Source organism: Piliocolobus tephrosceles, chromosome 5 (assembly GCF_002776525.5).
Source record: "Piliocolobus tephrosceles isolate RC106 chromosome 5, ASM277652v3, whole genome shotgun sequence".
NCBI lineage: Eukaryota > Metazoa > Chordata > Mammalia > Primates > Cercopithecidae > Piliocolobus > Piliocolobus tephrosceles.
Genome location: NC_045438.1, coordinates 131789971 through 131918458, shown reverse-complemented (window position 1 = coordinate 131918458; position 128488 = coordinate 131789971). Strand labels below are relative to the sequence as shown.

General features: G+C 46.4%; 4 protein-coding genes across 17 annotated transcripts in view; 2 read left to right on the top strand and 2 right to left on the bottom strand.

Moving 5' to 3' along the window:
• Window positions 1-8284: 8284 nt before the first annotated feature.
• On the bottom strand, window positions 8285-28764 carry PPIL1 (peptidylprolyl isomerase like 1). The gene is made up of 4 exons (XM_023212683.1): window positions 28458-28764; window positions 25774-25928; window positions 10041-10109; window positions 8285-9489 (listed from the first exon to the last, which is right to left on the bottom strand). The coding sequence occupies exons 1-4, from the start codon at window positions 28511-28513 to the stop codon at window positions 9269-9271; spliced, it is 501 nt and encodes a 166-aa protein (XP_023068451.1). The 5' UTR covers window positions 28514-28764; the 3' UTR covers window positions 8285-9268.
• On the top strand, window positions 28548-74312 carry C5H6orf89 (chromosome 5 C6orf89 homolog). 9 transcript variants are annotated; one of them, XM_023212676.2, is made up of 11 exons: window positions 28549-28689; window positions 33019-33143; window positions 37471-37639; window positions 53644-53774; window positions 54001-54208; window positions 56654-56867; window positions 65005-65150; window positions 65274-65413; window positions 67163-67292; window positions 70305-70428; window positions 72562-73769. In XM_023212676.2, the coding sequence occupies exons 5-11, from the start codon at window positions 54020-54022 to the stop codon at window positions 72654-72656; spliced, it is 1038 nt and encodes a 345-aa protein (XP_023068444.1). In that variant the 5' UTR covers window positions 28549-28689; window positions 33019-33143; window positions 37471-37639; window positions 53644-53774; window positions 54001-54019; the 3' UTR covers window positions 72657-73769. The 9 variants fall into 9 exon arrangements, with proteins under 9 accessions (XP_023068448.1, XP_023068444.1, XP_026303881.1 ...); XM_023212680.2 differs by lacking the exon at window positions 53644-53774 and having other exon boundaries at window positions 28548-28689; XM_026448096.1 differs by lacking the exons at window positions 28549-28689; window positions 53644-53774 and adding an exon at window positions 32086-32122.
• Window positions 74313-100267: 25955 nt separating this feature from the next.
• On the top strand, window positions 100268-110706 carry PI16 (peptidase inhibitor 16). Of its 4 annotated transcripts, none has more exons than XM_023212687.1 (7): window positions 100268-100826; window positions 105046-105267; window positions 107312-107421; window positions 107747-107835; window positions 108797-108895; window positions 109695-109834; window positions 110262-110706. In XM_023212687.1, exons 1-6 carry the CDS (start codon window positions 100656-100658, stop codon window positions 109814-109816), a joined length of 813 nt encoding a protein of 270 aa, XP_023068455.1. In that variant the 5' UTR covers window positions 100268-100655; the 3' UTR covers window positions 109817-109834; window positions 110262-110706. The 4 variants fall into 4 exon arrangements, with proteins under 4 accessions (XP_023068455.1, XP_023068453.1, XP_023068452.1 ...); XM_023212685.1 differs by having other exon boundaries at window positions 108797-109354; XM_023212684.1 differs by having other exon boundaries at window positions 108797-109483.
• Window positions 110707-114266: 3560 nt separating this feature from the next.
• The window catches only part of MTCH1 (mitochondrial carrier 1), a 19119-nt gene continuing 4897 nt past the window's right edge, over window positions 114267-128488 (bottom strand). The window contains exons 2-12 of one of the 3 annotated variants that reach the window (XM_023212689.1): window positions 128130-128214; window positions 124630-124736; window positions 124202-124279; window positions 123757-123814; window positions 123333-123384; window positions 121732-121791; window positions 118732-118876; window positions 116768-116815; window positions 116526-116593; window positions 116166-116241; window positions 114267-115100 (exon numbers count right to left, since the gene is read on the bottom strand). In XM_023212689.1, coding sequence (XP_023068457.1) covers window positions 115029-115100; window positions 116166-116241; window positions 116526-116593; window positions 116768-116815; window positions 118732-118876; window positions 121732-121791; window positions 123333-123384; window positions 123757-123814; window positions 124202-124279; window positions 124630-124736; window positions 128130-128214 — 849 coding nt within the window. In that variant the 3' untranslated portion in view covers window positions 114267-115028. Of the gene's footprint in view, window positions 115101-116165; window positions 116242-116525; window positions 116816-118731; window positions 118877-121731; window positions 121792-123332; window positions 123385-123756; window positions 123815-124201; window positions 124280-124629; window positions 124737-128129; window positions 128215-128488 lie in introns of all 3 variants that reach the window. The other 2 variants (XM_023212690.1, XM_023212688.1) reach the window with 2 other exon arrangements.

Below are 128488 nucleotides of genomic sequence, written 5' to 3'. Positions count from 1 at the left end.
TCCGGCCACTGCACTCCAGCCTGGGCGACAGAGCGAGACTCCGTCTCCAAAAAAAAAAAATGTATTTATTTATTGAGATGGAGTCTTGCTCCGTCGCCCAGGCTAGAGTGCAGTGGCATGATCTCGGCTCACTGCAACCTACGCCTCCCAGGTTCAAGCAATTCTCTTGCCTCAGCCTCCCGAGTAGCTGGGACTACAGGCGCCCACCACCACGCCCAGCTAATTTTTTGTATTTTTAGTAGAGACGGGGTTTCACCATGTTAGCCAGGCTGGTCTCGATCTCCTGACCTCGTGATCCACCTGCACTGGCCTCCCAAGGTGCTGGGATTACAGGCATGAGCCACCGCACTCAACCTTATTTTTTAAATTAAATTTAATGTTTTAAAGACAAGATCTCACTGTGTTGCCCAGGTTGGTCTTAAACTCCTGGCCTCAAGCAATCCTCCTACCTCGGCCTCCCAAAGCACTGGGATTACAGGTGTGAGTCACTGTGCCTGGCCTCCATCACATATTTAATCCTCACAATAAGCTCATTGTCCCACTTAACAAAACTGTGCTCCTCTGTGCCACGTGCTGTGCATAGTTCACCATGAGGGAGGGAGAGATGAGGGAGACACAGTCTCCTCAGAAGCTCGGTCCAGTGGGGTTACAGTGTGAATTTTGCGTTTATGTTCTAGGAACTCTGTAGGAGAATAATAGGCATTACTTGCTCCATCTTTTCAGATAAGGACGCTAAGGCCCAAAGTAGTTCAGTAATTTAATTTGCCCGAGCTCACACAGGTCAGCGGCAGAGACAGGGTGCAAACCTAGAACCATGTGTGTCCAAAGCTGCTGTCTTTGCTCCTTAGGGCAGTGCCTCTGCTCCCCGGCCTGGCTCAGGGGCCTGTCCAGAAGCCTCAGCCTCTGCCATGGCCCAGGCCCAGATCTGAGCCCCTCACACGTCTGCAGTGCCTAGCCCAGTGCCACAGTATCTGTGCCCAGGCCATGACCCTTCCACTCTTCACTATGTCCAAGTGTAGACATCTCAGTCTGCAACCTCCCCCACCCCCAACCTCATACACATTTAACCCAATGTTTAGCTTAATATTGTCAGTCATGGGATTAGAGGCCTCCGTCCTGCAAAGGACTTTAAAGATAATCCAACTTGCCTAGATTTTACAGATCTGGGAACTGAGGTCTAGAGAAGGAAAGAAATTCAATCAACATTGTTTGTTTGGTTAATAAGCAGCAATTAGAGCCAAGAGCTCATAGACACCCTGATTGGAATCAGTCTCCTGGATCCTTTCTTCCTTCACCTCAGCTCCTTCAAAGGGGGATGGGTTGCCTTGACTTTCTGTTGACTGATAAGCAGAGATGTGCCATCTGTGCCATTTGGCACAAGGAAGACCAAAGTGACCTTTCATTGCCCCACCCTCACTACCAGGTATATCCAACTGGAACCAGTCCCATATGGTTGCCCCTGGGCCTTTCTTCCTGCCATTTCCTCTCTGCCCGGCCCAAATCCTACCCATATTTCAAGTACCATCTCTTCCAAGAAGCTAGCCTGGATTCTCCCGGTCTAACCACGCTCCCTTTTCCACTGAACACCCAAACTCTTCACTGTGGTGGACCTGTTTTCCCTTTCTCCCTTGGCAGGGGATGTGCCCTGAAGGCAGGGACTGGGCCTTCTTACCCTGGTACTCCACAGCCTGGCCTTTCCCAGCCTCAGCCTCAGCCTCCTTCTCTTTCTTTGTGCTGGGTTTAATTTCATGTAAGTACATTACCCCCACAGCCAGCCAGTCTACTCTTAGGCCTCCTGAACTCTCTCCATTCAATGTAAACTCATTTCCTCTTGTTTGAGCATCTTGGGAAATGGAAAATGAGTCCTCACATTTCTTCAGATGCTTAAAAGCAAACTAGGTCCCACCCTGAAGTCTCAGCCTCCCAACACTTGATGCCTTCCCAATTGGCATCAAGGGCGGAGACGGAGCAGCTGATTTTCTCTCTTGCTCCAGTGGCTGTGAGGGTCTTCAGCTCAAGCTGCAGGACACCGCCCCTCCCTCCCTCAGGCCATGTGTGTGGGAGGGGAAGGGAACTGACATTTCACTCCAGCCTTTAGATTCTTTGTCACCACTGCTCCTTGGGAACTGCCTCCCCTCGCTGTACCTGTCCCAGGCAGCCTGAGAAGCCACTGAGGGTGGAACACTTTTTTTCTTTTAAGCTTTAAATTCATTTTCATGCCAAGCTGCTTGTATTTTCCTGCCTGGCTGCCGAAGGTAACTGAAACGTGCACAAAATGCCACAAGCCTGGCTTTGTGCAGAAGCTTAAGGCCCTTGTGGCCCTGCCCCCAGGGCTCGCCTGCTCGCATCTCCAGCAGTCCTCCGAGATTCCCTTGGGTTTTATTAGCTCTGACCCTACACTGGGAGAGGAACTCATCAGACACACTTCACATCTTGCTTCCTCCACCTCTGGCTAAGAACCGTTGCCCCGATGATAGGAAGTATTTTTTCTCTAGTTCTCTGATAATTCTGTCAGGAGCCTGGGTGAGGCTCAGGTGTCAGGCTCGGGAGCTGCTGCTGACAGCTCCTCAGAGATAACTGGCCTGCTGAGGCGGGGGCCAGCGGGGGAGTTTGCAACGGAGTGCCAGGTTCTCTGGTCTCTTCCTCCAGCTTAAAAATGGGATTAATAATATAACCATACTACCATTCCTTCCAGAGTTGGCATGAGATTCCAATGAGATGAGGATGTGCTGGGAGCTCTCTGGGAGAAAACTACCATTATAAAATCATAGAGGTTTAAACTAGATGCAGTTAGAATGAGAGTCTGGGCCTCTCATTCTACAGATGGAAAAACTAAGGCTTGGGAAAGGAAGTTACCAAAGTCAGACAGTGACTAGTCCTGGCTTGAAAACTAGTTTCCATATTTTTTCAGCTGGAGTGAGAAGGGGAAAAAGAATGGTAGGGAAACCATCCCTGTGTGAAGTGAGAGTGCAATAGAGGGAGAGAATAGACTCCTAGCTCAGCCCTGCCAAGGCCCAGCCAACTAAGGCGGTGCCTTCATCTATGAAATGGACTCATCTATGAGAGGGGCATTGTGATGCCGTGTCCACAGCTCTTCAGAGAGGATTAATGGAATAATATGTATAAAGTACCTGGCACCTCGTGAGTTTCCCAAACACAAATTCCTTCCCTTCTCTTATTTGATCTTAAACAGCAACACAAATGCTTTCAAAAAGGGAAGCACAGGCCGGGCACAGGGACTCACGCCTGTAATCCCAGCACTTTGGGAGGCCGAGGTGGGTGGATAACGAGGTCAGGAGATTGAGACCATCCTGGCTAACACAGTGAAACCCCTTCTCTACTAAAAATACAAAAAATTAGCCGGGCGTGGTGGTGGGCGCCTGTAGTCCCAGCTACTTGGGAAGCTAAGGCAGGAGAATGGCATGAACCCGGGAGGCAGAGCTGGCAGTGAGCCAAGATCGCGCCACTGCACTCCAGCCTGGGCGACAGAGCGAGGCTCTGTCTCAAAAAAAAAAAAAAAAAAAAAAAAAGGGAAGCACAAGGGAAACATTTCCTTCAGAGCCGAATGTTGCCCCCAAAATCATGAACTTCGAACTCCCTTTCCTTTGAGGGCCTTTCTTATACAGTGAATGTGAAATTGCCACTTGCTCCCATCAGTGTAATGAGGAAGTAGAAATATGACTTCTCCCTCCGCTCCACTTCCATTTCTGCTGTACAAGAGCTTCCTCACAGGTATGCAGGGCAGCAGCTCTTAATGGAGTTGTGGCCAGATCCTCACGGAGAGGAAAGTGATTTCTATGAGATTAGCTGAGTGGTGAGGATAATACAGTTATGGTCCAATAAACATCCTGATGAGGGTCATTTGTGTGCCCTCCCTCCTGCTGCGTCTCCACAGGCCTGGTTCAGGCTCTGCTTGGAAGCAGCGTGGAGACAGCTAAGGCTAGGGCCAGCCAGCCAGCTTGGACTGGGGACACTGTAGGATGGAGAAGTCAGTTGAACACCCCCAGCCTGTAAGGCAGGAGATTCAGGTTTTAACCTCTGCCCTGCCACCAAATTACTCTTTTCCTGCACCTCATCTTCCTCCTCTGTATGTCAAAGGTGGAGATCATAGGAAAAGAGCAGAACTTGGGATCCAAATTCCCCATATTCAAGCCCCAATCCTGCCTTTTATTAGCTTTGCAAGGTCCAGCCCTTTATTCCATCCATTCAGTCTGTACAAGGCTTTGTGCTACTTGCCTTTGGTCTTCAGTTTGCTCATCCAGGAATCGGGCATAATGATATCAACTTCGGGAGGCTGGTTTGGGGGATTGAGAGAAAAATACGTACAAGGAGCATCCACAGACCATGAAACACAGAAGGAACAATAACTTTTTGCTTTCCTCTAAGGTTCCTTTTCATTGACTTTCTCTGATTCTATGAAAATATTTACTGGTGGTGGATGTACAAGAGGAGCTCCAAAATTACTTCTTGACTGAATGAATTCAACCGTAAAGCAGAATAATAAGCAGCCAAGAGGGAACTAGCCCTTTAGAAGGTACGCTACAGAACCAGCACCCAGTCACAGGACTCAGCCAACCTTTCCATGCACAGAGGGCTCCTCCATCCAGTCCCGTAGACAATAAAGAAGGTTGGCCGGCCTGTGCCAACGGAGCACGTTTACAGGCTCATTCTGTGCCAGGCGGACATCTCAACTCTACCCTCTGGCAATCTGATCAGTTGCTGGCTTTCCACAACCAAGAAATAGCAGGCATATCTTGGTAACTCACGAAAGGCTTCCGCAGGCTTCTGCCTTTTGAAAAAGCTGCAAGGCTAAACTATATTCACAGTGGCCTCTAGTGGCAAATTTCCAAAATAGCATGTTAAATGTAAACTTGGCAGCTGGAGGAATCTTCTCAGAATGACCTAGATTCCCAAACTGGGGGCTAGTTCAAATCTTCCCTTAATGAATGAGCACTCCAAGTTCCAGAGGTAAAGTGATTCATCCAAGGTCACAAAAAGGCCTCACAGCCCTCTGTCCATAAACCTTGCCCACAACTGGCAAGGTTGTGGTTTCAGATGCAATTAAGTATCTTGAGCTATCCGTTTGGAAGGACAATCGGGAACCCAATTCCCAAATCAGGCCAAGCCAACCTTAGGGTGAGACCCTAACATGTTTTCTTCCCACTTTGCTTCTCTCATCTGTAAGAGTGTTGCTGGAAGATTCCCCTATCTTGGCATTTACCTAAAAAGTAGTAACTCACTCTTTAGGCGACAGGACTCTGAGACCACAAAGTGCTTCTTTGTAGGCAGTAAACTCCACCGCTTTAACGTGCTTTTCAATGCTCCCTCCTCCACATGTTGCAAGAATGTGGTGCCAAAAGGGGCCCCAGTGACAGCTCTGACTGGCTCGAGGATCTGGGGGTAGCAATCGTGTTTGTGTGGGGAACGCTATTTTGACATATTCTGGAGACACAATCCAAAAATACATCAGGCTGAGGACTTCCAGAGAGCTCAGTGGAAAGGCTTGGCTGCCATACCAGCTGAAGCCTGGGTTTGGAGAGTTGGGGTACAGTGATTTCTAAAAGAGGATCTCAATCTTTTTCTGATGGAGAACATTTTATTTGATGCATTCAGCAATAACCTCAAAGCACTACAAAGGTGTTGAGAAGACTCACAGAGGGGACTAAGAGAAGGTCCTTGTTCTCAGAGGTGGGAGAGACTGAGGTGAGAGGCTGAGACAGGTCAGGCTGTGGACACGTCGAGAGGAAGAGGCAGGAGAGGTGTGTGGTGGCTTCAAGGGCCACTGGTAATAACAACTAGCATTTTGGGGGTGTTTTCTAAATGCCAGTTCCTGTTCCAAATACCTGTTCTAGCTCATTTAATCTTCACAATAGCCCTTGAGGTGTGGCCCATTATTCTCATTTTATAGTGGAAGAAACTAAAACACAGAGAAATTAAGAAACTTAAGTCCATGCTGCTGGTAAGTGGTGGAGCTGGGATCTGAACCCCAACAGTCAAGTTCCAGAGCTCTTTCCCTCAATGTCATCATTGTTGATGCTCTTTTCCCTGCATTTTCTGTGATGTCTACTGACCACACAATCTTACCCACCCTGGTGTCCACACAGGGTATATCTCAGTGCCACATACCAGGGTCTGAAGTCCATGTTGTACTGTCATGGGAAAAGAACACTTTCATAAAGCTCAATCTTGGTAGCCAAAGCCAGCAGCTGTTGAAGCTCATCCTGTGCCTGGAACCTCTTCGCTCTTCCAAGATCACCAGGATGAGGTGGAGAGCTCTGCTCCAAGAGGCAGAAGATTGGCTCATGGTCCTGACTGCCCTTGCTCTTAGGAAAATCATGTTGGACATGTGTGACCTCTAGGACCTCACTACTCAAAGGGTGGTGTCTGGACCGGCAGTCACCATCTCCTGGGAGCTGGCGAGAACTGCAGACTCTGGCTGAGTGCTGAGTCAGAAGCTGCTTCCTAACAGACTCCCTCAGTGATTCCTGCATGTAGTCAAGTGTGAGGAGCCCTGGGCTAGGGCCCTTGGACCATATTCTTTATAGTTTGAGTGCCAAGCTTCTCTTATCCATCATCCCAGGGGCACCTGTTTGAAAGCCTTTTCCACTGGTTTATCTACTTCCAACTTTACGTCTTCTCCAAATGTCTAGAATCTCTTTCTCTTCCCACATGAGAAGCAGCAGAGAGCTGTATCTCTCCTGTGCCCTGATGAGCCCTCGGTGGTCCTCCATACCTATCTTTGATCATCTCTATACAAGTTTTAAACTTATCCTTGCTTTCTCCTGATAAGCTATCCTCACTCTGACGAGATGTAACAAAAATGAGCTATCCCTAGTACACCCCACTTTTATGAGACCTGTCTCAATGGTACTAATCCTGACAGGATGTAAACACTCATATGACCAAAGAATTAAGCAGGATTCCTTTTAGACAAGCTTCTCTTATAAGGAAACAGGAACTTCTACAACTCTGGCTAACTGGCAGAACCACAAATTGTGAGGCAATTCAAGCTTCACTCTTTGAGGTCATATCCTCTATGAAAACTGGTACAGGCCCACATGACTGCCTTGACATGTATTTGGTGTCCCTTTCCAAAAACAAGGAACTGTGCCTGTATGGCTCTCCTCCCAAGGCATGCAGAACCTTCTTTGCTTCAGAGTAGCCATGGTATGTTTCCCCCACCCCCGTGCCCTGGATGAAAGTGGAGATTTTCAGGATTACGAATCTGGGAGGTTAGTGAACAGGTGCTATTCCTTGCTCTCAGAGGCAGATCCAATTATGTCCACCCAGTTCAGGCTGAAAGAAATATATTTCTATTTTTTCCAGAGTGTAGAACATTACTTTCCATACAAAAACCATCTCTGGGAAGTTACCAAGTCATTTATATAGTTTGTTGTTGGGTTTTGCTTTTTTGCTACTGACAGAAAAGAGAAAGGTAGAGAAAGAGGTTGAAGGTAGGGAAGGCTTGGGGAACAGAACCTTGTTTGGCCATTCCATAAAGTAAATCACCGTTTCCAAAATTGATCTAGTAGTAAGAAACACTAAAGTTATAATCCCCTCTTCAAGGAGCTACCAGCTTAAGGAAGCAAACACCACAACAAATACTGCCTCTGGTCCCGTAACAATGTGCAGGTGGGCCCTCTGCAAATTCCAGGGATGGTGCAGGTCTCTTAGCATATCCACCTGGTTCACTTACAGGCAATCCCCCCGACATGGTTTGGCTCTGTATCCCTACCCAAATCTCATCTCGAATTGTAATCCTCTGTGTTGAGGGAGGGATCTGGTGGGAGGTGACTGGATCGTGGGGCATTTTCCCCCTGCATGCTGTTCTCATGATAGTGAGGGAGATCTCACGAGATCTGATGGTTTAAATATGGTGGTTTCCCCTGTGCTCACTCTCTCTCCTGCCACCTTGTAAAGAAGGCGCTTGCTTCTCCTTTGCCTTCCACCATTATTGTAAGTTTCCTGAGGTCTCCCTAGCCATGTGGAACTGTGAGTCAATTAAACCTCTCGTTTATAAATGACCCAGTCTCAGGTAGTGTCTTTATAGCAATGTGAAAACGGACTAATACACCCCTTACTCAGAAATGTCAATTTCTGTCACTTAACTTCTTTCTCTGGTTCTGCCCTTTTTAAGTTAGAATTGCTCTTAAGTCTACTGGAGATCCACAAGCCTAAAATGATGTGAAATCTTGAACATACGATCTCTGCAATACTACTTAAAATGACTGGGATTAAAATGACCACTGGAACCTCATACAATATTTAGAATCAGACCACAGCAGCAATTTCAACCATCAATGGCATTTTATTTTGCAAGTTTCTATGTATTACATAGGTATTAACTTCCTTCCTCTCCTACTCCTCCCCACAAAATCCAGAAAGTTATTTTTATACATAAACAACTGAACATATAAAAATCTCGGACCTAATTTCTCTAAAGTCTTGGGTTAAAAGAACTTGAGTGGCGCTTCTCCTTTCTGAGAGGACTACTTCTTAAGGAGGATTCATGGTCTGTCCTTTGCTCACTACAGATTTCTCCTCTTCTCTGGGAAAAAGATGGTCAATGCCTCTGCTTCCTTTTAATAAATTAATTTCTTGATTATTATACATTATTATTCCCCACTTGACACCTTCTTAGAAACTTGATTGTTGGATGCATTTTTCATTTGGCAAAAATTCAATGTGGCTTGCGTGGGATATCTGAAGTGTCAGAAACAGCAGTGTTGATGTTCTGGTTTTGAGAGGGAACATATATATAGAGATGCATACATTCCCTAGAAGAACAAATATAAGACTGAAATAGGGTGTGCACAGAGTTAAAAGGGCTGATAGACACTACTTGGTTTGGAATTCTGTGGCTGTCAACAATGAAGGACTGCAGTGTAGGTCAGAATACAAATCTCCTTAGGAAGAAGTTTGGTTAGGCAAAACCACTGAGAAATGACAGTGTCTGCTACATTGTTCGAAGTATATCAGAGCAGACATGCACAAGAAGCAGCATTATGAGTCACGTGTATTAAGTAGTCACCTATCGATAAACAGGGGCATTTGTGCAAATGCTCTGGCAACCTAGGCACTGGGGGAAGAGAAAAGAAGCATCCTATTAAAATGTACTTCCATCTCTAACTCACCCAAGACCCCAGGCCTCCTAAGCTTCATGATTTGCAAAGCCAAAATGAAATTTAGCATTACATGTCATTCTATGTAATCTGGAAGCTGGTCCACTGGGGCCATCTCAGAAGAGCTGCTCAAGAGGGTAGCAAGTCTACCCAGAAGGGTATGCCTTAATGATCTTCACATCATCCACAGGGCGGTCCTGGGAGTTTGTTTCTACCATTCCCACGCGATTCACCATTCCTATGCCCTGGCACACTCGGCCAAAAATGGTGTGTTTGCCGTCGAGCCACTGGGTGGGGGCGAGGGTCACAAAGAACTGGCTGCCATTGGTGTCTGGCCCCGCATTGGCCATCGCGAGAATTCCAGCCCCTAGTGGGAAAAGGGAAGAAAGGAAAGAGTATAAATAACCCCACAGGTCCAGTGTAGAGCTGCTGTCCCATCCTAGGGATGAAAAAGAAGCCAGGACTTTGTTCTGGCTTCTGTCCAGACCCGGACAACCACTCAGGGCAGGCTTTCTGCCCTGTACAAAGGCCATCACTACACTACTCTGACAACTTCGTCTTCCTTATCCTCACCTATTCCCCAGCCTTGACTCCTGATGCTCCTCACTAACTGTGGACCATGTTCCTGACTGCCCTCAAAAACCCAGCAAGGTTTCCTGTTTCTTTGAGGACACTTGTGATATCCTATGACCTTTAACAAATAGTTGAGTCTAGAACACCCTGACCAGCACTCAGAATTGCTCAGAACTTTGTGAGAGGCGCCGCTTTCTCTAATCCACGAGGGCACTTCGTGGCGCCATGGCTGGGCAGTTATCTGGCACCATGCCACGGTGTCAGGCATTCACCTTGAATCATGGCCAAAAGAGTGAGCTTTTAAAACCACCATTCCTAACCAGTCCAGCCAAATTATACACTTACCCGTGAATTTCAAGTCAGGATGAAGTTCATCTTCAAACTGTTTGCCATAGATAGATGCACCACCTCGACCTGCCCGATTAGAAGATGATACATGAATCAGTCAGTCACACATTCTATCTCACAGCAAGAATGATGGCCCAGGGTCAAAGGATTTCTCAGAGTGGAGGAAAGGAAAAGGCAGTGACACCTACCCCACTGCTAGGCATATTGCAACTATAGAATCTAGCACTAATAGCATATTCAAGTCATTGGTTTCATTCCGGTAAGACTTTCCTTTTCAAAATAATGCTATGTTCCTGCACATTAAAATAATACATGTGCACTATCAAAAAGGTAGAAAACATAGAACATTATCAAAAGAACACTAAAATCCCCTGTAACCTAACCATCTAGAGATAACCACCATTCATAATCTGATGTGTTAAGAGGTTTCTTGATTTTTAACATTTTTATGAGTATTTTAGACATGAGTGCCCCAAGTCCCAACCCTGTGCCCATCACAGACATTGCTAATCAATCAGTATTCTTCCCTGCTGAGCTAGATTTGCCTCTGAATGTTACCAACCCAGAACTCAGGCAGCCATTATTAATTAATCAGTAATAGCCCAAGAGTTGAAACCTATTTGCCACCCTTAACCTAGATGATGGAAAATAAAATTCATTTAAGTTAAAGCTATCCAGCTGAAGGAGAAATAGGGACAGTGGTAAGTGGCAATGTGGCAGAAAGGGACATTACAGTAGGCAGAGTCACTGAGAGGTGAGGCAGTACATCATAAAGAGAAAACAGGGCCAGGTGTGGTGGCTCACATCTAAAATCTCAGCACTTTGGGAGGCCGAGATGGGAGGACTGCTTGAGGCCAGGAGCTTGAGATGGGCAACAGAGCGAGACACTGACTCCACAATTTTTTTTTTTTTTAAGAGATGGGGTCTCACTATGTTGCCCAGGCTGGTCTCAAACTCCTGACATCAAGCAATCCTCCTTCCTCAGCTTCCCAAGTGCTGGGATTATAGGCATGAACCACTGCACCTGACTGACAAAAAAATTTTTTAAATCAGCCAGATGTGGTGGGTGGCACGTGCCTGTAGTCCCAGCTCCTTGGGAGGCTGAGGCAGGAGGATTGCTTTGAGCCCAGGAGTTTGAGGTTACAATAAGCTATGACCACGTCACTGTACTCCAGTTTAGGCAAGAGGCAAAACCTTGACTCTAAATAAAGGAATACAGAGAAAATGGAGAAACATGGGATTGGGAATTATTTGCTAGCAGCATCATCACCAAATGTTATTTATATTATGTCCACAAGAGCAGGGTGCTGGACTGGATATCCTAAGCTCAGGCAGGTTTTGTTCTAAGAGCAAAAGGATGTAAGTTAGGCCAGGCGCGGTGGCTCACGCCTGTAATCCCAGCACTTTGGGAGGCCGAGGCAGGCAGATCACGAGATCAGGAGTTCAAGACCAGCCTGGCCAACGTAGTGAAATCCCGTCTCTACTAAAAATACAAAAAAAAATTAGCCAGGCAAGGTGGCGCACACCTGTTGTCCCAGCTACTTGGGAGGCTGAGGCAGGAGAACTGCTTGAACCCAGCAGGTGGAGGTTGCAGTGAGCTGAGATCACACCATCGCACTCCAGCCTGGGTGACAGAGCAAGACTGTCTCAAAAAAAAAAGAAAAAAAAAGGATGTAAGTTAAACATGGTTTTCTCACAGGAAAACATGTCATAACAGGAGGTAACTTTCTTAACGAATACTAATCAATTATGTAGTCAATCATATGCCTTACTGAACTACATTGGTTTCTCCAAGTTGAACGGTCATGACAAAACAGCCTAGAACAAAGTAAACACTGGATTGATCAATGGGTACTCTGCTTCCCCCACAGCCCAGTGCTGGCAGCTCACTTCCTCTACTGCCTGCTATAAAAGTAGCACCAAGTCCACCCCCAAGGCCCCTGGGCATGGCTAAGGTGTTTCCATGGTAAAAATCTTTTGCTTTACCTTTTAGTCGGCTTCACCACAGGGAGCCTGTCACAGCCCCCGTTTCCTTTCCGGAAGAAAATGATGTTCTCATGCAAACAAGAATGGGGGTGAATCCTAACAGACTAGGGGAAACCTCCCACTTGGCCCAGGCTACCTATGCTTCTGGAAAAACACTGAACCATACTAAACTGTGTAAAACTCATTCCAAAAATTCCAACCTGTCAGTATACAAACAGCAATTATATAACCAATACATTCCTTCTGACTTGATCCTCCCCTTTGCTTGGTCCTTTGGCAACCACTAGAGTCAAGGTTCCTGGCTGGGGTTACCAGAGACTAGAGAGAGGGAGAGGGCTGTGGGGCCAGATGCCACAGAGGCCAGGCTCTGCGTGCAGGGCTTGAGTGAGCAAGCTAAGGATTCAGTTCAGTAGTACACTGTCAATCTGTGGCCTGAGCCTTCAAAGTGTGATCCCTGCAACCTGAGGGCTGTCAGAACAAAACCCCCAGGGCTCTGCCCTCTAGGAATGGAAAACCATCACATAAACATCACCACAAACAAGAAGTATATTAAGGAATAGGTAGGTCAAGAGTCACAGATGGGCCGGGCGTGGTGGCTCACACCTGTAATTCCAGCACTTTGGGAGGCCGAGGCAGGTGGATCATGAGGTCAGGAGTTTGAGACCAGCCTGACCAACATGGCGAAACCCCGTCTCTACTAAAAATACAAAAATTAGCCAGGTGTGGTGGCACGTGCCTGTAATCCCAGCTACTTGGGAGGCTGAGGCAGGAGAATCACTTGAACCCGGGAGGTGGAGGTTGCACTGAGCTGAGATCGCGCCATTGCACTCCAGCCTAGGTGACAGAGTGAGACTCCGTCTCAAAAAAATTAAAAAAAGAGTCACAGATGAAGTGGGAATCAGAGGAGACAGGAGGAAAGAGCATGGAGACCCCCTTTACTCAACAGGCAGAGTTTTCATAATATCTTACTCATAATATGTTATCTTTTCATAACCCAATTCAGCTCAGTAGGGTTTGCAGCAAAATGTCAGAAAGACAAATCATTCCAATTCAAACATTCCTCTGGGCACGTGGAATAGGTGAGAGGTGGCAGAGGTATAGAGAATGATTAAAGAGCTCTCCAGTGCAGAGCATGCTACGCAGATGTCAATTATCAGTTAGAAAGTCAACAATTTGGAAGCTTTGCAGGTTCTGTGCCTGGTCTAGCACAGACACAATGAAGATAGGCACAGACCTGTTTTCTACTCTGTGTGTATGTGTGTTTGAGATGGAATCTCGCTCTGTCACCAGGCTGGAGTGCAGTGGTGTGATATCGGCTCACTGCAACTTCTGCCTCCTGGGTTCAAGTGATTCTCCTGCCTCAGCCTCCTGAGTAGCTGGGACTACAGGCGTGCACCACCACACCCAGCTAATTTTTGTATTTTTAGTAGAGACGGGGTTTCACCATGTTAGCCAGGATGGTCTCCATCTCTTGACCTCATGATCTGCCAGCCTCGGCCTCTCAAAGTACTGAGATTACAGGCGTGAGCCACCGCGCCTGGCCAAGACCTGTTTTCTAACCTTTGATTACAGGTTAGAAAAGAACGTTCAAGATTCTTTTCTGGCCAGGTGCAAGTGGCTCACACCTGTAATCCCAACACTTTGGGAGGCTGAAGGGGGCAGATCTCTTGAGCCCAGGAGTTGAGACCAGCCTAGGCAACATGGTGAAACCTGTCTCTACAAAAATTAGCCGGGCATGGTGGTGCGTGCCTGTAGTCCCAGCTACAGCTACTCAGGAGGCTGAGGTAGGAGGATCACTCAAGCCCAGGAGGTTGAGGCTACAGTGAGCTGTGATTGCGCCATTGCACTCCCGTCTGTCTCCAAAAAAAAAGAGAGAGATTCTTTTCCTCTTCTGACCTCTGTCGTCTCTTGGGATCATTTATTCAATGTATTTATTTCAGACACACAAACATACAAAGAATAATATGACCAACATCTATGACCACCTCTGCCCCCAAGAAATAAAGTATTGCAAATCCAGCTAAGACCCCATGCACACACCCCACTGCAGCTCTCCCCAGCACTCATTTTCCTAAGAGCTAACAGCTGATTCAAAGAATCACATTTTCCTCTCAGGTAACCACTAGTCTGACAAGAATTTGGCATTTCCATGCATTTTCTTCCTTACTACACATATATGTATCCCTAAAAAAAAAAAAGTATTGCTGTTTTGCATGTTTTTAGGTTTACATAAGTGGTATTACACTTTATATATTCTTCTGCAAATAGCTTTTTGCTCACCACTGTTTGAGAGACTCACCTACTTTGTTCCAGGCGGATGTCTGTAGTGTTAGCCTCACTGCATGACCATAATGCTCTGTCTTATCTTTTCTGGTGTTGATACCGAGGATCTTTCCAATGTTTTGGCTATTATCGACCATGCTATAAAAACTAGTCTTATACTGTCTCTGAAACACAAGTGCAAGAGCTCTCGGGGGCCAATACCACACAGGGGATACATAGGGTCATAGTTTGAGTATTTCATCATTGCTAGGTTTTTCTAAATGCCTTATTGAAAAGGATGAACCAATGTGCACCCCTCCCCGCAGCACTCTCACTCTTACTGCTCTAGGTCCTTCTGTCAGTCTGAGAAGTGCGAGACCTCTTGTGGTGTTTTACGCTGCATTTCTCTGAAGTTTGGCATAATTTCATGTTCACTGGCTTACTTCGCTTGTCCCCTCTGTGAACTGCTACTCAGTGGTATGACATTTTGGAGCTGATACATATAGTCATCCCTTGGTATACTCAGGGCATTGGTTCCAGGATCCCTGTGACACCAAAATCCTTGCATGCTCAAGTCCCGCTGCGGGCCCTGCGAAACCTGTATGGACCCCCATGGCTCAAACCCATGTTGGTCAAGGCTCAACTGTATATTATGGACAGTAATCCTCTGTCAGTGAATGTTTTGCATATACCTTCTCCCAGTTAACTTTTTTCATTCTTTTAATGGGACCTTCCAGTGCACAGAACCTTTGCAGTTAAAATTCCTTAACTTCTTTATGATCTGTGTGTGTGTGTGTTTTTTTTTCTTTTCCTTTTTTTTTCTTAGACAGACTTTTGCTCTTGCGGCCCAGGCTGGAGTCCAATGGCGCCATCTTGGCTCACCACAACCTCTGCCTCCCAGGTTCAAGCGATTCTCCTGCCTCGGCCTCCCGAATAGCTGGTATTACAGGCACTCGCCACCATGCCTGGCTCATTTTGTATTTTTAGTAGAGATGGGGTTTCACCATGTTGAGGTCAGGCTGGTCTCAAACTCCTGACCTCAGGTCCGCCAGCCTCGGCCTCCCAAAGTGCTGGGATTACAGGCGTGAGCCACCGTGCCCGGCCTGTGTTGTTTCTTAAACACAAAATGCAAAAAAACCCTTTTCTTGTCCCCATGACTCCTGTGATGTCCCTTCCTCCTCCTCTTAGTCACTGTGGAAACCTGTCAAAATGATGTCTAAGGCATGGGACATGATGCAGTGTCTTACACCAAGATGACCATACTTGGTGCTGCTTGTCCCGGCCCCTCCCACGCCACAGTTGATGGGACAATAGATTAATATCCAGTCCCACAGATGGGCAGTGGCCTATAAGGAGATCCAGTGGGTCACTTGACACCAGAGGGTAACTGACCAATCAAAGCCTCTCTTCTGGCAAGAGAGCCTCTAACAGACACTGTCCGTCAGCAGTCTCCTGAGCATCCCCAACCTCCTCCTCCACAGCCTGCCTCAACCTCAGAGAAAAAAAGGCAGGTGCTGACAAGTCCATTTTGCAGACAGGCGTGGCCAGATGACCCAGTTCAGACTTACCAATATAAACAGAAGTCGCTGAGTCAAGCTTCTGAGAAAGCTATAGCTTTCCTGATAAAAACAGACAAACACACTCTTTCGTCTTTCATCTACAGCTCTTTCCCCATCTTCCTTCTTTGAAAGTAGGGTGATGCCAGAACAGCAGCAGTCATCTTGCAACCATAAAACTAACAAGTTCAAGACCAAAGGCCAACACATTACGAATGAAGTGGAAAGATATGGCAAGCCCAGATCCCTGACAACTCTTCTGGGCAGGTGAAGAGATGACAATAACTGCTCACTTCCAGACGTTCTGTTGTGTAAGAAAAAACAGCCCCTGGGATTAGGTTTTCTGTTACTTGTAGCCAAAAGCACTGCTACTTGACACAATCACTTTGTTAATATACCAGACGGGAACAATGCCCCAGTCCTCCAAGGGGCTTTGTGGTTCTAAAGATGCGGTCTTCCCTTTCTCACTTGCCTTTGGGGTCAGAGAGATCTGGATTCCAGTTCTGCCTCCAGCAATTACTGTTTAACCTTAACCAAGACACTTTTCTCCAAGCCTCAGTTCCCCCGTCTGCAAAATGGGAGTAGCAGTAACACTTATGTCTCACAGGCTTGTTATGAGAAGTAAATGAGACAGCATCTGGAAGCCATTTAATGTATAACATGAGGCAAACACACAGCAGTGTCAGTGATAAAGAGCCCCTTTAACTGAGGTAACCCAAGCATGGTCTCTGAGAAGCAGCTGCTGGTCATGATTCAAAGTGCCACCTCAGGAGGCAGCCTGCCTGGGTTTATTCAGTTCCTCTGTTCTCGAATTTCCACCACTCCCTCGCTGCTTCTCACTCTTTGAGAACCTTACTTTTTTTTTTTTTTTTTTTTTTTTTGAGACGGAGTCTCACTCTGTCGCCCGGGCTGGAGTGCAGTGGCGCGATCTCAGCTCACTGCAAGCTCCGCCTCCCGGGTTCATGCCATTCTCCTGCCTCAGCCTCCTGAGTAGCTGGGACTACAGGCGCCCGCCACCTCGCCCGGCTAGTTTTTTGTATTTTTTAGTAGAGACGGGGTTTCACCTTGTTAGCCAGGATGGTCTCGATCTCCTGACCTCGTGATCCGCCCATCTCGGCCTCCCAAAGTGCTGGGATTACAGGCCTGAGCCACCGCGCCCGGCCTGAGAACCTTACTTCTTATTTCACTGAGAAGAAGGAATTTTCAGAAGAGAACTTTCACGTGCTCTCACCACCAAAGCCCCTTCCCTTCCTACACCTCTACCCACCTCCCTTCCCTAAAACACTGTGCGAATAAACTGTCCATGACTATCCCACCACCAAGTACCCAATCCTGCTCACCTTTAAAGAACTCAGCAACTACAACCTCCCCCTCTAGTAGACCAATTTTTCTCTTTCTAATGGATCATTCCCGTCAGCATTTAAACATGTTATTGATATTTCCTATTTTAAAAAACAAAACTCTATTTCCAAGTATCCTATTTCTCTATATCCCTTCACAGAAAAACTCCTTGAAAAAGCTGTCAACGGCCGGGCGTGGTGGCTCAAGCCTGTAATCCCAGCACTTTGGGAGGCCGAGACGGGCGGATCACGAAGTCAGGAGATCGAGACCATCCTGGCTAACACGGTGAAACCCCGTCTCTACTAAAAAATACAAAAATCTAGCCGGGCGAGGTGGCGGGCACCTGTAGTCCCAGCTACTCGGGAGGCTGAGGCAGGAGAATGGCATAAACCCGGGAGGAGGAGCTTGCAGTGAGCTGAGATCCGGCCACTGCACTCCAGCCTGGGTGACAGAGCAAGACTCAGTCTCAAAAAAAAAAAAAAGAAAAACCTGTCAACACCCACTGTCTCCACTTCTCCCCATTCCTGCTGGAACATGCTCCATTCAGACTTTTGCCCCTCACTGCTCCACTGACACTGCTCTTGTCAAGGTCGCCAGTGACCTCCACGTGGCTATACCCAGTCGTCAATCCTCAGTGCTCACTTTACTTGATCCACACTCGATGTCACCCTTCTGCTTGAGCTGCTGTCTTCCCTTGGCTTCCACGGCTCCACATTCTCCTGGTGTTCCTAGCTGCTCACTGGCAGCTGCTCCTCCTGCACGCCTCTGCTTTCACAGGTGTTACTCAGGCCTGCGCTGCTATGTGAAGACCTTCCCTTCCAACCCTGGCTCCCCGCCCCTTTATCTTTCACAGGTGTTAGCCCAATAAACTTCTATCTTGGTGTCTGCTTCCCAGAGGACCAGAACTAACACAGCTGCTATCACCCTAGTTCAAACGACAACCATCTCCAGCTTGAATAAGAAGAAAATCTTCCCACTGGTCTCCTTGCTTCCAGCCTTGCCTCCCTCTTTCCCCACCCTCTATTCTTCACAAGGTAGCCAGAGGGATCCTTTTCAAACAAGCCTAATCGCAGCACTCCCCTGCTTGAAACCCTCCATCAACACTGCATCACTCTTAGAACAAAATCCACAATCCTCACCACAGCTTACAAGACCCCCCACAATCGGGCACTCTGCTACTCTCTGAGCTCTCTCCCGCCACTCTGTCAGGTGTTCCAGCTACACTAGCCCCTCTGCCGTTTCCTGCCAGGCACACTCTGGTCTAAGGCCTCCGGTTGCTGTTCTCTTCGGAGTGCCCTTGGCCTGGACAGTCTCATGGATCACCACTTCATTTCATTCAAAACTATATTCAAATGCTCTATTTGTCAGAGAGGTTTCCCTAACCACACTCTCCAAACCAGCCCCTCCCTCACCCTCTAGCCTAGTGGTTCTCAACGGTGAGTGATTTTGACCCCTGGCGACAGTGGGCAATGTCTGGAGACAATTTTGGTTGTCACACTGAGTGGTTCTATCAGTATCGAGTAGGTAGAAGCCAGCATGAAGCTAACCATCCTTCAATGCACAGGACTGCACCCCCTCCAACAAAGAATCATCCAGCTCTAAATGTCAATAGTGCCTAGGTTGAGAAATCCTGTTCCATCCCAGCAGTACATTATTTTTTCCATATCATCTGCCATCCCTGATAGTTTACTATGTACTTTTTCATTCTCCATCTCTCACCAGAATGAGAGTTCCGCAAGGGCTTTCTTATTCCCTGTTATATCCCCAGCTTTTAGAAGAGTGTCTGGCCTACAGAAGGAGTCTAATAGGTATTTGCTAAATGAATTAACAATCAAAATAAATAAAAGTCACATTTGTTTGAGCTCCCACTTTGTGTCAAGCCCATGCTAACCACTGTACCAACATCAGCTCATTTACTACTCACAACCAGCCTAGGAGGTGCGTGTAACCACACTCCAGACAGGTGAGCTGGCTCAGCAGGGTAACGCAACTCCTCTACATTTAGTAAGTGTTCATGTGAAGCACAAGGTAAGCCCAAGCTCCACAGTCCTGCTCTCCACCCTGCACCACACTGGCTTGCCATAGTCCACAGCTGGACGAAATTTCCTCAGATATGTCTTATCCCAGCTGGGCTCAAGAGTCCCAAATGGTCCCTGAGTCATGCTCAATCAAATCTGAGCTCCTCTGTCTAGGAGTCTCCATTAACTGGCCCCCTAACTGCTCTTTACTGTCCCCTAAATAGGCAGTTCGGAGATCTATAAATTTGGTAGGGGCCTTAGAATCACATTTGATGCATTTGTTCTGGGTGTGGAGAGGTGGCTGGGTGATGTCACAAGAGCCAGTCTGGAGTGGAAGATGTGACACCTGGGGTGGTGGGCTCCCTCCCTACCCCTGCCTCTGTCACTCCTGCCCTGTACCCACTCTTCTTCCTAAATCCAAAATGCCCTTCCCTCTACTTCCCAAGACCCATCTCGCATATGCCTCCTTCCCATCCTAATCTCACTCCATTGTACTTTTCCCCTTATTATGAATTACTCCAACCTATATTATACATATAATCCACATCATACTATCATACATTTGCATATTTATATTACCCCATTCTAGTTGTTTCTTATAATGAATAGTTTGTTTCCTGGCAGGGCAGGGAACTGCAAGGAAAAAGAAAATGCCTTGGCTTTTAATGCTTAAGTGCTTCTCATAGGCCTTAGAATAGCACAGGATACCCAGCAGACTCTTGGCAAATACTCATCAAATGAATAAAATTAACAGAGCTTGCTGTTCAACACGTTAAATTTCAGGTGTTCCTGGGGCTACTAAGAGGAGAGATGAAATCAAAGTGAGAGTGACGCATGGGATAATCAGCATATAATTAATCACAGCAGCTGGTGAGCACTGTGAGGCCAAGTGCAGAGCAGGAAGAGCTAAAGGAAGAGCTTGCCAGGATGTTCTGTCTTACAGAGAGGAGAGAAAGGTTAGTAGAAACAGATAAAAGACACTCAGAGGGCTAAGGAAAGAGCCCCTATAGTTATTATAATATGGGAAAGTTGAAGGTAGAAAAATGGTTTAAAATGAAATGAAGCAGGAAGTCAAAGGGTATTTGAACTGACAAAAGTATCTGGCAAAGATGTATTATAAGAAAGCATGTGGAAAGAATGGTTCCACAGTAGTCAGACTGAGGAATGGAAGTGGTACATCAACTTGCTGAAGAGCCCAGGATGTCATTTGCTGCCCATCTAAGATGTTTAGCAAAAAACGCGTCACGTAATCAGCTAGAAAATATGAACTAGTGACCCAGGAGAGCCTAACTCCTGTTTGCCTTCCACCACAGACTTGCCAGTGGGCTGCTCAATCATTCATTATACTTGAGGCCGGGTACAGTTATTTGAAGATCTTTTGAGTGATTCAATTTCATTAAAATTACACCATGGAAATGTGACATTATGAAGGATCATGAACCAACTACACAAATATAGAAAAGCTCTGGCATGAGCAACTCACACCTGAGTCACTTCCAATACTTGTACCCTCATCATGGACTCTCGGTTCACTGGTATTAAGAATTAAAATTTATTTCATAACAACATGACGGGGAGAGAGGAAGAAGACAGGAAAGTACATCGACGTATCGATGGAACCCTTTCAGACAAAGAAAGTAGAATGAAGCAGGACTAGACTCTGCCTCCCTGTTGTGCTGAACCCCTATCGACTCCAATGGGGATGGCACCAGGTTCAATAGGCCGAAGAGACCTAATGCCAGCAAATGAGACATGGGGTTTTATTGGGGACTTACATAGAGGGGAGAGAGTCCAGTGGTGGCGGGCTGGACAGGAGAACCACAATGGCTTGCAAAAAGCATGCAGTTTACATAGCATTTCCACTTAGCATCTTCTCCCTAACAATCTCCACCTGGCAAACTTCACTCAACCCAAAACTCGGGGCCTCAACCTGTGTGCGGCCCATATTTCAAAGGACGAGCCAGGGGCTCAGATGTCCCTTTATAGACAAGGAAGGAACCTCCAGGTTGGCTACTCCTGGATTCCCTAGCTCAGAACACACATTCAGATGCGCCTGCCATACAGGGTCATTCTAAGGGTATGCTTCAGTTATTGCTATCAGGCACGTTTACCACATGCTCCCAACACCTAATAAAGTGAAGACACAAAAATTAAAAATTAAAAAGCCAAAAGTTCACCAGCATTAACCAAATAAGGGAAACAAACATGCTAAAACTGTAAAAAGAGTCAGCCAAGAGGAAAAAATAGAAAATTCTTCCACCTGTATTCCCTGAAACTAGTAACCAGAAAAGAAATGTCATGATGAGATTCTCATAAATACCCTCCAATTGTGAGAAGCCAACAGGGGAGTGAGTGGGTGAGCAGCTCTGAAAAAGTTAAGGAAAGCCCTTGAGGGCAGAAGCCCATGCATATCACAGATGCTCGGGAATGGCAGGGCAGGCAAGCAGGGCTGGCCACCTTCCAGGGTGCTGGGTCATCCTTGAGGACTACCCAGATCCTGGAGTGGTGACAGAGGGACACCACTGGCTGGTGGAGGGGGCTCTGGGACAAGATTTTAATGGAGTCTGGAAAGACAGAACAGAGGCTAGCCCTCCCACAAGGGGCTCATTCAGCATGAGCTGAGCTCTGGTTCTCTCCCACACCTCTTCAGGGTAGAACAGAATAGAGAGAAAGCAACCTAACATTTGAAGTGGGGAAGACAACCAGTTCCACATAAGTAGGGAGAATGACAAGGAGACTCCACTTACACTGTATCTGAGCAAGTAAAAGGTGGGGATAATGTAGGTGCTGACATCAAGCATGGATAAGATGAAAACAAATGGCATGGAAACTAGGCAAACATACCACAACCAACAGAAGGACAGAAAGAAGGAGGGGAGGAAGGAAAAGAAAACCCAGGAACTCAGCCTGGGAGAAAGTGGCTTCTCCATGGCTATCTCAATCAAGCTATGGATGATTCAAGAGAAGTAAAAATCTAATATAACAAAAGCTCAAAGACAAGATAATATACCACAGAATAAGATGAAAAGATTGCAGAGCAAAGGAAACAAATTTAGATCCAAATGGCACCAGTAATGAGCTAATAGATAAACTAGAACAGTAAAGAACAAAATAGACATGACTGAAAATTGAGTAAGGCACAGAGTAAAGGTCTGAGATTATTTTAGTGAATACAGGAAAAAACGAAAAAAAATCCTATCACACAATCAAAAGAAATGTAATAAATATGGAAGGCAAAGGTGATGAAACAAATAACTAATTTCCTGAAATAGAAAATCCAGTAAGTATAACAGAGTAAATATTCAGAAATAGAAATCAAAAAATTACCCCTGATTTGAAGGAAGGAGTAAATCTGGCCTCAGTATTCTCCAAAACCATATTCAAAAACCAGAAGGCAGTTAGGCATGATGGCTCATGCCTATATTCCCAACACTTTGGGCGGCCGAAGCAGGAGGGACACTTAGGCCCAGGAGTTTGAGACCAGCCTCAGCAACACAGTGAGACCTCAACTCTATAAAAAGTTTAAAAATTAGCAAGGCATGGTGGTGAATGCCTGTAGTCCTAGCTACCTGGGAGGCTGATGTGGGAGAAATGCTTGATCCCAGGGGATGGAGATTACAGTGAGCCATGATTATACCACCGTACTCGAGCCCGGGCCTGGGTGACAGAGCAAAACCCTGTCTCCAAAAACACCAAACAACAACAAAAACAAACAACAATAAAAAACCAAACCAGAAGGCAATTGATCAGAAATGTCTAAAAAGATCTCAGTATACCCAGTTACGGTCTTTTTTTCTTCCTTTTAAACACTTTTATTTTAATTAATTTATGTATTTAGAGATAGGGTCTCACTTTGTCACTCAGGCTGGAGTGCAGTGGCCACAGTCATGGCTCACTGCAATCTCAACCTCCCAGGTTCAAGTGATCCTCCCACCTCAGTCTTCCAAGTAGCTAGGATTACAGGCATATGCCACTATGCCTGGCTAATTTTTTGTTTTTTGTAGAAATGGGGTCTCACTATGTTGCCCAAGCTGGTCTTGAACTCCTGAACTCAAGTGATCCTCCCACCTCAGCCTCCAAAGTGCTGGGATTACAGGTGTGAGCCACCATACCTGGCCTAAAAAATTTATTTTAAAAAAGGAATTTATCTCTTACAGTTGTGGAGGCTGAGAAGTCCAAGGTCAAGGGGCCACATGTGGTGAGAGCCTTCTTGCTGGTGGGGACTCTGTGAGGTCCCAAGGCAGCACAGTGTATCGCACAGTGCATCGCACAGTGAGGGGGCTGAGCATGCCAGCATGATATCTCTTTTCAAGTATAAAGGTAACAGGCAGAAATTCTCAAACATAAATGAGCTTAAAAATACAACACATTCCAGCTCTAATAATAAAAAACCACTGGACAATTGTGATCCTTGAGCATTCTGAAACAAAACACAAAAAACCACTAGACAAGAAATCCTGCCCTCCAGCACTTGCGAAGGTGAAAGCGAAGTAAGTTGTGAACACGAAATACACTGAAATGTAGGACCCACACTGTAGCTGAAGGAATGATGAGTGCAGAACAGATAATAATAAGACTAACAACAAAAATTAAGGTCGAGGAAAGATAAGAATGGGTAGAAATTTAAGTACTAATTGCCTCATCTTTCATTGTAGGAAGTCAAACATTCTGTTCTATATATATGAAATTAAATGTAGTATGTTCTGCTTTAAAAACAATAGCATATATAATATATCCTATTTTTTGAAACTATTTCCATTTATCTTGTTATCCTTTAAACCAGACATCTGAAAAGAAAGACGTCTAGAATGATGGGCACCAAAAGTTAACACTGTTCCTTTCTGAAAGGTGGGATATTGAGGGATTAGTTAATGATGGTTAGAAATCTTTAGGAGCTATGCTTATGAAGGATTTTTCCCCTTTTCTCTGCTTTCTTATGTATTCTATATTTTGAAGTGCATCCATATACATTAAAAAAAAAAAACCTGAATGCTTCTGGACATAGTTTAGATAAATCATGAGACAATTGAGAATGACAAAAAAGAACAAGACTGAGAAAAGACTCTGCCACAGAGAAAACCAAACTTGTTTAAAGGCAAACGAGCAGATATTAGCAGAGAAAAAGCAAACTGAGAAGCAAGGGCCCTTGAAATGAGTAAGTGTTCCACCAGTTCACTAATAAACCCCATCTAAATGCCAGTAACTCCCAAATTAATACCTCCATACCAGGTCTTTCCCTGAACCCCATATTCCTATCCAACTACTTACTCACAAGCATAGTTGGCCCTCCCTACATGTGGATTCTACATTCATGGATTCAACTAACCATGACTGAAAATATCAAGCATCTGTACTGAACATGTATAGAACTATTTTTCTTGTCATTACTCCCCAAACAACACAGTACAACAACTATTTACATAGTGGTCACATCTTGCCCCTACATCTATTCTCTAAACAGCAGCTAGAGTGATCCTTTATTTATTTATTTATTTATTTATTTATTTATTTATTTAAGAGGGAGTCTTGATCTGTCACCCAGGCTGGACTGCAGTGGTACGATCTTTGCTCACTGCAACCTCCATCTCCTGGGTTCAAGCAATTCTCCTGCCTCAGCCTCCCGAGTAGCTGAGATTACAGGTGCCCACCACCCTGCCTGGCTAATTTTTGTGTTTTAGTAAACACAGCATTTCACCATGTTGGTCAGGCTGGTCTTGAACTCCTGACCTCAAATGATGCAACCGCCTCGGGCTCCCAAAGAGCTGGGATTACAGGAGTGAGTCACTGTGCCCAGCCTAGAGTGATCCTTTTAAAGCATACATCAGATCACAGCATTCCTTTGCTCAAAACTCTCCAAAGGCTCACATCTTACTCAGAGTAAAACCCAGTCTCTACCATGCCCCATAAGGTATCATACCTTATGATTTCCAGCACAGGTTCCTGCCTCAGGGCCTCTGTGTTTACTCTTCCCTCCATCCAAAATGTTCTCCCCCGAGTTACAAGGTTCACTTTCTTACTTCTTTCAGATCTCTTCTCCAATAATGTCAGAGACAAGTTCCTTGACTTTCCTACTAAAATTCCATCCCCACACCCTTTTCCTGCTTTATAGAGAGCAAGAATTCTCTTTCTTTATAGGTATCTCCCTAGAGCTTAAAAAAGTATCTGACACAAAACAGACACCCATTTGTTAAATGAATGAATCGATAAAAGAATCCAGGATTTCATTATTCTCAAAATATTATAAAGTCTTTCCTTTTTATTATCAGACTACTTGCATCACTATAATTCAGACAAATATTATTTGTTCTTAGTAAGCAGTACATGTAAGTTACGAAAAACTCTACCAAGCCTAGGAATAAAGGTCAATTCCACACATGTGTGTTTGATGAAGAAAGGAGTTGTCACCAGAATCAACCAACACAGACCTTAGTAAGTGGAAAAGAGAGCTCTGGCTGCCTTATCGCCTATTTATGAGAGACTTCAGAAACTAATGTTGGCTTTAGAAAAAAAAGACAAAAAGAAAAAAAAAAAAAAAGAAAACATAAACTAATGTTGGCTTAACTGTACCTGTCCCTGTTGGGTCACCTCCTTGGATCATGAAGTCTTTGATAATTCTGTGGAATTTTGTGCCATTGTAGTAACCTCGACGAGCCAGTTCAGCAAAGTTCTTACAGGTCTTTGGAGCATGCTTCCAGTACAGCTCCAGCACAATGATTCCCATGCTGCAGGGGGAGAGGACAACAGCTCCAGTAAAGAACAAGGTCAGGGCAGACAGGAATATAATGGGACTGCTCCAGGACTCTTGATTTTCAAGCTTGTAAGTCATGAAATTGTGATAACCACTGGATTTCATGCTCAGCAAAGGAAAACACCACAATGCAAGTAATATAAACACCAATTATCTTTTTTGAGTAAAACATGCAGGTGTTCTGGGTACTTCTTTTCAGCAAAATTACAAGCATGGAGAACTCAAAATTCTGATACTCTCTCTCTCTATATATATATCTGATTATCTGAAACCATATAACCAACCCCTAAATTAGGAAAAAAATTATTACACTTAATTTTTAATTTTTTTAAAAAAGAGACATTAAAATATCAGGAGTTCATATTTATTTAGAAGTTTCTGGGTGGGGGTAGGGACTCGGTAGAAGGAAAATAGGAAGATGTCACCCAGGTCACCCAGGTTACAGTGCAGTGGTACAATTTCAGCTAATCGCAACCTCCGCCTCCCGGGCTCAAGTGATCCCCTCACCTCAGCCTCCTGAGTAGCTGGGACTACAGGCACGCATCACCAAGCTCAGCTAATTTTTTGTATTTTTTTGTAGAGATGGGGTTTTGCCATGTTGCCCGGGCTTGTCTTGAACTCCTGGGCTCAAGCAATCTACCTGCCTTGGCCTCCCAAAGTGCTGGATTACAGATGTGAGCTATGGCACCAGGCCAGATGTGAGAATTGAGTCAACTCTTTATAGTCTGAATGCCCGGTGCCTTGCACAGTGTAAACACTCTATCAGGATATGAGGAATGTGCTAGAAAATAGCTAACAGCCTTCCTGACTGCAATTCATCTTTCACACCGCTCCCATTCAACACAGACTAACAGTTACTCTGCGTGTGACACTATTTTAGGCACTGTTTCCCTCATGAAGCTTACATTCTGGTGGATATTTTCAACATACAGGAAGTAGCCATTTGGAAAGACAATCAGGAAGTACATATACAATTCTGAAATGTGCATACCTCAGCAATTTCAACTTCCAAGTATCCTCTACGAACATATACAAAACTGCCTAAGGATACAATATATGCAAGGATGTTCATCTCAGTATTTGTCATAGCCCCCCCGCCAAAAAAAGGAAGCAACTTAAATGTCCTTGAAATAGGAAATACCTAAAATATCAACTATCCATCCTATGGGCAGCTAGCTGAATTACTGAGTGAAAGAAAACCAAGTTACAGAAAAAACATACATAGAGTATGATCATATGATCCCATTTTTTTTGGTTAAAAAAACATAAAAGAGAGGTTTATGTGTACATAGAAAAAGGTCTGAACAATCATCCAACAAACCGTTGATAGTGTTTTCAGGAAGGAGGTGGCTTTCACTTCTTACTCTGTATGTCCACATTGCTTGGATTTAACAATTTATTTTGCAACTTTAAAAAATACCAACAGGAGAATTCAGAAACTACAGGTTGGAGCCTGAAGATGTAGAATTTTACCATATAAGAAGGTGGGCAAGATGGCCAGGGAGCATGAACAGCATGAGCAAATATAGAGAGGACTGACAGAACTCTGCTTTGGCTGAAAGCAGCAATGGGCAAGAACAGAAAGGCAGAGGACCTTAGCTGGTCCCTGGCTGCTGAAGGGGGAATGGCAGGTAGACAAGGGCCAGATGAAAAAAATCACCTTGAATGTCAGGATTAATAAGTTTTTACTTTATACTGTTATAGCAGCAAGACGTTATTAAAGGTTTTTGAGCAGGATCCCTTCCTTGTCCTATTTTGTAAAGACCACTTTGAGCTTTTTCCAAAGAGGCAATGGAATGAATAGAGCTAAAGAACTGGCAAGGTGAGACGGGCACACCAGGCTCCAAACGAGGTTCTTCCAGTTACTAGCTGTGTGGCTTTGGTCAAGGCTTTAATCTATAAATTCTGGTGTTTCCTCCTGCTAGTATTGAAAGGGAGAAAGTTAAATAATACCTTCATGATTTGGGTTGCTAAGATTAAACTAAATGAGATGATATACAGCGGGGCATGGCGCTAGCAGGCTGGTTACCACATCACTCTTTGATAGTGGGGAAAATGTGCTTCTTCCTGTATTTTATTGGAATTTGTTTCTACAACTGTACTACTTATCACGTAATGTTTACATGTCTGTCTCTTTCATTATACCATAAGCTCCTAAAAGCAGGGCTGTGTGTGTTTTATCTACCGCTATATCCTCAGAATTCATATCCTATGTGCCTGGCTTGCGGACTCATTACACGCTTGTTGAATGAATGAATGAATGGACTGGAGGAAGGAGGACAATCAGGCAGCTGTTGCTGAGACCTCAGCACAAGACCGCGCGGAGCTTGGACGCGGGCGATGGCGGTCCCCTCTCAACTCTCTGGGGGCCGTCTCGGCCGCTGCTCCACGCCCCTCTACGTGGAGGCCGGCCTCCCGGAGGAACGCGCCAGGAACGGAGACCCGTGGTGAGGCCCGGGCTCCGTGTCTCCTCTGCCAGCCCCAGAGGCCCGAACCCCCTCACCTGGTCTCCAAGTAAACGTTTGGTGGCTGCCAGGAATCTGGGGGAATTGCCGCCATAGCGAAGCCGGCGGCGGAATGCTTCTCTAGCAATTGCTACTTCCGGCGTCGATTAGCTGGGGACCCGCCGCTGCTGCACACTTCCGGTCCCCGCCGTTCAACCCTTTCGATACCAGGATTTGGGTGGCCAGGACAAGGAAGAGGACGGTCCCTTCTTCCAATGCCGGGAAGCTGAGGTAGGAGACGAGAAGAAGCTGGGCGCGAGAACAGAGAAAAATGCAAACTTCATTCGCGGTGGTCTCCAAGTGGCGCCCCTCTGGGCGATCTGATTGGTTCGTTTAGGCATGGAAGGCGGGAACAACCAGAAAAGCTAGGCTCTGGTTGGAGTTATGTCCTAACATTAAATTCGAAGAATTTCTTAGTCTCACAATTGGGCAGGGACGGGAAGGGGAGGCAGAGAATGAAAGGGAACAGTTTAGAGATGCCAGTAAAGAATTTTTGTAAGGTGCTGTAAGATGTACACAGTGCTTGCACTTTCTTATCTACTCCACAAAACAATTTTGTAAGTAGATAGTATTATTCCCATTTTTCAGATCTGAAAACAGACTTGGCAGTTAAATACTTGTTTTTCCATAGGCGTAAAGCAAATCTGAGCCTGCAGAATCCAAAGACAAGGAGTCTGAGGAGAAGAGAGAGGGAAGGGGCAGGAAGAAAATGGGAGATAAAGAATGGAAGAGACAGGAGAAAGCAGGACAAAGGGATCAGAGCAAGAACAAGGCTTAACATCATTGGTTGGGATAGATGGTACCTGAAAGTTGTTAGGAGGGTTTGCGCAGGGCCCGAGGAAGAGAAGCAAATTAGAGGAGCTATAATGTTTGGAGGGAAGACAAGAGTGAAATAGAGTAACTAAACTTACTTTGTAAATGCTTTGCACACCACTTAATGATGGTTGAATGTTTACTATGTGCCAGGCATCAAGCTAAGCATTTTATTGCGTGTTTTCACGCTTAATCTTCAAAACCCCACAAGGTAGATATTACTTTTCCCATTTTGCTTTGAGGAAGCTGAGCCTTACAGATTAAATAACTTGCTTAAAGTACTACAGCTGGTGCACTTGTGCTCTTAACGACAGTTCAACTGTAGTGTCCCTAATTGTCAACAAAGAATAAGGATGTACAAGGTTGTAAAGATAAACTAGACAGCTCCTTGAGAGAGGAGCTGGGCATCCTTCATCTTTGTGTTCTTCTGGCACAGTACTGAGCACAGGGTGCTCAGCTTTTGTTGAATGAATAATGAACGGAACACTACATTCTAAACTGATAAATGCTAAAGTATAATTTTTACACCTCCTGCAATCTGAAGTTCATGCCCACCCTGTGGCCCTTGAGCTGGATGAAAAAGTCTTAATCCTTGGTATGTTTAGTCTGTTGTTAATTTGAGTTGCCCTTCTCTGGACTTTATGTAGTTCCTTACTGTATATCCTGGGAGGCATGTGCCATTCCCAGGCTCCAATGTCTGAATATTGAAAAGCCACCCCCAAGATCATGATCACTTTCTTCCTAAATCTTTTACTGCAGCTCCTACCATTCACTTGGCACTGAGGAGACAGAGATGAGTCTCACACACACAGTGCCCTGCCCTAAAGAAACTCACATTCTAGGAGAGATAGGCAAATAAATACGTAGCTATAGGAGCGTGGAATGAGGACTGTAATAAGAAGCACACAGTAGGTTGGGTGCAGTGGCTCACACCTGTAATCCAGCACTTTGGGAGGCCGAGGCGGGCAGATCATCTGAGGTCAGGAGTTCAAGACCACCCTGACCAACATGGTGAAACCCTGTCTCTACTAAAAATACAAAATAAGCTGGGCATGGTGGTGCATGCCTGTAATCCCTGCTACTTGGGAGGCTGAGGCAGGAGAATCACTTGAACACAGGAGGTGGAGGCTGCAGTGAGCAGAGATTTTGCCATTGCATTCTACCCTGGACAACAAGAGTGAAACTCCATCTCAAAAAAAAAGAAAAAGAAAAAGAAAAAGAAACACACAGTTTTCCCTGAGCTCTGGTTACTCCAGAGTAGGTTTGGACAGTCAAAAATTTCCTCTGGAGTGATAGCCTGGGCTGAGATCCAGAAAATAAATTGGAGTTAGCCAGAAGCCATGAGGGGTCAAATCAAATCAAGAAATAAAATGTCTCCAATTCCGCAGAAGCCCCCCTACCAATCATTACCCATTCCTTTCTCCCAAAGGGTAAACCACCTCTGCCTTCTAATATCATAGATTGGTTTTCCCTGTTTTTGAATTTTATATAAATAGAGTTATAAAGTACATATTTTTTTGTGCCTGGCTTCCTTAACAATATGTTTGTGAGATGTATTCATGTTGTATGTATTGGCCATTTTTCATTTTTCCTTGCTGTGTAGTATTCTGTTGTACAAACATACCACAATGTATAATGGTGCTGTGATGGATATTTGTGTATGTATCTTAGTGCACTTGTGCATGAATTTTTGGGAGTATATACCTAGAAGCAGAATTGCTGGGTCATAGGTAACATGCATAATTTAGTAGTTAACACTAGACTGTTCCAAAGTGACTGTAGCAATTTTTTTTTTTTTTTTTTTTTGAGACACAGTCTCACTCTGTCACCAGGCTGGAGTGCAGTGGCACGATCTCGGCTCACTGCAACCTCCACCTCCCGGGTTCAAGCGATTCTCCTGCCTCAGCCTCCCAAGTAGCTGGAACTATAGGCACATGCCACCATATCCAGCTAATTTTTGTATTTTTACTAGAGACAGGGTTTCACCATGTTGGCCAGGATGGTCTCGATCTCTTGACCTTGTGATCTGCCCGCCTCGGCCTCCCAAAGTGCTGGGATTACAGGCATGAGCCACCACGCCTGGCCAGTGGCTGTAGCAATTTATGTATGCACCAGCAGCCTGTGAGAATTGCTGTTGCTCTGCTTCTGAGCCAACTCTTAGTATTGCCAGTCTTTTTCATTAAGGAATCCTGAAGCCTCTATAACAGTATCTCAGTAGTAATTTCACTAACAACTAATGACTAATGAAGTTGAATTATTTTTCCATATGTGTGCCATTTAGATATCCTTTTTGTGATATCTTTTTGTATTCAAATCTTCTACCTATTTTTCTATTTGGCTGTGTTTTCTTATTTGTAAAGTTCCTTATATATCCTGGACAGAATATAACACTGGAAAGTTTCTAATTTTAATGTTGTCCAACATATGCATTTTCTCTCTTGCAGAACATCTCAGTGTTGGACAGACATTATTGCACATCTCAATATTGTAGCTTTATAATTCTGTTTTGTTTTGTTTTGAGACAGAGTCTCTCACTCTGTCGCCCAGGCTGGAGCGCGATCTCCACTGACTGCAAGCTCCGCCTCCCGGGTTCAAGTCATTCTCCTGCCTCAGCCTCCTGTGTAGCTGCGACTACAGGCGCCTGCCACTGCGACTGGCTAATTTTTGTATATTTAGTAGAGATGGGGTTTCACCGTGTTAGCCAGGATGGTCTCGATCTCCTGACCTCGTGATCCATCCGTCTCGGCCTCCCAAAGTGCTGGGATTACAGGCGTGAGCCACGGCGCCCGGCCTTGTTTTTATCATACAGATCTGCAATGCATCTAGAACTTATTCTGGTGTATGGTATGAGGTAGGAATCAAGTTTCATTTTTTCTATATGGATATACAATTGACCCATCACCATTGATTGAAAGCATTATCCTTTCCTCACTCCTCTGTTTCACCTCTTTGTCATAAATCAAGTGTCCATATATGTGTTTTCTGGTTTTGGTCTTTCTATTCTGTTTCATTGGTTTCATACATTTACATCACTGTCACACTACCTTTGTAGCTATAGCATTAGTCTGAACCCGGTAGTATTTTGTTTGCAGATTTCTTGTAGAAAGCAGTTAAGAGCTTTGGCACTACACACAGGGCAGAATAAGGAGTCTGGGTTCAAATGCTAATCCTTCAACTCCTTATCTGTAAAATCTTGAGCAAGTTAACCTCTCCATAAACTTCAGTTTTGTTTGTATGAGGATGTTATGGGGCTATTTATGCCATAGAGTTGAAGTGGCTCCATGAATTGAAAGTGCTTAGTGCAGTCTGTCACACTGTTAAAGAAAACTAAATATGGCCTGAGAAGGGCTCTGTCCTTCTATATTTGAGTCCTTGTGGATGAACTGTAACCTAGCTTTATAGTCAGACAAATTTGAAAACCTAACTTAATAGTATATACCTGTAACAATAGCTGAATGTGGGCCAGTCCCAGCGGCCGCACTTCAACAACTCATAGACTGCTGAATGTTCAAACTGCGTTCAAATAAGGCAAACACTGAACTTTAACCAATCTCGCTGATTCTGTACCTCACTTCCGATTGCTGTACCTTACTTTACCTTTTTGTCTGTAAATTTGTTCTGATCATGAGTCACCCCTGGAGTCTCTGTGAATCTGCTGTGATTCTGGGAGTTGCCCGATTGGCGAATCGTTCATTGCTCAATTAAACTCCTTTAAACTTAATTTGGCCGAAATTTTTCTTTTATCAGATGGTGTCAGGAGTGGGATCCAAAGTGGAGCTTCTAGTGACCACCAGGAGCACTGAGTGAACATGCAAGGTACCTGCAGGACCCACTTGTGTCCATTGATCTCTCACAGCACCTGGGGATCACAGGTAAGCTTCCTCTCGGATCTCTCTTTCCTTTCCCTTTTTTATCTTTTCTATTACTCAGGGCAACCAGCTTGCCCACGTGTTGAAACCCCTAGTCAGAGACTGGATTAAAGATGATGGGGCCCATCTGAAGGCAAATATAAACCTTGCCAGTTTGATATTGGGTGCTAAGCAGAGTGGCTGATGTCTATGTTTTATCACATGTATTTTGCTCTGGTCAGAAAAAAAAATTTTTTTCCTTTATGATGCAGCTTGGCCCCCAGTGCGATGGTGTGGCAAGTTGGGTCACTGGGGCCACTGAGGGAAAGGGAACCCAGAAGCCTGGCATGCCGACAAAAGGATAAGAATTTCTTACCAGATTTTTGGCTTCTCTCTCTCTGTGCAAATGGTTGAATGAATGGTAAAAATCACTGTTTATTTACCTATCTCTTCTGTAAGGTTTTGATTAACGTGAAAAAAATTCTGAGGCTAGTCTTAAACTGATGTATTTGTGCTATGAATTTGTTTTTATGGGTCAAGGGGTGCCTTAGGATAAAACATGGGCTTAGGACCCCATAAGCTCGCTGGTCAATAACAAACTTTCCAGCAGGTCCCTGAAACAAACAAACAAAAAAACTGGATGGGGTCTTCATCTTGTTTTATGTCCTTGGGAGCTTGACCTTGTAACCACATGGCAGTACTTTCTCTTGGTCTCCACTTTCCAGGGAACAGGAATTTTACGATTAATCATAGTTAGCTCTAAAAATTAAAGCCTCTGCAAGCTCAAAATTAACTACTCTAGACTCCTTCTGGGAAGGGCAGTAGAGACTGCTCTGTGCTGTGGCTCACTGGCCTTTCACCCTGGCAGTTCCAGTTTCATTCCCTGCTTAGGAAGTAAGTTCTTTTTGGTTTAATATCTGTATAACCTTGTCTAGTCTTTTCTCCTCCACAGACTATCTTAAATTTTCCTTCCTTGAGCACCTAGGAGGTTACCTTTGGTAAAGTTCAAAAGCCAGAAATATCAGCCATTTGGCCTGAGTAAAATCAGTAATAAGAAATTTTAAAAGGATTTCATTAAAGAGTGCTATGGTTAAAAGTCAGGTTAACTATAAGTGGATATTCAGGCTCTAATGGCCTGGAATCCATGGGAAAAACAGGAGGCACCAGAAACTCTTTTCCTGGCCCTGTTCTTCCAAGCCACTAACCAATTAAGAAACTTAAAAACTGGCAAATGAAAAATCTTACAACTACTATAGTAATCTTCTTCTGTCTGTCTGTCTAATTACATATGTTTTGTGTGTAAAGCTTATATAAAAGAGCTCTAATTAATTGGCTTAAACAAAAAGAAGCACTTAAATATTTTGAAAGCAAAATAAAAACTGTAATGCCTTTTAGTTCATGTAACTTTAGTAATCTTTGGGAAATAAAAACAGCTTTAAATATTATTGATAAAATAAAGACATTTTGTCTAAATTATGCAGGTCAGATATTAGCTTTGCTATATGCTTTAAGGTCATAAACTGCTTTGACTTTTGAAAATTGTTCGACTTATTTTGGAGACGTTAAATTCTAAATAAGGCCTGGGGATATATGGAATTAGCCATGCCCCCTAGCTATACAAAGAGTATAAAGAAAACAGGTTTTATGTAAGAAAGGATGTTGTATGGTAAATTCTTGTCCTAAAGTAAAATGACTAGTTGTTTAAAAAGAGGGATGTTTAGGGCAAGTCAGAAAGTCTAAACATATCATACATAGTCTGTGTAATTTGTGAAAGAATTTATGAAAAGGAATTTATGCCAGAAATGTTGTACAATTTAAAGGTGATTAGGCCTCCTAAATGCTTCATAAAATGTCACCATGACTCAACTGTACAGCCTGCCTGCTTCACAGCTAGGTAAGGCCTGGGACACCTGGAGTTAGATGCTGGAAAGAGTCGGACCTTTTTCTGCATTTCTGTCTGGGTCCTGAGCTCCACACCGAGTATATAATTAAAATCCCTTACTTACCAAGGTTTTCGCCAAAAGTAAAAGTTGCTAAGAGTTAACATTGTAATATGTAATTGAGACTACTGAAAAAATAGGTTTACATGCAAGGTGTATAAGGAGAATGAAATGTGTTTTTTGTAAGAGATTATAAGAAAATATAGGAATGTAAATTTTTGCCTAGGTTGGAGGGTTAAAGGATTGTTTTAAATTAAATAAAGCTAAAGGTTTGAACAATTGTGGAAGGTTTATAAAAATTAATTATAGGCCGGGCACGGTGGCTCAAGCCTGTAATCCCAGCACTCTGGGAGGCCGAGACTGGCAGATCACAAGGTCAGGAGATCAAGACCATCCTGGCTAACACAGTGAAACCCAGTCTTTACTAAAAAATACAAAAAACTAGCCGGGCGAGGTGGCGGGCACCTGTAGTCCCAGCTAACGTAGTCCCAGCTACTCGGGAGGCTGAGGCAGGAGAATGGCGTAAACCCGGGAGGCGGAGCTTGCGGTGAGCTGAGATCCAGCCACTGCACTCCAGCCTGGGCGACAGAGCGAGACTCCGTCTCTAAATAAATAAATAAATAAATAAATAAATAAATAAATAATAGAGGCCGGGCACGGTGGCTCATGCCTGTGATCCCAGCAGTTTGGGAGGCCGAGGTGGGTGGATCACCTGAGGTCAGGAGTTCGAGACCAGCCTGGCTAACATGGTGAAATGCCATTTCTACTAAAAATACAAAAAAGTAGCCAGGTATGGTGTTGCACACCTGTAATCCCAGCTACTGGGGAGGCTGAGGCAGGAGAATCACTTGAACCCAGGAGGCGGAGGTTGCAACGAGCCAAGATCACGCCATTGCACTCCAGCTTGGGCAACAAGAGCGAAACTCCATCTCAAAAAAAAAAAAAAAAAAACAATTAATTATAAGGATTCTATGTGTGAACATATTGGCTAAAGTTAAAATGGCATTATTCAGTTTTTTTTCCATAAATTGGACATTGGAATAAAAGCACAAGAGAGTTTTCTTAGAAGATTGTTCTGCTCTGAGAAAAAAAATAGTAAAGGATTATAAAAGATTTATAAAAATCTTACCTTATGGTCAAACTAATTAAAACTGAATAGATTTATAAAATGTCATTAAAAACTAGCTTTAACATTAAAAATACACTAATGGAAACATAAAATTTGGTTTTCTCTTTTAGAAAGGATTTTTATTTAATATTAAAAGATAATGAAAGGTTTTTGTTTACCTTTTAAGTAAACTACAAAAAAAAAAAGGTGGGGGAAGGAAAGAAAAGAGACAGTCAATTGGCCTCATGCTATCCTCATTGGATCTTGTTTGGAAAGCTAAGTCTCCTTCCTATCAAAATACTGTTTTTTCCTTTAAAATTTTTTAGGTTATCATTTTGGCTAAATGAATGACTTATGGTAACCTAAGATTCTTTTTCTTTTTTTTTTTTTTTTTTTTGGAGACGGAGTCTCGCTCTGTTGCCCAGGCTGTAGTGCAGTGGCACAATCTCGGCTCACTGCAAGCTCTGCCTCCTGGGTTTACACCAGTCTCCTGCCTCAGCCTCCTGAGTAGCTGGGACTACAGGCGCCCGCCACCATGCCCGGCTAATTTTTTTGTATTTTTAGGAGAGACGGGGTTTCACCGTGTTAGCCAGGATGGTCTCGATCTCCTGACCTCGTGATCCGCCCGCCTCGGCCTCCCAAAGTGCTGGGATTACAGGCGTGAGCCACCACACCTGGCCGGTAACCTAAGATTCTATTTTGTAATATCCAGTGTTTTGAACCTTTGGTATTTAACAAACCTTTGAAAATCAAGCTCTAGATTATCGTGCTAAATTAGCCAATACTAAAATTGTTTAAATATACAATTTGAATGAACTCCATGGTCTAAGTCAAATTACCTATGATAACCCATTACTTATCAGTGCTATACACATAAATTGGAGAAACAACTAGTATTCAAGAGAACATAAGTCCAGTGTTAAGCATGGACTCATGAAGAACCAGGATAGCCACCTTGTCCTTCTTGAGTCCTTAAAGCTTTTGTTATTAAAGGTTCTGGAAAAGATAAAATAATCCAAATTTAATATTTTGATGTGGTGACTTATACATTGCAGAAATAGTTTAAATCCAGTGTTTGGTTCCATATTCCTGGAAAGACAATCAAAGCTTCAGATGCATTTGGCTACCTATGGGCCATTTAAACATTTATAAAGGGATTTCATTCAATTGTCATTTTCAATGCATGTTTTCTGATTGTATAAAAGCTTTCCCATGCAACAGGGCTGATGTAGATTATAGTGTATTTTCACTAGGCAAAGAAAACTTTTTATGATTCACTGAGGACAATCCCTTCACAATCTAGAACCTGCAGATTGGATCATCTGAGAACACCAGAGAAAGATAAAGACTGTCCTTGCCATCCACACTACAGCAAAACTTTGGAGCTTTAAACCTTGGGTTCATAATCTCACAACTGAGAAGGGTCCCTCCACACTCCTGGAACTGTACACCCATTGGAAGGAACCCTTAAGGTAAGACTAACCAGAAAAGTTTCTCCCCAGAAGAAGATGGCATCCTTGATGTGAAGAGCTTTTCCAAGATCATAGATCTAAACTTCTACTATCACAAGACTCTTATCTTTGAATATTTTTTCGTTGTTTATGCCTCTATGAACAATAGAAATTAAAAGGGGGTCTATTATATGCACTTAGAGGGTATACTTTTATTTGTGAAGGATTTTGCAACCAGCCTTAAACATGAATAACCTTATATTTCAATAGATAAAAGATGAAGGCCCAATGTAGGTAACAAACTTTAGTGGTATATATATTGCCTCATAATCAGTCAAACCCACATCATGAATTAAAGAGAACATTGACAAGAGGCCTTCACTCTTCTAGAAAGACATCATTTGTTAGGTCCTTTTTCCATGGTTTAGAATAAAAGAGGCAATAATTTGAAATGTCTCCCTCATAATAGGCTCTACAGCAAATTCTACTTTAAAGGCTATCGTTCTACAACAGATTTTAAATTCTCCTGTGAAAGTTATACTAAATAATAGAATTGGCTAAACAGAGAAGTACCTGTGCAGCTGCTGACACTTGTGGCCTATGGAGAAAAAAGCAAATGTAAATTATAAACAATTCTAGCCAGGCACAGTGGCTCATGCCCGTAACCTCAGCACTTTGGGAGGCAGAGGTGGGTGGATCCCCTGAGGTCAGGAGTTCAAGACCAGTCTGGCCAACATGGCAAAACCCTGTCTCTACTAAAAATACAAAAATTAGCCTGGCATGGTGGCAGGTGCCTGTAATCTCAGCTACTCAAGAGGCTGAGGTGGAAGAATCACTTGAACCCAGGAGGCGGAAGTTGCAGTGAGCTGAGATTGCACTGCTGCATTCCAGCCTTGGTGACAGAGCGAGACTCCCTCTCAAAAAGTAAATACAATAAAAATAAATATTCAGTTGTAGGGGATTAGTGAAAAGACCACTTGGTCAAGGAAGTAGACTCTTCATCTAGCTTATTCTTTTATCTATTTAATTTTAGGGGTTTGGCTTATGGGGACCCTGTGTAAGGAGCATACTCCAAACTCTTGCTATTATCCGCCCGATAATCATAATGATAGTCTCCCTGGTGCACTGTATTCTCTCAAAGGTTTTTAATGCTTCCATGCAGCCATCTCTAGAATGTCAAATGGTCTCTCTTCAACTGGAATAATGAAAACTGAAAGAAATGTGTGACCATGAGGGCACAGTAACCTATGAATGACATGCTGAGACCGGAAACCCAAAATGGTGGTAACTGAGAGTGGTGCTAAGGCCCTAAGTTCTGGTCACACTGTCACCTAAGTAAGAACCTGGCCAAAAGTGGGAAATTTTTTTTTAAACAAAATTATGGGAGGCCATTATTTTGGACTGAGCTCATGCACTAGGCCCCAACAAACCAAACCAAACTAAAATGGAGTCACTCATGCTAAATGTGACATAATCAAACTAAGGCTTTAAAAAAACACGTAAATGCTAAAACAGACCAGGTTTTGTTTTTCTCCTGTAAACAGGATGTTCCAGCATAAGGAGGTATCCTCTACTCAGTCCTTATTCTCTCCCTGCAAAACCCACTGTTCTATTGTTTCCTAGTGAGTTTCAAAACCATATAGGTACACTTATGACAGTGATAACATCAATGACTAAGGTTTTGGTCATTCTCTCAAAATTGAGAAAATGACCAAAACAGGGGAATTGTTAAGGCAAACTAAATATGGCCTGAGAAGGACTTTGTCCTTCTATATTTAAGTCCTTGTGGATGAACTGTAATGTAGCTTAATAGTCAAACAAAATTGAAAACCTAAGCTAATAGCATACACCTGTAATAATAACTGAGTGGTGGCCAATCCCAGTGGCCATACTTCAACCACTCACAGCCTGCTGAATGTTCAAACTGCGTTCAAAGAAGGCAAACACTGAGCTGTAACCAACCTCCTGTTTCTGTACCCTACTTCCGATTCCTGTACCTCCCTTTGCCTTTTTTTGTCTATAAATTTGTTCTGACCATGAGGCACCCTGGTAGTCTGTGAATCTGCTGTGATTCTGGGGGTTGCCTGATTCGCGAATCTTTCATTGCTCAATTAAACTCCTTTAAACTTAATTCAGCTGAAGTTTTTATCAACAGAGTAAGCTCTCAGTAATGAGTGGGCTGAGTGTAAATTGGAGGGATTTGTTTGTCTTTCTCAAGAGTAGGAGCTTCCGGAAGGAAGGGGCTGCTCTTCATTTGTTTCCCTTCCACTCCCATCCCTTAATGCCTAACACACTGCCTGACACATAGTACGGGACTCAGTAAATGCTCGTTCAATGGATCAGTTCAGCTATGAAGTCTGTGTGTCAGTCCAGGTAAATAAGGGAGACAAGGATTTAGGACTAGGGCGAAAAGAGCCGGAGCGGGAGAAGGACGCCAGGGGGAGCAAGAACCTGCACTCTCCAGATATCGCGAGAGCTCCCGCGCTCGCCACGAAGCTGTGTGTTCCGTTTTGGGCGGAAGCGCTGGACCAGAGGAGAAGCTACTGTAGGGGACAAGGCCTCCCCCATGGAATGGGGATTGCTTCCGGGTCGCGCTCCCGGAAACAGGAAGTTGTCCATCCTCCTTGCCAGGCGGCAGCTGTCCGCGAGGCGGGAGGAGCCCGAGGGGATGCGAGCCCCGCATGTGAGTGACTGGGGCCCGAGGCTGGGTGGGGGGAGGCCGCCCTGTGACAGCCTCGCCGCCGCGCCCGTCTCTGACATTCTCAAGCAGCCGCTCGTCGCCGCTGCTACCATCCTCTATCCCAGCGCAGATCCCTTTTCTGAGCCTCTCCGGTTTTGTAGACTGACAGCAATCCCTGGCAGCTCCCCCGGGGTCGACTCCCTTAAGACATCTGTCACTTTCCTTAACTCCGCTGGGGAGAGCAAAACGAGGTCGACCTTGCTTGAACTTGCTTCTCAGGCATCACAGCAGTGTCCAAAACTTGAGCGTTGCTAATGAAGTCCAGATTTCTGCCCTTTTGACGGAATTTTTAAGAAATTAAGAGTAGATTCCCCACCCCCTTCTGAAAGATGTTTTTCTAATAATTGTTAGGGGGCAATAATTTTTTTTTTCTTCAAGCGTGTACTTGGTATGTGATAAACCTGGTATCTTGGATTTCAGAAAGAAATATGACTTGGTTTATTGACACAAGTAAAATAGTTGTTTGTAATCACCTCTTAGTAGAAGGAAATTTGCCTGCGTCGTGTTTTGTAGCATTTTATGACTGTTAACTGTGCAGGCAGGCCACACTTTTTCTAGTCTTAGAGCCCTCATAGCCATAGTATTCGCAAATGTTTCTTTTAAAGTATTTAGTCATCAATCACTTTATAACAGAGACTACTTCCAGATACTTAGTATTCTGGCTTTTCTGATTGCTCATTTGGTAGTTCCTGTGGTGGAATCTTCTATAGACCTCTCTCCCTTAACAAATTCATTTATTTGAATTTGAGTTGTCAAAATTTCCCTCTAGGGAACAACGTGCCTTTAAAATAAAAACTAATAAATTCAATTCTGCTACATTGAAGTTTTGACTAAAGGTTCACATAGCCCAACTTGCGTACCAGAAAGAGGTCCTGTTTCTCTGTCAGGCCTTTTCTGCCTTGGACTGAAGGATTTTTCAAGACCTGCTTTGAATACCTGTTCCTCGACAGCTACTCCACACACCAAAAACCATGTCCAAATGCTAGATTCCTAACCTGCTAACGTTAAACCCTCATCACATTGATGCTACCTGTGCCTTTTTTTTTTTTTTTTTTTTTGAGACGGAGTCTCGCACTGTCGCCCAGGCTGGAGTGCAGTGGCGCGACCTCGGCACACTGCAAGCTACGCCTCCCCGGTTCACCCCATTCTCCTGCCTCAGCCTCCCGACCTCTGCATTTTTAAAAAAGAATAAAAGAATAAAACGTGAATAAAGCATGAGCCATGAGTTACATTGAGTTCAGAATGATAACTATAAATTTGTTCAACATTGATCTGATTCAACATCTGAGGTGAATTCCCATGTCTATTCTTAGTTTTTTGTGTTTTCTCCATTTATCTCTGCTTTCAAGAAACACTATTTAGGGTGGGAGGTAGACAGGAAAATAGATGTAATACAAAGCCCTAGAGGTTCATAGGACAAAACTGAGGTCAGTGTCTTAAAGAGTTCACTTACTGGACAAAGCACTGGAGATTAGGCTTTTTAGGCAGAGGAAATTGTATATGCAAAAGCAAAAAGATATGAAACAGTGTGACAGTGTAGAATGTGAAGAAGGATTGATGGGAAATGAAACTGAACAGGTAGGCAGGGACCAGATCATAAGGGCCATGGTAAGTAATTTGGACTTTATCTTAAAAAAAAAAAGATAGAATCTCACTCCATCACCCAGGTTGGAGTGCAGTGGTGCGATTATGGTTCACTGCAGCCTCAAACTCCTGGGCTCAAGCTACCCTCCCACCTCTGCTTCCCGAGTAGCTGGGTCTGCAGGCGTGCACCACCACACTCGGACAATTTTTATTTATTTATTTTTTTGTAGAGTCAAAGTCTTGCTATGTTGCCCAGGCTGGTCTTGAACTGCTGGGCTCAAGCAGTCCTGCCACCTCAGCCTCCCGGTGTTGGGATTACAGGCATGAGCCACCATGCTTGACTTGGGACTTTATCTTAAAATGATTGTTATTAGGTATTTAATTTGTCTGGCTATTGGAACAAATGTGTTACATCATTTTATAACTCTCTTAAAACATTGTGGGGTAGAAATAATTATCCCCATTTTATACATGAAAACTCTGAGGCTTAGAGAGGATAAGTAGTGTCTCATGGCCACACACTAAGTGGTAAAATCTAGAATTTGCATCCAGCTTTTTCCAACTCCAGTATCTGTGTTCTTAGTCGCCATGCTAAACTGCTCCTGCAGAGGATGGGGAGTGTTGGAAGGTGCTTAGCATGAACCAATTTGTGTTTCAAAAAAATAAGTGGCCAAGTGCGGTGGCTCACGCCTGTAATGCCAACACTTTGGGAGGCTGAGGTGAGCGGATCACTTGAGGTCAGGAGTCTCACCAACATGGTGAAACCCGGTGTCTACCAAAAAAATACAAAATTTAGCTGAGTGTGGTGGCATGCGCCTGTACTCCCAGCTGCTCGGGAGGCTGCGGCACGGGAATCTCTTGAAGTCAGGAGACGGAGGTTGCAGTGAGCTGAGATTGTGTCACTGCACTCCAGCCTGAGCGAAGAGTGAGATCCTGTCTCAAAAAATAAAAATAAAATGAAAAATAAAAAACTGGACAAGGTAGAGGATGGATTTTGGAAGAGGAGAACTGGAAGTATAGAAATTAACTACTCTTTGCGTTGGTCCGTAGGAAAGACGTTGAGGGCCTTAACTGTGCCATTAATACAGAGGTAGAGAGGAGGGGATGAATGTGAGAATTATATAGGAGGCTGAATCAAGAGGACTTAGTGATAGTTTCATTGGTGGGAATGAGGTAGGAGGAGAATAGTTTTTAAATTTGGAGGATTACTGTTTCCATTAAGAAAAGGAGTGCAGTAGGAGAAATGGGTTAAAGGGGAAAAACAGTAAGTTCGGTTATTGACACATTACATATAGGGAGCTACGGGAAACTTGGATCATTGTGTCTGGTAGGCAGGTAGATAAATGGGTCTTGAACCCTGGAGAGAGTCGTAGACTGGAGAAGAGATTTGGGAATCACTAATAGCTGGTGGTCGAAGCGTTGGAGGGAATAAGAAGGTCAAGGATAACTATGGTGGATACCAGCACTTGGGAAGAGAACGAGAGAATTACGTTAAGGTTTGAGTACACTTGTGGGAGATAATGGAGTAGCAACAGCAGCTGCTGCAGAGTTCAGATAAGGTAATAACTGAAAAAAAGTCCTTCGATCTTGGCGTTTAGAAAGCCATCTGTGGCCTCAGTGAAAGCAATGTTGTTGGAGTGAGGAGACAGAAATATGATTTCAACAGGTTAATAAATGAATGGAAACCTGAGAAACAAGAAAGTGAGTGACTTTCTCCCCCCAACCCCCAAAGGAGCTTGCCTCTGAAGGGAGGAGGGGAGGGAAACAGTACCAGAAACTTAGAAAGGAAGGATTATGGCATTTTTCTAATAGTAGAAACTGTAAAAGGTGAGGATGGAAGCAAGTAAAGGTAAGCTTAAAATGTGGAGACTTCTGCTTCAAAAAGGTCAATGTCATAAAAGGTGAAAAAAAAATGCTGGGAACTTGTTCTGGATTTAAGTAGATTAAAGAGAGGCACGGCAGCCAAATTCAATATGTGGTCATTGGTTGGATCCTGGATTTGTAAATAGCTATATGGTCTTTCTAAAAAATTTGATAGTTAAAGAAATTTGACTATAGACTGAGTATTAGGTAATATTAAGAGAATTACTCATTTTAATGGGTATGGTAATAATGCCAATGGTTGTATAGAATAACGTCCTTATTCTTAGGAGATGCATGTTGAAATATTTAGAAATGATTTCATAATGTGTTGCAAGTAACTTTCAAGTAGTTCTGGTAAAAACAGAAAGAAAATATAGCCAAATGGAGATAACTGGTGAATCTAAGTAAAGGATGTCCAGATATTCATTGTACTATTTTTGTACAAAAAGCTGTACATATTTAATGTGTACAACTTGATGAATTTGGACATAAGAATACGCTTGTGAAACCATCACTACAATCTGTGCCATCAACCTATCCATCAACCTCCAAGTTTCCTCCTGCCTTCTTATTTATTATTACTGTTAGCAATAAGAACACTTAACGTAAGACCTGCCTTCTTAGCATATTTTTAAATATACAATACAGTATTGTTAACTCTAGGCACTGTGCTGTGTAGTAGGTCTCTAGGAGTTATTCATATTGTATAACTGAAACTTTGTATTCTTTGCCCAGTACCTCCCTGTTTCCCCCTGCCTGCAGCCTCCTGTAACCACCATTCTGTTCTTTGCTTCTATGAGTTAGCTATTTTAGATTAATTGTACAAGTGGTATCATGTAGTATTTATCCTTCTGTGTCTGGCTTATTTCACTTAGCATAATGTCCTCCAGGTCTATCCATGTTGTTACAAATATCTTGATTTCTTTCTTTTTTAAGGCTGAATAATATTCCATTGTATGTATACACTACATTTCTTTTTAAATTCTTTATTCTTTTGAGACAGAGTCTCACTCTGTTGCTCAGACTGGAGTGCCATGGTGTGATCTCTGCTCACTGCAACCTCCACCTCCCAGCTTCAAGCAATTCTTATGCCTCAGCCTCCCAAGTAGCTGGGATTACAGGCGTGCGTCACCATGCCTGGCTAATTTTTGTATTTTTAGTAGAGACAGGGTTTCGCTATGTTATGTTGGCCAGGCTGATCTCGAACTCCTGGCCCCAAGTGATCCACCCGCCTCAGCCTCCCAAAGTATTGGGATTACAAGTGTGAACCACTGTGCCCTGCCTGTGCCTTGATTGTAAAGTTTAAGCATTTATTGTAGTTTTAAGTTACTATTTTAAATCATATTAATCGTTTTAATGTTTTATCAGTTATTTTTCCTTTTAATTGATGTTTGTTTCTTTGTAGTGGTTCTTATAATCTAAGGAGCACTTTTTCTTTTTTTTTAATTGTACTTTAAGTTCTAGGGTACATGCGCACAACGTGCAGGTTTGTTACGTATGTATACATGTGCCATGTTGGTGTGCTGCATCCATTAACTAGTCATTTACATTAGGTATATCTCCTAATGCTATCCCTTCCCACTTCCCCCCACCACACTACAGGCCCCGGTGTGTGATGTTCCCCACCCTGTGTCCAAGTGTTCTCATTGTTCAATTCCCACCTATGAGTGAGAACATGCGGTGTTTGGTTTTCTGTCCTTGCGATAGTTTGCTCAGAATGATGGTTTCCAGCTTCATCCATGTCCCTACAAAGGACATGAACTCATCCTTTTTTATGGCTGCATAGTATTCCATGGTGTGTATGTGCCACATTTTCTTAATCCAGTCTATCATCGATGGATATTTGGGTTGGTTCCAAGTCTTTGCTGTTGTGAATAGTGCTGCAATAAATATACGTGTGCATGTGTCTTTATAGCAGCATGATTTATAATCCTTTGGGTATATACCCAGTAATGGGATGGCTGGGTCAAATGGTATTTCTAGTTCTAGATCCTTGAGGAATCGGCACATTGTCTTCCACAATGGTTGAAGGAGCACTTTTTCTTTACTAGAACGTATCTTTAATTAATGGGAATCACTGGATAAAGTAGAATGGAATATATTCATAACACTAAAGAATGGATACCATACTACATGGGTAGTGTAATATTAAAGAGCCAAGTAGGGAAAAAAGAAAATTTGATTTACTCTGAATATAGCTCCTAGTGTTGAAGATTGGACATATCTTGATGGACTTTTGAAACTTTCTTTTGAACTGTACTGTTTCCCCTTTTATGCTTTAGATGAATCAGTTTTCTATCTTAGAGTTGCCTCGCTGGCATAGCTCTTCAGAAAACAGAGACTCCAGGGTAATGACATATGAGTGTTCAGAACTTCCTTATCTCTATGGAGGAATTAGTTGTCTGTTACACAGGACAAAAGAGAAGTTTACATTTCTCTTAACTTGCTTTCTGCTTTAAACAAACATTTGTATTGGTAAGTTCTATCCGAGTTTTTCTGTCATATATGCCTCTACCCTGTTTCTTCATAGACAGAGACCCAGAAGGAATTGTGGAGAACATCTCATCAGAGCTCTCACTTGTCTTCTCCTATTTCTGAAGTACTCCAGAAGTGAAACAACTCTCTGGCTTACCTCCCACAGGCCTCTCTTGAAAGCAAGGTTTCTCAACCTCGTTTTGAGGAGGGGTGGGAGGAGGCTCTCCTGTGCATTGCAGGATGTTTAGTCTTTGCCCACCGGATGCTAATAGTACTCCTCCAGTTTGTTGATTTTTAATTTTTTTTTTTTTTTGAACCTGGAGCCTTCCTATGTTGCCCAGGCTGGAGTGCAGTTGCTATTCACAGGCGTGATCATAACTCACTGCAGCCTCTAACTGCTGGCCTCAGGTGATCCTCCTGCCTCAGGCCCTCGAGTAGCTGGGACTATAGGTATGTGCTGCTATGCCCAACTTCTGTCCAGTTTTGGTAATCAAAAATGTCTTCAGACATTGCCAAATGTCCCCTTTGGAGCAGAATTACCCTGAGAACTATTATTCTAAAGTAGTGTCCTCTAGTGATCCTGCCTGTGCCCTTGCAGGTCTATGCCACTGTTAGAATCAGGCTAACTCTTCAGAATTTCCCCCTGTGGCAAAGCTCACTTCAGCCAGAGTTGGAACTACTTTCTGCAGGTAAATGGATTGCCATCAAGCCTCAGCTGATTTCACTCAATCCTCTCATGCTTGATGCATAGCAATGACCTTGTGTTTGATTTTTTTTTTTTTTTTGGGACGGAGTCTCGCTGTGTCACCCAGGCTGGAGTGCAGTGGTGCGATCTCGGCTCACTGCAAGTTCCATCTCCCGGGTTCACTCCATTCTCCTGCCTCAGCCTCTCGAGTAGCTGGGATTACAGGTGCCCACCACCATGCCCGGCTAATTTTTTGTATTTTTAGTAAAGATGGAGTTTCAGCGTGTTAGCCCGGATGGTCTTGATCTCCTGACCTCATGATCTGACCGCCTCAGCCTCCCAAAGTGCTGGGATTACAGGTGTGAGCCACCATGCCTGGCTTTGATTTTTTTTTTTTTTTTTTTTTTTTAAGGAATGAGATTTTTTGTTGTTGTTTAATTACCATCGTATCCAACCAAATCCCAGTAGTGTCCCCCTAGCAAGACAGTAAAAAGTGTCTCCAGGCATCCCTGGGGACAGAATCTTTTCCAGTTTAGGACTACTGATATAACCAAAGCCAGAAAGAGGGCTTATCATCAAAATCCACAGGTGTTCTTAGAAACGTTGTCACGTTGCCGTTAACTACCTTTCTGATAACTTGAGAAATGTGTCACAATCTCTGGAAAGAAGGATGCACGGCTTGCAAAAATATACTCAGTGTTGTAATATCATTCTAACTTGAATTACCCAACAAGAAAAGAAACTTATTTTTTTTTTTTTTTTGTGATACAAACTGGGAGTTTAATAAGATTTTTAGGCCAGCCGCGGTGGCTCACGCCTGTGATCTCAGCACTTTGGGAGGCCGAGGCGGGCGGATCATGAGGTCTGGAGATCGAGACCATCCTGGCTAACGCAGTGAAATCCCATCTCTACTAAAAATACAAAAACTAGCCAGGCGTGGTGGCGGGCGCCTGTAGTCCCAGCTACTGGGGAGGCTGAGGCAGGAGAATGGCGTGAACCCGGGAGGCAGAGCTTGCAGTGAGCTGAGATCCAGCCACTGAACTCCAGCCTGGGTGACAGAGCGAGACTCCGTCTCAAAAAAAAAAAAAAAAAAAGATTTTTATGTATATGGAAAGGGCTTACAGGCCAGGCGCAGTAGCTCATGCCTGTAATCCCAGCACTTTGGGAGGCCAGGGTGAGTGGATCACTTTAGGCCAGGAGTTTGAGAGCAGCCTAGCCAATATGGTGAAACCCTGTCTCTACTAAAAATAGAAAAATTAGCTGGGTATGGTGGCATGTGCCATTTTGTATTGTCTTGCTAGAGGGATACTGTTGGCATTTGGTTGGATATGGTAGTAATTAAACAACAAAAAAGATCATCCCTTTAATCCCAGCCTGTAATTCCAGCTGCTCAGGAGGTTGAGGCATGAGAATCACTTGAACCCAGGAGGTGGAGCTTGCAGCGAGCCAAGATTGCACCACTGCACTCCAACCTAGGCAACACAGTGAGACTCTGTCTCAAAAAAAAAAAAAAAAAAAAAAAAAAGAGACATGAGGAGGCTTACAAAGGTTGCAAAACAGCCATCAAAAATGATGATGATTAATCCTGTTTTCCTCACCTGTACTTCAGTCTGCTTCAGGATTCTCCTACCAGCACACCAATGTGATGTTCTGTTTTGCCTCAGGGATACCTGCATGTGACCCCACCTCCCAACATGCACGCTAGTTTTTCACTGGAATTTTTTTTCTAGAAGTCCTTTCTAGATCCTTTCCATTCTGGTCCTCTACTGAGTTTTAATGGGTTTTGACTGGGTATTGTTAGATAATGAATTGTAATGTATTTAAATGAATATTATTCCTGCTTGCTTTCATAGAATGTCTTTATTAATTTAAACAGGAAAATGGCATCTCAGAATCACTAATCACAGAACCAAGATGTGAAAAATATTATAATTATAAGTTATCACTTTGCTCTATTTGCAGGAATCATTGTAGTCAATCATTTTCCAGTTCTCAGCCGCTCGGTTGTGATCAAGAGACACATGGTTTCCGAACTGCCAGCTCAGAATAGGAAAATACTTGGTAAGGGAGGCAGCATGCACCAACCCTGAATTCAGGACACTTGGGTTCACATCCTGGCAAGTTATGAAACCTTTCCGAGCCTTGAACATGTATGAAATGGAATCGATCACAGCTACCTTATGGGATCACAGTGGTTTCACTGAGATAATGTTTCTAGAGTGTTTAGCAACCACCTGGCATATAGGGTGGGAACAGGAATAGGAATGCAATTGAACATGCGTCTTTAGTTTCTAATGAATTGAATTTTTCTCCTTCCTGAAGTGTTCATAGATTCTTAGAATTTTAGAGTGAGACTCTAAAATTTGTGATCCAATCCTCTTATTTTTTGGATGCAGAAATAGACCAAGTAATTTAACTGAAATCATCTCACTAGCAATTGGCAAAGCTTGTCTCCAAGTTCAGTGCTGTTTCATTTTTCCAGCTGTAATATTTGAATACAACTCTATGGAGAACCAGAAAGTCATTGGCATGGCAAATCATGCCTTGCTTCTTCCCTGTGGTGCCACAGTCATGCATTGCTGTACATCTCTGACTCATTTTGTGCCCAATCATGTTCCTTAGAAGTGACTGTGAGAATTTTGTGATTACAAAATTGATACAGGAAAAGTTTGAGAAATGTGAAAATCACAAAGAAAATAAAAATCAGCTATGATCTCATTTTCGAGAGATCGTCTACTCCTGACTTATTTTTAATTGGAAATGCTGCATCTTAATTTCTGGGGGTTTTTTGGTGTTATTGTTAGTATGGCTGTTAATGCTTTCTAATCCATCCTCCTGGCTGCTAATCAAAAATGGCTTAGTGAAAAGAATGTGAGGTCCAGATGAGGCTCAGGTGACAACTGACTGGGTGGTCTCAGATAAGTCACTTCCCATCTGGAAATCTACTTTATATCTCTATAGATTTGCCTATTCCTTGCAGGTTTGTTTAAAAGGTATTAAGAAAAAAAAGACGTGTCTGTTCCTGACTTCTCATCTAAATGCAGCTATATAATCTGTAGTTTTTTGTGACTGTCTTCTTTCACCTAGCATAGTGTTTTCAAGGTTCATCCATATTGGATCATATATCAGTACTGCATTCATTTTTATCGTCCAGTGATTTTGCATTATATGGATCTACCACATTGTGATTATCCTTTCATCAGTTCATGGACATTTGGATTGCTTCCATTTGGGGGCTGTTATGAATAGTGTTATTCACATTTGTGCGTAAGTTTTTGTGTGGACATATGTTTTCAGTTCTCTTAGGTACATACCTAGGGGTGGAATTGCTGGGTCATATGGTAACTGTGCCTAACTTTTTGTGGAACTGCCAGACTGTTTTCTGTAGTGGCTGTACGATTTTATGTTCCCACTGGCAGTCTACAAGAGTTTCAATTCCTCCATGTCCTTACCAACACTTTTTGTCTGACTTCTTGATTGTAGCTATCCCAGTGGATGTGAAATGGTATCTCATTGTGATTTTGATCTGCATTTCTCTGATGGTTAATAATGTTGAGTATCTTTTTGTGTGTTTATTGGTCATTTGTATATCTTTTTTTGAGGTGGAGTCTCACTCTGTCACCCAGGCTGGAGTGCAGTGGTATAATCTCGGTTTATTGCAATCTCTGCCTCCCAGATTCAAGTGATTCTTCTGCCTCAGCCTCCAAAGTAGCTGGGATTACAGGTGCCCACCACCACACCCAGCTAATTTTTGTGTTTTTAGTAGAGACAGGGTTTCACCATGTTGACCAGGCTGGTCTCGAACTCCTGACCTCAAGTGATCCTGCCACCTTGGCCTCCCAAAGCTCTGGGATTACACACGTGAGCCACTGCGCCCAGTCCATTTCTATATCTTTTCTGGAGAAATGGCTATTCAAATCCTTTGTCTATTTTTTTATTTGGTTGTCTTTTTATTACTGATTTATAATAATTCTTGATGTATTCTATATAGACCACCCCTTTATCAGATACATAATTTGCAAAATTTTTCTCCCATTCTGTGGGTTGTCATTTTACTTTCTTGATGGTATTGAGACACAGAATTTTTAAAGTTTTTCCCCTGCCCTTGTCTTCTACAAAAAGTTTTTAATTTTGATGAAGTCCAATTTATTTTTTCTTTTGTTGCTTGTTTTTTGGGTATCATGTCTAAGAAACCATTGCTGAATCCCAGAATCATGAAGACTCCCTCCCTGTGCTTTCTTTGAAGTTTTATCGTTTTAGCTTATAAATTTAGGTATTTGATCCATTTTGAGTTAATTTTTATGTATAGTATAAAGAAAGGGCCGGGCATGGTGGCTCACACCTGTAATCCGGGCACTTTGGTAGGCTGAGGTGGGTGGATTGCCTGAGGTCAGGAGTTTGAGACCAGCCTGGCCAACATGGTGAAACCCCTTCTCTACTAAAAATACAAAAAAGTTTGCCAGGCGTGGTGGCGGGTACCTGTAATCCCAGACTTGGGAGGCTGAGGCAGGAGAATTGCTTGAACCCAGGAGGCAGAAGTGGCAGTGAGCAAAGATCGCGTCACTGCACACCAGCCTGGGCGACCAGAGCAAGACTCTGTCTCAAAAAAAAAAAAAGAAAAGGAAAAGAAAGATCCAATTTCATTTTTTCATGTGTGGATATCCAGTGGTCCTAGCATCATGTATTGAAAATAATACATTAAAAAATATATAGCTGTCCCTTGGTATATGTGGGGTATTTGTTCCAGGATCTCCACATACACCCAAATCCTTGCATATTCAAATTTCACAATCAATTCTGCAGAACCTGTTTATACAAAAAGTCATCCCTCTGTATATGTATACGCAGTTTTTGCATCCTGAAAATACTGTATTTTCTATCCTGGATTGGTAGGAAAAAAACAGCTTTTAAGTGTACCCACATAGTTCAAACCCATGTTGTTGAAGTCTCAACTGTAGTTTGTACTGTCTTTTTATCTGAGTGTGGGGGGTATAGTGTGGTGGGCTCTTCTCTCATTCCCCCAGTTCCTCAAAGTCTAGATTGCATGCCCTTTAATCCACCATTAGAAGTCTTCTGATTCTGATTTAATTGGTCTGAGTTGATGCCCAGGTATGAGCATTTATGAAATGCTTTCTAGGTGATTGTCATGTGCAAGCCAGGTTAAGACCTAATGAACTAAACACTTAATAGTCATAAAGAGGACCAGATAGGAGTGATTGGGAGGCACATTGCTGGAAGAGGAGATGTGCTGGTGTGTGCTAGGTTGTGTTGTCACAACGTGACTATGTCCTCCACCCTACAGGTGGCAGCATCTCCTTACTGAGAGAATACATATGTACTATGCCAGTACTTTTTGAGGCTAGAAGTACTGTAGGAATGAAGTATGTGATATAAAAGGACCCTCTGTATTAAAAATAAATAAATACATAAAGCCCAGTAGAAGAGAGGACAAACCCAAAGAAGCACTCTTCTTCCTCCTGTAAATGAAGAAAAATATTATTGTTCTGTAACATAAACACTTTTTTAAATAGCTATTTAATTATTTTGTCTTATTTTATTTCTCTAGAGATGGGATTTCGTTCTGTCTCCCAGGCTGGAGTGCAGTGGTATGATCATAGCTCACTGCAGCCTCAAACTCCTAGGCTCAAGCAGTCCTCCCACCCCAGCCTCCCAAGTAGCTGGGACTATAGGCGTGTGCCACCAGGCCAAGCTGATTTTTAAAATTTGTTTTTCTTTTCTTTTTCTTTCTTTCTTTTTTTTTTTGAGATGGAGTTTCACTCTTGTTGCCCACACTGGAGTGCAATGGCGTGATCTCGGCTCACCACAACCTCCACCTCCCGAGTTCAAGAGATTCTCCTGCCTCAGCCTCCCAAGTAGCTGGGATTACAGGCACCCACTACCACACCCAGCTAATTTAGTATTTTTAGTAGAGACAGGGTTTCTCTATGTTGGTCAGGCTGGTCTTAAACTCCTGACCTCAGGTGATCTGCCTGCCTCGGCCTCCCAAAGTGCTGGGATTACAGGCATGAGCCACCGCACCTGGCCTCTTTTCTTTTTCTGTAAAGGCGAGGTCTCATTATATTGCCCAGGCTGGTCTTAAACTTCAGGTCTCAAGCGATCCTCCTGCCCTGGACTCCCGAAGTGCTGGGATTACAGACATGAGCTATTAATAGCCCAGCCTTGGAACTATTTAATTTCATTTTACAAATGATACAGAGAGAACTCTACTTTGCCCCATTACTTTTTACCTTTTGTTCTCTGGACATGATGAAACAATCTGGCTGTAAAATAACTATAAGAACACAAATTGAATTTTTAAATTAGTTAAAAATCTTAAGTCTTTTAAGTATATAAAATACAAATAAAATATGCCCTTTATTTTCTAAAATTGTATTTGTAGAAAAGCATGAGGACTCTGTTTGCTCTAGAAGAAATTTTTTAAAAAAGTAGAAAGAAAAGTGTTGAGGACTGCAAGCCACATGCCATGGTTTTTGTGTTGTCTGAAATCTTTGCTCTGCAAAGAACAAAGCTTATCAGCCTGTTGCTCTCAGTCAGTCACGTTCAGTAATCTTCAGTGATCAGTTCTTCCTCTTGTGTTGCTAAAAGTCTGTCTGGTATAATTGGAAAGAAATAATTGACCAACAACACTATGCATAATCCATTTTTTTTTTATTTTAGGAAATCACCAGTAGCAGATCTCCCACCATTGGTGTCAGAAATCTTTTTTGGATGTCGTTAGTGCTTCAGAGTCCCATTAGGACATATTGTGCTCTAGACCAGTGCTCCTCAGTGTTTGGGAACTAGTGCAGGTCTGTAAACTGTTCCTGGCCCACAGTTAACTAGTATTTTAAAACTTGTTTGGCAATTTGACATTGTCTGTACGTATTCATTGTGTTTTATAAAAGTATTGGTCTGTAGAGGATTGCGGAAAACACAAAACAGGTCCTTCTCTACAGATGGTCAAGTAGCTTTGAAGAGGAAGTACCTAAATAAACCACCTTTCTTTTTACATTTATTTTCTCTTGTCTCTCTCAGGGATTTTATATTGGAAGACATGGATCTTGCTGCCAACGAGCTCAGCATTTATGACAAACTTTCAGAGACTGTTGATTTGGTGAGACAGACGGGCCATCAGTGTGGCATGTCAGAGAAGGCAATTGAAAAATTTATCAGACAACTGCTGGAAAAGAATGAACCTCAGAGGCCCCCCCCACAGTATCCTCTCCTTATAGTTGTGTATAAGGTAAAATATTTCCTGAGTTGGTAATTGCTTCAACAGAGCACAAACTCTTCAACATTCTTCACAAATGCTATTGTTGACTGATCCCACCACTGAGCCTTGGTTTTTCTGTGAATGAATTGGCCTTTGCTCTTGTTACCATGTGTTACTAGGAAATTTGACTGTGGGCTGGGCGCGGTGGCTCAAGCCTGTAATCCCAGCACTTTGGGAGGCCGAGACGGGCGGATCACGAGGTCAGGAGATAGAGACCATCCTGGCTAACATGGTGAAACCCCGTCTCTACTAAAAAATACAAAAAAACTAGCCGGGCGAGGTGGCGGGCACCTGTAGTCCCAGCTACTCGGGAGGCTGAGGCAGGAGAATGGCGTGAACCCGGGAGGCGGAGCTTGCAGTGAGCTGAGATCCAGCCACTGTACTCCAGCCTGAGCGACAGAGCGCCAGACTCCGTCTCAAAAAATAAATAAATAAATAAATAAATAAATAAATAAATAAATAAATAAATAAATAAATTTGACTGTGTTGTTAAAGGTCCTAGATGAAAGCTGCATATTTATAGTTATATTTGCATATTATTATTATTTAATTATTATTATTATTTGTTTGTTGTGTGTGTGTGTGTTTTTTTTTGAGACGGAGTCTCACTCTTGTTGCCTAGACTGGAGTGCAATGGCGTGATCTCGGCTCCACAACCTCTACCTCCTGGGTTCAAGTGATTCTCCTGCCTCCCCAGTAGCTGGGATTACAGGCATGCACCACCACACTGGGCTAATTTCGTATTTTTTGTAGAGACAGAGTTTCTCCATGGTGGTCAGTCTGGTCTTGAACTACTGACCTCAGGTGATCCACCTGCCTCAGCCTCCCAAAGTGCTTGGATTACAGGCATGAACCACCACGCCTGTCCTCGTTGTGTTTTTTTTTTTCCTTTTTTGAGACTGAATCTCGCTCTGTTGCCCAGGCTGAAGTGCAGTGGCATGATCTCAGCTCACTGCAACCTCCGCCTCCCAGGTTCAAAATTCAGTAGAGACAGGGTTTCTCCATGTTGGTCAGGCTGGTCCTGAACTCCCGACCTCAAGTGATCTGCCTGCTTCAGCTTCCCAAAGTGCTAGGATTACAGGCCTGAGCCATTGCGCCTGGCCAAATTTTTATTTTTCTAGTCAAGGTCACACTCTGTTGCCCAGGCTGGAGTGCCGTGGTGCCATCATGGCTCACTGCAGCCTCAAACTCCCGGACTCAGGTGATCCTCCCATCTCAGCCTCCCAAGTACCTGGGATCACAGGCATGCGCCACCACACCTGGCTAATTTTTCTAGTTTTTGTAGAGGTGGGGTTTTTCCATGTTTCCCAGATGGGTCTCAAACTCCTGGACTCAAGTGATCTGCCCGCCTCAGTCTCCCAAAGTGCTAGGGTAACAGGCGTGAGCTACTGCACCCAGCCTTTATGTATGTATTTATTAGTTTTTTGAGACAGAGTTTCACTCTTGTTGCCCAGGCTAGAGTGCAATGGCATGATCTTGGCTCATTGCAACCTCTGCCTCCCAGGTTCAAGCAACTGCCCTGCCTCAGCCTCCCGAGTAGTGGGGATTACAGGCATGCGCAACCATGCCTGGCTGATTTTGTATTTTTAGTAGAGATGGGAGTTTCACTATGTTGGTCAGGCTGGTCTCGAACTCCTGACCTCAGGTGATCCACCCACCTCAGCCTCCCAAAATGTTGGAATTACAGGCATGAGCCACTGTGCCTGGCCTAATATTTGTATTTTTAGTAGAGGTGGGGTTTCACCATGTTGGCCAAGCTGGTCTCAAACTCCTGACCTCAGGTGGTCCACCCGCCTTGGCCTCCCAAAGTACTAGGATTACAGGTGTGAGCCACTGCGCCCAGCCCCTTTGTGTTTTTGTTGTTGTTGTTGTTGTTTTTGAGATGGAGTCTTGCTCTGTCACCCCGGCTGGAATGCAGTGGTGCGATCTTGGCTCACTGCAAGCTTCGCCTCCCAGGTTCAAGTGATTCTCCTGCCTCAGCCTCCCAAGTAGGTGGGACTACTCCCACCACCACGCCTGGCTAATTTTTTGTATTTTTAGTAGAGACAGGGTTTCACCGTGTTAGCCAGGATGGTCTTGATCTCCTGACCTCGTGATCCACCTGCCTCGGCCTCTCAAAGTGCTGGGATTACTGGTGTGAGCCACTGCACCCAGCCCTCTTTGTGTATTTTTAAATGGTGGATTTAAAAATACACTGATTATATGGTAGCAGCTTGGTGAGCCTTGCAGTCCCCATAGTTCTCAAATTCTTAATTCTTCCAGAAGTAAACGTAAGTGATTTATGAAAATGGGTTGGTTCTTAAGGCACATTGGAAATAGCAGAAGAGGCCTATTTTGTTTTGTTTTGTTTTTCTTGGTATTAAGGTATTTGTTTGCTGGGATGATTATTAATGCCTTTTCTATCTTTCCTTGTAGGTTCTCGCAACCTTGGGATTAATCTTGCTCACTGCCTACTTTGTGATTCAACCTTTCAGCCCATTAGCACCTGAGCCAGTGCTTTCTGGAGCTCACACCTGGCGCTCACTCATCCATCACATTAGGCTAATGTCCTTGCCCATTACCAAGAAGTACATGTCAGAAAACAAGGGAGTTCCTCTGCATGGGGGTGATGAAGACAGACCCTTTCCAGGTAAAATGCAACATTTACTACTTATTAGATATAGTTTTCTTGATAGTATATGATAGGAAAGGAAGTAACATTTATTGATACCTAATGAGAGGCACCCTTCCTATATTGTCTCCTTTAATTCAGTCCCCACTAAAACTCTGTGAGATGGGGTTTATTATCCCCATTTTACAGATTAAGAAACCAAGACTCAGAGAGATTAAGAAACTTGCTAGAGGAACATCTGGTAGAGCCAAATTCACACCCCCAAATTCCAGAACACACATGATGGGGACGAATGTGTTGCCCATAAAAAGGATTTGATTGTATCTCATCCTCTTCTCTCCTGTGATTCCTGTCCATAATGCATATTTAGTACATAGGTATTGGTTTATTGAAAGCAACTGAGTTCTGCTTGCTTCTAAAGGTCCTCTAACAGTCCTTGGCCTATTAGGCTAGGTTTTTGCCTAAGTATATCCCACTCTTTCAGTTTAGTCCTTCTGTCTTGTCACAGCTCATTTAATTTAATGCTCGAAAGTATATCAATTTTGCCAGTAAATCGAATTTTAAAAACACACAAATTTAGTAACAGTGCATCAGTGGCATAAGAATTCATAGTTTGACAGACTATTTGAGCGGTTTCCTTTTGAGAATAGTGTGACATGTAATACGAGTTGAAATTTACTTTTTCGGGCTGGATGCGGTGGTTTACAACTACAATCCTAGCAATTTGGGAAGCTGAGGCAAAAGGATTGGTTGAATCCAGGAGTTTAAGACCAACCTGGGCAACATAGCGAGACCCTGCCTCCAATTGTGTGTCTGTGTCTCTGTGTGTGTGTGTGTGTGTGTGTGTAAAGAAATTTACTTTTTGAGAGAGGGGGATATTATTTTGGTTTTTTTTGACCGAGTCTCACTCTGTCACCCAGGCTGGAGTGTAGTGGTGTGATCTCAGCTCACTGTAAGCTCCGTCTCCCGGGTTCACGTCATTCTCCTACCTCAGCCTCCCAAATAGCTGGCACTACAGGCGCCCACCACCATGCCCGGCTAATTTTTTTGTATTTTTAATAGAGACAGGGTTTCACCGTGTTAGCCAGGATGGTCTCGATCTCCTGACCTTGTGATCTGCCCGTCTTGGCCTACCAAAGTGCGGGGATTGCAGGCATAAGCCACCGCACCCAGCCTATTTTGGGATTTTTTTGGTGATGTTTATCTTATTTGGCAATGTAGAATAATATGTATATTAATATCACAAATGGATTATAGAATTTATTGTGTAACCATGTTCTGAAACTTTTAGTATGTGTCATAACTTTTAGGAAAAATGCTTTCAGAAAAAATGTATTTAAGCTTTATAATCATAATGTCATTCTTTAAGACCTAATCAGTCATAAAAATCATTCCTTGGATTGGGTCTCCATTGAAAGCTATTTTTGTACACTTGAGGAAGTCATGGAAAGGTTTCCAAAATTATATCAAACTCAGAGGAAGGGAACATGGTAAGACAAGAACTCCACCTCATGAGTTTTTGTTTTTTTTTTAAATCAACAGCTCAGATATTTCATTTGAAAATTCCAGATATAACTTCCTTGAATTTATTGGGAAGGTTGTTTTTGAAATGTCATCAACAGAGCTGAAAAAAAAAAAATGCAGTCTCAAACTCCTATCAGAACAGTTCAGAGCATTTGGAGGAAACAGCGAGAGAAACTTGTCAGTTGGGCCAGTCTATGCCTCTTCCTCAGACACACCAGTCTCCTTTCCTGACTGTCTTCCCCCGACAGCCTCCCTAACAGCAAATCCTGATGAGTTTTCCCGATCTGGTTGATGGCATTATCTTCTTCCCTGGTCCTATAAAGTAAATCTCCATACACAGTTGAATTGAGAAATGGGGCATCGTCAATGAACACTGCTTGCTCCTTCTCTAAATCATAGTTTAAACATTCCAGAAACATTAGTGTCTTGTCAACAAGCTGGATTATTTGGACCACTTCAAATCAATATTTTGCCTTGCAGATGGAAATAAAGCAAGTCCTTGGAGCTCAGTTGTAGATAGAGCGAGTGAGCATTGGAAGGGTGTGGCTTTAGCTCTTTAATGTTGTTGATTCTATTAAAGTGCTGTTTTTACTTGTAAATGTGGACATGGAAGCACCATATTTTCCTATGTATGATAATTCTGGGAAGTTGTAGACATGTGAAACTAACAGCATTTTGCATAGCATTTGGAAGAAAAGTTAAAAATGCATAATTATATGAAGGGTCAACAGAAACACATGAGGGAGAATTAAGTGCAACTTAATCTGGGCCTGTAAGAGGGCAGGAAAAGTAAAAATAGATCATTTTTAATGTCCTGTTGTCAGAAAACAACTACCTTCAAGTTAGGATTACTTAGCTGTACATTTAAAGTAAATGCAAGGGGAGAATGGTGTGGCAGATTCCCCAAAGGAAACCCCATATGGTTTCCTGAAGTGCTGGCCTGTCTCACCCTCCCAGGGTCATCTGGTGCTCCTTGCAGTGGCACCTCAGGAATGATGGAGGGCAGCTGCAGCCTTGGTGATATATAAGAGGCACCACCACCAGTGACTAGAAGTTTCCCCCGACCCCACCCAGGGAGCAAAAAGGTGACAGAAGTGGGGTTCTTTTTCTAGATTTCAGCCTTAGATAGGAAATCCTGCCCCTAAATGCTCTCAATAAGAAGAATGAAGTGACTTCATAGCAAGTCATGGAAACATCCCACTCTGCAGCAAAAAATAAGTAAATAAACTGATACTTGTTTATTACTTACCCGAGGCCAGACCCTGTTCAGGGGACTTTCCATGTATCAGCTTATTTAATCTTGACAACATCCCTATAGGGTAGCTTCAGGTTTTATGCCTATTTTACAGATGAGGACACTGAGGCACAGTACGGTTAGGTCACTTGCTCAAGGTCCCAAGTCTAGTCATGGAGCCATGATTTGAACCCAGGCAGCCAGTCTTCAGAATCTGAGCCCTTCACCTCTGATGTGAGTAGTCTATAGCCATGCAGTAGACCTGAAGAGTCTAGCTTTAAGTCTGATGTTGGAGTTCTACACTTTCTCCCTCTCTCAGATCATCAGTTACTTTCTCTTAACTCCCTAGTCCCTGAAGAGACAATGTTCTTTCTAGCTGTTGCAAAGATAAGTGGTCTTTTAAGCTACGGACCCTTTAGAATTTTCCTGACCTGGTCTTGTCTTAGACATTCAGTCCAGCTCATCCTTCTAGTCTGCACCCTTATGGATAATATTTGACTGACTTAATCCTTCCTCTTACCCAGAGTTTTCTCTTTACATTCACATTCTTAGTTTTTTTCTCCCCTCCTGGACTCATATCTTTATAGTCCCTTTACTCCTGCCAACCATCCCCTTGGTGTTTACCATTTCCAAGGAATCATTGAGTCTTAAAGCTGAAAAAGAATTTTAGATTTATCTGGTACATACCCCATTTTATAAAAGAGGTAACTGAGGCCAGGAGAGGTAAAAGAGCTTGCTTACCCAGCTAAAAGGGACAAAATCACACTTGAACCCTAGTTTCTTAACCCCCTCTAGCATTCTGTCCAAGATACCACACTTACTGCCTGCCATCTCTGCCCTCAGTCAAGCCAAGCACCAACATGTTCGGCCAATTATTTTGTTTACTTTGGTCGTTTTCTGGCCAATTTAAAAATAACACATTCATTTTTACTGAGGAAGCCTGGGATAGTTCTCACATACAGGGAAAAGGCACACATTTGGAACTTGATGCATCCATTGACCTTCAAAGGAAGGAGGAGTAGATCCAGCAACATCAAGAAGTTTTGGAGATAACAGATCATTTATTGGCCTCAAACTAAGAACCTAGTGAGACTTAGGGAGTCCAGATCTGTGCTCAAAGATGAACTGCTTAGACCTCAAGGAAAACCTTACTCTTTTGTTTGCAAAATAAGCTTACCTTCTGTGATAATAATGGCTCTGTCAAGCACTTGCTGTATACCAGGTACTGTGCCGTGTACTTTATATGTATTTCTCAGTCTTCATAGCAGTCACATAAGGTAGATACTGTTTTTATGTTCATTTCAAAGATGAGGAAACTAATGTGCAATGGGATTGACTGACTTACCTAAAGTCTCACATTTGTTTATTTATTTTTAATTTTTTCCTTTGCTGTGTTTTTGATAATAAATTTTCACATTTAGAAACAAATTTTTGTACAAGTGAGAACTCATGAAAATAGACTCTGTCTGTGGTTTGGAGTGGTTCAAATGCATTGCTTCCTGGAGGCAAGGCTGTTGGTGAAATGATTTCTTGGGCTCTTGCCCTCTCTGCAGTGTGTGAAAATGGCTCTGGGCATGGTGCCACACATGCAGGGACCTGGCAAAAGCCTCCTTCACTGTCAAGGCTTCACCCCTGCCTCATGCCCAGGGTGCTAGAAGAGGTGCTAGGCAAAAACAAGCTTCCGGAGAACAGCCTGATTAAATATTGAGCACACACTAGTTAACGTCATGGGAGCTTTGTCATGGGCTTTGCAGGTTTTTCTCGGGTGCATTTATAATGTAAGAAATCATGAGGTTATATTTATTTAATCTTTATTTTGAGGTTTCTGTGAATCCAGATTGCTCATTTGATTTTTCTCCCCATGGACTTGATTCTATTGTTAAAACTTCTGAAAAATCAGCCTTCCTACCTGCCTTCCTGCCTTCCTCCCTCCTTCTCTTCCTCTTTCCATCCCTTCCTCCCTCTCCCCACTTCATTCACTCATTCGATAAATGTTTATTGAGACCTTGCTATATATGCCAGGCACTGTTCTCAACAAAGCGGTGAACAAAACAGACAGAAAATCTGTATCTTATGAAAATCTGTATCTTATATTCTGTCACCTTATTAAATTCTCTTTTTAGTACTAACAGTTTTTTACTTGTGTTCTTAGACCCTCAAGGAACACCACCTCCAAGTTTTTCTTTCAGTTTGCTATTCCTACTTTCTTTTTCTTTCTTGATTTCCCTTTACTGGGTTTTCTTTTACCTGCTTTTTAAAGGCATCTCCACCTGGAAATCCCAAGAATATCTAAAGCTCAGAATAAAATTAAAATTAAATAAATTAGGCTGGACTGGGCGCAGTGGCTCATGCCTGTAATCCCAGCACTTTGGGAGGCTGAGGTTGGTGGATCATCTGAGGTCAGGAGTTTGAGACCAGCCTGGCCAACATGGTGAAACCCCGTCTCTACTAAAAATACAAAAATGAGCCAGGCTTGGTGGCAGGCACCTGTAATCTCAGCTACTTGGGAGGCTGAGGCAGGAGAATCGCTTGACCCCGGGAGGCGGAGGTTGCAGTGAGTCGAGATCGTGCCACTGCACTCCAGCCTGGGTGACAGAGCAAGACTCCATGTCAAAAAAAATTAAATAAGTTGTAGTTAAAATAATTCTCCTAACTCTTAGGTTAAGAGCTGCTCGCTGCTAGCCCATGCAGCACCTTTGTGCAAATTCGAGGAAGGTGCCCCTTTCTCCTGGTGCTTTACTCTCATCTCCTGGGAAGATTGTCATAATTAACTGATTCTGTTGGAATATGACACACTACTACAGAAAAGTGTCATAATAAATCTGGAGATGACGTTCCCTAGATGAGCACTAGACATGGGCGATGGCAGAGATCTGCAGGTTTATGATGACACTGACCAAGAGGACAGTGTCGTGCAGACATTCACAGTAGTGCTGCTTGGGGCTGTAGGTTTCATCCTCACTGCTTCTAGAATCCACCCCTTTTTTCCATTCTCACCGCCTCATTCATTATATTTCACTTCTCATCACAGTGGAACCCCGCCCCCCCCCGCCTTTTCCCTGAAAATGGGCAAAACTAAAATATAACCAGGTCTTCCTTTTCCCAGCCTCCTTCTTCTAGGGCATCCTAATCACAATCCAGAATAATCTTCCTAGAACATCGAGAAATTCCTGCTCAGAAGCCTCCAACAGTTCCTCTTTTTGTTCTGAGCGGAGTCAGACATGCTTCAAGCCCTGGAAGCCCTCACCACATCTCCCTCTGCAGCCTGTTTCCTTACCCAAACCCCCACTGCACGCCCAGCATCTCCTGTGTTCTTCCTGCCATACTCTGGCACCTCAGGAACTTCCTATCACCCCTGACTTTCAGTTTGTTCATCCACAGAATGAGAATAGTGATTCCTACTCAGTAATTACACAGTGAAAATTAAATGCTATAACATGGGAAAGTGACTAACATAGGGCAAGCACTCAGTGTGTTAGCTTTCTTTCTCCTTCCCCTTCTGTTGCAAGTACTTTGGAAACTGAAATGCTATATAATTGTAACATGTTGTTATGATTATGCTTCATGGTATGTCCATTACCCAGAGTTTTTGCATATTGGCAAGAATTTATCATATTTGACCCTGAATAAGAAACATTTGAAAATATTGGAGAAGAAAAATGCAACTTTGCAGCCTCAGTGTGCCACTGAAACAGGTGGCACTAAAGGGTGTTAGCTACCCCCGGAGCACTGTGGGAGGAGAGGTGCCCTCCCAGGAGCAGACTGTATCAGTAATCCTCTGGCTAATAATCTTCCTGCAGGTTGAGACTGGCTGAGAAAGGTAGGTGGCAGTTGCCTCCCAGAAACACAGATACTATCTGCAAGAGATGGAGGATGCTCAGGAGACCGGCCAAGAACAAACACGGTCCTTCCCTGACGAGGATTTCCTATGCCCCACTACTACTGCCTCAGAGAAAACAAGGATAAAGTGCTTACTGCCAACCACAGAAAATGTTTTGTGGTTAAGAGTCAGTTTCCAAGTATGTTTATTGGTTTAAAAACTTGACTTCGTTTCAGCCACATTTGGTTGTCTGTTGTCATTTGTTGTAGGCTCTCTCCTGATTTGGTTTCCATTGGGTTTTAATCAGAACCATCTTCTGAAACATTTTAGATTCAAAGCAGAGTTTAAAACAAACACATCTCTCAGAGAACACAGATAAAATCCAAAATGGAACAGAAAGTAAACAAGAAATAATGAAATAACATTATAAACAGCATGGCAACAGAGGGAAGCTGGGAAAGGCTGTGCAGAAACAAGAGCCCCTCAGAGAAGGAGCCAAACCAGACAGGCGTGTCAGGGAGCCGCTGTCACTCACAGCGGGGTCTGGGAAGGGAGTCTTCCATTTCTGACCAGCATGTGGGGCTGGAAACTATGGCCGGCGGCCCCACCCCGTCCTGAGCTGCGATAGAGGGCTGTCTTATGGACAGATGCAATTCACTTTATTCCAAAGATGGCTCCAGAAAAGTCCTGTCTACCGTCTCCATCCCTTCCCTCTTCTATGCTTTTCTCACTCTTCCTTCCCAGAGTCCTGGCTCCCATGTGTACTTGTGAACCAAGGGTCTAGGCACACATCCAGCATGTGTGAGAAGTGCATTAGGGCACAGCAATGATGTGGTCACCCTTCTCTCCACACCAGCCCCCCTGTGCTGTAGACATTTCAGCCCTATGGGTCATAGGTTAGAAAATGTTGGGAGAAGTACGTCTTTAGCTCCACACTGCTGAAAGTTTTTCCTAGCTGTTATGCTTTATTTGTTGATTTGATTTAGGAAATGCATGTACAGGTTAAAAGATATTTTCCACAAAGTGTAAAAAGGTATACAGAGAAGAGTACCTCTCCTTCCTGCCCCGTCCTCTACTCCCTCCTCAGAGGCTGTTTCATGTGTACCTTACCTTTTCAGCAGTCTCCAGGGCTTATCGTTGTGTGTTTCAAAAATTATTATGGGCTGGATGCGGTGGCTTGCACCTGTAATCCTGGCACTTTGAGAGGCCGAGGTGGGCAGATCACTTAAGCCCAAGAATTCAAGACCAGCCTGGGCAACATGGCGAGACTCCACTCCAACTAAAAATACAAAAATTAGCCAGGCGTGATGGCATGCACCTGTAGTTCCAGCTACTCGGAAGGCTGTGGCAGGAGAATCTCTTGAACCCAGGAGGCTGGGGTTACAGTGAGCTGGACAGTGCCACTGCACTCCAGCCTGGGCAACAGAGTGAGACTCTGTCTCAAAATAAATAAATAATAAATAAATAAATAAAAGTCATTCTGATGTCTTTCCTTTCTTGTTTCGTTGCTGGAGCTACTGGATGTACCAGCTGTGCTCTTTCAGTATCCGCTTTCTCCATATCCCTTCCTCTCTCAGACCCCTGGTGGACAAAGGACTGTGAGCAGAATGAGTCAGAGCCCATTCCTGCCAACTGCACTGGCTGTGCCCAAAAACCCCTGAAGGTGATGCTCCTGGAAGATGCCACAGGGAAATTTGAGAGGCTCCATCCGCTGGTGATCAAGGTGAGCAGAAGCCTGAGTCTCCCACTGATTGGCTGCTTGCTTAAAGGCTAGGTCAAGCTCTAGGAAATTTCTGACAAGTAACTCTGTGTTGTTTTGTTTTACTTTGTTTCCTGCTTTGCCAAGACGGGAAAGCTCCTGTCGTCAGAGGAGATTCAGCATTTTTTGTGCCAGTACCCTGAGGTGACAGAAGGCTTCACTGAAGGGTTTTTCGCCAAGTGGTGGCGCTGCTTTCCTGAACGGTGGTTCCCATTTCCTTATCCATGGTGAGTGTGAAAAGGGCCCGGCATGGTGGCTCACGCCTGTGATCCCAGCACTTTGGGAGGCTGAGGCAGGCAAATCACTTGAGCCTAGGAGTTGGAGACCAGCCTGGCCAACATGGCAAAACCCCATCTCTACTAAAAATACAAAAATTAGCCACGTGTGGTGGTACATGCCTGTAATCCTAGCTGTTCTGGAGGCTGAGGCATGAGGATCACTTGAACCTGGGAGGCAGAGGTTGCCATGAGCTGAGATCGCGCTGTTGCATTCCAGCTTGGGTAATAGAATGAGGCTCTGTCTCAGAAAAAAATGGGTGGGGGTGGGCTATGGGGGCACTTAGCTTGTGAGTAGGAAAGGGGCAGACCAGAAATACTCGCAAAACAGTAATAGCTATCACTGAGCCACTACCACAGGCCCAGCATTTTACAAATCCAATGCTGGGATCCCACTGATAACCAATGATGAGAGAGAAAGGGGATGGATGAAGAGGTGTGTCAGAAGGAGGGGCGCCACCAGCGGGAGACAGCAAGTTTGTCTAATAGAGTCATAATTTATTTCTAAGTATGCGTTTAGCATTTTATGTAGAATGTGGCCTCATGCAGGGGGCTGAAGAGAGAGTGCAAATATTAGAAGGAGAATTGCATTTTTTGGCACTTGTTTCTGCCAGGCAGTGTGCGTTGGTGCTTAGTGTCTGTGGCTCACTGGGGACACTGATAATAACTCTGGAAAGTAGGAATGATTGTTGTCATTTTTCAGATCAGACAAGTGGGAATCAGTAGCCAGGCGTGGTGGCTCATGCCTATAATCCTAACACTTTGGGAGTCTGAGGCGGGTAGATTACTTGGGCCCAGGAGTTCGAGACCAGCCTGGGCAACATAGGGAGACCCCATCTCTACAAAAAATACCCAAGCTATTTGGGAGGCTGAGTTGGGAGGATGGCTTGAGCCTGGGAGGTTGAGGCTGCAGTGAACCATGATCACACCACTGCCCTCCAGCCTAGGTGACAAAGTGAGACCCTGTCTCAAAAAAAAAAAAAGGAATGGGGAGAAAGAAAGAAAAATGGGAAACAGAGAGGTTAAGTAACTTGCCTAAGGTTACCCAGCCATGATCGAAACCCCAGTTTGTCCTGCTCTTCTTTCCTGTGCCCAGCGGAAGACATGGTTCATTCCTTGTGGTTAAAGTTGCTGCCTAGTAAGAAAAGAAAGCCAGTTTCCATCTTAGAACTGTTCCAAAATAATTAAAATGGCTTTTTCAGGCTTTTTGTTAATGTCTTAATACTTCTATCTTTCTTTAAATATGCTGTTTGTTTGCGTGCTAGAGTGCCCAGTTGAACAAGCTGAGCAGGCTTCCCCCTGCGTCTCCCTCTGCCTCAGAAGAAGGGTCATGCTTTTTGTCCCTTCCTGCTTCTCTCTTCTTCCCTTCCCCCTCCTGGCCTGCTGTTACTTCAGTCTTCTCCAAGATAGAATGAATAGATTGTTTCTTTCCTTCCTCTATATATTGTTTTAGCTGCAGTTTAGAAACACTCCACCCACATGTTCAAATCATGGCTGTAGAGTTTATGCCTGTTTGTGTACACGTTATACTTCATTGACTCTGTGCAACTATTCTTCAGGGACCTAGTACTTAAGATACTGTACTCGTATTTTTCCCTCTTTACCCACCGCCCACGGTTTTCCCACCCTTGCTTGGCTCTCTCTTAGTCGTGGACTGGCTTGACCAGTTAAATACTTTTTTTCTATTTCAAACTTCTACAGGAGAAGACCTCTGAACAGATCACAAATGTTACGTGAGCTTTTTCCTGTTTTTACTCACCTGCCATTTCCAAAAGATGCCTCTTTAAACAACTGCTTCCTTCTTCACCCGGAACCTGTTGTGGGGAGTAAGGTAGGAAATTTTGAGAGGACTTGGATCTAGAATTTTCTTTACTTGGGATCTGGACTGATGTCATAACCAAGGCCTTCCCTGCATATTGGCTTAGAGAATGAATTGAAGGGACACCCACACAGTCTAGTTCTCCCCTCCTGCTGCTAGCCAGGAGACTTGCAGGGGCACACCTTGTCATGAAGGCAGGTTTCCAGAAAGTCTACTTACCTTGCAAATCTGCCTCCTGCGCTTAACACCTAAGGCAAGCTACTTTTCTATATTAAAAGAAGTGAAATCTTAAAATTTGAAGGACTTCAGTGTACAATTAGTCTGGCTTTCCTACCTTAAATTCCTACCTTAAATTAGAAAGTAGGCAAGCAGCCATGAATGGTGGTCGCTCACGCCTGTAATCCAGCACTTGGGGGTGCTGAGACAAGAGGATTGCTTGAGCCTAGGAGTTTCAGACCAGCCTGGGCAATATAGCAAGACCCTATCTCTATTTTTTTAAAAAAGAAAAGAAAGCTATAAAGGAATAGCTTTACTTCTTCATTTTGAAGAATAGAATAACTTCTTCATTTTGTGGATAACGAAACTGAGCTCCAGAGAGATTGAGTGAGTTGCCCAAGGACACACCGTTTACCCTCTAACCCCCAGGGTGGTTTCTGCCAGAAATAAACAATTAAGAGATTTCAGGTAGAGAACTTGAAAGGCAAAAAGTGTGGGAGCCTGGGAAAGATTTGATAGGCAGGCAGCCCGGCTGGGGTGGAAAAGCCCACTCTGCCCCCATCATTTCCCACTTCAGTCTGGGGCCAAGTGCTCAGAGCCAAAGTTACCTCTCTGGGGCCAGTGGACTGGGAGAAGCTGTTCTGCATTTGTGTCTGTTTACTTTTCTCTGAATTGCTCCTTTTGTTAAGTCTCATTCCTAAGGAAGGTTTTTGAGCCTGGATTGGTTTGGGAGAATTAAAAGCATGCATTTTCCTTGGTTAAAAAAAAAAAAAAAATTCCCAAACTGTGGCCCCCTACCAACTCTGGACCGTGGCTTCCACCTCCTGATACTATTGCTTAGCTCCAAATTTGCTGAATTGTGTTAAAGGAATTTGAAAGTCTATAAAAACAATCATTTTGTCTAGAAGTAAGAAGTTCTGTCTGCCAGCACTGGGGTGGAGATGCTGGGCTCTTGCCTCAGATTTTAAAGAAGTTTATCCTGCTGTCGCCGGCTAGAATTCCAGGCCCTTGTATGATTTCATCTTCATAAATATAATTCTGGGACACGGCCTTTATCTTTCTCTTGGTTTTACCACTTGAATACCAGAGTTAATTTCTCCAGCCTGCGCAACACCAAGGAGCCCAGCCAAAGGAGTAAATACAGAGTTACTCAAATGCTTACCAAAGTCATACTGTGGTTCTCGAGGATGTTTTGGGAAGGGCAGCGGCCAAACAGGCAAAACTCCTGAGAGCCTGGTTTCTTAGAGAATCTGTTTCCCCACCCTGGCCCAAGCTCTCCTTTCCCTGCAGCCTTGTTACCCCACCCTGTTGTCCACATCCCTGGGCCCTGGGCCCTGTTAAAGTCACGTGTCTGTGGGCCCAGTATCCAAAGGCAGCCTTAAGACAGAAGTGGGGAGCTGGTTGTTAAGTGGCACTTGGGGAGAAGGTGAGGGGCTCCAAGGCCCACTTCACCCACTCGACAGTGTGGCCTAGGGCTGGCCTGTGCCACCCTGTTGTCTGTTTCTTCCCATCCTGGGAATGGATGACTGTGTCCCTACCTGCTTCAGGCCTGTGTGAAGAAGGATGCAGCCACTTGTTTTGGTCCTTCTGAGATTGTTGTGAGGACTACAGATGGTAAGGCTTCCGCCAATGTGAGTGCCAGTCAACTGCAGGCTGGCTGAAGACCAGGCTTGTCCCTGTCACCACATTAGCAGGTGAAATGGCGCTAGTGTTGCCATGAAAACATGATGGGCAAGGCCTATGGCAGCAGCAGAGAGACCAGGACTGGGGACAGGGGAAGATGGGGCCAAACCCAAGACTCTGGAGGCCGTGAGTGGTGAAGAGAAAAACCAAGACATAGCCCAGGGAGTCAGACTTCTGGCTCCCACTTTATATGGGCGTATAAAGGGTTTCTCTGAAGGGCAGGAGATAGGAGGAAGAGATGAGAGAAGAGACCCTAGGGGTTTTCTGTCATCATCAAGGTAAGGAGAAATGTCCCAGCAAGACCCATCTCTTTATCCCTATTCCCTGCTCTGGTCCCAGCCCCATCCCCAGGGTTCACAGCTCCTTCCCTGGCACATAGCAGGTTGCATTTAATGCCCGTTGCCGGCAGTAGCATGCCCTCAGAGGGGCAGTAGTTACCTGTGCAGGTGCATATGCTGGTTGTCTCCTTAGTTTTCAGAATCAGAGGCCAGTCTTAGTGTCATTAGTTTTTAATCAGTAGCATGGCATACCTGCTCCCCTGGGTCTTGCCAGGCAGTATAAATTTAAACTTACTGCTGCACAATTCTCATCAGAGCCCTGGTAGTAAGAAATAACATTCCATGGAAGAGTGCCCAAAGGATGTCCCGATTATCTATTTATCTAAAAAGTTTTCATCAAACCCAGAATCTCAGAATGTTGTATACTTCAGCCACCATTTGTTGGTTTCTGCTAGAACTACCTTTGTTAAATTGCAATTAGATATTTTCCTTTGGCTTACTTTGAAGCTGTGGCTAAAAGTATTTGCAAATTATGAAGCTCATGCCAGATCTGCTCTGGGGCTCTCGCTGAGGGGATTGCCCACTAAATCACACAGTGCCTCTTTAGGAGAACCCATAGAAGAGATTTTACTTGGGTCTTAGTACCAAGAGATGCCATTCTTAGGAGAATTAGTTTGTTTTTGTCTTTTGGACATAATTGCAAATTTTTGTTATTGGTTCTATTTCCTCTTTGCTCAGGCTAGAAAACTCAGAGCCATATGTGAAAGCATTTTTTTTTACTAAAGCCCCTGGTTTTATTTTGTTTTCTTTGCCTTCCTTTTCCTCCCCTCCTCGTTCTTTCCTCCAGATGCATGAGATGCATGACCTATTTATCATGGGCAGCGGTGAGGCCATGTTGCAGCTCATCCCTCCCTTCCAGTGCCGAAGACATTGTCAGTCTGTGGCCATGCCAATAGAGCCAGGAGATATCGGTATGTAGGGCCCCAGGAGGGCAGGGTCAGCCATGGATCTTTTTAGTTTTTAATTCCAAAGCTATTTTAAGAATCGTGTACTGCCTTCACAGAAGTTTTATTTAGTAGAATTAAAAGTAACATTCTTCTATTAACAGGCTCAACATTTATGCTTAGAAATGAAACAACTTAATGAGAAAACATAGCAGAAAGAAATGTCTTGTACATACAACATATAGAATGCCTGTGTCTATTGATCATAGAAACTTCAAGTTAGGAAGGATTCTGGAAAGTATTTAGATCAATCCCTCGTTTTATAGATGAAAAGGTTGAGACCCAGAGAGGAGAGGTGACCACCCCAAGGCCCCACTATCTGTTGAGCAGAGCATCAGGTCTTAAGTGCCTGCTTGAACACAGTCAAGCCAGGAGAGGGACAATCCAGGACTACAGGAATATACACCCATGTTGCAAATAAACCAATGCCAAGCAGTATATAAGGGCAATGGTCACACAAGGAAATGTTACCTTCTGTGTGGCTGCCACAGCCAAGTCACAGCCTCACATTGATGACTCACCCTTGGCCCTGTCTCAGTGTTTTCCCAAATGTGACTTGTCCTGTGCCTTATATCCTAAAAATCTGTTCCAAACAGGTTTGAATCCACTGCTGTCAGTAGCAATCAGTTTGACAGCTGAGTTTTCTTGGAAGAAGCAAATAAATCAGCAAGTGTCACCATTGACCTCCTTGCTTTTCCTGCCTCACAAAACCTAAGCAAGGTCTGGAGTCTCTGGCAGAGCCCAGACTGGGTTTTCCAATTGATTTCTTTGAATTTTACCCATTCAGAAGACCCCCAAATCCCTAGAAACCTTGCATCTTATATGAGAGTAGGAATTGGACTGCAAGCTATGCCAAGTTTTAATTTAAGTTACATAACTTTTATTTCAATTTAGAAATGAAAAATAAAAATAATGTACAAATCAAGCATTAACTAATAATGGAGCACAGCTGGCCTGGCTCTTGGGAAACTTCCTACAAAAAGGAGGATTCTTGTATGGAAATTGTTCTGAACCATTTTCCTGTAATGGAGTGACTCTTAACACAAGAGATGACTATTGCGAAAACCTCTCTGGCATATTTAGGTTTGGAGCATGTGGTTGTGCTTGAACAAGTTTCTGTCTTATATTTTACAAATGCCGAACAATTCAGACAACTACAGAAACACCTTAGTTATCTGAATTCCAGACTTCCGGCTCCCACAAGCAACCGGAATACCAATTACAGAATTAGGGGGAAAAAAAAGTGTCTGGCAGTGATCGAGAAAGCTTGAGCATCAAATGCTGGTACGGATAGTCCAGATTAGCCTAACATCCAGTGCGTGATACCTGCTGTGCTGTGCCTGGCTGGTTTGTTGACTAGAAAGAAAGGATCCTGTATAGACACTGTAGTTGGCAGTGTCTATAAAAGGCCAGTCACATGACAGAACACAGAGAGGGATGGTGACTGAAGAGAAGAAGAATAGGAGAGCAAGTCCGGGAGAAGAATGGGGGCAGGGAGGGGCGGGGAAGCCAGCAAGCACCTGAAGCAGTGACAGAAATAGACATGATGACCGTAGCTGGCATGGTTAACAGTGAGGACAGGTCTTATGCCCCCTCAGAATCCATTCTGTCTTCTTGCTGTAAAAGCTGAGACTTGATGCGCAACACCAGCCTCATCTAGAGCATCCTGCCTTTGTAAGCCTGATGAATTGTGATTCATAGTTCCCTGGGTGAGGGGCGGTGATAAAACATTTAAAGAGGACTGATAATAACTAGGAATACTGATGCTAGGAAGTGCCAAAAGACTTTCAGAGCAATTTGTCTTTAAGCCAGGAGTGGTGGCCCACACCTGTAATCCCAGCACTCTGGGAGTGCGAGGCAGGAGGATCACTTGAGCCCAGGAGTTCAAGACCAGCCTGGGCAATATAGTGAGACCCCCATCTCTTAAAAAAAAAAAAGAAAAGAAAAAGAAAAAAAGAAACTAAATTAAATAGAAAAAGATTTGTCTTTGACTCTGCAGTGCACCCTGAGGGCCAGCTCTGGCAGACCCGCCTTGCTCTGCCCACAGGTGTGCCTACCCACTAACATTTACATGTTTTCCTCTTGCTATTTCCCCTCAAGGCTATGCCAGCACCACTCACTGGAAGGTCTACATTATAGCCAGAGGGGTCCAGCCTTTGGTCATCTGCGATGGAACCACTTTCTCAGAACTGTAGGAAATAGAACTGTGCACAGGAACAGCTTCCGGAGCCGAAAACCAGGTTGAACGGGGAAAAATAAAAAACTATGAAACTGCTTTCCAGGGTTGGTTACTTAGTTACCTGCCCTTTGCATGCATGTGTGAACCAGCTGTGAGCTGCAAGGTAGTGGCCAGGGCCTAGCCCTCCTGACTCTTCCTGCAGATGGCTCAGGAAGGATTCAGCCTGGCCACTTGGCTAGGACTCTGCCAGCACCCATCTGAGACTGACCTCTTCCGGGCCTTTGGGCACTATGACCTTGATGCTGCCCCTCAGGCAGGAAACAGGGCTGGTGCCTTCCTTCGCCTGCATTGCCAGCTTCCTTCCCTGGCAGTGGAGAGGGCAGCCAACAGGTTCTGATGTCAGAGCCATCCTTTCCCAGGTGGACCTGCTCGTCCCCGTCTTCCTGGCCACATCACTCTACTTTTTGGAAAGCCACGGCTTGATTAAACAAGTTCTTGTAGTTTCCCAAACAAAATGGAATCTAGAACCAGTGAAAAAAGGTCAGATAACTTTGAATTGCATTCAAGAAGTACACTTCTTTCCCATTGTCTGTGGCACTTGGAGTCTCTATGATGCCAGGCTAGAGTCTGATCATATAATAATTCAAAGTGGTAACTCCCAAGGTAATGCTTTCTTCCATTTCATCAGGTTCTTATATCCCCACTGCACTCCCTCCCCTTCTCCCTTGCCTGTCTGAATGGCTTCTTGGGAGCTTGGCTCTAGTCCTCCCTGCCTTGGCAGGGCCAGAGCCCACTACTGCTGAGGCAGCACTGCTCTTGTCAGCTGTGTTGCCTTTACCAAGTGTCTTCAGAGGGTTATGAGTTAGAGTAGCTGGCCTGGGGAGAGGGTGCCTCCCTGGGTTTGATCTTTAGGGTCTGACTTTCTGCAGAGAAGATGTTTTACAGATGTGTCAAAGCTGATGTTGTAATGTGGTTGGGGGAGGAAATCCAGACCCAAAGTGTTTGTCAGCTGGGTGTACAACTGACTGTGTGATCCTCTGTCTTAAAATGATTTCTGTCTGTGCTGGGAAACAAAAACAAGGTGAGGTATTTTTCTTTTTTGTAATAATATAAAGCTGTGTGTTTCTGATTGGATGATTCACTATGTGCATTGTTTTCTCCCAAGTGCTTTCGGTATATAGCAATCAAATGGTGTAAATAAGGATGTTCTTTTCCTGTTCCCTTTTTTTTTTCTCTATTATTATTTTATTGACACCGCTAAATACCTGGCCATTGGTCATGCCAATGCCAGGATGAAGAAAAAGCAATCTTCATTTTGGCCTCTGGTTCTGAATTGCAGAAATCAAATGGATACAGTACGTGTCTATGTCAGAATTATGGATCAGAGGCAGACAGTGACGAGTGAAGATGGTTGTGAAGCCCTCTTCATTCCTGGAGGAGCCTGCATCTCATCTCCCAGGCCCTCTTTCTCTGTGGGTCTCATGACCAGCAGTGGGGAGCACTGGCCTGTTTGTCTGTGGGCTTGCAGAGGACAAGCAGAGTTCACAGAGCTCAGGGTGGAAACATCAGAGCCTCCTCCACGGGCTTCAGTGAAACTAGGATGAACTGTACCTGAGGGAATTTTTTCTTAATCAACCCCTTGTGTGGATGAATATAGGAAAAACAAAACTTGTGTACATATAAAAGTCATGCTGTTAAGCAGCTATGATTTAAGAGGTTTTAAGTCAGAGGGATCATGTAGAGGACGGCTTTGTGTAAGCTTTTACAGCCTTCTGCAGTGTCCGTACCCTGGCCGCACATGGGGAAGGGCTACATGTAAACAAGTGCTTTAGAGGCCTCTGAGAGTTTTTAAAAATTAGACCCGTTAACAAAAAAGAGGGTTTCTTAGGAACAAAGCAACTATTTTGATTATTGAGATCTCCGTTTTGTTTCCGTGAGTTACTCTTTGTTCCTTTCCCCCATTTCACTCCTCCCTTCACATCTTAAATGTCCATAAAATACCCACTTCAGCTCAAAACTTTGAAAACAAAGAAACCCTTGCATGTGTTGGTATTCTGAGGCATCCCCTGGGAAAGTCTCCTAAGCCCCATTTTGTACTTCAACAAAAAAATGACTGTAGCAGAAGATACGTAGAGACTTTTATGCATACACTACTCATTTTACTTACAATCTACCCAGTTCAGACTTGAATGTAAACTTGTATTAGGAGAGAATTCTTCAAAGAGGGTTTTCTAGATAGACAGAGGCAATTCAACTTCTCAAGTTAATTTTGATAGACAGAATCTACTAGTGGCCAGAGCGACAGGAGTGGCTAGGGGTTGCCAGCCAGCCCCTTTCTAATGATCAAGGCCCTGAGCAGCAGGATGTCACAGGATGCCCCTGCCATCTAGCTGGAAGCAGCAGAAGTCCCTCTGCATGACCTGGTGTGGGAAAGAGGGTTGTCAGGATGAGAAAGCAAGCTTGCAGGGTGACGACAGGACCACCTCACCAATTCCCCACCTCCACCACCACGATAAGAACAAAACTATAGGGCTCTAAAGAGAGGGGGTGATTTATAAGTTTATTGAGCATTTACTAGGAGGTGACATGGCGATGACCTCTGCGCATGAGTTAGGTTCACTTTCTTGTAGCCTCCCACCATAGAGATGCCTGTGCCCAGAAGTCAGCTCTCTGAGGAGACAGGCTACTTTGGCCCCAGTTTGAAGCATTTCTGTCCAAATGTCCTGAGCTCTCCAACAGTCAAGTAGTGAATGGATACCATACTTATTATAGTTGATGAAAAGAGGCAGAGCTTGTCCTCAAGTTTTTTTAGGGAAGAGAGGGAATAAATTAAAAGTGATTCAAGCCGGGCACAGTGGCTCACACCTGTGAGCCCAGCACTTTAGGAGGCTGAGGCAGGCAGATCACTTGAGGTCAGGAGTTCAAGACCAGCCTAGCCAACAGGGTGAAACCTATCTCTATTAAAAATACAAAAATTACCCAGGCATGATGGTGGCGCCTGTAATCCCAGCTACTCGGGAAGCTGAGGCAGGAAAATTGCTTGAACCCGGGAGGCGGAGATTGCAGTGAGCCAAGATCACGCCACTGTACTCCAGCTTGGGCGACAGAGTGAAACTCTGTCTCAAAAAAAAATAGTTGTGCCAGGTGTGGTGGCTCACACCCGTAACCCCAACACTTTGGGAGACTGAAGCAGGCAGATTGCTTGAGCTCAGGAGTTGAAGACCAGCCTGGGTAACATAGCGAAACCCCGTCTCTACAAAAAAATTTTTTTAATTAGCCAGGTGTGGTGTCACACTCCTGTGGTTCTAGTTACTTGGGAGGCCGAGGTGGGAGGATCACTTACCCCCCAGTAGGTGGAGGCTGTAGTGAGCTGTGATTGTACTACTGCACTCCAGCCTGGGTGACAGAATGAGACCCTGTTTCAAAAAATAATAATAGTGGTTTATGAAAACAGAAATCCACTATTCAATGAGATACAAAACAGTCTATGAAATGGGAAGATCGGGGGGCTCGCTTCCTGAGAGAAAGGAATAATAACATTTGTCTAGTACATTCCAGTTTACAAAGTGCCTGATAGACATGATCTCCTTTAATCTTCACCCAATCCTGTAAAGTAGGTGTTAGATCCTCATTTTACAAGGAAATAAGTGGAGGCTGAGAGCAGTTAACTGCTGGCAGGTGGGTAGCTGGTTCCATAGCTCATCATTTTCCTGCTGCATCACAGCATGGTACCCAGGAAGAGAGCTGTGGATGTCGTTGACTCACATGTGTCCCCGTTGGAGTGGGAGAACCCAGGGATGGGGAACAGCAAGCCAGGAACTCCGCAGGGTTTGTTTTTAAAACTCTGCTGGGCAGAAGTGGAGGAGGAAAGAATCTAACCATATGACTTTTATAAAAATCCTTTCACTTTTCCCCTCCCCATTTGAAAACTCTTTTTAAGAGTAAATGTAGCTGAAACACACTGTGTCCAGCCATTTTCCTGTCTCCACATTCTTCAGATGTGTGACAGGGGAGGGATTCTGCCCCATTCCAGTTGTGGGTCCCCTTGGAGTTTACATCACTTGTTTTTCAATTCTTGATTTTCTGTTCCCATCTACCAAAACCCAGCATAGGCCTCAGTGTGTACACTTATGTTAAAACAAAAACTCCCATTTCTTAGCTGCAGGTGATGGCATCAGTCATTTTAATACAGCCTGGAATGAGTTTGCTCATTACCCAATCACTTTCACAGTGAATGTTCAACCCCACAGCAGATGTTTGCATCTCCTTGTCCATAAAGGAGAAAGCCGGGTTGTAGGAGAAAGCGAGGGAAAGGTGCGTGTCTGTTTGCACAGAGAGAGGCAATTTTGTCTCCCTTTCGAGAATCAGTTATTAAACAGAAGGGCCTCTTAGGATTTTGAGCTCTCCGAACAATAAAGGAAAAGCTGTCTTGAGTATACAAGTCCCACACTCATTACCTTTCAGTGGTGACCCATCACCCACTAGAATTTGTTGAAGGAAGGGAGTGTCAGAAATGTGCTTTAAAATTGTACTTTAGGCTGAAATTCTCTGCATGTTTGGACCTACAGATGTTGTGTACAGAACCGACGCGTGTCAGGGTCAGGAAGCTAGGAGGGTGAAGACGCTTATGGAGACAGCCCTGTAGCGAATGAAACACGGGAGCCTCTGGGAATGTGCTTGTGTCACCAGCAGCAGGCATTTCCCTGTCCTCCCCACCCCCAGTCTCCGCATCCCCAGCGGCCTCTTCCAGAAGCATGTCAGGGAGATGGACAGGTGCTCCCTCTCTCGTGCACCACATCCAAGTCCACCCACCGTGGACACAGTATGACTAAATGCTGGCCTTGAAGAGAAACCGTCTAGCCAGCTTGTCTGTTGTCCAGGTCCCTCAGTGTCTCTGGTTTCCCTGCCCTGCATAATTTGAGCATTAGTGCTAAATACATCTGTCATTTTCCTCTCCCTGGAGACCGTGAAATGTCCAGACTTTTTCAGACTAGTGGAGGGAAGGAATGTTACATAACTAAGTGGAGGCCTGGAACTGTCAGGACTTGATAGGGCTGGACCAGAGACCCTTCCGCCTCTACCTAGTGTGTCTGTCAGGCAGGCAGCAGCCATCAGTCCATGAGCCACGGCAGCAAGCACCGTGTGGAGAAGGGAACCCAGCTGAGTTCTGAGTTTCAGACAGAAACTGGGGAGTTGGGACATCTCCTCTGTGCCAGGCTTCATTGACACCATCGCTCCCCACAGCAGCTCCTTGGGGCAGGGGGGTCACCTGTGCAGCCACCCTTACTCACAGCAGCATCCCATTCTTCACACGGCAACCCCTCAGCACTGTGGACCCTTCCAGGAAGGTGACAGGAGCCAGCAGACACATGGCATTCCCAGAGAGCCCCATCTTATCGCAGACAGCCTTCCCCCGTACTTGTTTCCACAGTTTTACCCTCAGAAAAATGCTGTCTGCAGTCTTCCCTTTCTTCACCCCCACCCTGGGTGGGGGGTCAGTAACCAATGCTGAGGGCCAGGGACGGAGGAGGCACAGGCAAGCTAGGGACTCAGCACAGTGCTCCCCACCATCATCAGGGGCAGGTGCCAGGGTCAGCTGCAGCTCCTTCAGGGAGCAGGGTGTGGTGGGCCTGGATGGTCCCAGGGAGTAGAGGGAAGCAGGCAGCTGTCCCAGCCACAGGGGCTCCGAATGGCTTGAGCTTTTCCTATGTGTTGTAGTGCAGGATACTGCAAACTGGTAAAGACTTCCACCATGTGAAGAATGTATGTAAATTAAAGTTTCATGTAATGAAGGTTTTTACTTTTTGCAATTAAAAGTGTTGGTTGATAAGAACTTCCCTCTTGTTGGTGTCCTTCTTTAATTTCCAGTTTTCTCTTGTTTCCTCTTCTCCCATGACATGAGAGACTTCTAGCCATATCCTGCTCGTGAGGCCGGCCTGTGGGGCTCCTCTGTGCTCGCCTGCCTTTGGTCTCTAACATTTGCACCCAGCACTGTCCTTGCATTCACAGCTTCCACTTTCTCACCACCCCAGACCTTACCCACAGCGGCTTCTCATCTGCTGTTCCCATGAATTCTCAAATCTCAGTCCTCCCCTGAGGGTTAATACCCTCCCGCTCCCCTGTCCATGCACTTCACCCAGAATGCAGGTGAGCCCCTGGGCACCTTTTTCTTTTTCACCAGCTTGCTGCACACAGCCCAGATGCCCTCCCAGTGATGCCTCACCTACGGCGTCCTTGGTTCTTGCGGGACAGCCAGGCACGTGTACGGGACTCCAGGCCCCTTGCTGGCTCACCCCAGCTGCCCCCAGATGACAGGCTGCTCTCAGCACTCAGTTAACTCGGTGGATTTGAGTCAAGACTTTTTGTGTGTGTGCATTTTTTGACCATTTTATATGTGTATATGTTTATATATATGTGTGTGTGTGTATATACAGTTTCATATAAATGCATAAATACGACCATTTCTTACATGCTGTTAAGTGTCCTCCTGTTTAATTTTTCTCTATTACTTGCTGCCCCTACCTCTTCCCCATGTTACCCCACCCCTTTTCCTAGTCAGGTAACTGTGATATATACACAGCCATACCCTGCTGTGTATTTTTCCATAATTTCCTCCATGCTGTCTAATCATAAACAAGGTTTTGTTACTGCTTTACTGAAAATGGGATCATATTACAGGCCGTTTCTGTGTCCTGCTTTTCTTACTCAACACCTCACAGAGTTCTCTTCAGGTCAGCTGGTAGAGCTCCAGTCCCTTCTTCTTAATGGTTAATACTCCATGGCGTGGGTATGCTGTCATTTATTCTGCTGTTGTCTTATTGATGGTAAGTCAACCTGTTAAATGATTATTTGGGTTGTAAGTTAAGAAGTCTGGAGTCCACTTTAAAATACTTGTTTTTACAAAATGTCCATTCTTGTTTGTTCCAACCCTAATGTATCTTCTTTAGGAATCATCCCTTTCCACAGTTCTGTTCATTTACCTGCTTGCAAACCGGAATTCAGCCCTCCCTAAAAAAGGGGCAGGGAGTAAGGGCTGGATTCCCTGTTAAAACATGGTGAGATAGCCTGTTTTCAATCCCCTTCTTTCTCCGCCCCACTGTGCATTTGACACTGACTTGTAGAGAACCCCTCCCTCCCTCCCTTGGCCTCTGTGATGCTCACTCCCCTTCCTGGGCCTCTTCTTCCCACTCTGTCTCCTCTGTAGGATCGTCCCCTTCTGCCTGTCTCTGAAACTTTGATCTCTCCTATGGTTCTGCCTGCGGTTTCTTCCTGGGATATCTTCATCTTCCAGCCATGGGCAGATCACCTCCAGTCTATGCTCGACCCACACCTCTCACCTGAGCAGTAGTCCTGTGTATCCACGTGTCGGGAGGTCATCTCTGCCAACTCCAAATCACCTCTATATCACCATGTCCCTTGCAGCTATGGCAGCTGCAAGGGGTTCTTCTCTTTTTTCTCAGCCTCTGCTTCTGACCAGGACCAAGCTCAGGACAATCCTGCCACCTTATCACATACCGAGCTCCACTGCTGCTGTCTCCGTCTAGGAGCTTGCTTCACTTTTGGACTCTGCCAGTAATTACCTCATTGGTTTCTCGCCACACATTCCCTATCCCAATTCACCATCCATGTAGCTGCCCCAATGTCTGGTCACCTCCCTTCCTTGCTCTTCAGTGACTCTCCATCACCCACAGGAGAAGTCCTGGCCACCACTCCTGCCTCATCTCACTCCTTCGCTTCCCCTTCTCATCTCCTGTACCCCTCCTCTACTGGACCATCCTAATTCCTGGAAACGTACAGGCTGGGGTTTTTATTGTTTGTTTTTTAATTTTTGGAGCAGTTTTAGGTTCACAGCAAAACTGAATGGAAAGTATGGCAAGTTCCCATATATCCCCTGTTCCCACATGTGCACAGCCTCCCCCACCATCAGCATCCCTACCAGAGTGGTGCATTTGTTACAGTCAATGAACCTACATTGACAGGTCATTACCACCCAAAGTCCATAGTTTATATTAGGTTCACTTCACTCTTGGTGTTTTATATCCTATATGGGTTTGGACAAATGTATAATAATATGTCTGCCATTATAGTATCATACAGAGTAGTTTCACTGCCCTAAAAATCCTCTAAGCTCTATCTGATCATCCCTCTGTCCCTGCTAACTCCTGGCAACCACAGATCTTTTACTGTCTCCATAGTTTTGCCTTTTCCAGACTGTCAAATAGTCAGAATCATACAGCCTGTAGCCGTTTTAGACTGGCTTCTTCCACTTAGTAATAGGCGCATACGTTTCCTCACCATCTTTTCTGGCTCAATAGTTCACTTCTTTTTAGTGCCAAATAATAGTCCATGGTCTGGATATACCAGAATTTATGTATCCATCTACTGAAGGACATCTTGTTTGCTTCCCAAGTTTTGGCAATTGTAAATAAAGCTACTAAAAACATTCACTTGCAGGCTTTTGTGTGGACATACGTTTTCAGTTCATGTAGGTAAATACAAAGGAGTACAATAATTGGATCATATGGTAACAGTATGTTTAGCTTTTTTTTTTTTTTTTCCTTTTTGAGATGGACTCTCACTCTGTCCCCCAGGCTGGAGAGCAGTGATGCGATCTCGGCTCACTGCAACCTCCGCCTCCCAGGTTCACACCATTCTCCTGCCTCAGTCTCCTGAGTAGCTGGGACTACAGGTGCCCACCACCACGCCCAGCAAATTTTTTGTATTTTTAGTAGAGACGGGGTTTCACCATGTTAGCCAGGATGGTCTCGATCTCCTGACCTCGTGATCTGCCCACCTTGGCCTCCCAAAGTGCTGGGATTACCGGTATGAGCCACCGCGCCTGGCCTAAGTATGTTTAGCTTTTTATGAAACCATTGAATTGTCTCCCATAGTGGCTGTACCATTTTGCAGTCCTACCAGCAACGAGAGTTCCTGTTGCTCTGCAGCCTCACAAGCATGTGTCAGTGTTTTGGGTTTGGGCCATTCTAATAGGTTTGTAACACCTTACTGCTTTAATTTGCAATTTCCTAATGACATACGATGTTGAACATGTGTTTTTATTTACCATCTGTATATCTATTTTGGTGAGGATTCCAGATCTTTTGCTCATTTTTAAATTATAATCTGGTTGGTTGTTTTCTTACTGTTGAGTTATAAGAGTTCTGTGACTTGTCTTCTCATTTCTTGACATTGTCTTTTCCAGAGCAGAAGTTTTTAATTTCAGCAAAGTCCAGCTTATCATTGGTTTCTTCATGGATGATGCCTCTGGTGTTGTATCTAAAAGGTCACCTCTATAACCAGGGTCACTAGGGCCTTCTCCTGTGTTAACTTCTAAGAGTTTTATACTTTTATGTTTTATATTTACATTTAGATTCATTCCGAGTGAATTTTTGTGGAAGGTATAGATTCATTTTTTGCATGTTAATGTCCCGCTGTTCTAGCATCATTGTTGAAAAGACCATCTTTGCTCCATCGTATTGCCTTTGCTCCTCTGTCAAAAATCAGTATCTTTGGCCGGGTGCGGTGGCTCATGCCTGCAATTCCAGTGCTTTGGGAGGCCGAGGCGGGCAGATCACGAGGTCAGGAGTTTGAGACCAGCCTGGCCAACATGGTGAAATCCCGTCTCTACTAAAAATACAAAAATTAGCTGGGCATGGTGGCGCACGCCTGTAATCCCAGCTACTTGGGTGGCTGAGGCAGGAGAGTCATTTGAACTCAGGAGGCAGAGGTTTCGGTGAGCCGAGATCGAGCCATTGCACTCCACACTGGGCAACATGGCGAGACTCCATCTCAAAAAAGAAAAAAAATCAGTATCTTTATGTGGATCTGTTTCTAGGCTCTCTCTCTCTCATGGTCTTTTGATATATTTGTCTATTCTTTTGCTGATAGGACACTGTCTAAATCACTATAGCTTTATAGTAAGTCTTGAAGTCAGAGTGGTGTCAGTCTTCTACCTTGTTCTTCTTCTTCAATATTGAGTTGGATATTCTGAGTCTTTTGCTTCTTCATTTAAACGTTAGAATCAGTTTGTTGATATCCACAAAATAGCTTGTGTTTGATTTTGATTGGGATTGCATTGAATCTATAGATCAAGTTGCACCCAGGCTGTTTTAATTAGAGGTTATAATTCCTAGTCCATGATGTTTTTGAAATTCAGTATGTCCTTTTTTTGCTTAGTTTGAATTCCATCTTATTACTGCACATTCCTGTGACATGACACACGTCCTTTAGGCTTTCTTACTAAATCCAACTGACAATCCTCTAGACACCATGCTGAAGACAGACGTTTCACCAATCTTGTTTTTTCAGAATAATGACTCTGTTATTTTTGTAAAAATGATACATTCTTATTATAAAGAACTGAAGACAGTTTGGGTGATCTTATGGAAACCTCCACTCAGTGCCGCGTGCAGTGGCTTGCAGCTGTAATCTCAATGCTTTGGGAGGCCAAGGTGAGAGACCAAGAGTTCAAGACCCACCTGGGCAACATAGTAAAACCCTGTCTGTACAAAAAAAAATGTAATTAGCCAGGTGTGGTGATGCACACCTGAAGTCCCAGCCTCAGCCTCATCGCTTGAACTCAGGAGGTTGAGACGGCAGTGAACCATGATTGCAACACTGCACTCCAGCCCAGGCAACAGAGCGAGACCTTGTCTCTTAAAAAACCAAAAACCACCCAGAGATAACTACTACCATTAGGTGAACAGCATTCTAGGTATGTCTAAGGTATTTCTAGGTAGAAGGCTAAATAGAAATGCTTATATTAAAATGCTATTTTAAAAAGAAAAGTTCTGAATCTAATTTTATGTGAATCTAACAAGAGAAAAAGAAACTGAAGTAGGTGTTTCTTCCCCACAAAAATTAATAGTTCCTAAAAGATCTCCCTGAAGTTAATATTGTGAGAAACATTAAGAAACTAGAATTGTTCTTAATAAGGTTTCCTTTTTAGATGGCATAATTCAAGGCTCTGAAGATGAGGAAATAGCTTGCTCTTTCTCCTCAATTTGTTTATTCCTGTATTGATATTGTTTTTAAAGTCTATGCATTTCCTTCTGCTCTGAAACCTTAATTCTCACCATAGTTAGTCTTTTTTTTTTTTTTTTTTTAAAAACAAGATCTTACTATGTTGTTCATGCCAGCCTCAAAGAATCCTCCAGCCTTAGTTTCTCAAGTAGCTGGGGCTTCATTTTATTTTATTTTATTTTTATTTATTTTGTTGAAGTAGAATCACACTTTGTCACCTAGGCTGGAGTGCAGTGGCGCAGCCTCCCGGGTTTGAGTGATTCTCATGCCTCAGTCTCCGGAGTAGCTGGGATTACAGGCAAACACCATCGCACCTGGCTAATTTTTGTATTTTTAGTAGAGACGGGGTTTCATCCTGTTGGCCAGGCTGGTCTCAAACTCCTGAGCTCAAGTGATCTGCCCCCCTCAGCCTCCCAAAGTGCTGGGATTACAGGCATGAGTCACCCTGCCTGGCCTTCATTTTATATTTAAACTGATTTTGTGGCTCACCACCAGTATTTTTGCCATTGCTTCTTCATTTCTGAGTTGTCATTTTCAAACTGTTGACTGAGGGCCAGCCACAGTGGCTCATGCCTGTAATCCCAGCACTTTGGGAGGTCTGGGCGGGCAGATCATTTGAGTTCAGGAGTTCAAGACCAACCTGGCCAACATGGCGAAACCCTGTCTCTACAAAAAATAGCTGGGCATGATGGTGGGCACCTGTAATCCCAGCTACTTGGGAGACTGAGGCGGGAGAATAGCTTGAACCTAGGAGACAGAGGTTGCAGAGAGCAGAGATCACACCACTGCACTCCGGCCTGGGCAACAGAGCGAGACTCCGTCTCAATAAATAAATAAACTCTTGATTGACTGAATTGCACCATTAAGAATGACTCAGGGATGGCTCATGAATTCTGTATTTTCTGCGTTAGGGAATGTTTCTGTGGTCTTTATAGTTGCGTACACCTTGGCTGAGTAAATATTCTTGCATGACACCTTCTTTTGCTCAGAATTTGGATGCATTTCTCCATTGTCATCTGGCATTGACTGTTGGTAGGGACAATACTGACGCCAGCCAAAGAGTCCTGTCTAAGAGGATATCCTCTAACGAGATATTCCCTTGGCTTTTTCTTTCTTTTCTTCCTCTCTCTTTCTCTTTTTAAATCTATATGTCTGAATAATTCTTTCGTGTTCTTTATCAGTTTTTCCTGGAACAAAGTGTGCTTTTTAGAGTTGCAATTCTATTCTTCATTCTAGGGAAGATGTCTTGGATTTTCTTTATGAATACTTTTCCTTTCCATGTGTTAGTTTTTCTGTTTTAAATTCTATTTTTATTCTTTTTTTTCATTGTTTTGATCTTTTTTATACCTTTCATAGCTATCTCTCTTTTTAATGCATGTCTTCTTTCTTTTCATTCACCATGATTATCTGAGGCCTTTCCTCGGTATCAGATTGATTTTTAGCCATATCTGTTCCTTTTCTTGCTATTTCTCATGTATGAGTTTTGAAGAAGTGCTATCAGTTTCTTTCCTTGTTATTTCATCTGTTTCAGCTTTGAGTGCCTACTTTCTTGAATTCATGTTGTTTTTACATTTTTCTATAGCTCAAACTACTACTGGGAATTTTTTTTTTCCTGTTCCTTGGATTACATTTTCTTCTGGACTTGGCTCTCATCAATCACATGCATGTTCCTTCCTTTCACTGTTTTCCTTTCATATATTTGTGTATCTGCCATGTCATTTCTTTTATATGTCTCATGCTTCTGGCTCTGGCCAGATGTTTTGTTTGCTTCTGTAAAATATGGGTACATTCCTAATTCAACAAAAGTATCTGTAGCCACTACTTAGATTTAACAAATGTTAACATTTTACTGTACTTTAAAAGTATTGCTTTAGGCAACCCATTGAGTACTTGCCATGAAACGCCCCCATTTTTACTCTTTTGTAACTGAGGCATCTCCTCAACAGGTAAACAACTGAAACTGTACTTCCCTTCCTGACCTCCAGTTGACTTTCCCTTTCTTCACTCTGTCCTAATCAGGAGGTAAGATTTTCTTCACTGCCTACCATTTTCTATCTTCACTTGTGTTTTTTTGTTTGTTTGTTTGTTTTTTTTAAATGATTTTGTGGCTCACCACCAGTATTTTTGCCATCACTACTTTATTTCTCAGTTGTGGTTTTTAAACTCTAGAGAGCCAGCCACGGTGGCTCATATCTGTTCATTTAAAAAAAAAAAAAAATCCTTATTTTTCACCCCCACTAAGGAAAATGACTGAGAACCAAGTTAGCAAAAACCTAGCAAATAGGCTGGGCTCAGTGGCTCACGCCTATAATCCCAGCACTTTGGGAGGCTGAGGCAGGCGGATCACCTGAGGTTGGGAGTTTGAGACCAGCCTGGCCAACATGGAGAAACCCCGTCTCTACTGAAAATACAAAATTAGTCGAGTGTGGTGGTGCATGCCTGTAATCCCAGATACTCGGGAGGCTGAAGCAGAAGAATTGTGTGAACCTGGGAGGCAGAGTTTTTGGTGAGCCGAGATCGCGCCATTGCACTCCAGCCTGGGTAACGAAAGCGAAACTCCATCTCAAAAAAAAAAAAAAAAAAAAGCCTAGCAAATACACGAAACACAGCACTAATCTAAAAACCAACTCAATAACCCCTTCCTTTTCAGCCACTCAGGCACATACCCAGACACAGGGCCACTTACCCTTCAGGAGCCCACCCACCAACATGGAGGCCTGGGGACTTGGGGACCAGAGGCCTCAGTACAAATCCTAGCTCTGGCTTACCAGGAGAGTGACTTTGGAGGGTTCTGCCAATCCCTCTGCTCCTTGGTTTCCTCACCCCTAAATCAATACAGCAAATAAATGCCATATTCAAGGGGTCAGCAAAAGATATCCAAGACGGTGTGTGCAAAGTGCCCAGCTGTGTCCCAGCACAGAGCAGGTACTTGACACCAGGCTGCTGAACACTTTCCCTCTTTTTTTTTCTTTTTGAGATGGAGTCTCGCTCTGTCACCCAGGCTGGAGTGCAGTGGTGCAATCTCAGCTCACTGCAAGCTCCACCTTCCGGGTTCACGCCATTCTCCTGCCTCAGCCTCCCGAGTAACTGAGACTACAGGTGCCTGCCACCACGCCCAGCTAATTGTTTGTATTTTTAGTAGAGACGGGGTTTCACTGTGTTGGTCAGGATGGTCTTGATCTCCTGACCTCGTGATCTGCCCACCTCGGCCTCTCAAAATGCTAGATTACAGGCATGAACCACCGCGCCCGGCCAAATACTCTTTCCCTCTTATCAGCCTACATCCCCCAGTGTTTGCTTCTGCCCTCCTCTGTGGACAGCCCTCCTCCAAGCCACCAATGGCAGAGCTGGACTAGACCCAAAAGATTCTCTGACCACCCCCTGCTTCCTTATGAATAGGGAAGAAGCTGAGGCCCATAGCTGGTGGCTGAATGAGGAGCAGAACTCACCCAGTTCTCTTCAGTGTGTGGAAACACCGTCCATGTCTGCTACCTGACCCCCTCATAGTTCTCTCCTTGCCCCATTCCATCCTGAAGCCTCTGTTCGGGATGATATACTCTCTGGATATCACCCAGAGGATATCCAGTCTCCCCACAGCCCCAAGCTTAACTCTTATCCTCTTTGCTGATGACTCCCAGCATTCAGTGCTTTTCTTCACCTGTCTGGCCTAGGTTTGAGGGGTGAGGACAAAGCTCATTCATTCGGTTGCACCCATGCCTAGTTCCTTCTAGGGGCTGGGCCCTGAGGTGCTCTCCGGAGGTGCTCTGTTTCCCTCCTGCCCTCTTGTTCCCTCAGGCAGCTCACAGGAGTGGAGACAGCCACATTCTCCTTCCACCAACACAGATCCCTTTTTGGCTGAGGACAAAACTGAGGCTGTACAGCCCTGACTGCATGCTCAGGAGGCCTCAGAACTGTCCTGGCCCAGAAGATACTGCTCAGCTCCCAGCCACGCCACACCCTCTGTGCCTGCCAGTCTCTAGGCATCCCAAGTCCAGAGCAGAGCAAAGCATCAAGGGCTGTGTGTGGGGGGCTCTTGTCCAGATGTCCAACCTTGGGCCAGAAAGGAAGATGGTCCTGGCCCCCTAAGGTTTTATGATCTTGTTGAGACACAGGGGCAAGTGTAAGGTGCATTGTAAGAACTACACATTGGGAAGTAAAATGCTGTCTAAGAATTAAACCATAAAACAATACAAAATGAATCAGAACAGAGATATACAAAGTCACCTTAAGATATGATTTCCAGATTCAAGTGGTCAGAATGGAGCTACAGCACAGAGGAATGTTAAAGACGATGCCCATCAGGGCCGGGCGCGGTGGCTCACACCTGTACTCCCAGCACTTTGGGAGGCCAAGGCAGGCAGATCACAAGGTCAGGAGATCGAGACCATCCTGGCTAACACGGTGAAACCCTGTCTATATTAAAAATACAAAAAATTAGCCTGGCCTGGTGGCGGGCACCTGTAGTCGCAGCTACTCGGAGGGCTGAGGCAGGAGAATGGTGTGAAACCGGGAGGCAGAGTTTGCAGTGAGCTGAGATTGTGCCACTGCACTCCAGCCTGGGTGACAGAGCGAGACTCCGTCTCAAAAAAAAAGACGGTGCCCATCAGAAGAGGGGGCGGTGGCCACCAGTGGAAGCTCAGAAAGGGGAAACCTCATGGACAGAGGCTGGCAGTGGCCATCTGATCAGGAGACAGTGCCCCTGGGTGGCTGGCATCAGTGTCCTGGCCCTGGCCAGGCCTACTCTTGTTGCATGGGTGGTGCCACAGGTGGCGATGCCTCAGATTCAACAAGCTTCAGATTCTATAGCAAGCAGAACTTTCCTCTGCCTTCCTGCTCACCAGGCAACCTTCTAATAAGTTGGTATTTTGTCTGTTTGGGCTGCTATAACAAAATTCCATAAACTAATTACTTATCAACCACATAAATTTATTTCTCACAGTTCTGGAGGCCAGAGATCCAGGCACCAGCGGACGCAGTGTCTGGTGAGGGCCTGCGCTCTGGTTCGTAGACGGCAGTGTCCTCACTGTGTCCTAACATGGCAGAAGGGGAGGGGCAGCTCTCTGGGGTCTCTTTTATAAGGGCACAAATCTCATCTGTGGGGGCTCTGCCCTCATGACCTAATCACCTCCCGGGGCCCCTCCTCTTAGTACCATCACCTTGGAGATGGGGTTTCAACATACGAATTCTGGAGGGAAGCAAACATTTAGACTATAGCAGTTGGCTTCCCACGTAGTGTGCCTCTGGGAGAGAAGTGTCATCTGCACCCTGACATTCCTGCGCATGGAGTCAGTCTCTTGCTTGGTGGTGCTGACAGGATCACGCACCTCCAGGCTCTCGGTGGTGATCCTGTGATGTAAGGGCCGGTCCTGCACTGGGGTTGATCTTCCCACTTCCAGGCCCCCTTTTCAGGTCTCCTGGAAACCAGCCACCCCCAGCTCCCCACTCCTATTGAACCCCCGCCATAATCCCAGCCCTGATCTTCTCTGGATTCCAAAGCTTCATCCATGCTGAGCTGCAAGGGGAATGCAGAGAGCTGGAAACTGGGGCAGACTGGAGTTGCCAGCCAAGGCCGGGCTGTGAGCTGCATGGAGCAGATGCTGTGGCCATCCTGCCCCGGCTCTAGTCCCAGCCCCAGACCAGGGCCGGCACCTGGTAGGCTCTTCATGGGTGCTTCCTGAATGAATGCTGCAGAATGAAAATCTGCCCCAGAGGAGGCCAGGCCTGAGCTGGGCCCTGAAAGATCTGAGTGGATGGAAGTAGGTGGAGGAGGACAGGAAGCAAAACATTCCAGAATGAGGGCATGGGGGCTTCCCATCAAAAATGAAGGCACAGAGGTAGGAAGAGTAGGATGTGTGCAGAGGACCAGAAGGAGGTTGGCTCAGTGGAGGCTGAGGGAGGATGCTGGGAAACACAGGGAGTCATAAGGTAGGACCCAATGGTGGGGGCCCGAGGCCAAGCAAAGGGCTGAGGTCTGATGCTTCGGGCAATGGGAGCCGTGCTGGGTTCCTGAGCAGGAAAGGCACAGGATGGAAGTGATATTCCAGAGTCATCACCCCAGCTGACTGGGCTATGAGTGCCAGGGGAGGAGTGGGTGTGGGGTCGGGGTTGGTGGCACAAGAGACCTGGGCTGGGTAGGCACCTAGGAGGCTACCAAGTCACCTGGGCATGGGGTCATGGGACCATCCACTGTGGGGGTAAATGGAGACGTTAGGAGAGGCGCATGGAGACATATACAAAAAGATCGCTGCAGCATCATTTGTATCAGCAAAAAAAAAAAAAAAAAAAAAACAGAAACAAAGAAAAGAGCCCCATGTCCATCAGTAGGAAAATGGATAAATAGACGGCCGTATATTGAGACGATGGACCACACAGCAGGGAGAATGAATGGTGTACATCTGCATGCCTTGACATCAACAAATCTCAAAAATGAAGAAAGAAAAAAAAAACAAGGTTTAGAAGTATCTAGGCTGTGCTGTTCAGTATCTAAACTTCAAGGTTTAGAAGTATCTAGGCTTCCATCCATGCCCCTTAGGCATTGTTCTCTGATGCTATCTGAGGCATTTGTCTGTCCTTTAAAATAGTCTCTGCATTTTTCAAATGACTGCTCCCTGGTTTGGAGTTTGCTGTGATAGAACCAAAGGAAAATGTCTTAATGACTCCACTGTTGCCATGCGGTCAAGCATCTGGGACTGGAAACGCCGGGTTGCTCGGGTGGTTTGGATTCAGTGCCGCTGACCTTTTGTTTCTGAGAACACAGAATGTGGCCAACCAGCAATGTGGTCTGACCTTGATGCCTAAATTCTAACGAAAGAGCAAGTTGAACTACCATGGTGAGAATGGAAACTAAGAACATTCTATCCAAAATGTTTGAAAAAGCCTTGTGACCAAAGGTGAGTGACTCAGAGTTTCTGTAAGACCCTGAAATGGGTGATAACGTCATGTCTAACCTTGGGAATTGGCTGAATAAATCTCAGTACAGCTGCTCTATGGAAGGTTTGCAAACCTTGTAAGTGGTGGTTATAAAGATATGGAGCAAGTTGGAGAAATTATTTATAATAAATTATCTGGGGAAAAAAGTCAGGACCCACTATGGTGCAGGTGCGGTTATTTCATCAAGGTAAGAAGACGCTAAGACTGCTTCTCAAACTACCAGCGGTGATTGACCAGTTTGATTTTGTAAAATTTCCAGTCCATCCCAAATGTAAAGTTTTATAAAATATCATAAAAATAAATGATTAAATGCATATCCATCAAAGGACTTGTATCTAAAATACATAAAGAACTCTCAAAACTCAACAGAAAAAAACCCAAATAGAACTAGAAGACATGAACAGACACTCCACCAAAGAAGATATGTGGGTTGCAGAAAACACAGGAAAAGATATTCAATATCATTACCCATTAGGAAAATGAATGTCCATTTCCTGGTTTGCGTACTGTATTTTTGTTATATAAGATGTCACCATTGGAAGAATCTGGGTAAAGGGCTCATGGGATTTTAGGTACCTTTTTTCGGGATTTCCTGTGAGTCTATTATTATCTCAAAATAAAAAGTTATTAGGCCAGGCTTAGTGGCTCACACCTGTAATCCCAGCACTTTGGGAGGCCAAGACAGTGCAGGTGCAGATCACCTGAGGTCAGGAGTTCGAGAACAGCCTGGCCACCATGGTGAAACCCCATCTCTACTAAAAACACAAAAATTAGCTGGGTGTGGTGATACATCCCTGTAATCCTAGCTACTTGGGAGGCTGAGGCAGGAGAATCACTTGAACCTGGGAGGCGGAGGTTGCAGTGAGCAGAGATTGTGCCATTGCACTCTAGCCTGGGTGACAGAGCGAGACCCTGTCTCAAAAAATAATAATAATAATAAAATAAATAAAAAATAAAAATGAAATGAAAAGCGGATACACGAAATACAAGCCCAACTTTTAAATCAGATTCAACAGGCAGAAAACAACCATGTCCAATTGCTGTAAGAGTTTCTAAACATTCACTCCCATTTTCTGGGCCTGTTGTACTGAAAACCAGTGGTGAATCCCTGCCAGACCAGCACCGGGCCGTGGACCACACTTTGAGTGGCTGTGGACCACCTGCTCAAAGACTAGAAGCAAATGCCAGAAGTGGAATTATTTTTTTTCCTCTTTGGCTTATTTTTTTATTACGGAGTTATACTGCTGTTCAAAATAAAACTTGATTTAAAATATACAGAAATAATAATACAGAAGAAAATCTATTTTCCCCAAGTCTGGATTTATGGATAAAACACACCATCTACCCTGATGCTGTCTTCTCTTCCTCCCTCTAACCCTCACCTAACTTCACCTCCTCCATTCCTCTCTCTCCTCCACCTGCTTGCCTTAACCTCTCTCTTTTCCTAGTGGCAGGTCCCTGGCTCTGGTCCCACCTGAGCCCTGGTCCCACCAGAGCCTGGACCAGGCTCTGGTCCCGGCTCTGGTCCCTACTGGGGAAATCACCTTACCTTTCTGAGCGTCAGTTTCCTTATGCAGGTGACAGTGAGACCCACCTCGGAGAGCCATCCTGTGAGGAGTGGGTGAGGTCGCTCAAGTGGGAGAAGCTCTGTGAGCCAGGTATAAGTGTGCACACGCAGAATGGACTCTGTCTGCAAACCTGGGTCCCCACATGCCTTGGCTGGCTCTGGTCAGCCTCCCAGTCTTCATTCCCATCTCACCCTCCCGTCTCAGGCAAGCCAGGTGTCTCTGCCTCCAAATAAATGCCCTTTCCAGGAGGCCTCCCCAGCCCACATCCTGGCACCACTTACACCGGTGCCCCGTCCCTCCGAGTGGGGTGTGTCCTCCCTTCCTAGGAGCTCCCCCAGGCCAAGGCAGCTCCTCCCCAGGGGAAAGGCCAAGTCAGGTTGCTGTATTTGTTTATCTTTGCTATAGCCTCAGGCTATGAAAACTTTTCCACCTGTGGGTGGAAGACATCTAATAACGAATACAGTAAGTTCTCACTTAAGTTGCTGAGAGATTCTTGGAAACTGCAACTTTAAGAGAAAACCAGTTTTACCTTAGGCTAATTGATATAAATGAATAGAATTCCTGTGATATATTTCTGGTGACAAAAACACCACCAGACTTCTAAAGATCAAACACTTCTAATATTAAACACGGAAATGAATGTGAGCTATATATACATTTAAGAAAAATTAAAGGCCGGGCGCTGTGGCTCAAGCCTGTAATCCCAGCACTTTGGGAGGCCGGGACGGGCGGATCACGAGGTCAGGAGATCGAGACCATCCTGGCTAACACGGTGAAACCCCGTCTCTACTGAAAAATACAAAAAACTAGCCGGGCGAGGTGGCGGGCGCCTGTAGTCCCAGCTACTCAGGAGGCTGAGGCGGGAGAATGGTGTAAACCCGGGAGGCGGAGCTTGCAGTGAGCTGAGATCCGGCCACTGCACTCCAGCCTGGGTGACAGAGCGAGACTCCGTCTCAAAAAAAAAAAAAAAAAAGAAAAAGAAAAATTAAGAAAAACAAGATAATTAGGCCAGGTGCACTGACTTACGCCTATAATCCCAGCACTTTTGGAGGCCCAGGAGGGAAGATCAACTGAGGTCAGGAGTTCAAGACCGGCCTGGCCATCTTGGTGAAACCTCATCTCTACTAAAAATACAGAAGTTAGCTGGGTGTGGTGGCAGGCACCTGTAATCCCAGCTACTCGGGAGGCTGAGGCACAAGAATCACTAGAACCCGGGAGGTGGAGATTGCAGTGAGCTGAGATTGTGCCACTGCACTCCAGCCTGGGTGACAGAGCAAGACACCATCTCAAAAAAAAGAAAGAAAGAAAGGAGAAAGAGAGAAAGAAAAGAAAAGAAAAGAAAAGGAAGGAAGGAAGGAAGGAAGGAAGGAGAAAGAAAGGCAGGTGAGGTAATTATTTACCCAATTATTCCAGTTCAGGGTCGTGGGTGGCTGGAGCCCATTCTGGCAGCTCAGGATGCCAGTTGGGAACCTACACTGAACAGGTCACGGTGCTCACACACCCATACTCACTCGCACTGGGACCATGCAGACTTGCCAATGAGCCTAGCGTGCACAGCTGTGGGACGTGGGAGAAAGCCCACGCAGAGGTGGGGAGAATGCAAACACCACGCAGACAGTGGCCCCTGCAGGAATCAAATTTTTTTCTTAACAATGTCATGACAAAAAGACATGGAACGAAATGACGTTATTCAAGGACCTGCTGTATGTGAATACTGGCTAACTCAATGAGCACTTACTATGTTCCAGGGGTGATCACAGGCCCTACCCATGAGTAACCTATTTAATGCTCACAACCATCCTAGGAGGTAGGTTCTGCTCCCCAGTGTAAAGATGTGGAAACAGGCCAGTGAACAGAGAAATCACCTGCCCCAGGCCACCCAGCCGGTAAGCCCCACACTCTCATCCACAACACTGCTCATGGTTGCTGGTGGGTTTCCTGCTCTTGTTCACCCAGCTCAGCGCTTGGCACAATGAGAAGCTCTGTAAGTGTTTGTTGAGTGAACGAATGCTGCCCATTGTCCTGCACCTGCAGAGCTGTTTTCCCTGCTATTGAAGGGGCATGACTGGAGGCAGAGGCCACAGAGGTGACCACACCAGGGCAACCTGTAGTACCCAGCGCCTGGTTCCACCCGGGGAGCATCTGAGAACTATGTCCTTCCACTCCTGAGTCCAGCACTTCCCAGGTCAGGTCAGCACTTTAACTCCTTGGGAAGTCTGTGTTTATTTTATTTTATTCATTTTAATTTTTTAAAGTTTTTATCAACAGAGAAAGGGTCTCACTTCGTTGCCCAGGCTGTCTCGAAGTTCTGGGCTCAAGCCATTGCCCACCTCCACCTTCCAAAGTGCTGGGATTACAAACCTGAGCCACCACACCCAGCCCTGTGTTTCTTTTTCTTTCTTCCCTTCCTCCCTTCCTCCCTTCCTTCTTTCCTTCCCTTCCTCCCTTTCTCCCCCCCCCCCTCCCTCCCTCCTTGTCTCCCTTTCTCTCTCTCCCCCCTTCCTTCCCTTCCTTCCCACCCACCCTCCCTTCCTTCCTTCCTTTCTTTCTTTTTTTTGTTTTTGAGATAGAGTCTCACTCCGTCGCCCAGGCTGGAGGGCAGTGGTGCAATCTCGGCTCACTGCAACCTCCGCCTCCTGGATTCAAGCAATTCTCCTGCCTCAGCTTCCCGAGTAGCTGGGACTACAGGTGTGCGCCACTACGCCCAGCTAATTTTTGTATTTTTAGTAGAGACAGGATTTCACCATGTTGGTTGGCCAGGATGGTCTCGATCTCCTGACCTTGTGATCCTCCCCCAAAGTACTGGGATTACAGGTGTGAGCCACTGAGCTCGGCCTTCTTTTCTTTCTCTCTCTCTCCTCTCTTCTCTCTTCTCTCTCTCTCTCTCCCTCTCTTTCTTCTCACTGGAATCTTGCTCTGTCGCCCAGGCTGGAATGCAGTGGTGTGATCTCTGCAACCTCCGCCTCCTGGGTTCAAGTGATTCTCCTGCCTCAGCCTGCTGAGTAACTGGGCCTACAGGCACACACCACCACGCCCGGCTAATTTTTGTATTTTTTGTGAAGACAGGGTTTCGTCATGTTGGCCAGGCTGGTTTCCAATTCCTGACCTCAGGTGATCCGCCCACCTTGGCCTCCCAAAGTGCTAGGATTACAGGTGTGAGCCACCGCGCCCGGCCACTAAGTCCCCTTATTTCTCTCTCAAGCCCAAGTTGTCAGGAACGCACTGAGTTCTCCCATCTGTGGAGGAAAGAGATCCATCTCATGGCTCTGCCACCGGAACACCCTGGGACAGCTGCCCAGGGCTCTGGGCTGTAGTCTAATCTGGTCAGTCTTCTTTCCTCCACTCGGATTTTTCTCAAATAGCATCCCTCTCTCCCCAGACTAACCCATTTTCCTGAATTCTTCTGATTCTCTTCCACATCTTGTTCCCCTCTACCCCCTAAGTCTTTCTTCTCCCCTTTTCAGCTACCCATTTATTTCCATATTCATTGTAAATACAGTTATTTGAAGTCTTTTCCAGATTGTTCTATTATCTCAAGTTTCGGGAACAGAAAGTCTCCTATTGTGATGTATGCTGTCTGTCTGTTGTTCACAGTGACTCAGTTCCTGATGCATTTGATACTTTCTGATTGTGAGCTAAAGTCGGATTTTTTTTTTTTTCTCATGGTGGCTCAAGTGGCCTGGGTTGTGAAGGCTCCCTCCAGACATGATTTTTCCTTTCTCACTGTACTCCGGGCCAATTTAAGAATTCCTGTTTTTGTGGTGATGGTCATTACTGTGGTAAAATACAGAACATAAAATTTACCATCTTACCCATGTTTAAGTGTCCAGTCCAGTGGTATTAAGTATGAATATTCAAAGTGTTGTCACCATCACCACCGTCCATCAACAGAACTTGTTCCTCTTCTGAAACCAAACCTCTACACCCACTAAACACTAACTCCCCATTTTCTCCTTCCTCCAGCCCCCGGCAATCACAGTTCTATTTTCTGTCTCTGTAAATTTGCCTACTCTAGGTACTGCATATAAGTGGGATCACGTAAGATTTGTTCTTTCATGTCTGGCTTAGTTCACTTACCCTAATGTCTTCAGAGTTCATCCATGTTGTAATATGTGTCAGAATTTCCTTCCTTTTTAAGACAAAATAATAGCCCATTGTATATGTGATCGTACATTTTGTGTATACTACTCCATTCATTCATTCATTGATGAACATTTTGGTTGTTTCCAGCTTTTGGCTATTGTGACTAATGCTACTATCAACACTGGTGTAGAAATATATTTGTTTGAGTCTCTGCTGTTTTTTTTTTTTTTTTTTTTTTTTTTAAGACGGAGTTTAGCTCTTGTTGCCCAGGCTAAAGTGCAATGGCACGATCTCGGCTCACCGCAACCTCCACCTGCTGGGTTCAAGCGACTCTCCTGCCTCAGCCTCCCAAGTAGCTGGGATTACAGGCATGCGTCACCACGCCCAGCTAATTTTGTGTTTTTAGTAAATCCATGTTGGTCAGGCTGGTCTCGAACTCCCGACCTCAGGCGATCTGCCTGCCTCGGGTTCCCAAAATGCTGGGATTACAGGCGTGAGCCACTGCACCCGGTCGAGTCTTTTGGGTATATACCCAGAAGTGAAATTTCTGCCTCATACAGTAATTCTGTGTTTAATTTTTTGAGACACCATTACACTGTCTTCCACAGTGGTTGCACCTTTTATATTCCCAGAAGCAATGTACAAGGGTTTCAATTTCTCCATATCCTTGTCAACACTTGCTATTTTCTGTTTTGTTTTGTTTCTTAATAATAGCCATCCTAATGAGTGCGAAGTGGTATTTCACTGTGGTTTGATTTGCATTTCCCTAATGGTAAATGATGTTGATCATCTTTTCATGTGCTAATTGGCCACTTGTGTATCTTCTTTGGAGAAATGTCTTTCAACAATGAATAACTGCATGAATAATTGAAAAAGTAAACAGTGAATTTTCAAGTCTTTTGCCTATTTAATCAATTTTTTTTTTCTTGAGACAGCTCTTGAAATAGCTCTCCCACTATTGCCCAGGGGAGTGCAGTGGTGTGATCTCGGCTCTCGACAGACTTGACCTCCTGGGCCAAAGCAATTTTCCCACCTCAGCCTCCCTAGTAGCTGGGACTACAGGTGCATGCCACCATGCCCAGCTGATTTTTGTATTTTTTGTAGAGATGAGGTTTCACCTTGTTGCCCAGGCTGATCTTGAACTCCTGGTCTCAAGCGATCGGCCCGCCTCAGCCTCCCAAACTGCTGGGATTACAAAGTGCTGGGCCGCTGAATCAACTTCAAATTGTTTTTGTTGTTGTTGTTGTTGTGGAGTTGTACGGGTTTTTAAAATATATCCTATATATTGGCCAGGTGTGGTGGTTCATGCCTATAATCTCAGCACTTTGGGAGGCCGAGGCGGGCAGATCACTTGAGGTCAAGAGTTCGAGACCAGCCTTGCCAACATGGCGAAACCCTGTCTCTACTGAAAATACAAAACTTAGCCAGGTGTGGTGGCGCACATCTGCAGTCCCAGCTACTTGGGAGGCTGAGGTGGGAGAACCACTTGAACCCGGGAGGTGGAGGTTGCAGTAGCCAAGATCGCGTGACTGCACTCCAACCTGGGTGACAGAGCGAGACCCTGTCTCAAAAACAAACAAAAAAAAAAACAAAATATATGTCCTAGATATTAATCCCTTATCAGATACATGATTTGCAAATATTTTTTCCCATTTCTTGGGAAATTGTGTCTTTTTTTTTTTTTTTTTTTTTTTGAGACTCTGTCATCCAGGCTGGAATGCAGTGGCTGGATCTCGGCTCACTGCAACCTCTGCCTCCCAGGTTCAAGCAATTCTCCTGCCTCAGCCTCCAGAGTAGCTGGGCTTACAGGTGCCCGCCACCACACCCAGCTAATTTTTGTATTCTTGGTAGAGATGGGGTTTCACCATGTTGGCCCGGCTGGTCTCGAACTCTTGACCTCAAGTGATTCACCTACCTTGGCCTCTTGAAGTGCTGGGATTACCGGCGTGAGCCACTATGCTCAGCCCCTGAAAGTTCTTAATTTTAATGAAGTCCAGTTTATTTTTTGTTTTGTTGCCTGTACTTTCGGTGTCATATCCAACAAATCCTTGCCACATCCAATGCCAGGAAGTCCCTCTTATATTTGCTTCTAAGAGTTTTGTAGGTTTAGCTTTTATGTTTATGTCTTTAATCCATTTTGGAGTTAATTTTTTAATATACTTAAGGTAAAGATTCAACTTCATTATTTTGCATGTGGAAGTCCAGTTTTCTAAGTCTTCTTGAAAAGACTTGCCTTTCCCTCACTGAATGGTCTTGGTACCTTTGTCTAAAATCATTTGACCATATGTGTAAGAGTTTATTTCTGGGCTATTCTATTCCATTAGTCTAAATGTCTGTCTTTATACTAATACCACACTAATTTAATTATTGTAGATTTGTGGTTATATATTAAAATCAGAAACTCTAAGACTTCCAATTTTGTTCTTTTTCAAGATTGTTTTGACTATTTGGGGTCCTTTGAGATTCCATATAAATTTTAGGATGGATTTTTCTGTTTCTATAAAAATATTATGATTTGCATTTCAATAGGGATTGCATTGAATCTGTAGATTGCATCTGGCAACATTGACACCTCAGCAATATCAAGTCTTCTAATCCATGAATATAGGATGTCTTTCCATTTATTTGTGTCTTCTTTTACTTTGGCAACATTTTGTGATTTTCAGTGTACAAGTCTTTTGCTTCCTTGGTTAAGTTTATTGCTAAGGGCCAGGCGCAGTGGCTTACACCTGTAATCCCAGCACTTTGGGAGGCTGAGGCAGACGGATCACGAGGTCAAGAGATCAAGACCATCTGGCCAACATGGTGAAACCCCGTCTCTACTAAAAGTACCAAAATTAGCTGGGCATGGTGGCAGGCACCTGTAGTCCCAGCTACTCGGGAGGCTGAAGCAGGAGAATCACCTGAACCCGGAAGGTGGAGGTTGCAGTGAGCCGAGATCATGCCACTGCACTCCAGCCTGGGCAATATAGCCAGATCCCGTCTCAAAAAAAAAAAGTTTATTGGTAATAGTTTTATTCTTTTTCATTGCTTTTATAAATGAAATTGTTTTCTTAGTTTCCTTTTTGGATTTTTCATTATTAGTGTATAGAAACAACTAATTTCTATGTGTTAATTTTGTATCCTGCAACTTTGCTGACTTTATTAATTCTAATAAGTGTGTGTGTGTGTGTGTGTGTGTGTGTAATCCATCTTGGTTTTATTTTTACTTTTACCTGGAGACTCAGGCAGGGACAGGTTTTCTTGTCATCTTCCAAAGCCAGTGCGGGTAGGCTTTTTCTAGGTCCCTATTCATTGAGGAAGCAGGCTTCAAGGATCCCAGCTGTCTTCAAGGGTACTGGTTCCAGCTTCCTGCTTCATGAAGGCCAAGGCCTAGGTCATGGCCCCTGCAAGGTCAAGGTCATTATAATGCCAGCACCTGGCTGCTAAGCCTATTTCCCTTCCAATACCCTCCCCTCAGAGCTCCTGGTGCATCAGCTCGTTCAACCTCCTGCTTTTCTGCTCTCTCTTGATTTAAGAAACAGACACATTATATTTCTACGTATTCAGAGCACAGGAGTCCCAGCATCCCACTTCCAAATGAGCCTGTCAAACACCTGCATTCAGAGAGGACACCTGGAAGCCAAAAGTTTGCCATAGTGAAAGGCCTTATTCCCGAATACAGGTAGAGTGGGGAAGACCTTGGCCCCTCCCCCGACAGGCAAGAGTGTTGCCTCCCCATGGGGCTGGTAGCCTGCTAAGGCCCAAGCCACATGGGTGGGTTGTCAACTGCTACTGAGGGTCTACTCTGTGCCACATACCATACTAGGTGCTTTACATACATTATATGTCATTGAATCTTCCCTCCAGTCCTATGAGGTAGGTACTATTATTGTCACTGATTCACTTGAGAAAGCTGCCAAAACACAGATAGCAAGGGGCAGAACCAGGATTCTGATTCAGGTTGGCTCAGCCTTTTATCAAATACATCTGGTCTTCCTCCATCCTTTCAAAAGCCTATAGCTTCCTCATCTTGCCCACTCCTCTGTGGGTAGGGTCTGTGGTTTCCTTTCTCTTATCTATCCTCAACACACAGTGGGTGTGACCTGGGTGCAACCAGTCACAGCTCTGCAGAGGTTACTATGATTTTGCCCCTGAAGGATCTGTCCACAACTTAGGAACTCAAACAGCTTTTGGCCTGAGCCCCCGTTACCGAGAGAAAGGAGGTTTTTGCCAAGGACTCCAAGGGGAGTGCACTTGATGCTGGTCGGGACCCAAGGCACCCAGCCCTCCTTGAGACATTGTGTGAGTCGGGCTGGGCCTCAGACACAGCCCCCACTGCCCCTCCCCAGCCAGGGTGGTGCTTGTGTGGGAAGGACTTTAAATCCAGCTGCCAGACCCCTGCACGGGAGAAGGAGAGACGGCTGGCCACCATGCACGGCTCCTGCAGTTTCCTGATGCTTCTGCTGCCGCTGCTGCTACTGCTGGTGGCCACCACAGGCCCCGCTGGAGCCCTCACAGACGAGGAGAAACGTCTGATGCTGGAGCTGCACAACCTCTACCGGGCCCAGGTATCCCCACCGGCCTCAGACATGCTGCACATGGTAAGTGTGGCCACGGCGCTTGCTGGCTGGGATAGAAGGGGTGCTGGCCAGGGTCTGTCACCAGGCCCTCTTACCCTGCTCCACATGCTGAAGCTATTTCAGAATTCTTCTCCTTTCTCTGGTCAGTGACAGAGTCCCCGAGTCCCTGACATTATGTTACATTACTTTTAATGGCAAAAACCACAATTACTTTTGCACCTGCCTAATAAAATTCACAGGCCCCTATAAGCAACCTCATAATACAGATGAGGAAAGTGAGGCTCAGACGGACTTGTTGGGGTCACACAGCTGGTAGAGCCAGACCCAAAACCTGGCTTCCCACTCCAGTGACTTTTCCCCAGCACTTCTTCAAATGCATGTGCCCTTGGTGGGGGAACCCGGGAAGTTCTTAACACCTTTGTGAAAAACGGTCTTTCACACGCCTGCCAAGAAGAGGACAAGAGGAAGCAGGGCAGCAGGATGGGCATGGGCACCTGGGGTAGAATGCAGGTGCTAAGGAGGTAGGTGACAGCAGGATCCAGAAGCAGAGAGGGCTCTGGATCACACAGTCCGAATTCTGTCTTGGTCACCTACAAAACCTGTGATTCGAGGCAAGTCCTGTAACCTTGCCGATCCCGTGTCTCATCTGTAAAAGGCGGTCAGAATTAGAGCTACGTATATACCAGTGTGGACTGAATCTCACAGATATCATACTGAATGGGGGAGGAAATAAAATCTCTAAAAAATACACAGTAGGGTCTCTTTACATGAAGTCTGAAGACATGTAAAAATACTATTTATGTCAGGCGAAACACGCAGATGTAGTAAACATACATGTACATGCACACAGGAGACAGAGCCAGATTTAGGGCTAGTTACTTCTCTTAGGAAGAGCTATTTATGGCAGGGTGAGAGGCGGGCTGTCTATATGCAGGATTAAAGGAGATAAAGTGAGAAATTCACCCCCTTCCTGCCCTCCCTGAGGGCTGAACTAGCCTGTCCCCTCCACCCACCCTCAGATGGCTGGGGAGGTTGCTGGGCAGTGTTTAGGGATCAGGGACCCCTGGAGCTGGTGCCTGAGAGAACAGATGCACCTTGGGGAACACAACAGTGAGCCTGGGGCCCCAAACCTAAGTTCTAACCTCAGCCCCATGTGATCTGACTGAATTAACTCTGGGTGGACCCCTTTCCCTTCAAAGGCCTCTGTTTCCAGATGGAAACATGGGGCTGGCGATCCCTGCCCTGGGCGTCAGACAGGATGACATGTGAGAAAGATCTAGGAAGAGCTCTGCACACACACCCAGCCCTGCCGTTCACAGCTGTGCCAGCCTGGGCATCCAGGAAAGGTAGACAACAAACCAGGAGTTGCAGACGCAGCTCTGCCAACGGCGCCCTGATTGAGGCCTGCGCCTCGTGGTTGGGCTTCAGGTTCCCCACCTGTAGATCCCTGATGCCCTACAGTCTTGCTGGCTGAGACGGGGGGCCACACAGGCTGGGAGCTGCTTCTCAGACAGAGGTGCACCTTGGAGCGGGGCAACATTCTGGGAGGCAGTTGGGACACTGAGGGGATATGCTGCTGCCTAATGGGGAGTGTTATGAGGAGGAGGAGATGAGGCTGGGGCTGGGATGCCAGGAAACATTCAGGACAAGACTCAGGTTCAACCTCAATAGTGGCGAGGGCAGGGACTCTGCAGCCAAATGGCCTGGGTTCAAATCTTGCCTTTGTTACTTATTAGCTTTGTGACCTTAGCCAAGTTAAACTCTCGGTGCCTGTCTCCTCATCTGTAAAATGGGGATGATAACAGTGGAATAATTCCCTTTTAGCTATGGTAATTGTAGGGTTAAATGAGTGAATATGTGTAAAGCACTCAGAAGAATGCCTGGCACACAGTAAGTGCTCAATAAGTGTCTGATTAACACAAAAGAGGGAATGGATCCAGGGTGAGGCAGGTGGGGGTTATCATGAACGCTTCCCTCTCAGCCTCCAGGTCTAATCAGTACCAGTTTTGCCCCCCTGAAGGTTCAATTGTCCTTGAAATCTAACCGTTCCCCCTACCCCCTTCTCTTTTTGGCACAACCCTGGTTCAGGGTTCCTTCATTCTTGAACCCAAGGACTCCTAGGATAGCCCCTACCTGTTCCCCAGCTTCTGGCCTCTGCTGTCAGAATGAGTAATCCAACACATGGGCCTGACCTGCTCAAAATCCTTCAGTGGCTCCCACAGCTCCCTACTGCCTCAGGATAAAGCTCCGGCTCCTAACTGAGAAGGCTCTGTGTGTTCTGGCCCCTGCCTATCTCTCCATCCTCCTCTCCCGCTTGCCCTTTATTCTTCTGTAACCTAAACAGCTTGTCTTTTCCTAGCCAAAATGTTTCCCAGCTTCATGCCTTTGCTGATGTGTGCCTTCTGATTAGGACGCCTCTCCCCCACAGCTGGCTAATGCCTCATCTTTTTGGTGTCTCCCTCTCCACCTTTGGCTGGGCTAGATGGCCCTCTTTGGTGCCCCTATAGTACTTGTTGCACATCTGTCATTTACCATGTGGTGGCCCAAATGACTTTTATGTCAACGGAAGCTTGGGCTTCTTGGTTCCTGCTGTTGTCCCAGGGCTGACACAATGCCCAGGACTGTTGAATGAATGAATGAACGAACGAATGAATGAATGAATGGACTTGCTTCTAGATGGTGACCATGTGGCCAATGTGGGTGGGTGCTGAGAGTCTTACAACTCCACAGGGGGCTCTGGATGACTGACTGAGAATCCTTAAGACCAAAGCAATGACGCTAATGGTGGGGCTCCAGGTATCTTGTCAGAATGGAAATTACAGGCAGACTCTGTAGGGGGAGACTGCTTTAAGCAGGGCCCTGTCTCAGTCATCAATAGTTGACAAGTATCTGTTGAGCACCTACTATGTGCTAGTACTGCACCAGACACTGGGGATCCATCCATGCCGTATCCTGACAGCACTCACAGTCCAGCCTGGCACCTCACAGGTCGTCTCAGACACCCTGACGCTGGTCCCCAGCGCCCTGCCCCTTTCCCACTCCCAATCTCCCACTGTTGCCAGAGTTGAGAGAATCTCAGGGACCAGTGATTCAGGACAAAAATGTCCAGAGAGGGAAAGATACTCACCCAAGGTCACAGCTGTGGAGCCATCCCAGCCAGGTGCACCCATCCCCATGCCAGGCAGCGGCTCCTGAAAGCCTTGAGTGGGTGGGGAGTGGGTGGGGCCACACAGCCACCTCCCCTCAGGGTCACCCAAGCTCTTGGTGCTTTATGGGCTGTCTGGCTCCCACAGCTGGCTGGGCCCCCATAGGGTGGAGCAAAAGCTGCCTCCAGGCCATGGATTTCCAGGAGAAGCCAAGGACAGCATTTAATGGGATCCAGGCTTCCCCTCCTCAATCCTTTGGGTTGGATGCCTTGTTAATCCCTGTTCCCACCCACACGCGGCCTGCCTCTCAGCCAGGGACACAATCTCAAAGGCCCTGAACCTAAAATTTCCTCTCCCACCATCTCACCTGAGGTCCCCACTGGAGAAGACTGTCACTGGGGTCTGACAGTGGGTTACCAAGGCTCTGAAAGTAGGCTCCTTGGTGAGAGGCCTGTGACATTCAGTGTCACCTAGAGACACTTAATTTTCTTGGAGAAAGGGGGTTGCCACTGACAAGGGTTGGGAGCAATTAGGAACAGCACTGGGGAGGGAGCCTGCAGAGGGTAAAGGCATGGGGGCTGGGTGTCCCAAGGGGAGGGTGGGGGCTTAGAGGGAGAGGAAGGTGCCAGCCCTCAAGTCAGGTTCCTGGTTGAGTGGGGGTGAAATGGGCTGAATAAACGACCCAGCCCCTCAACATCGATCTCACCGGACATCCTGTGCTCTTCAGAGAAGTTCAAGGAGGCCTGGGAGGTAGGCAGGGGCATGTACGGCCACTTTTTTCACGTGAGGCTTTTTATAATAACACTGTCACCAACACCACCTCATCCACTCCTCAGCCCTCTGAGGGTGCAGAAAGGTTAGACAATCCGTGCAGTCACACAGAGGGTGAACGGTCCAGCTCCTCGGCCTGGGATGGCGTCCTCCACCTCCCCACAGAAGCCTACCCAGAGCAGAGACCTGTTTCAGGCCATGCCCAAGAGTCACCCCGCTAAGGAGGTGCCGGAAGGATTTCCCCCACGACTTCCTCGACCTTTTGCTTGGTCCCCACAGCATCTGTGGGCATCCTCACCTCCCTTCTCTCACCTGCCCTGCAGAGATGGGACGAGGAGCTGGCCGCCTTCGCCAAGGCCTACGCACGGCAGTGCGTGTGGGGCCACAACAAGGACCGCGGGCGGCGCGGCGAGAATCTGTTCGCCATCACCGACCAGGGCCTGGACGTGCCGCTGGCCATGGAGGAGTGGCACCACGAGCGCGAGCACTACAACCTCAGCGCCGCCACCTGCAGCCCGGGCCAGATGTGCGGCCACTACACGCAGGTGTGGGCCCGGCGGGCGGGGCAGGGCGGAGCCTCGCGGCGTGGGGGTGGGGCCACGTGCTCCGTGGGCGGGGCCACCTCTACCTTCACCGTTCCTAAGCGTCCTCGCTACAGGAGGCGGGCCTCACTCCAAGTCCCCTCAGATACTTTGCAGATCTTGTCCTTTCACTGCAGCTAATACACTGTCTAAGCCTCTGACGGAGTCGGCTTCTCTACAGTCTTTTGAAAACCTAGGCCGCTAGGCCAGGCGCGGTAGCTCACGCCTGTAATCCCAGCAATTTGGGAGGCCGAGCTAGGAGGATCGCTTGAGGCCAGGAGTTGGAGACCAGCCTGGGCAACATGGCGAGATCCCTGTCCCTACAAAAAAATACAAAAAACTTTGCTGGGCGCGGTGGCGCCCACCAGCTAACCTGGAGGCTGAGGTGGAAGGATCACTTCAGGCGGGAGGTTGAGGCTGCAGTGAGTCGTGATCGCGCCCCTACACTCCAGCCAGGGCGACAGAGGGAGGCCCTGTCTCAAAGAATAAATAAATAAAAAGGAGTGGGGGCAGTGGGACATGTTAGGTGTCACAGAGCCAGTTTTATGGATTGTGGTTATTGACCTAGGCAATACTGTACGGTGCTCCAAGTGGTCCTGCCCCTCTTCCCCCAGATAGTGCAGGGCTGTTTGCCCCAGTAGCAGATAGTCCCTTAACTTCTCTCTGTGGCTGCTTTGCATTTATTATGGTGTCTAATTTGCTACTTGTCATCTGCCAGGGACTAATAAAGCAAATAGACAATTTTGTTTAGTTTTTCTTTTGCATTTAACAATTATGCATAACGATGAAGAGCAAATTGTGGCTGAATGAAGGCTTCAGGGAGATTTCTGATAGAATTTCCCGCTCCCCAGTCTCACTTTGCTGCTGTCTGGATTCTCACCGCATTTTGAAAGTTTGGGCTTGCGGATAAGATGTGTGTGTGTGTGTAGGGGAATTAACATTAGTGTTACTGAATTATTTTTTCTCCTGCCAGTGCTTATGTGTTGTACAAATAGTAACATGACAAACAATTAAAAGAAAAGAAACCAACCATCTTCCCACCCATGGCCACCAATTCCCTTTCTTTTTCATGCTATTTTTAGTCTTCATCTTTTATTTTTTTTTTTAGTCTTTATCTTTAGGGAGGAAATCCCAGCAGCACCCACCCAGGTCAGAAAGTTGTGAGGGCCCAGCACCCTTCCTGGCCCTTTCCCTCTGGATCCTGCCACCCCTCCCTCTCCCTCCACCCTCACCCACTTGTTTCTTCAGGGATTGTTATTAGGACCCAGCAGGGAGTAAGTCAGCGCAGCTCCGCCCCAGCCTTCTCTGGGGCTGAGGGTGCATGCACTCTGGAGTTGTTTCTGCCGAGAAGGTGTTCAACACCAGGGAGACCTTCAGCTAATTTCAGCAGAGATTCCTGGGCAGATTGGGCCTAGAACCAGCAAGGAAAGGCTGCTGGTCTCACCCCATGGCAGCACACAAATGTTGTTGGACTTTTTGTTTGATAAAGATAGAAGTCATTCTAGCAGCTAAGAGACCCACACTGAGAAACAACCATAACAGGTCCTGCTCACTTGTGATTTGGGGGAGGTTCCACTTTCAAAATGGCTCCTCCTGCTCCCCACCTTGGACTTTCCTTGTTGCTGAGGTCTAAAATTCTACCATTTGAGATTCTTTCCTTTGCATATACCCTTCATTTTAAGTGCAAGAGCCTCTAGGAAGAGCCCACAGAAAAAATTAATGAGGGTATATCACAGTCCTGGAGCTGAGGGAAGGTTTTGAGAGGAAAAGAGGCCTGGCAAAGTGGTGTGTGTGGTTAGTGGAGGAGGGTAGACCGTTAGGGACGAACTCCCCCATCCCTCCGCCTGGTCAGAGTTTTGTCCTGAACCTGCATGGCTTTGGGAACGTGAATGTCACAGGCTATAGGGTGCCTCTTCTCCCCACCCCTGTAAGGCGGGTGTAGTGGGATGCCAGGAAGGCACCATGCCACCTGGCATGGGGCTGAGCTGCCAGGTTTGCCCTCCTTCAGGTGGTTTGGGCCAAGACAGAGAGGATCGGCTGCGGTTCCCACTTCTGTGAGAAGCTCCGGGGTGTTGAGGAAACCAACATCGAATTACTGGTGTGCAACTATGAGCCCCCGTGAGTGCTGGGGGGAACCCTGGAGATGGAGAGGGGGAAGGCACAGGCAGAGCCAAGGGGAGGGCAGAGTTGGCCACAGCCTGAGGGAGTGGGAGAAGAGGGGTCAGTCTGGAGCTATACCATCCAGGGAGCTGTGAAGGCTCCAATGGTGGTCTGCTCTCATCGGCCAGAGAGGGCCACGAGGAGCCCAAGATCACCCAGCAAGTCAGTGGCTGGCAGTCAGGAGACCCAAGGGCACATCCAGAGTAGATGTGTGTATAGGAGTTGGGGAGAGGGTTGGGAGAGGTCGACCCCCTCCCCTCAGCATACTCCTGACCTCCTGTAGGGGGAACGTGAAGGGGAAACGGCCCTACCAGGAGGGGACCCCGTGCTCCCAATGTCCCTCCGGCTATGGCTGCAAGAACTCCCTCTGTGGTGAGTCCACGGGTGGATGGGTAGGGGCAGGGGGTGTGGAAGGGATGCGATGCAGACTGGATGGTCTAAGAGCCTCACTGGACTGAGCGGGACGTGGGCAGGGGAGGGGCCGGGCTGGATGCGACCACCTGGGGCCCCTGGCGGCTCCCTTAGCTCTCCACGCGCAGCCACTTTGGCGCCCTGTCGTTCCAAGTGGCCGGATTTCAACCCTTCAAAGGGAGGATGTTAGAAAGTCTGGCGGCTTCGGGGGGCCCGCGTGAGGTGGACGTGGCCAATCGTTAGGGTCTTGAGGAGCGGGCGGGGCCAGGCCGGTGGGCACGGTCAGAGGGCTTCAAGAGGGCGGGGCCGACCTTGCGGGAGGAGCCGTGTGAGGGACCGGGATCCCGCTGGAGAAGTCCCCTGAAAAAGGGCAAGTACGAATGTAGAGAGACTTGGACCAGGAGGTGGAGAGAGGAGCAACTGTGTCAATCACCAGAAGTAGAGTTTCTTTTCTGTTCTTTTCTTTTTTTTTTCCTTTTTGACAGAGTTTTGCTCTTGTTGCCCAGGCTGGAGTGCAATGGCTCTATCTCTGCTCACCTGCAACCTCTGCCTCCCGGGTTCAAGCAATTCTCCTGCCTCAGCCTCCCCAAGTAGCTGGGATTACAGGCATGCGCCACCACGCCCGGCTAATTTTGTATTTTTAGTAGAGATGGGGTTTCTCCATGTTGGTCAGGCTGGTCTCAAACTCCTGACCTCAGGTGATCCGCCAGCCTCAGCCTCCCAAAGTGCTGGGATTACAGGCGTGAGCCACCGCGCCCGGCTTGTAACTTTTATTTTCAATGAGGGGCATATTCGCTGGAGAAGTGTGTGTGTGTTTGTGTGTCCTAGTAGGACATTTGATCGCGTCACTTGGTTTGCGGTGCGGTGAGAGATGTGAGGTCCTACTTGCAGCACTCAGGCCAGTTCTCCTCTGTCTTATCAGAACCCATCGGAAGCCCGGAAGACGCCCAGGATTTGCCTTACCTGGTAACTGAGGGCCCATCCTTCCTGGCAACTGAAGCCTCAGATTCTAGGAAAATGGGTACTCCTTCCCTAGCAACGGGGATTCCGGCTTTCTTGGTAACAGAGGTCTCAGGTTCCCCGGCAACCAAGGCTCTGCCTGCTGTGGAAACCCAGGCCCCAACTTCCTTAGCAACAAAAGACCCGCCCTCCGTGGCAACAGAGGCTCCACCTTCTGTAACAACTGAGGTGCCTTCCATTTTGGCAGCTCACAGCCTGCCCTCCTTGGATGAGGAGCCAGTTACCTTCCCGGAATCGACCCATGTTCCTATCCCAAAATCAGCAGACAAAGTGACAGACAAAACAAAAGTGCCCTTTGGGAGCCCAGAGAACTCTCTGGACCCCAAGATGTCCCTGACAGGGGCAAGGGAGCTCCTACCCCATGCCCAGGAGGAGGCTGAGGCTGAGGGAGAAGCTGAGGCTGAGTTGCCTCCTTCCAGTGAGGTCTTGGCCTCAGTTTTTCCAGCCCAGGACAAGCCAGGTGAGCTGCAGGCCACACTGGACCACACGGGGCACACCTCCTCCAAGTCCCTGCCCAATTCCCCCAATACCTCTGCCACCGCTAATGCCACGGGTGGGCGTGCCCTGGCTCTGCAGTCGTCCTTGCCAGGTAAGGCCCGTGGCATCGGTCCCACTCCCCTCCTGGCTCTGGAATGGCAGTGTCCTGCCCCAGCTGTAGGTGGTATGAGCACGGTGGGGCATGCGCCCTGTGAGTAGGAGCTTCCTCCCTGGCTGCTGCCCCACCTCCTTGCATGGTGGGGTGGGCGGGACGGCAGGCACAGCCGTCTCTAGGCTGAGGCAAAGCCGCTCTCTTCCCACAGGTGCAGAGGGCCCTGACAAGCCTAGCGTCGTGTCAGGGCTGAACCCAGGCCCTGGTCATGTGTGGGGCCCTCTCCTGGGACTACTGCTCCTGCTTCCCCTGATGTTGGCTGGAATCTTCTGAAGCGGATACCACTCAAAGGCAAGGCCTAGTGCGGAGGGCCCTGGCCTCATGCCCACCTAGATTGTCTTCCTCCAAGTGAGAGGCCACAGCTTCCTGGGCAGGTCCTGCTCTGTGGCCCAGCAGCCCCCCTTCACCCCAACTTCTGGCCAGATTCCAGGCCAGCACTCTTGTCCTCCTGGGAGGCGTCTACAGGGGCAGCCCCTGGCATTGCCCCAGGAGTGCCTTGGCTCTGTCTGGGTAGGCCCATCCCTCAGCTGGCTGCAGACTGTTCTGAGGGGTATTCACACGTGCCCACTCTCAGGTTGTCCTGTGGCTATCAGCTTCTCTCCTAGACAGAGGATCTCAGGCTTCCCAGGAACCCCTGGGCCCCTTCCAGTCCCCTGGCCTCTTCCTTGAGCCATCTGAGTCCAGGACTGTTCCTCAGAAGTGCCTCTTGCCTTCTCAGGGTGAAGAGGTCAGCTGTCCTCCTGTCATCTTCCTCACCCTGTCCCCAGCCCCTAAACAAGATGCTTCTTGGTTAAGGCCCTCTGGAAGGGAAAGGCTACGGGGCATGTGCCTCATCACACCATCCTGGAGGCACAAGGCCTGGCTGACTGCAAGCGCAGGGGGCCGCCTGAGGACTGCACACTGGGCCCACACCTCTCCTGCCCCTCCCTCCTGAGTCCTGGGGGTGGGAGGATTTGAGGCAGCTCACTGCCTACCTGGCCTGGGGCTGTCTGCCCACACAGTATCCGTGCTCTCCCTGAGTACCTGTGTAGCTGGGGACGGGGACTGCAAGGGGCAGATGAAGGACAAGCCCCACAGTGGGGTTCTGTGGGTAGGGGAGGCAGGGACAAGGGAAGGAAAGCAACTCCTGACTCTCCAATAAAAACCTGTCCAACCTGTGGCAACTGTTCCTTCTCTTTCACATCCCCCTCCTCTAAAACACTCCATTTAGTGTCTCCTCTTTGGGACACACCCTTCTTTTCCTTCCTATAACTCTCCCCTCCCCCTAATCACAGGTGGCCACCAGGAAGGGGAAGAGCCAAAGGAAGGCCAAGGGTGCTGGACTGACTCTCCCAGCTTCAGGAGTCACCAGCGGGGCCTAGACGGGTTTGGAGCCCAGGATCAAAGCATGGCATGCGGCCTCTTCACAGGGGTGCTGCTGCCTAGGCCTATCTGGGACACAAGGTCAGAAATGCACGTCAGGCAAGGCTCTGCCAGCCCCAGGTGCTTGGAAGAGTCCTAAGAAAGGGATCTGGAGTCCCAGACCCTCCCCAGGGGAGCACGGGAGGACCGTCCAGAGGTGCTGAGGATCAGAAAGGCACACATATGTTGGGGTAGCAGTGGTGGGTGACTGAGGGTGGCTTGGGTGGTAGGGAGGGACAGGGCAAGTCTCCAGACCAGCGCTGGAGGGTGAGTAGTCAAACAGGACACCACCCAAGTCAGGGCAGGGCTGGGAACCAACCTGTAACCAAGGAGGACACTCCCCTCTTTTACTTTTTTTGTTTTTGAGATAGAGTTTTACTCCGTCGCCCAGGCTGGGGTGAAGTGGCGCGATCTCGGCTCACTGCAACCGCCGCCCCCCAGGTTCAAGTGATTCTCCTGCCTCAGCCTCCCAAGTAGCTGGGATTATAGGCGCCCGCCAACACGCCTGGCTAATTTTTGTATTTTTAGTAGAGACAGAGTTTGGTCAACAGCTGGTCTTGAACTCCTGACCTCAGGTGATCCACCCGCCTCAGCCTCCCAAAGTGCTAGGATTACAGGCGTGAGCCACCACGCCTAGCCTACTTAGTATGTTTTTTCCAGCTCTATTCAGATATAACTCATAACATAAAATTCACCCATTTAAAGTATGCAACTCAATGGTTTTTACTATATTCACAAGGTTGTGTAACCATCACAATTTTAGAACATTTTCATCATCCCCCCCCAAAAAAACCCATACCCATTAGCAGTCACTCCCTATTTCCCTCCAACCTCCCCAGCCCCCATCAACCACTAGTCTATCTACATGGATTTGTCTATTCTTAACATCCCATATAAATTCTTGACATATCATATATGTTATGGTCTTTTGTGACTGCTCCTTTCACTTACTATATAAATACATATAATTTGTTTTAGACCAGGTCTTGCTCTGACACCCAGGATTATAGCTCACTGCAGCCTCCAACTCCTGGGCTCAAGTGATTCTCCCATCTCAGCCTCTTGAGCAGCTGGGACTACAGGTGCATGCCACCATGTCCAGCTAATTTTTCAATTTTTTGTAGAGACAAGTTCTCACTATGTTGCCCAGGCTGGTCTTGAACTCCTGGCTTCAAGCAATCCTCCCAAAGGACTGAGATTATAGTTGTGAGTCGCTGCTCTCAGCCAACATACTTTCAAGGTTCACCCGTGTTGTAGCATGAATCGGAACCTCTTCATTTTTTTTTTTTTTTTTTTTTTTTTTTTTTTGAGACGGAGTCTCGCTCTGTTGCCGGGCCTGGAGTGCAGTGGCCGGATCTCAGCTCACTGCAAGCTCCGCCTTCCGGGTTTACGCCATTCTCCTGCCTCAGCCTCCCGAGTAGCTGGGACTACAGGGCCACGCCACCTCGCCCGGCTAGTTTTTGTATTTTTAGTAGAGACGGGGTTTCACCGTGTTAGCCAGGATGGTCTCGATCTCCTGACCTCGTGATCCGCCCGTCTCGGCCTCCCAAAGTGCTGGGATTACAGGCTTGAGCCACCGCGCCCGGCCCCAACTTCTTCATTTTTATTGCCAAGTCATATTCCATTCTATGGAATATCTGTTACATTCTATAGAACATTTCCATTTTATTTATCTGTCCTCGGACACTCAGGCTGTTTCCACTCCTGAGCTACTATGAATAATGCTACTCTAAGCATTCATGTACCAGCTTTTGTGTGAACATAAGTTTCCAATTATCTTGGGTATATACCTAGGGGTATATATAAGGAAGTCCCCAAAGGCCTTTCAGAGGCCTTTTAGCTTTGTCCTTTGGATGAGATTTCCCAGGAGGGGAGGTGATCAGCTCTCCACAGGACACTCCTCCTCCTGTCACCCCTCCCTTTGCCAGCAGCTGAGTCCTCCTCCTGCCCAATCCCACCCAATCTCCTTTCTCAGATGAGGACCCAACATCCTAGTTTCCAGGACTAGTCAACAGGAAACATGCCAAGTGCTAGGAAGGCAGATGGACAGGGCCTCAGCCCCCAAAGATCAAAGGGTCTAGAAGCATTTCACATACACAAGAATTTGAATGACCTGAAAACTTCCTGTTTTATTAAAAATCTGTACTTTGCTCAACCAATAACTGGGACACAGTATCAAAAGAGATTTTCATGCCATTTCTGGGTGTGGAAGATGGCTTGGGAAATGAAGTTGAAACCCCCAAATTCAGGAAATTACTTGGGAGACAACAGCAGTCCTCCCTGAGGTGACTGGCCAAGGCCATCAAAACCTTGCTCTGTACTCCGGGCAGCCTCTCTGAACTTCTGGGAGGAGCTCTTCAGATCTAGCTTAGCTCAGGCTCCAGAGATACAGGTGCCCCTCAGTCTAGGGGGGGCCTTAGGAACTAATCAATGCAAAAACAGGATCTGAGGGTGGAGCAACAGGAAGGAAAGACACCCCAGAACAGTGGTCCGTCTCTGGAAAAGCACACTGGGCTGGAGAAAGGCCCCGGGGCAGACGCCCCTCTGAAGGACCTGGGAACCCAAGGCCCTCCTTCTCGACAGGCTTGCCCTGCCCACCCCCGCATGTGTTCCTCCCACTACCTTAGCCCTCTGGGGCGTTTCCCTAGAAAAGTTAATATGGGTGACAAAGTTCACCCATATTGGGTGAGACCTTAGCGGCCTCAACCAGTGTACATTTACTTAACACCCGCACAGGCACACTTCTGTGTTCCTGGGAAACGAGGACATGTGAAGTGAAACTGTCCATGAGTCCACTGTTAAAAGCTACCAGACCCCAGCTCTCACAAGCCAGGACACCTTGAGCAAGGGCAGAGAAATACCTGGGGGAACCTAGCTGGGCCTCAAAATATGTGTAAGCTTTGTCTGCTTACAGACCCCAGTGCTGGCAAAAACCATTCGATGGAAGGGAGGTCTGCCCGTTCTGATGTAACCATGGCCACTATACCAAGTGACACTTCGTAAAACCTGAAGATACGTCACCCTCGAATAGTGCTGAGATATGACAGTCTGGGGTGTGGGTGGAACACTTTCTGAAAGGCCTGTCTCCCCGGCAACAGACCTACGCACTGGTTGCTGCTGTGGAAACTGACACCCCAGCCTCATCACCCAGTGTCTCCCCAGAGACTGAGCTACACCAAGCTCTGGTACCTACATCTCCAATCGGGCAGCCCCCTGCCCTGCCTCTTTATAGCCCCTTCTCACACCAACAGGAAGGACTTGGAAAGACAGACTCTATAGATAGATTTTTAAGCTTACAAAAATAAGAGACTCCCCACAAAACTCCAAATCACCAATACATTTATTTGCGGGAGATGGGGTCAAATCTTACCATGAACTTTAAAACTGGGTGGGACTAGAGACGCTGATCTGCCCAACCTCTGGGTATTCACAACTGCACAGGTAACCAGATCCTGTACACGAGGCATCACCATTAAACAGATGAGCATTAGATAAGGAGGACACATTCCGAGTAGTCGCATGATTTCCCATTCAGAGGCAGGTGCTGCCCTCATATCAGAAAAGTAGTGTTGAGAAAAACGCAGGCAGAGCCTGGCATTTGCCTCCTAGCATAGGCCTAGACGTGATGGTGGCCATGTGCCAGGGGATCACGTCCTATGTACAAAGCAGGAGAATGATGCTCCCAGCTGAGCTGCAGGATGGGTGCTGGGCTGACTGGAGGGGTAGAGGGGGTGGGGTCTGACCCCATTAGCCTTTCCCCATCCAACCTGGGCCCCCATAAGCCATTCTCTGGCCCTCTGCACAAGACAGACTCAGCAAATCTGGGAGGTATGGGGATTCTCCCAACTCCTCACCTCGCCTCATCTTCCCCAGGTCTGCCAGGTGACCCAATCCACTGGGTGCAGCCCCACCCCCGCCCAACCCCACATCTGGACAGACACATGGCAAATATGGAAACTGAAGCCCGGCTGGGCTGGAGCACATCTGGTTGTTGTTGGGTTGGAGTCGTCTTGCAGGTGTCCCAAGGTGGTCAGGCCTCACCCACGGTGGCCAGGTTGAGACCGTGTTTTTTAGATGAATCAGGTTACTCCAGGGCAAAGCATGATCCTGATGACACCCGGCGGAAAAGCAGGCTGGAACCTCGGAAGAGCTGGCCCTGGACCAGAAGGAAAAATGGGGTGAGTGAAAGGGAGGCCACGCTTCCTTGTCCCTCCAAGAGGAAGGCCAGCGTCAGGCAAAGAAGGGTCCAGGAGCTCAAAGACCCAGCTCCGGGGTGGGCAGCCTGGGCCTACGTCCCTGGAGGGCAGATCTGCCTGTGTCGAAGCAGAAGGGAGCGGTTCATGTCCTGCCCAGGGGTGTCTTTGGGGCTACTCTGTAGGAGAGCCCTGGAGAGGAGGCTCACTGCCCCTCTTGCTTCAGAGCCCAAGTGGTCTGGGACCCTTTCAGTGCTCACAGGGAGGACGAGACACACTTACACTGACCAGGGCCACTGGGAAGAACTGTGGCTCTCCTCCCTGCTTCCCTCCCATCTGTCCTCTTCTCAGCCTTGAGGCCAGTCAGTGCTCTGGCTCCCTCCAGGCCACTGTCCCATTTCACTGCGAGGCAAACTAAGGCCAGGAAAAGGCAAGGTTCCGCCCTTGACCAGAGCCTGGACCTGACTGCTGGGCCCAAGATCTCCAGCCAGGGAGAGGAAGCTTCGGCACAGAACATGAGAACCCAAGGCTGGTACTGCTGCCAGGTCCCCACGTGGCCCAGCTCCACCCATAGGCTTTCCTGGGCCCAGGAATGTCCTGCAGGAGGGAGGAGTTGGTCTCCGATGCCAGCCGCCCTAACAACCCAGGAACTCAGCTCAACTGGTTACAGCCCTCGAATTTTCAACCATGTTACTTGAAGGAGAAGCAGTTCTTGGGCTTTATCACCTGCCACCTGGGCCAGAGTTCTCTTATCCTTATCCTAAGAGTCTTTAAGACTCAAAGAAGAAAAGGTCTTGTCTGATGTTTAATCTTAAAATAAACCCACACTTAGCCACCTCAAATCCTTTCTGAAATTAGGTAAGATGAAAACTTAACTTAAATGCCTTATAGATACCAAGTGTCTCCTCAAAATATTAGACTCCGTGAAACCACTTATCTTTGCATGCAATGAAGCATCCACAAAATCATTTCAGCTGAAGGATGTGGCAAAGAACAGGAAAGACCTCCTCTGTCCAGTGCTTGCTCACCTGCACACTCAGGTACTTCCAGCAGTGAATCCAGGATTTGAACACCGGGGAGTAAGGGGGAAGCCCAGCCTGCAGCCTGCCCGGGAAGGAGAGTGTAGATGCAGAGAACAGTGGAAGACAGCCAGCCATGGGAAAGCCACTTCAAGAAGGAACGCCTTTGGGCTACCACCCGTCCACACCCTGACACCATAGTTCACCCCAGGGGGTGCTGGGAAATCCCAGCGGAAGCCAGGGTGCCTGGCAGGCTGAGCCTACACACAGAGCAGGCGGGAGGGGGCAGAGTGCTGCAAGGGCTTGCTGGGTCTCCCCCACCCCACAGCCTTGGTAGGTAGAGTGGCAAGTAGAAGGGCGCACACCTACCCACAGTTGTTCACAGCCATGAGGTCGCCGACTAGCAGGAAGGGGTAGGTCAGCATGCTCACTGCAATCTGAAACCCAGAGAGGCCTGAGTGCCAGTAACCCACGCCAGCCTGGCAAGCAGAGACACACCACGCCAACACCCTGTCCCAAGACCTGCCTCCAGCCATTACCAGGGTTGGCCTCCTAGGCCCCACGTGGGTCCACAAGGCAGTGGGGAAGGAAGGACAGCTGGCTCGACTTACCCCCATCACGAACTTGGTATAGCTCCGGATGGCCAGGGCTTGGCTGAACTGAGGAGACAGAAAGGAGGAGCGGTTTGCCACAGGCACCTCAGGACGCAGACTTCAGATCCACATGCCCTCACCCCCCCCATCTGTGCTCAGCTCCTCACAAGCACGCCGCACGTGCGTTTCCTGTCGGGCCTCACAGTCACTGCCCAGAGAAGGCCTGGGGGGCAGAAGCAGGGTAAGTGGACTGAAGGGAGTCCTGAGAAGGAGACCCGGTAAGAGGGATCGGCTGCCGCTGCCTGTGCAACCCCACCAGACTGTGAGCCTCAAGGGCTGAACCTGTGTCTGCCTGATCAACATCCAGGGCTTGGCACGCAGTCGGCGCTAAGACAGACATGCACCCTGACACCCAAAGACAAATCCTGGCCTGTGGGGTGAGGTGAGGGCAACTCCAGGCTTATTGCCACCTCCACCTCAGCAAGCTTTTCCCCCTTCAGACCCCAACTCCTCAAATCCTGCTTTGCTGAAGCAAACAGCTCCTAGTGAGGAAAGGTGGCTCCCCCAGCCTCAGCTTCCCGTGGAGCGGCCATCCCACCAGATCGATGCCCTGGGGCCTTGGACAGAGATTTGCTCAGAGGTCTGCTTGAGTGGCTTTGAGAGCCCGGCAGCCTCATCTCGGCCTTTAAGCCACACACAGAAAAGCACTCGAAACACACTTTAAACAAATCTGTTGACTGCTGTTATTGCTGATGTAAGCACAGCAGCCTCTGGTCAGACAGCTGCCTACCTAGATGAGAAACCACTGAGCTGTGCACCCCTGGCCACCCTTGCTCTGGATGTGACAGCACAGCTTACCCACCCACAAGGCCCCCAAGAAAGGCAGAACTGCAGGAATGTGCCACTGTGGTTGTAGATGGGGTGGGTCTCTATGGAGCCACTTTAATTTGCTTACACTGAAAGGCCAGTTAAGACTCACCTGCCCAGGTCAAGTGGCCAGTCTCCCTGCAAGCAGAGGCTCCCATCTGGGATGGGGCGCTCCTCACCACACAGAACAGACAGGTGCCAGACACACACACACGTGGAACATGAACCCCTTCCCTCCCAGGCGATTCTGGCGGACAGGTCCCCAGGCCCTCCTAGCCTCCTGGGCCTGGCGGTCCCCACTGTGAGAATGTCTGGACACTGCGATCCCCAGCCATCGCTGCTCCCCACCTCTTTTTACCTTGGTTCAGGCAGAACCCCTCAGGTACCTGGACGGCCTTCTTCAACAAGTGCTGTGTAGAAGGACCAGGCCTTCCTATGCCTGACCTGACCTGCTGAAAGGTCTATGTATACTAGGCTGTGTAGACCACAGCTAACAAAATAGGAGGGTGAGCCTGGGCTGTATACTCCCTAGCAGATCTGAAAACACTCAGAGGAATGCACCCTTAGCCTGGCCAGGGATCTAATTCCAGCCCTGTCAGTTCTAGCTGAGTGACTCTGGAGAGCCCAGAGTTCTCCACAATTTGTGATCTCTGGGTCTCAATTTCCGTGTTGGTAAACGGAACATTATACCTGCCCTGTTCCCTTCACAACTAGGACGCCGTCAGATCAAAGGCCACAATGTTCACAAAAGGGTTTTGAAAAGCAAAAGATGTGATGCAACGGTCAAAGGGTGCTCACTATTAGCTGGTCTGTCTTCTGACTTCCTGAGCCCTAGTTGGGTCACTGCCTCGGAGCAGCCTTAGATAAGCTGGGGTCGGTTTCTAAGGCTGCCCAGGGACAAGCATTCCACTAATTCCTCCCAGGTCTGGGTACTAATCTGGAATCTCGCCTCTCATGGCCATACTCCCCTTAGACAAAGATGACCCCAGGGACAATGAGAGGTCCTCTCTCACCCTCCGGGCCTGATGCTCAGAGTCCCAGAATCCTCGAGTTTGTCCCAGACCCTGGGCATCAGCAGTACACGGAAAGAAGGACAAGTCCTTGTTCCAACCAACCTGGGAACCTGGATTCTGGTCGTTTCCCAGCCCCCCTGGGGTGTCACTCACGCTGTCATCCACCAGGTAGGCATTGATGAAGTGGGCCAGCAGGTTACAGCCCCACAAGAAAACCACATCGCCCAGGAGGTGAGGGATTAATCCACTAAAAAACAAGGTAAGCAGAGATGAGCAGGAGAGGGAGAGGAGCAGTCCCTGGGGGCTCCACACCCAGGAAGCAGGCAGGGATGTTCCAAGTTCAAAATCTTAGCATATCCAATGGCACAGCCTTAGAAAGGAAGCCTGCAGGGGCCAGCAGCTACGCACACTGGGAAGGTAGTGCTCCTTTTCCCGTGGGGAGGTGTTCTATGGCACTTTGGATGCCACAAATTAGTTAACAGTCTCAAGCAGTTTTCAAACCACAGAAGCCAGGGATCAAGATGGGAATACTGCCAAATTTGCAATTTCCAAATGCAGATAACAACAGTGTCGACGTGTTGGTAATTTTTTCCTGGCCTCTTTACCTAACCAACTCCCAGAAGACACACTGCTCAATGCATCTGTTCTCTTCGCCCCTGAAAATATTCTATCAAAAAGATTCTATGCAAGCATTTACAAGGAGGGCTAACTTTTTAAGTGATGGCCTTTAAACTGCTAAGGAAAGTTCCTCAAGACGCAGTGCTGAGGATAAAAGGCCAATTTGAGGTCAGTGGGTCCCATGTGCCTCTTGTGTGTTTTTCAGTGTATTTGCTCGTTTAGGTACGGAGTGCCCTGGGAGGCTCTCCAGGAGAAGGATGGCTGTCTCCTGGGAGGAAAAGTAGAATTATTATTTTTGAATTAAAAAAAATCTTATAAAATATTTGAAAAACTCAAAAGAATATAGGTAATACATCCATAAGGAGTATTAATAAAATGAACCTCTGTGAATGCAATTTCTAATCTTGTTGTTCCTGCCTGTGCTCAGACTGACTACGTGCTATATACCCTTTGGTGCTTACCATGCACTGTAACATGTATGCATAGCACCTGTTCCAAAATCACATGGCGAAAAAGAACCCAAAGAGTAGGCATCTGCTCTGCGGGAATCCTATTCACACACCAGAAGAGAACTACGCAGTGTGCAAAATGCCAGAGGTGGTCGTGTGCAGTGTTTCAAGATGGGTGGCTGTTTCTGTAGAGCAGGCATTGGCCGGGGCCCAGGGGCTACCCCTTTGGCAAGGCACGCGGTCTCTGAGGGCCACAGGTGCCCTGCACTTCATCACCTCCCATCCAACTTACTTCACCTCTAAAGAAAGCGCATACTGAAAAGACTATGTTCAGAAAGAATAAAGCACAGACAGAACCCAGAAGCCAGGCTTGATGAGTCGTTTTTTGATTTGCCGTTTTAAGGTCTAGGCAGTGACATACATGCTGATAGGCATGTCACGAATGTTGGTTTGTTACCAGGTACCTGTGCAAATATATATATGTATAAATATTTATACATACATATATGTGTGTATGAATATAAATCAGTTTCTCAACCTTGGCACTATTGACATTTTGGGCTGAATAATTTTTTTTTCTCCCCAAGAGACAGGGTCTCACTCTGTCACCCAGGCTAGAGTGCAGTGGTGCAATCACAGCTCACTGCAGTCTCCAACTCTGGGGCTCAAGCCATCCTCCCATCTCAGCCTCCCGGGTAGCTAGGACTACAGGTGAGGGCTTCCACGCCCAGCTAATTTTGAAAAACATTTTTATAGAGACAGAAGTCTTGCTATGTTGCTCAGGCTGGTCTTGAACTTCTGGCCTCAAGTAATCCTCCTGCCTTGGCCTCCAGACAGCTGCAGAAACCACTGAGACTAATCCTGAGTAACTGGGATCACAGATGCAAGCAGCCACACCTGGCTGAATCAGTCTTTGTTGCGGGGCTGTCCTGTGGACTGTAGGATGTTTAGCAGCGTCTCTGGCCTCTACTCACGAGATGCCAGTTGTGACAACTACAAGATGTCTCCGGACACTGCCAGTGTTTCCTGGGGAGCAAAATCGCCTCCTGCTGAGAACTGTGTATATATTTCTGTATTCTATACACATACATGCACATGCACCTATAAGTAGTCATTTCTTGGTTAAACAAGGGGCCATAAATAAAAAACATCTGACAAACTGGAAAACCATGATATAAAGACTTCTTATGAATAGTATGGAGCCCTGTGTCTAGTACAGCAGACACTGCTGTATACCATGTGTCTACCACATTTGTGACGTACCTGTCAGCATGTACGTCACTGCCTAGACCTTAGAACAGCAAATCAAAAAACAGCCATCAAGCCTGGCTTCTGGGTTCTGTCTGCGCTTTATTCTTTCTGAACATAATCTTTTCAGTATGCGCTTTATTTAGAGGTGAAATAAACTGGACGTGAGGTGACGAAGTGCAGGGTGTCTGTGGCCCTTGGAGACCATGTGCCCTGCCAAAGGAGCAAGTCCTGGGTCCTGGCCAATGGCTGCTCTACAGAAAGAACCACCCAGCAGGACAAGATTTTCTGACTTTTCAAAGAGATGCCAGAAATGTGGAATTTTGTGCAACATATCTTAAATGTCAACGTCAACAACTAATTTGTCAGAAAAGCAATGTCAAACAGAATCCACTGGCTGTGGTCAGCCTGTGAGCTTCCAGAGCTCCACCCTCAGTCCAAGTCAGATATTCAGTCGTGTTTTAGCAGTGAGGCCAAGGACTATGCAGTGACTTAGTTCACGAAGACCAGCCCCACACCCACCGCAGCTGGATGAGGCCCAGTGGGGCTGGTCAGTTCATCTCCCCCGTGTACTAGACACACAGTTCCACTTTTACGTGAGCCATGGCCTGAAAATGGCTAAGCAGTTTGGACACGCCATGGAGCTCTAGAGAACTGGCTGCAGCACTCAGGCTAGGGCAGGGCCATGTGGTTAGTCCCAGGTCAGCAGCTGTGGTCTGAGAGGTTGAGGACACGTGTTAGCAGAGCCAGACCCGTGGCCAGTTATGGGGTATATAGACTCACGTACACAAAGAATCCCAGCAGCCCTTCCTCTTTGAAAATCTTCCCAATGGAGCTCAGCACACCACTGTGAAGAAGACAAGACAGAGATACAGGGTCATGTAGTCGCCTACCAGAAGCCCACCCCTTGGTGTGGGGCTGAGCCCCCGAGCTCTGCTCAGATCCAGCCAGTCCTGGCGGGGTGGGGAGGATTATTACCAGGAAGAACCCAGTAGAAAGGCACAGAGAGCACTTGGTCGGGGTGAGGAGGAGTTTACACAGTTCACGGAGACCGAGGAAGCCCAACCACCCATGGGAACAGCCCACTAGCAGTGCTATACTGGCGTTTTCTGTGAGACCGGAGTTTAGGAACGCATCTCCCAACTTCGGCCACTGCTGCAGAGATGGCAGGCCCTTCTCTTACCTGGCCCTCACACTTATCTCTGGTTAAACAACCCTCCAGCAGAGGTGCCCACAGGCCTGCCCAAGAGAGTAAGAGTAGAAGGCGGTAGTGAGCAGAGAGAATTACTTTCCCAGAGGGCAGAGAAAGAACACAGGGCCCTGCAGGAGGCGGCACTGGAACCAGCCTAGGAGAAGACATCTGCCACTCCTCAGCAGGGAGCCGGGGATTCATGCCCTGGCCACTGCACCGTTAGAGATGAGAGGACAGGCTGCGGGTTCTTAGGTGTGAAATGCCAAGGAAGCTCAATAACAACCTTTGTGACCTGTGGCTGTAAATGGCAACTGGCTTGTCCTGAATGGAGGCTGTACAAAGCCCAGGTGAAAGGGGCAACTGAACAGAGGAAGCCAGTGGAAGGCAAAGCCCTGGGTAGCCCTGGACCCAGATCATCCCAGCCCTGTCAGGCCCAGCCCCACCTCTCAAAACAGTGGTTACCAGATTATACCCTCCTGGTCCCAACTACTGACCTCATACTTCAGTCTAGGGGAATGGGCCAATTTCCCATTAATGACCCCAAAATGAGGCACCATGGCATATGAGCTTCCTGGGGTGGTGGCCCCACAGGACGGCTGCAAAAAACACTGACCCCAGGAAGTGAGAATCTTAAGAGAGGAAGGGCAACCCAGGTGTGTCCTTCTGCCACATGCCTCCAGGACACACCTCTGTCAACATATATGCCCCTGGCACCTGCCCAGGGCTGCACACAGCAGATCTAGGTGAAGGTCTGGTATACAATTGAAGGAATGAGCCCCAAGCCCATGAGATGGATGGCTTCTTCACAGGGGATAAAAAGAGCTATCAGCCTATGACGGCCAGAAAAATCATTACAGCACTACCCTGGGAGTCCAAGAGGAGACCCCAGCTCAGTCCTAAGTGGCAGAATCAGCTCTGGTGCCACAAATCCTAATCCAAGCTGACTATAATCCCACTCACCCCTCTGCAAAGGCATCTAGGCTCATCTAGGGCTGCCCTTGATAAGAGATGGAGAAGAGCAAATGCCCCTGGACAGACTATGGAAGCCACTGCAACATTCCTCAGAAGCCAGGCAGCAGGCTGAACTCACACAGGACTAGAGCAGAAAAGGTGCAGCAACCAACCCCAGCACAGCCTGCCCTGGCAGACTCTGAAAAGGTAACAGGGCCACCCTGCCTGTCCCAAGAGTTACCCACCTGTACTTGGCCTCCCGTCCCACAAACTGGACCATGCAGCGCATTGAGATGACTGAGGAAAAACAAAACACACACAGGTGATGTGGTGGGCCAAACCTCATGATGCCCCAGCCAACAGGTGCCGGGTGCAGAGTGGCCACTGAACAACATGGCCTATTGAGACAGCAGGAGACGAAGAGGGCCTTTGGGAGTCCCTGTCACATCCCATGACCACAGTGCCCCATTTCTACTGCCTGGGAAGAGCCCCACCTCCCTTTGGAAAGACTTCCAATCTCTCCTCAGTGGGGTGGGTTCCAGTAGAATACCTCCCACCCCACTACCACTTCCCAACCGGTCTAAGACTGTCTATCTACAGTCCACCAGGGCCGCGCCCACCCCACGCCCCCACCCCGGCTTAGAGAGTCTCGGGGAAGAGGGGGCTTACCGTGCAGGGGGTGGGCCAACATGCGGGACACACACTGCATCATCATCTCGTAGGAGGTCTGGAAGAGAGCATGGGGTGGAGACTCGCCACCCACGGCCTGTCTCTGGAACTGGCCCTCCAGGGGAGCTACAAGTGCTTGGGAGGGAGAGACCCGTCCCGGGGACTGCACATGGGGTCGGTCTGCCAAGGATGGCTCCACCTGTTGCCCCACTCCCCAGTCCCCCACCCAGGAGTGCTGCCGGGTCCCAGGCTAGGCCCAACAACGGCTGAGAAGGCTTTCCGGGGTTCCCTGCGCATCCAGGCCAGGGCTCCTTCCCTTACCATTCCACCCATGCATGCACGAGGACCCACCTCTTCCACTTGTCAATGACCCGCCCAACTCGGGGGTGAGAAATCATGAGGCTCCCCGCCACGCGCCTCTCCCTCTCCGACTCTCAACACCCACCTCCTTCACAACTTTCTTCAGGGAAGTCTTCATATCATCCTTGTTGGAAACCTGCTCAATCTCATCTGGAGGGAAAACCTGAAACAGAGAAGGGAAAGAACCAAGTTCAGCTACGCCTCTTCCACGGAACTCTTCGGGGACTCGGGCGGCAGGAACCAACTCCAAATATTTCCTCTGCAGTGTCTATTGGCTGGGCCCACCTCAGGTGACCTCCAGGTCTGGAGCGTGGGGGAGAAAGAAAGCCACCATCTGATGTCACAGCTGTGGGAAAGCAGACCTGTGGGGTGAGAGCTCTCTCCATGGGGCTGGAGTGAAGTCCCCAACGGTCTGGGAAGAAGGAGGCAGGACCAGGGTAACTGGCTGCTGCAGGAGTGGTTGGGAGTATGAGGAAACCTCGGGCCACTGTTCCTGGTTTTGTGTGGGCTCACCTTCTTCATGCTACCCCGAGTCACAGTGGAGAGGGCGTTGGACATCAGCCGGGGACTCAGGCCTCGGAACAGCCCTATCTTACCATCCACTTGCACAATGTACTTGGCTGTAAGAAAACAGAGGTGGTAGAGGAGTTACACCCAGTTCAGGGGCACCCACTCCTGGGTCACACACACCCAGACCAGGCTCTGCTTGTCCCTCAGGTAACTGCTGACTACAGGCACAGAAGGGAACATCTGTCCAGGACCTGGAAGCGGTCAGGCCCTAACCCCCAAATGTCTTCTAGCCCATTTCTTTTAGTAAAAGCCTCAAAATGTTTTTCTTTTTTTTTTTTTTTTTTTTTTTTGAGACGGAGTCTGGCTCTGTCGCCCAGGCTGGAGTACAGTGGCCTGATCTCAGCTCACTGCAAGCTCCGCCTCCTGGGTTTACTCCATTCTCCTGCCTCAGCCTTCCGAGTAGCTGGGACTACAGGCACCCACCACTGTGCCCGGCTAGTTTTTTGTATTTTTTTAGTAGAGACGGGGTTTCACCGTGTTAGCCAGGATGGTCTCGATCTCCGGACCTCGTGATCCGCCCGTCTCGGCCTCCCAAAGTGCTGGGATTACAGGCTTGAGCCACCGCGCCCGGCTCAAAATGTATTTCTAACAAACAAGTTCATACATTTTCCTTCCTTCCCTTCCCTTTCCCTTCCCTTTCTCTTCCCTTTCCTTTCCTTTCCTTCCTTCCATTTTCTCTCCCTCTCCGTTCCTCTCTCTCCCTCTCTCTCTCTCTTTTCCTCCCTTCCTTCCTTCCCTCCCTCCCTCCCTCCTTCCTTTCTCTTTTTGCTTTAAAAACTCTACTTGGCAAACTCAGTCGTGATTTCTCAACTCAGCAACTTAAATGCTGCAACACAGAAAACAATTCTGTTGCTTAAAAATTATGTTTTTCTTGTCGAAAAGAAAATAGGAAACACAGAGAAACTGCCCACAGGGAATGATGAAGTCTGCAACCTAAAGGAGGGAAAAAGGAAAAGGAAGGGCTCCCAGAAGACAGGCTCAAGAACACCCCCTGCACACGCCACGGCCAAGGTAGTCTCCACCCTGTTACTGTGCTACACCCAGGATACCACCTGGCACCTGTTGGCATTTATTGGTCGAGGGAAAAACAAGTCTATGGAGAAGTAACTAAAACAGAAGTACCAATGAACAATTCCATAGAATAGACTTAAATGTTATGGAAGCTAGACCCTACCTGTGTGAGTTAGTGCTTCTTTCACTAGGGTCTATCTTTCTAAGGATACGATTCATTGTTTTCTATCAACACTTGAAACATGTTTTAAATGGCAGGGTGGTATTTTTATAAACCTGTGCATCTGGGAGCTAGCAGAACATTCTCTCAGACAGCATGCTCCCTCTTTTAGACCATGACTTTAGCTCTCTGGCACCGCACAGAGGCAGGAAGAAGCAAATATGCCTTTTGCTCCTCCCAGATGTCTGCCAGCCCAGCAACTCAACGTCACAGCTAGCATGGGTTTTTCATGAGGCTGAGAACACCTGTTACCTGTATATGTGATTCCTGAGATGGGGGTGGGCTAGAAAGAGAGGAGGAGGAGGGGAGGGGATGCTGGGTGACTTGGCAAGGTGCCCTACTTCACAGACTGAACAGACAGAGGAAAATTTGCTTTGGGGGAAGGTGGATCCTAGTGAGGAGAGGGAGCCTCAGGACCTCTGTGTGTGATCCTGAGCAAAACATCTACCCTCTTCCATCTGCCCACCTGTAAAAAAATGGAATAAGGACCTTCATTTCTCTCCATTTCCAAGGGGCCTGGGGAACAAGTGAGAGCGGAGAGAGGCGTGCTGAAACACCTGCAGGGGCCTCTGTGGGTCCTAAGGCCTCAGGCTGGCCAGGGCCCCCCTCATTCCGGGTCTTTCTGTAGTGCCTGGAAACCCTCTGGGAAGTTCCTTCTTCCACACCAGAGAACGTCATGGCAGCTGCAGTACTTTCAGCCATGACAAGCAGAGGAGCAGACGCTGTCCACACTGTACCAGAGAGCCAAATGGCGGGTCCCCTCCCTGACTCCAAAGTAGGCCTAGTGTCCAGAGATCCCCAACGGACATCTGCTCACACCCAGATTAAAGCTACATTTATATAAACAAGGCTGGGGGCGCACCTCAGAACTCTGTTCATCCTCACAAGAGGCAGTAAGATGGGGGTCAAGTTCCCTCTGCTCTATGTCCTTTTGGGAATGGCTGTGTCACATGAATAGAGGTGATCTGAGCTCTAACCTCGCCTCTCAGAACACAGCATGTGCAACCAGATACAGAGAAGGCCCCGTGCAGGGCCGCAGCCCTCCACCTGGGCTGCCTTACCTCTCTGTATACTGCCTCACTATGCAATGGTGGGGTGCCTTCCTACTTCTGTCATTCCCCACTTGACTACGCTGACAATTTTTAAGTAAAAAACAACACAAACACATTTCCTCACAAGATGACACATTCCACCTGGCCCTAGACTCTGCACTCAACAACACAGGGACAAAACTGGAAGAGAAATATGACACCAAATTCGCCAACAGCACGTGAAGTGGAAAAGGTAACACACAGGCCAAGCCCCAAGTTACTCAACAGAAAGATAGATTCTGGAGAACATTCTAGACAACCAAACAGGTAAGAGCAGAGGTGCAGGAAACTTGACGGGACTCGCCTGGAATGGAACTCCAGCTGTGAACATGGAGAAAGGGCACATTTAAAGAAGGCCCTCATCATGGTCATCTGGTGCGGGTGGGGACTGGGAGAGGAACATGACAAGGCCTGGCCAGCCGGCACTGTGGGCCAGGGGATGGGCAGCAGAGGCAGCAAGGCGGGCTTCTTGATGACAGATGGGGAGCCTGCAGGAAGGCCTGGGCAGGAGAAGCTGATCTTACTTTGCAGACAAGGGGTGCAGCCGGGCCACAGCAGGTAAGTGGCCCGCCCAAGCTCACTGCAGCACACAGAAGTGAAGCTGCAATTCACTGCACACCATTCTGTAACCAACAGATGGAGACACCAGAGTGAGTGAGCACCCTTCACTGCCTGAGGAATGCAGGGGAAACAAGATACCCAGGTAGGATGAAAGAAAAGAACGCAGGAGGAGCCCCGCAGGCCTTCTACTGGAGTAGCAGGGCCAGGCTGCTCACAGGGCAAAAGGAAATCACCCCTACGCCTGTTCCAGGCACAACCCGGGGCAACAGAAATAACAGGGACCAGTGTCCTCTCTCAGGCACCTGTGTCTGTCCCCTCCTACTGTCTGGGCTGGCAGCTGGCAGATACAGGCCGAGGAGCTGGATGAAAGCTGTATGGTTCACCTGCTCCCACCCCGACACCATATGCCCTCTCTGGACATGCTTAGATCCCCTCCTCTGTGCCAGCTCGACTCTGCATGCCGTGCTGCGTGGTGGGTTCCCCAGGGCCAGCTGGTCCTGCTCCTCACTTGAGGCCTCTTTTCTTGGGCGCGGGCTCTCCTGCTCGGGAGGCACACTCACCGTAGGTGAAGAAGCTCGGCAGATAGAGGACCTTCCTCCCCAGCACATTGGTCCCAAGGGTGGGGGGCATCGGCTCATGACCCACCTTCAGAATGAACAAAGATAAAGGGACAATCAGAGTCTCGTGGTGATTCAGCCTCACCACCTCTCCTCACACCTCCTGTCCCCTTTGCCTAACTCTTCTCCCACAAATTCTAATGTGGCTCTTGTTCGTGTTTTCCCCATCAAAACACCAGAAAGCTTATCAGTGTCTCTAACCATCGGCAGCACGTAATTTCCCAATGAACAGAAATGCCTGATCCCAGACACTGCCCGACCACAGTCCGAATCACACCCACACCCCAACATTCTTACATTCA

What these genes read in the sequence shown, in the direction of transcription:
- PPIL1 (XM_023212683.1), bottom strand. Translation starts at nt 28,513, where the DNA reads ATGGCGGCAATTCCCCCAGATTCCTGGCAGCCACCAAACGTTTACTTG. An exon ending in AACGTTTACTTGGAGACCAG is followed by an intron (nt 25,929 to 28,457) that starts GTGAGGGGGTTC and finishes CTCCCCCTGCAG; the next exon opens with CATGGGAATCATTGTGCTGG. An exon ending in TCCTGACTTGAAATTCACGG is followed by an intron (nt 9,490 to 10,040) that starts GTAAGTGTATAA and finishes TTTTCCCACTAG; the next exon opens with GGGCTGGAATTCTCGCGATG.
- C5H6orf89 (XM_023212674.1), top strand. An exon ending in TGAAGACAGACCCTTTCCAG is followed by an intron (nt 56,868 to 65,004) that starts GTAAAATGCAAC and finishes TTCCTCTCTCAG; the next exon opens with ACCCCTGGTGGACAAAGGAC. An exon ending in AACCTGTTGTGGGGAGTAAG is followed by an intron (nt 67,293 to 70,304) that starts GTAGGAAATTTT and finishes TCTTTCCTCCAG; the next exon opens with ATGCATGAGATGCATGACCT.
- PI16 (XM_023212684.1), top strand. Translation starts at nt 100,656, where the DNA reads ATGCACGGCTCCTGCAGTTTCCTGATGCTTCTGCTGCCGCTGCTGCTA. An exon ending in TGTGCGGCCACTACACGCAG is followed by an intron (nt 105,268 to 107,311) that starts GTGTGGGCCCGG and finishes GCCCTCCTTCAG; the next exon opens with GTGGTTTGGGCCAAGACAGA. An exon ending in CTGCAAGAACTCCCTCTGTG is followed by an intron (nt 107,836 to 108,796) that starts GTGAGTCCACGG and finishes CTGTCTTATCAG; the next exon opens with AACCCATCGGAAGCCCGGAA.